Source organism: Mytilus californianus, unplaced genomic scaffold (assembly GCF_021869535.1).
Source record: "Mytilus californianus isolate M0D057914Y unplaced genomic scaffold, xbMytCali1.0.p SCAF_5, whole genome shotgun sequence".
Lineage (NCBI taxonomy): Eukaryota > Metazoa > Mollusca > Bivalvia > Mytilida > Mytilidae > Mytilus > Mytilus californianus.
In genome coordinates, this window is record NW_026262701.1 from 56,685,655 (window position 1) to 56,829,833 (window position 144,179).

At 32.1% G+C, this 144,179-nt stretch overlaps 3 protein-coding genes across 15 annotated transcripts; 2 read left to right on the forward strand and 1 right to left on the reverse strand.

Moving 5' to 3' along the window:
- Nucleotides 1–15,454: 15,454 nt before the first annotated feature.
- LOC127702928 (uncharacterized) lies at nucleotides 15,455–27,717 on the forward strand. 3 transcript variants are annotated; one of them, XM_052207236.1, is made up of 6 exons: nucleotides 15,455–15,594; nucleotides 23,416–23,665; nucleotides 24,348–24,428; nucleotides 25,046–25,168; nucleotides 25,564–25,685; nucleotides 26,455–27,717. In XM_052207236.1, the coding sequence occupies exons 2-6, from the start codon at nucleotides 23,429–23,431 to the stop codon at nucleotides 27,242–27,244; spliced, it is 1,353 nt and encodes a 450-aa protein (XP_052063196.1). In that variant the 5' UTR covers nucleotides 15,455–15,594; nucleotides 23,416–23,428; the 3' UTR covers nucleotides 27,245–27,717. The 3 variants fall into 3 exon arrangements, with proteins under 3 accessions (XP_052063196.1, XP_052063197.1, XP_052063195.1); XM_052207237.1 differs by having other exon boundaries at nucleotides 15,455–15,583; XM_052207235.1 differs by lacking the exon at nucleotides 15,455–15,594 and adding an exon at nucleotides 19,872–19,969.
- Nucleotides 27,718–35,980: 8,263 nt separating this feature from the next.
- LOC127702930 (uncharacterized) lies at nucleotides 35,981–87,171 on the reverse strand. Of its 9 annotated transcripts, none has more exons than XM_052207238.1 (24): nucleotides 86,705–87,139; nucleotides 81,728–81,780; nucleotides 76,712–76,756; nucleotides 75,218–75,268; nucleotides 74,148–74,198; nucleotides 73,166–73,204; nucleotides 72,360–72,392; nucleotides 70,862–70,903; nucleotides 68,655–68,693; nucleotides 68,315–68,344; nucleotides 67,741–67,770; nucleotides 67,349–67,393; nucleotides 66,456–66,482; nucleotides 64,383–64,460; nucleotides 61,695–61,733; nucleotides 60,118–60,147; nucleotides 59,766–59,798; nucleotides 59,245–59,265; nucleotides 45,992–46,048; nucleotides 43,616–43,648; nucleotides 41,986–42,120; nucleotides 40,777–41,008; nucleotides 38,952–39,188; nucleotides 35,981–38,027 (listed from the first exon to the last, which is right to left on the reverse strand). In XM_052207238.1, exons 2-24 carry the CDS (start codon nucleotides 81,737–81,739, stop codon nucleotides 37,936–37,938), a joined length of 1,431 nt encoding a protein of 476 aa, XP_052063198.1. In that variant the 5' UTR covers nucleotides 81,740–81,780; nucleotides 86,705–87,139; the 3' UTR covers nucleotides 35,981–37,935. The 9 variants fall into 9 exon arrangements, 8 of the variants coding, with proteins under 8 accessions (XP_052063198.1, XP_052063199.1, XP_052063200.1 ...); XM_052207239.1 differs by lacking the exon at nucleotides 76,712–76,756 and adding an exon at nucleotides 76,818–76,859; XM_052207240.1 differs by lacking the exon at nucleotides 67,349–67,393 and having other exon boundaries at nucleotides 86,705–87,138.
- Nucleotides 87,172–100,158: 12,987 nt separating this feature from the next.
- On the forward strand, nucleotides 100,159–117,633 carry LOC127702931 (L-gulono-1,4-lactone dehydrogenase-like). Of its 3 annotated transcripts, none has more exons than XM_052207247.1 (5): nucleotides 100,159–100,206; nucleotides 104,556–104,749; nucleotides 106,525–106,569; nucleotides 110,257–110,416; nucleotides 115,699–117,633. In XM_052207247.1, the coding sequence occupies exon 5, from the start codon at nucleotides 116,144–116,146 to the stop codon at nucleotides 117,116–117,118; it is 975 nt and encodes a 324-aa protein (XP_052063207.1). In that variant the 5' UTR covers nucleotides 100,159–100,206; nucleotides 104,556–104,749; nucleotides 106,525–106,569; nucleotides 110,257–110,416; nucleotides 115,699–116,143; the 3' UTR covers nucleotides 117,119–117,633. The 3 variants fall into 2 exon arrangements, with proteins under 3 accessions (XP_052063207.1, XP_052063209.1, XP_052063208.1); XM_052207248.1 differs by lacking the exons at nucleotides 100,159–100,206; nucleotides 104,556–104,749 and having other exon boundaries at nucleotides 104,764–106,569.
- The last annotated feature ends 26,546 nt before the right edge of the window (nucleotides 117,634–144,179 follow it).

Genomic DNA, 144,179 nt, shown 5'->3' on the forward strand with positions numbered 1-144,179 from the left:
ATGAAAAATTACTTGTTTTGAGAATAGAACATGTAGGAAGAAATCTAAAAGCTAGCATTTTAAGGTAAATTGTTGACAATAAAAAAAAGTACACTGGCATTTTAATCTTTGTCGCTAAAGGAAACCTACCAATGAGATATGTAGTCTCTATAAATTGACTATAAATCTCGCTCGTTCTTTTATAGTGTGATCGAGTGTATTCTTTATTTGGATAAAACAATCTTCGTTTAGAAATTTGAAATATTTCCCCTTTGCCTCTAAATATAACTGTATGTTTATTAAAATTTCATAAAGGGTTTGACCGGGATATTCTTCTCCGTTTTCTTTTTTGATCTTGATTTTGATTTTGAACCTAGAAAGAGCAAAACACAATTCATCCTTTGTCATCACTTGTAGATCTGGTTAAATAATACTTATATTAAGACTGAGATCAGCCACGGCTATGGCATTTCTTTGTGTTTTCCATGTGTTGAAAAGGTTATATGCCCACTGAATTTTCTTTATAGTATTTCAACATGTGATAGATCTTTTGATTTGTAAAAAAAAGTATTTAAGTATATTGAGCTAGATTACTTTATGATTTAACCATAAATATTATTACCAAAAATAAACACTAAATATTGATCGTGGAAATATGACTTGTTAAAAAATTAAAACAACACGTTATAAATTGTAATGTGTCTAAAGCATTTTTTCTGGATTAACCTTCATCAGGAAAGCTCAAAATCGAATATTTAAAAGCCAATGATGTATAAGAACCACAATAGTTGAAGAGCTATATGACCAAGTAAAAACATTTAAAAAAATAGCCAAATTCATCTAAGGTCAACTTTGCCTGAGGGAGTTGAAACCTTAGTTTCTTTATAATTTCAAAATTTATAAACGGACAATTTTAAAAAGGTTTGTTATAAATCATGTCAGTACCAAAGTACTGACTACTTAGCTGATGATACCCTTGGGGACTGATAGTCCACCAGCAAAGGTATCGACCCTGTGCTGTAAAAAATGAAAACAACACATTATACATGTTAATGCGTCCGAAGCGTTTTTCTGGATTTACCTGCATCATGAACGCTCACAGCCTAATAGTTAAAGCCAAGGATGTAAAAGAACCGAAACCGTTGAAGAGCTTGTCAACTCGTGTACACTAAAAATAAAAATAATGACGTATGAAAGTCTACATTTTTATCAAACAACCAGCCATCCCTTCTCAATTCGATGTCGTTGGACTCTGCTTTTTTCGTGAATATTTATTCAAAGTGTCCTTCATACCCGCACATGGGCAGGTAACTTTCTAGTGGTAATTAATTAACAATTCAATACGCGAGTTTACATGTAGGTGGGCGAATAGTCAATAACCTTCAATTATGTGTAGTTTATCAAAGCAATTTTCAAAATGTATATAAAATAGAAAAATTGAGGATAAAACAAAATCAGTATATGCACAGCAAAAAAAAAACTCACAAAAAGCAAAGGAACAGTATTACTGCAATAACTGTTGTTTTAAGTAGTGTTGATCTTCTTTTTTTTCGCCCTTAGAGATATCACAAAAATTTGTTTATGTTTCAATATATTATGTACTTTCAGAAAAACATGAGAATTCCTCTTGTAAATCACCACTTGAATGTAAATCAACACTTCAATGCAGAAATAATCGCTGTGTTTGTTATCAAGAGGACTTCTGGGATGGATAGTTCTGTGAGAGAAGTAAGTGTTTTAGTAGATGAGACAACTCAGATACATTAATCAAAACCAAATTTAGAATACAAATTTATGAATGACAGGATGGCCTTGTATCTCAAACAAAACAACTAATAAGAAATTAGTAAATTTATCACAACTAAATTAATTTTCTCTGCAAATATTTGTGACTAAGATTGCTTCCAATAAAGTTGAGCTTAGTTGGTTTTAACTATTCTGTTATGGTCTCTTTTTGGGTATACGGCTCTTCAGATGAAAATAATTTCCAATCCACTATCTAAGTTTCAGGAAGGAAAACTATGTCAATATAAATTACACAGAAATGAAAATTTATATGTGTCTGGAAAATATTGCTTGAGAAATAGATTGCCGTTATCTCTTTCTTTTTAAAAAAAAATAATAAACCTCGCTGCATATTTGAATTTAAAGTCAAATGTGTTACCATAAACACTTTCTGAATGTAAAAACTTATATTTGATTGTTTTATATTTGCCTCAAAAGAGAAACTAGCTTTGATTTTATCTGTAAATTACGAAAAAATTGACATCTTATGCATTATATGCACATCTTAACGTCGTTATTCTCTAAACAAGCTAAACGTATTGGCTTTGTAAACAAATGTTTATACTAGTCACAAAAACGTATCACATACACTAGACGTACATGTATATGTTGGATCGCCAGACACACGTGTGGTCTTCATTAACTCAATGACATATAAGTTGCTATATGTGCTTCTTCTTAAACAATGCAGTATATATTTCAGAAAAATCAAAGTAAAAAAGGAAAATCATTCAAATATTGGAGGACGCTCATCACTGAACTAAGCCATAAGTAAAACAAGCACAACAACGAAATGTATATAAAAATATTTAAAAATACAACAATGTAAACAGTATTCTTCATTCATTGTCCTAACAGAGATTTATATCACATGTGATAAAACATTTTCAGAAAGAAATATTACTTTCCAATGCCACGAATCTGTCCAATGTCAAGACACACTGCAATGTATATAAATGGATCTGCCAATGTGATGTCATTGAATATTGGACACAAACATCATGTGCAAAAAATATTGTACCTTTGTATTTTACAAACGCAAGTAATGGTATCAAAACAAACAAACTTTAAAAATCAATTGTTTCAAAATTATTTTTATTAATAAATGTCTTAACGTAAAACTTAAGCCAAATATATATATAATTCTAAGACTTCTACTTTTAGTTTAATGATCCGCCACTTTTTAAGGTTGTTAATAGTCTTAAGTGAATCTGGGTCATAACTGTATATCTCCTTTCACTATTTAATAGGTTCAAAAATATAACAGCATATATTATGTGTATTTTAACATTTGTCTAGCCGTTTCAGAATTATTCAAGCACATAAGAGCAACAATTGCTCATTTATAAAGCGCAAATTGTGTTGAAAATGTCGATATAAAAATAAGGATATGTGGTATAATAACCAATGAGACAACTATCCACCAAAGTTCAATAGTCAATATTATAAATACATTGTGTTATTAGAGTTACATTGATGGTAATACTATTATACTGCACCAGATTTCGACAACAATTGTCTATCTAGATATGATCGGGATCAAAATATTTTAAAATCCAAGACCATCTACTAACGTTGAAGAGCTAATAAAAAAGATCAAACAAGGACAAAGGAATTGGACATTGAGGTAGATACATTCCTTAGTTAAAAATGGTTTACAAAATTGTATAACAGCAAATTTAAACAAAATAATACCCATATTTGCTGATGATACCCTCGATGACTAACATTAAATCAGAAGAAACACCTTGGTTGTAAAAACATCAACGTTACCAAATACATTGCACAACATTAAACAATTTTCTACAAATAAACTCTGCGACAGCATATTACATGAATACAGAAAAAAAGTGCACATTATCAAGTGGAAATTATCAACTTCACAAAAAATACACGATGGTCTTGAAGTAAAGATTCTAGGTACAGACGTTGTTTATCATCTTAATTACGTGTTAAAGTGTTCTTTTATTGGTCTGTGTAAATTATTACTTTTACTGTTTAGTCTATTTCTAGTGATGTCCATTTGATGTGGCTCGGTAAATATACATCCCGTCATTATGTTATTGTGCTATGGTAAATTTTTGTGTTCTTGTCTTGTTTTTGCTGGTGCGCTGTGTTTAAATGCCTTTTTGTGTTTCTTTGTTTTTATAGTGATTAAGATTATAACACAATGTTGACTGCTGTATCCCTTATTTTGACATTTTTACCTTTTATATCTATTTGTTTTGTTCACACATTGTTGTCAATATAGTAGAATTGTATGCGACTGTCATGCAGGTGAGAGGTTTGGATAGCTATAAAACCAGGTTTAATCCACCATTTTCTACATTAGAAAATGCCAGTACCAAGTCAGGAATATGACAGTTGTTATCCATTTGTTTGGTGTGTTGAGCTTTTGATTTGCCATTTGACTATGGAATTTCCGTTTTGAATTTCCATCGGAGTACGGTATTTTTGTTATTTTAATTTTTACTATATTTAGAATGAACATCCATGATTTTGAGACATAAACCAACGACAATCACGGAATTTAGGCTCCTGACTTGGAAAAGACTGATAAAGAATGTGACGGGGTTAAACGCAGTTTTTGAGCGCTCTAACCTCCCCACACTTGGAACAGTGATACTGCAGCACAACAAATAAAAACATACTGCAATAATCAGTTGCAAATGATTTAAATCAATAGATCAGAACAAAGCACAAAAAAACAACAAACATAAAAACAATAGACATAAAGGACCGATATAAGAGTACTCGCAATGATGTATTAGGGTACTGCTGAATTGATTCATTAAAGCAATCACAATCCATCTTCCTTGATTAAGTTATTTTCTAAAATCATATGTTGTTTACTAGAATTTGAAAGTGATTTTGTTCTGTTTTTAATTGCAAAATAACTTACAATTGATACATATTGGATGTTATACCATCGACCATAACTTAATTTTCTGTAGATACTGTTTATTAGTTTGTGCAGTTGTAAACTATCACTTATTTTGAATTATTTTTTAATGTTTAATGTTTGTTTTTATGTTTTTATGTGTGTGTTCCCTCTTTTTTATATATATATATATATTGGCTTAATTGTGGGGACACTTTTTCCTGGTTTATTTCCTTTTATTACGGAAATATCTTAATATTCATACAGATTTTGTAAACTGAAAATATATATATATATATCGGGATACAGTGCAGGCGAATTGGTGTCACGATATCTCAGTAGCATGAGTTCGAATCCAGGCGAGGGAAGAACTACAAATTTGCGAAAGCACATTTACAGATCTAACATTGTTGGGCAGATGTTTAGACGAGTTATATATTTATATATATATATATATTCTGTACGATATAAACACAAAATGTATCACAGTATTTACTTTCCTTTAATACATTTGTTTTTTTATACTATTTTATTATCAAAGGTTAAAAGTAATTACATTTAAGGATTGCACATATTATTGTCATTTTTCAAATGTTTTACACTGTGTGAAATCTAAATCCCACACCGTTATTCTATAGAATATCGCAGCGTACGTTCACTAAGTCACTATATTCATGAACGTTGTGCAGAAACGTTAAATGTTCATTAAGTTAAAAGTTTATAAGCTAGTTTCCGAAACCTAGATTTGAAAGAGAATAAAGAATCGTCAAATGTTTTCTTATTGTAATTTCGCTTCTGAAAATTTGTTACATGTTTGAATATAAATTGAAACTTATATTTTTACCAAACAAAACCACATTATAATTGATATGAGTAAGTTTTTATATTTCAATGTACGTTATAACCAATTCATATACATGCAATATCGGGATATTTTAATAACTGTATTTGAATATTTTGAACACATTGAATAATAAATGGAACAGGTGTTTCTGGGTCATATTTAGTTGATCAATATAAACAACAAATGGTATTTGGTTTTAAGCTGTTAAGAATACCTCAATAAACAAAGCCTTTTCTTACTTCTTACTTTTCGACAATATTCGAGGTAAGACAGTAAAAATTGTATCAGTATCGGCAAAGTAGCTAAAAGAGGACGAAACATTTGCACATGTAGATTTGTTTACAGAAGGGACATTTAATTTGTCACTCCTAGTCCTGAATTAGATTAAACGATATACCAGAATGACAGATACGTCTGTGCTGTAGTATTTTGAGAAGTGTTGGAATCTGACATACTAACGAAATGGTTTTTGTAGCTGTTGCGGTTGACACTTTCCCTTCGAATCTATAGGAACTGCACCTATGCTAATCTATACCATTTCTTATAAAACATTAATTTAAATATGTTAACGTTGCATTTTTACTTTTTTTCAGCTTGTAGGTGTGTGGTTATTCAATCTCGAAATCAAACACATTTTTGTTATATTTCTATCATTTGATATATGAACATATACGTTTTTTCTAAATGTTTCCGAATAAGGCCAACTATACCATCAACAGCGCTTCCTTTAAGTTTCTTTTTTAAAGGATATTTACGGGTACGAAAACCAGACGGAGATTCACGTTTACAATCAATTGACATTTTCAACATAAAAATTGGTAGCATACGCTATAAATTTATTGATCATTTAAATGTTTTAAAGTTTACAATAAAAAACTTGTCAGTTTCAAAAAAACAGATTTCAAACATAGTAATAAAATTGTAAGCACTTAATTTTCACAAACAGTGAAACTTTAAGTAATGAAAATTCCACTGTTTTGGCCCCTTGAATTCGTTAATAAAAAAGTATTATCAATTTAGCAAATACTATAATTGGACATTTATAAGACATAAGTCTATCAGACATCAGTATTAAAATTGTTTATTTTGTCTGACATTTTTTTATTAGGGCTTCATATTAAATTTTCCTATATATAGTACCACAATGTAAAAAATGTCAAAATGGCCCAGTTTTTGAAATCTTGGCATTAATATTTAGATATGAGTATGGGTTTAACCTAAAAAGATTTTCTAAAAGATGTATTTAACACAGATGTAAATGTATGTAAAATATATTTTTGGGCATATCCTTGTTTTATAAATGTTTTGTGCAGTGAAATAGAAATGTGTATGTAAATTGCCAGTTTAGGTTAGATCTGTCAGTTTCACTATATGACAGCATAGTGACTAAAGTGTCCATATTATAATAACCTGTGCATTTATCAAATTGATTACAATTAGCATACTTTTAAAAGTGTTGAATGGTTTTACTAATGTTGCAATTTAAGGGGCCAAATCATTCCTTCTTATTTAACACGTTTAACATCTATGTATTTATTGCGATATTCGACCATTACAAAGAAAGGATGTTATTTGATCTTTGCCAGTTACATCCACCACCTGGAATAAGTTCTAGTAAGAGAAGGATCTGCTAACCCTTCCGGAACACCGGAGATCATCACGGTTTTTGGTGCGGTTCGTGTTGCTCAGTCTTTAGTTTTCTGTGTTTTGTGTACTGATGGTTGTGTTTTGGTCTTTTTTATAAGCCATGGCAATGTCAGTTTACTTGCGACTAATGAGTTTGAATGTCCCTTTGATATCTTTCGCTTATCTTATTCTATCTTTATGTTCCTTAAATCTCAATTTGAACTTTCTGTATGATAATTTTAAATCTTAAGCTGGTCAGCCGAGAATGGCTTTTCTCAATAGAGAAGAGTGAGATCCACAATGCCGTCAAGGACCAACGTCTAAGCTCTAACTTTGACTAAGAAATTAGCGATAAACCAGTTGTGAAAAAAAATGTCGGTTGAAATTCATTTCAAGACTATTGACCTTCAAAAAAAGTAAAAATAACAAACATACTCCGAGGAAAATTCTAAAAGGAATGTCCCTATGCAAATGGCAAAATAAAAAGCTCAACACATCAAACGAATGGATAACAACTGTCATATTCCTGACTTGGTACAGGCATTTTCTGTTAAAAATAGTGGATTAAACATGGTTTTATAGCTAGCTAAACCTCTCACTTGTATGACAGTCGCATAAAATTCCATTATATTGACAACGATGTGTGAACAAAAGAAACAGACATAATGTAAAAATTTCAAAAAAGGGATACAGCCGTCAACATTGTGTTATAATTCTAATCACTACAAAAACAAGCAAATATGTCAACAAAGACAAACAAAAAGGCATATAGACAAAGCATGTTAGCAAAAACGAAAGACAAGAATATCATAGCACAACAACACAATGACGGGATTTACAAGAACCGAGCCACGTCAAATGGATACTGCCAAAAATAAGCTAAACAGTAAAAGTAATAATTTACAAAGACAAATAAAAGAATACTATAACACGTTATTAAGATGATAAGCAACGTCAGTACCTAGAATCTATACTTCAAGAGCATCGTGTATTATCTGTGAAGTTGATACGGAATATTTATCAACAAGGTCTTGGTATCTTCCGATGAATTTGTTTAGAAAAAGGACGATACGTTCTTTGACATACTCCTGGTTCATCAACTTGCTGCTCAGACACTTGTGACGTTTTACAAAGTCTGAGTAGCAGCTGCAAGCTCTTGAATACCGAATTAGTTGGGAAATGTATCTCCCATATGCAGGTGAAGTTGGTATATTGCTACTAAGGTGGGGGAAATTGATAACTTCAAAATTAAATTCGTCTCGTTTGTCATAGATTCTGGTACTAAGATGACGGCTTATGTCAAATTCGAGGTATTAGTCTAAAATTGAGGCAGAGGAAGCTGTGTCCTTTGTTTCTTTGATTTCTAGTTCTGGAGGATATATTAATGGAACCCAATCAGAAAAGTTTGGATTGTTAATGGAAAGAACATCATCAATATATCTGAATTTGAAATTAAATGATCTGGCTTCTTTGATCTTCTTGATTTTGACAAGTGTCTGAAGGAACTCCGACTCATATAAAAATAAGAAGAGGTCGGCAAGTAGAGGCGCACAGTTCGTTCCCATAGGAATGCCGACAATTTGTTGAAAAAGTCTACCTCCAATTTCAACAAATATGTTGTCAATAAGAAACTCCAGCATAGTGATTACTTGCTCTTCTGTGTAATATGTTTTACCTTTTTGTTCACTATTTACAAAATATGCCGTTTGGTATTTCTGATAGGAAACATAACTTTAGTAGCTTCAGTATTTCAATATCCAGTGGACCACATCAAATCACTCACAGATAGAAGATACGTTTCGGATTGTGGATTTACGGCAGAGGCTATTCCGGTGACGCGTACGGCAATCCAGTCAGAATGGTTTTTAGAACATAAAATATAATGATAGATACTGCTATTTAGACAAAATACTCACTTTTTGTAACAATTTGATTTCAAGCTGTCACAGTATGGATTTTCTATAATCATTTTCAAATGATACCTGCAACTAATCAGTTATTATTGTTTTTTCACAGATCGTTAAAACAAATCCTTCTCATGGAAAACTTCTTTAATCACTTAACCACTCTCATAAAGTTGATCGAAAAAAATTGTTGAATCACCGAAAACAAACAGAAAGACAAGAAAAATCATTTAATTAGACAAAATGATTTAGTTTCATTCAATCGAAAACATTTTGTCGGAAATTAACATGATTAAGAAATTAAAGGTTTTGGAAAAGGTTTAGCAAATATTTATTGTGAAGATAAATTAAAAGTCTTTTTTTTTTATCGACAGAACGATGATACTAATACGTGTACCATGAATGTTCCATAGGTCTATTCGTGAAAAAGGCTACAAATTGTCAAGTATGACATTAAAGGGGCACTAGCTACGAGATATATAAAAAATCTAAAATAGGATTTTTTTTGTTTAATCATTAATGAAATGAAATAGTGAAATAATAATTCGCTTTTAGCAGCCAGTATGGTTCAAATTTGCCAAAATAAGCGAAGAAACATTGATAGTGTATTATTCACTTCCAAGTGAATAATTCGACCCATTAAATCTGTATTCATGTGAACTTCAATTAAACCCTTAGCTAGAGATGGATAACGCATGAATTGTGTGTGTATAGTTAGTTAAAGGAAAAGAATGTCAACATTGAAAGTGAAACATAGGTAAATCATTTGATTGACTACTTCGATCCACAGAAAATCATTCTTATACAAGCAAAAACGATGATTAACATATATTTTTAATCTATAATATGAAGTTAAACAGACCTAGAAAAATCCAATTGCACGAGTTTGCTTTATCTATTTATATCTTTATTTATGTTTATATCACTTAAAAGGTCATCGGAGGTATTCGGAGGTCAACTCGATAGTTAATTAGATGGAGTCTAGACTAAATTACACACAAAACGAAGCTACATATTCTCGAGCCCATGCCCTGTAAATTGTTTATTTTAGACTTTTAATAATTTGGATAAATGTTTTACATTGTTATAAATCAAATATTAGAATTTGAGTCAAATCGGTGAACATGAATTTGACAGCTAGTTCCCCTTTAAGCTAACATTTCATTACATGTTTCTTGAAAATCGATTGCAATCTAGATATTCAGAAAATACATGATGTTGGGTATATTTGATGAGCTGAAGATGTTTAATTTTGATTCCATATTATTTGATCATCAATACTATATTTCCCATTATATTGATTGCAATTACATATTTTTTAAAGTGTTTGAAATGGTTTACATACGCATATTAAAATCCAGGAAATAATTGTAAGTTTTAAACGGAAACTTTTAATGGAAGGACAAATCAATTTGTTTTGCAACCGACATAAACATATGGTTTTAAATCGACTTTTGAAAACTCGACATTACTTTTTCTGAAAGTTAAAATTTAAGCGTTTTAAAAAACATAGGTTATATATTATAGATAAAATGAATCAACCGTTATTCTTTGTATATATAACTTAGACTATTGTGTTGATGTCTTTTCAAAATTAAAGCCTTTTCGTAGTTAGAAGGTATTTTAAATGAGTAAAAATAACCCTGTTATCATGTTCAACGATGGATTAATAAATCAAAGCTCATAATTAATTGGTTAGATAAATACAAATATAACATAACACGTCTGTCTTTAAAATATTATGCATCTGAATATTATCCGTAATTTGCAAACTAAGACATATTCGAATTTATTTTTAAGGAAATATAATAAGTATGTTACCCAAATTTCTAGCAAGAATCCTTATTCTAGGCACATCACAATTTACTCGCATAGGTATCGCGAATATACATTTATAAAGATATGTAGTAAAACAGATGAAATCATACTATATTTATAAAACTAAAAAAATGGACAAATTGAATGTAAACATTTTTTTTTAATTACGTGAATTGGCCAATGATAATACAAAAACAAACGGGAAAACCCGCTATTATTTCAAAACTATCCACAATAGCATACAAACTAAGAAAAACGGAAAAACTAAAGAATAGGGAGAACAAAGAGAAAACAAGGATTCGAACGTAAACCGAGAAGTCTCTACTTCTAACTTGACTCTATTACTCATGGATCTTAACCTCACGGCTACCAACTTATACTATACGAATGTCTATCATGTATATATAAAGGTACACATCATGTGTGTCCGTTGTACCGATTCGTATTACATATTGTATATGTCCATTTATATCTGTAAAATAGACATCTAAATTGCAACCCATTGGTAGCCGAGAGGTTTCGTCGATGTGTTTATGTCAGTCACAGATAACAGATTTCAAAGAGGGGTTTGATTCCCAGTGAAGGCATATAAAATTTACAAAAGTTAAAGGTAAGTTTTTTAATTAATTCCATCAGTGAACAGAAATCGGTAAATAAACCAATTCAAACTTAATGAAATTAAGCACACAAAGGAAACAATTGAATATAATCGGGTGAGTCCATTTCAGCGACAGATTTAGGAAGCGTTGATTCTAGAAAAAGATTCCACGGTAATTGAATAGGCTGCCGTCACGGCAATGGTTTAAGTTATATAGATACAAGGTATAAGCGTTGATTCTTGAAAAAGAAACCATGAACCCGAAGGGCGAATGGTTTGCTTTTCATGAATCAACGCTTATCCATTGTATCTATAACTTAAACTATTGTGTTAATGTCTTTTTAAAAAAAAAGCCTTTTCTTAATTAGAAGGTATTGTAAGTGAGTTTAAATAACCATTTTATCATGTTCAACGATGCATTAATAAATCTTAGATCACAATTAATTGGTTAGAAAAATACAAATATAACACAACACGTCTGCTTTTGAATTATAAGTCATCTGATTATAATGTGTGTTTACAAAATAAGACATATTCGAACTTATTTCTAATTAAATTGAGAATTGAAATGGGAAATGTGTCAAAGAGACATCCACCCCACCTAAGAGCATATATTAAGTATATATGAAGTATGTTACGGAACTTTCTAGCAAGAAGCCTAATTCTAAACACATTACGATTTACTCGCATAGGAATTTGCGAATAAACATTTGCAAAATAATGTAGTAAAACAGATGAAATCATACTATATCTATAAAACAAAAATGAACAAATAGAATGTAATCATTTTCGTTTCAAAGATGTGAAATAGCCAATAATAATCCAAATATATACGGTAAAACTTGCTATTATTAAAAACATATCCACAATAACATACCAAATAAAATAAAAAACAGGAATACTAAAGAATAGGGACAGCAAAGAGAATACAGGGATTCGAACCTAAACCGACAACTCTGTATCTTTAACTCAGTGATCTTAACCATGCTAACCTCGCGGTTACCAATTGCCTATTATGTATATATAAAGGTGCAAGCCCTGTGTGTCCGTTGTACCGATGTATATCATATGTTCATTTATATATATAAGATAGACATCTAAATTGTAACCCATTGGTAGCCGAGAGGTTTTGTCGATATGTTGATGTCAGTCACACATAACAGATTTTAAGGACGTGTTCGAATCCCAGTGAAGGGTTATAAAAATTACAAAAATTAAAGGTAAGTTTATAAATTAATTTCATTGGTGAACAGAAATCAGTAAATTAGCCAATTCAAACTTTATGAAATTAGGCACACAAAGGAAACAATTGAACATAATTTGATGAGTCCATTTCAGCGACAGATTTAGGAAGCGTTGATTCTAGAAAAAGAATCTACGGTGAATGAATAGGCTGACGTCACGACAATGGTTTAATACGTGTTAGCCTATGATGCGCAACTCCATCATAACGTATGGTTTTCTTTGTCTCAGATACTTACCTGGATTCAAATATTAATGGATTGATTGTTGTTTGCTTAACGCCAGTGACAGATATATTTAAGCATATTTGGTACAAATACAAATAAACAATATAAATCTAATGGACAGATGATGTAAAGTCGGTCGCAAAGGATGAAGGGTCACAACTCGTCAAACACAGTCCTGTATTCATTAACTATTGGAGTGAACAACACGCCAACTTAATACGAAATAAATAAGGTGCTTGTAAACGGTAAACATCTCTAGATATGCTCGCATCACGAATCATACGATTCCAAAGTTTCATCCAGTAGTTCGTTTCAAATATTACAAATAAGACGTAACAGTAGTTACCGAAATTTTTACGGGCGTTATCACGAATTCGTTGACAGTTCAGGAATATTTGTGTCATAGATAACCACGGATATACTTGCACATGTGACAACACTATTTCGTCCTCCTTTTATCAATATGAAATTACAGAATAAGACTCATCACCGAGTTCTTAATAACAATGAGCAACATGACGGGTGGCACTAATGGAGCAGGATCTGCTTACACTTCCGTAACACATGAGATCCCTCCAGGTTTTGGTGAATTCGTGTTGCTAAGTCTTTAGTTTTCTATGAACTTTCTGTGAACTTGTATGTGTTTTGGGTGTTTAATGCCATGGCGTTGTCAGTTTGACTCGACTTAAGAATTTTTAAAAGACCCTTTGGTGATTTCTTTAAATCAATGTTCAAGTCGCACGAATTCATTTTTTGCATGCATATCACAATAAATTTTAAAAACAATCTGAAGGAATCGCATGACCTCCGAAAGGAGTGAAACCGGCTGAGTCGACCGGGTATGCATTTAGTTTTAAAGATGCATCATAAGCAATGTAAAATCTTAATCAGTCAAAATGTCGCAATCGTGGAGATGACAGATTCAGCAAATTAACAAAGCAGGCGACTATTCTGGTATCCAAATATCTAAGACCGCTTAAGCATGTCGCAAAGGAGTTGTGACACACATCCTCCACCAATTCATGATGGTGACCGTACAACTTACGCAGTTTCGATTTTAGTCGTTCTTCTGTACAACTCTTTACCAGCAATTGTTTTACCGGGAATTCAAGACATGACGCATAACTTCTCGTTTCGGTATATCCATAATACAATAACAATGTTACAAGTTTAATTGGATATGTTATATGCTAACACCAACTATAATGTTGGTTACAAGAACGTATTGAGTGACAGGATATCATCAATATATCTGAAAGTGAAAATAGCAAGATCCAAGTAAGATGGGTTTTTTTTCAGTTTGTCTAAGAAAATATTGTGTATAAATTCTGTTCAAATGAGTGATTATTTGTTGTTGGAATTAGTCATGTAAGTGTAGCACCTCAAACAGCAAGATACTTTATGACCTAAAACAAGGATCCTGTTTCAACGTGTCCCTTTATTGTACATGTACAAAAACACTGTCTTATTAGAAGATTCAGTTCATCTTTTAAACTGAACATGGTGAATAGTATTTACTTAGCGTAGAGCGTTGATATTGCTGCAATATTGTAATGATTGTGATTGTGATTTTATCTTAAAAGCATTTTTTTTTTGTAAATCCAAACCAATTTTACACCATCGATTGAATATACCTCATCACAATATTTTTGATGGACATTTTTATTGTAGAAAAATGGTAGTAAGAACTTTAGAAATGTAATGAGTTGACTATTTTGTGTTTTTTTAAAACATTGTTGAAAGGATTTTGTAAGTTAATGTATCGAGTAAAATGACGGGAGACTTTCAACGTACTTTTATATGTTACTACCAAAGAAGAGAAGGACGGAAATTTGATTTACCAAATTCCCATCATTCGTAAATCAAGTAGGGGTAAATGTGGGGAAAACGACGACACAAACACAAATTTACAAAATATTACTCAGAAAAATAACGTGAATTCAACCAAGTATCCCGGGTGAAGTCAAATGATCGGAAAGGGGAAGCTGATCGTGTTGCTGATGGCAAGCATACATTCCGTGATATCAAAATCGAATAAAGGAAGACGGGATCTTTGCTACGTCAATTGGATTATATGATGGCTTTCTTACATGTGTCTTCAAATTTACCATTAGGAACCTTTGTTGTTTGCTGTTAATATTATCAGCCTGTATGACATTAGTGAGAAACTCGCAAAATAATTAGTTCCTTTGGAATTTTTTAAAAAAACGACCTTTTATTTTTTTTATTCCAGTGTCACTGATGAGTATTCAGTAAATGAAACGCGCATCTGGTTTTTAAAAATGATAAGCCTGTTATCTTGATGACTTTTTAAAACATTTTTTGCACAGAAAATAACCAACATACATGAGTAGTTAACAAACTCGACAAATAATTATAATAATTATTTTTGTTTACTTCATTTGCGATAAACGATCCTTCCTTTTTAAATGAACATTTTTCTTCTAATATATTTCAATGAAAAATTAGAATAACAATGCACATTATTGCATGTATGTATATTTAACTACAATGAACAACATAAAGTATAAACTTCCTTGTATCGAATTACCCGTTTTCATTAAGACACGTGAAGAGGTATAATTTCTTACAAAAATTACATTATGGAATATTAAAACAAAATCATTTGAGGAATACGTCTGCGAATATTTAGTGCAGGAAATAGTTAGTACGCCAAAAGTGAGTCAAAAGTATGTATAATTTTAGTGTCAATTATGTTTAGTAATTTTCATTGAGATTAAAAATGAAATTTGCAATATTTCTTGAAATATCGTGTAAATGCTAAGTTGTCTCTTTCGAAATTGAAAAACAAAGTATTTCGTAACGTTTTATAAAGATTCTTACCAATTCGAAAATCCTTTAAAAAAATCATGCAGTTAAAATATAACGAAAACAACGAAATAAAAAACCAATAGAATATACCTGTATTAAATTACCAACTTTCTAAGTAATTATAATACATGAATTGCTGTTTATTGCATATCTTTGATGATATGTGTGCTGCGTCTTCATTGAGGTAGCACCTGAATTATTTTTATTTCTTTATAAATAAAGGGTACAAGTCAGGTCTTAGTTATTCAAAACATTTAATAATTTAAATATCTAGGTCAAACAAAAATTAAAATAAACAATACATTACTTCCTTTATGAAATTTTGGAAAATTGTGGTTAAAGTGGTCTTGTGACTGCATACGTAACGACATCTGATTAGATAATCTTCCGCATTAAAAACTGAGTTAAATGTTAAGTGTTAAGTAGATACCGTATAATACACAGTAGTTGATCACGTACTAGTATAAGAATGAGACATATAAACACTATTTGTATGTGTTGATTAAAATTCGAAATATTCGATAACGCTGCTCGTAGATTATCAGTCCCTACTCCGACAATCCACCAGTTCTTCGGAATAATTTATTTGCAGTCACAATTGCCAGCTCATAAAGTTATATCATTTTTATACAATTATGGTAATAGCTTAGACAGGCAATCCAATCCAAATATTATTCCGATCTAATCATTACTTTCGAATGCTTTTCTTAAACAGCATTGTATATTTCATATGTTTTGGCAACATTTTAACACAAAAGACATCGTTAAAAAGTTAAAAACAACACCTGTCTTTATTTAACGAAATTTCGTATAATTGCAGGTGTTGAGCATTTTACCGAATGTGTTCTATTCCCAATTGTGATTTTTTGCCTGAATGTGAATGCACAATGTAGGTGATGCATGTATAGTAGGAAAAACTTACCCTGTCGACGCATCATGTCTTGTTCTTTTTGTAGTTTTTTCGATTCCCTAATTTTTCGTTTGTTGCTTTGACTTGTCTCTTCCTAATCATTTTACTAGATTTGAACATTGGTAAACAAATGTCACCTTAAATTGGAGCGTTAAACGTGTGATTCAATGGTCACATATACGCCGTCATGATGTTAAAATTCAAACTACACACAATACGGAGCTGTAATACAGTGAATTTGGGGAAACAAAATTAAAAGAAATCTTAAAAAACAAGAAATAAAAAACATACAAATACGGCCGTGGTGTCCATTATTTCTAGGCCAAATTGTGACTACCTCTTTTTCAAAATTCTTTTTTTCGTACCATGGTAAAATGTATCGTCGATATGAAAATCGTTATGTTATCAATATCCATCAGTCACGACTGAAACTGCATATTATGTTCATAATAAATCACACAACTTATGTCATCAAGTGTAATGAAATCTTGATCAGTCATGGTTGAAAAACTGTGTCACATATGATAATATAAGCGATAAACAGTTGTGATTGGGTATCACATCCGAAGTAAATAACAAGACCTATTAAGTGATTTTACTAATTTTCATAACTTGTGACGATATTCATAGCAGTCACTGCTTAAACTTCGTATTACACCCATAGTAAATAACGTTATCTTTATCATCTAGTGGAAACATATCCATACCAGTCATATTGAAAACTCTCATACATCGAAATTCACATGCATTATATTATCAATAGTGAAGATATCAATATCAGTCATAGATTGATCGTATTGTCGGTAGTATCAAAACACGTAGCTTATACCATTAATGTAAAGATATCCATATAAGTCACGGTTTGATCTCCATGTTGTCCATTGTAGATGACATGACCGACATGAATATCATAATATGTGATAATATCCATTATATCAGACACGCTTTAAACTCCGTAGCACAGCGTAAGACATGTTGCAGACACCTTACCCCACTGCCTAAGACAAGCAGTAACATTTGAAAAAAGTTATCTCGTCATTTACAATGATCACAGGCAACCATGTTTATCTTATGTAGTGATGGATAAAAACATTTTATATCTTTATATGAACATTTATTCATTTCAGTGATTTGGTTCATCATTTACTGTGTATTCAGAAGAATATAATTGCTGGTCCTCATGGCGTACTTTGATAAAATATAGATAAAAAAGGGGGGCTAAAGAAAGAATTTTCCACAGAAATATGAATTTGATAAACATTTCTATAATATATATAGGTGTGATACTGTATTCAGGGGAACAGCTGATGACGACGTAAAACACAGACCTCACTCATTCGACGTTTCAGAGTCTAATGCATTCTTGGTAATATTTCCAAAAGTGTATACCAAAACGTCGTGATTTGTTAAAAAAAAGTCCTATACAATGGAAATTCATCCAATGACGTGACGTTATTTTCATTTTTGGGTACGATCAATTAAATCATCCAAATTGTCCTTTAAATTCTTGAACAACGAACAGTGTATAATTTATTTCATCAATTTACCAAGTTTAGGTAATATCGTAACACATTATTCCATTAGAAATTGCTATAATATCAAGTCTTCGTCAACCTATAGTGGTTGCCTGATTTGAGTTATTCGTTATTGCTTCGTGTATAGTCTTACAAATACGCCTTTATACCGACATTTTCATTGACGTGACCATGTGTCTAGCATAAAGATGGTCGCTACTCTTGTTTTTGACATTTTGTCAGATATTCAGAATCCTCTAGTTCTATCCATGTAGTGCCAATAAAACAAAATTGCCCGCTATCCCCTACTTTTCTTTTCATAATTTTATTACATATAGTTTAAAAATCTCATAAAATACTTGTTATTTTTTCATGGTTTTTGAAAGAAAAAAGGTGCCAACGTTAAATGTATGAAAAATCTAGATAGAATCATTTCCCGCCAAATTTCAATTGATTATATCTCAAAACCAAGGACACGGACCTACTATTATTTATCTGTGAAACAAATATTCCGTAACAGTCAACCAACTCGTGATTGCGACCGTAAAAATTTCGAAAGGCTGACTTCATATTCACCACTTGCATGTACCAAGTCAGGAATATGTCAGTTGTTTTCCATTCGTTTGATATATTGAGCTTTTGATTTTGCCAATTGTTAAGGGACTTTCCATTTTGAATTTTCCTTGAAATTCGGTATTTTTGTTGTTTTACTTTTTGGAACTCTTTGTTTAATTGCTTCCTTGTAAGCAGCAACCCTCTATCAAGGAAATCATTAAAGGAAATGCAAGCTCTGGAATATCGTATCACCTGAGAGATATATACTACATATGCAGGCGCTGTATCCGTTTTTTTACAGCTATCCCTGTCTTAGTGAAAATGGTCAACTACTAATATCGTCATGTATACTGCCAGTACAGTTCTGCTGTGCACTTATGGTCCATCATCATAGAAAGGTTTGCAATTTTAGAAAAAAACAACACCCCCCCCCCCCCCCTCAGAATAGTTTTTCCTTTTTAACTTATGTAAGCAATTTTTCTTATGTTGTGCATTTGCACCCACTTCCCGTATGGAGGGACAATTTTAACACCGTGCCTTTCACTAGTCAGGGGCAAGTTATCAAATGATTGCCGTCTGTCATAACTGTTTTTCGGTTACTATTATTAGCTTAAATCGGGTTGTAGACTTTTTCCGAAATAACCTCGTCCCGGGAAATGTCATAGCTTGTAATACGGTGACCTGTAATTGTCTATAATTGTCCTTTGGTTTTTGGTATAAGTGTCTTATTGGCAATCATATTACATCTCCTTATTTCTATATTAATTCTCATTTACTTTATATTTGATAATTCCATATCGACCCATACAGATCAATATTACTTCAAGCAAATCTAACTGCATTAGGGAACAGACCCTCTCGTTTCAAAATAGTACAAATGGAAGTGGCAGTTGATAAACCGATATTTGAAAGTTTTGAAGGTTATCTGCTGTCCGGTCTCAACATCAAATAAAAGCAACGTCATGATAGTGTTACCGTATAGAAAAAGCTTTAAAAATCCATAGACTAAATAATTCAAATTTAATTATCTGTGCCAGATCGATATAAGATTTTCCACCCTGGAATCAATGTAATTTTTGTTACAATATACTGAAAGTTTAATTTCAGGAAAGACTGTCATAAAAATAGAAAATATCATAATTTTCTAAAAATAGCACTCTGGAAATTTACATACGTATAGTATGATCCGTAATATAAAATGTATCATAGTACTTATGATTTCAAACAAAATCTGTCATCGTATAAAGATATCACGTAAGTAGTTACATAGAGAATTGTAATGGTCTGAAAAAATCATACATGTACTAGCAGTAATTTTTCATTCCTTTTTTTAAAATGCATGTTTTAATTATATTTGAGGTGCATGCCCTTTACGTGCTAAATAAAATTGTTATTTGAACTATCTATTCATATTTCCATACACGCATACCATATAGTTGTTGAAGGTTTTTAAATTTACTTAATTAAATTTCATTAAATCCTTCATTTTCAATTCCAATATATATGGAACTTATAAAAAATATATCATTATAACATGTATAAATGGAATCACGCGAAGGTTAATATCACTGTACTGACATCAGTGGCTAGTTTTGGCGATCTTGACTGTTTTATGACAAAGAAATCACTAATAAAAAAAGGAGAAAGAAGATGATATAGGCATTTTATATACCCGAGTATAACGCGTTTTTAAAGTAAAATTGTCTCTAAAATCTTACGAAGTTCAATATTTTAATTGACTGTAAACATACTGATCATCTATACCTTTAATATTTTGTAACTTGATCATACTGTATTACACATAACCACACTATATGTATTCAGGAGTAAACTTCCGGCTTCGTAATAAATGTGAAAAAAAATATAAACATTTTATTTTCTGAAAATTATAATTGGATACTTGACAGGTGTGTAAACAATTGTTGACAGTTGATAATAAACCACACAATGTTAACTGATACCCTTTATAAAACGTCATGATACTATTTATATATCGTGTTGCATATACAATATATAATCAATATTACAAAAGATACATCTCGATTTGTTTACCTATCCTAACTTACTTTTCAATCGAAGTCAACGTTGTAAAACAAAAATTATATTAATAAAAACAGTATCAAAGCTTAACCCTTTCATGCGTTTTATTTTCTAAAAATTGTCTTAAGTAATTGATATTTCTGTATAATGTCCTTTCTGAAATCACTCATATTTCTAGTATGTATCCAAAAAATTGCATTAAAAGACATTCAAAATCAAAACTATTTGTTAAATGAAGCTCTATATATTATCTTCAGTTATTTCTTTTAATCAATAAAATTGAGAATGGAAATGGGGAATGTGTCAAAGAGACAACAACCCGACCATAGAACAGCAAAGCTGTCTTTGGATGCAAAATATCAAAAAAACTTTTACAATTTGCAATATTAAATAATAATCTTCAACATCATTACATATAGCACTAATAAACGTTTTGATTTGATGGAAATGTGTTTATGTTTGAAATATAGACTCTTTAGTTTTCATAATTTGTTAACATTTTTCAAATGTTCATCCCGTACACATACAGGGAAACAGATACCGGGTAAAATATGAAACGAGTTTCTTATAACTATTAGGTTATCGAAATTATTGAACCAATGCGTGCATATAATTATACTAAACTAGCTAAGTGCTGTATGCATGTTTTTTACATTCATTACGAATCTAAAACGTATTATCGATAAATGATATTTCATTCAGCGATTGTTCATCGCAAGCTAATTAACTTTCGAGTTTGTTGTCGAAGTTTACTGGATCATGACATTGATAAAAAAGCAACACAGAGCACGTGAAGCACGTGAAAAATAAGTTAATTGATTGGGCCATGATGTTTTTTTATATTTTCCATGCGTTCCCATTTGTTTATCAAACTTTTCATTAACAGTTTTTAAATGATTTGGTGTATTTAGTTTGTTATTTAAGAATCAGTTATAACTATTTACCTTCCAGTGCACGTGTGTTTACATTCTTTCATCACGGGTTTTTCTGGCACTTGTGCTGTGCGGGGGCCTAATGTCTTACAAGAGGTCTCGTAGTTAAGGTCATTGCATACGGGAAAATATTGGCAAATTATATTACGGGAGGACAATAGTTCTAAAGCAGTACATTTATGAAGATTTTGATAATATGAAGGATTTTCTTTTACGAGTAGGTGTACGTACATATAGTACACTTGTATTATAGTAAAACTAAGCCATTCAAGTATTCAACATATTCAACTTTTGTATTTAAGTTTGAAGTTTTATATGACTTTAACACAATTTTCTATATGCAGAGAGATAGATAAACATTAATCAATTGCTGGCCAATTTCAATTGAATGACGTCTGTCGTCAATTCCCCGGTTGACGGTCGGAGTCATTCGCAATTAAGTTGCGCATGCGCGAAGAAGGAAGACGTTTCCAAAATATATCACATGTTTTATTTTGGATATTTTAAGAGCATTGCTTTAGAATAGGAATACAATCAATTTATTAAATGAGTTCAAGATGTCAATTTTGAATTTGGCGGTGGCAACGGTTCAAATAAACAACTGTTATTTCATATTGTTACTTGTAGCTGTTTTTGTGAGTTTAACAGTCACCACCACCAATTAGTCAAACTATACGATGTGCCTTTGGCTAAACTCACTAGTGACATGTTTTCGAGGTCTTAGATCTTTAGATTCATGAATAGTCGTGTAATCTTTATATCAACCTATTCCCGATAAGACAATTTGACTAAGTTTGGATTCGCATGGCGGTTGTTGTTGCATGCATGGGAGGAGACGTTAACACTACCAACGCGTCCGGTATCGATTTATTTTGGAGTTTCTGCAGTTTCCCCGGTTTTTGTTTTAACTTTGATTTGTATCATTTTAATACATTTTATGAGATTTGCATGATGTCCATCCGGAAAACTACTGTCACCTCTAATGTATGTCTTGATATGGTCATAATTACATATTATCTGTTTACAAAACTTTGATATTTTTCGAAATACTAAGGATGTTCTACCCCCAAGAATCGGTTACCTTAGCTTTATTTGGCGAAACCCTTCAGAATTTTGCTCTTTAACATTGTTTCTAATTTGGCCTTGTAAATTTTTGGTTCGAGCGTCACTGATGAGTCTTTTGTAGTCGAAACGTGAAAATTTTAATCCTGGTATTTATGATGTATTTTATTAGTAATATTGATAAGTTTTTGAATAATGCACGTTTCTAACCAGATTTTTATCTATCTCCTCTATGTACCTTCAATATCATTAAACGAAATAAAAATAAAATAAGGAATGTTGATTATTCAAAAAGGTTGTTCCAACCAATATGTTAATGTACCCACCAAATGCCAAGAAGACCCTGGCAGGTTGTCAATTTATCGTATTGCACTTTTCCTTGCATTAATTTTTGTGCTGATAAGAGATGATAGTTCCTGCTGAATAAATTCGTACAACATCTAAACTATTACGAACTTGGAACATACTGTAACATCTTAATTATTATTCACGAACGTATTTTGATCCTCTAAGTTTTTGTGTATTTCTAAATAGATTTATGAGATTTGAACATCGGTAAACTATTTCTACCTTTAATTTTTTACCTCTTGGTGTAGGTGATTTGCATGCTAGATTATTTATATTAAATAAATACATGATTTTAATACTTATGTTACTTGTTATTAGGTGATAATTAACCATGGTAGAAGTTGTTAGTGGAACAAGAAGATGCAGGGAAATTGTTGGTCAATTGGAACAATACAAAGTCATTTCTGTTGACGCTGAAGGTATTAATCTGGGAAAAGATGGACCGTTGACGTTACTACAGATTGGGACCATCGATGGACATGTGTTTTTGTTTGATGTTTGGATCAATAAAAATCTATTTCAAAAAGGCAAACTGAAAGATATTTTAGAGTCCGAGGCAGTTATAAAGGTGAATAGAGCATGAATTGAAATATTTGACAGTCTTTAGATATAAACAGAAGATAGCAATATTAGGGTACAATTAACAACAAGAACTATATTTTAATATCAAAAGACGTCAAAAGGTTGTACTATGTTTCGGCTATTTAAATATTACAGCCCCCTTCATCGCAGAAGAGACATGGTGTACAGGGAAAAAAAGTGATTTAAACGTCAATGAGACAAGCAATCCATCCATGACAATCACCAAAAGACATCAAAGGGCAACATACAACCTCCAACAATAGTCAAGGTCCATATCTTAAGCTCTTATTCGTCTCTAGTCTATAGACTGTTTAAATAAATGAAAGAGAACCAATCAAACATCTCCCACCACCAACACTAAAATATTCAAATAAGAAAGACATTAAGATATGATAAAAAGACAATCCTTACAGAGTTCCTTACTAGGGGCAGACCCATGAATATGCAAAGGGGTTTAACTTTTTTTACTTATTATAGGATTTTACATTATTTTATCTCAGACAATTAAAAAATCTACAAAAGATCGATTACAAAGCAAAGAAAAACACAGGTTTTGTCTTACGATATCATTCAAATGCTAAAGACCTTCATCTTCATTTATGGTTACTCATCGAACAATCGTGAGATTTATGCTACCCACCATAATTTTTGAATGCTCATAATTACAGGTTATGCACTCATGTCGAGGTGATAGTGCTGCCCTCTACTTCCAGTTTGGAGTTTTGCTTGAGAATGTTTTTGATACACAGGTAGGTAATGCTAATGTATATACTTTATTGCGAAATAAATTTCAGGTTATTCGTTAGATCTTAACTTTCTCAGAACAGTGTTGGACTTTTTTTATTATATATTAGTTAAACGTAATAATGTATTGCCTTTATCGAAGAATTAATTTTCGTTCTTCCAATATTTATAGAATAATTTTCTTGGGTAATTTGTCTACATGTGTGTGATGTAACAACACAATTTATTCTTGAAATATATCAGGCCTTTTATGGACTTGAGGTTAGCTACTTGAGTAAAATAGATTCATAAAAATTATAATATTTCAAATTTTAGAAACGTGTAATTTTATAGAATAGTCAATTATTGTATCGGTTGCATTGATAGTGACAGGGTATAATAATGTTTTTGAATTTAAAATGTATATTCCACTCCAGTTGGTCCATGTCAACTCGTACTTTTCAATGCCAATTCGTATCCGATTTTTATGAGGCCTCTCATTTCCGCAAATTTGTATATCTGATAATCAAAAAGTGTAATGGCATGAGTGGGGAGTTCGACCTCTTTTCCATGTCCCTTTTAAATGTCTGCCTCATACCATGGTAGTATTAGTTTGAATGAGTTGAAATTCTTTGTCATGCAGGTAGCTCATTTGGTGATAGAAGAACACAAAGGTCGACAGCTACCCAGGTGTATAAAGTTAGCCGATGCCTGCAAACAGTATTCGGAAAATGCCGAAGTCTCGGAGGATAAAGATGAAATAAAGGTAATTACTGTTTAAAGTATGAGTACCGTTTGAAAACAAATTGTTGCTATAAAGAAATGTGAAACATGTTCTACATATCTATTAAGCTTCTTTATATTTAAACAAATACTCATCATATGCCTGATTAAATTTTGTCGAAAAAACCAGAAGTTAATAGAAGTAATAAAACAGGTTTTAAATTTGTCTTTTCCACAAGATTAGGTGACCACGTGGTTACTTATTTTACATATACCAAAACAATATTTAGACATGGACATAAATATGTATTAAAGAATCAACATATCTGTATCATGATGGATTCTTTGTATTTCTAGTTTTCCTATTTCCTCATTATTGAATTTAAAAATATCTGAAGATAAAACAAAACATTTTACATTACTGTATACTTTATTTAGGAAGTTTTTGCAAAAGAAGACGGCTGCTTTTGGGCAAATAGGCCGTTGACGCAAGAAATGATAGATTATGCCTCTGGCGATGTCACTGCTTTGATTCCAGAAGTATACGAGACACAAAACAAGTAAGTGTTAGTATTATCTTTAAAGGTAAACGGACTCAGGGGATCGACCAATATTACCAAGCAGAATCTACAAAGCTTGAAGGCTAGAGATGACCTAATACGAAGTTGGGTGTTCTATTTATTCTATTCGATGTGTCAATTACCAAACGACTTGTATGTCTGTTTACTTCTAAACTTCTGGTAAAAAAAAACGTTCCTTATAAGAATTTTTCCAGAAACAATTGAAATCATGCCAATTTTGTATATTTTTCTGATATTTCAGAAATCATTTACTTTTATAACTGTCAAAACAAACTTAAAATAAAAAAATGTTAATAATAGTTAAATATGAAAAGGAAATCAACGGATTGTAACGTAAACATACATGTAACCCAAGACTCATGAGAGACATAAATGAGGGTGTGGATTGGAGTTTACAGAAGAGAGAATAAAGGGCAAAAAATATAAAGAATAGAGAAAAATAGACCAAAAAAAAATAAAGAATAAAGAATCATGAGGTGCTAAAATATAAAGAATAGAGAATAATGGGCAAAAAATATAAAGTGGCCTTAAAAATTAAAGAATACAGAAATGAAGGACTCCCCATCTAGATCCATATAAATGTCGGATGACCATTAACGAATACACATTTTTAAACAGCGTCAAACATGTCACCTGTAAATAAAGTATAGTGTAGTCATAAGAAGTTAACACAGTCTATTATACTTTTTGTACTGACACTATCATACAAGGTTCCAAATAATATCTCTTGTTTTTTTACATTCTCTAGGTATTTGAAAGAAAATGATCTACTGGATACATTTCAAGACAGAGTTTACGAAGAGATCACCTGTGCGCATGACAAGAAGCAATCGACGAAACGATACAGACGACAACACAAAGTTGTTAAAGGTATCATGAAAGAAATTCCAAATAAGTATCCATCGGATATAAAATTTGAAGACATAACTGACGAAGATGATATAACAGCAATCCGAAAAACAAAATTCAACACCAAGAATCTGCATCCTATGCTCAAAAGACTGAATACAGAGGCCATTAAAAGTCAGCTACAACACCTTGACCTACAGTTAGCAGACGATGAAAATCCATTTACGCCAAAATCCAGATCGTATGCCTTTTTACGTACTTACCAAAATCATTCCGATGAAGACATACAGACAGAAGCAAAGCGAATTTTAGATGAGATAAACGAAAACATTTTGGACATAATGCTTCAAAAATATGATCCTAAAACAAGTCCGGATATGCTTGCCTTGAACGAAAAGGAGGCTCTCAATACACTGAGACCAAGAGGGGTTCGGGACAAAAAAATACACCCCCTCTTGTTGAATTTTTATTGGCAAATGAAAGTAGAAAATCTAGATTCAACAATTCATGTTTTTCGCGAAAAGGGGTCGGATTACACTATTCCGGAAAATTTTTATAAATGGCTAAAGTTTTGCTGCTCTGGAAAAGTGCCAGAAGAAATGAAATCAAAAGCGAGACGACTTATGAGAAATTTGGACAGAACTTTCGGAAAAGGCGTTGTCCCCGGTCGCCAGTGCACTTCAGATTAAGTATTGTACATCGTTTATCTGAAATAATCTAATAGAACTGAACTGTCTTCGAACAATTATATGAAGCTTATAAGCGTACATATCAATATAGATCTTCTTTTTTTTTATTTTTATAGGAAGGACCAGTCAAGTACAAATTTTTTTGTATGAAATGAATATTTCAGTTTTATCTTAAAGATTTTTTCTATAACTGATTATTTAAATCATTAATTTTATTGTTATTATTATTATTATTACTATTATTATTATTATTATTTTAATTCATAATTATTATTATTATTATTATTATTATTATTATTATTATTATTATTATTATTTGTGCTGTATTATTATTATTATTATTATTATTAGTTTGGTTTTTTTTTTGTATTTTTTTGTACTGTATTATTATTCGTTCATTATTGCATATGTATGACATCAAACCCTCAGGTTACAAAATTAATGTGAATTTGAAATAAAGTTTTATAAAAATATGTTTTTTTTTTCATTATCATTTTAAATTATTATTATTATTATTATTATTATTATTATTATTGAACATGACATAACATTCCAGTTATACTTTACCATTTGTAGAGGGACTTTCCGTTTTGAATTTTCCTTGGAGTTCGGTATTTTCTCAACAATAAAATGCACAATAGCGTATTTATCATTTATAACAACAGAAATTGAGGGTCGACTATTTGTTCCGAATGTATAATCAGCCCAGTTGCCCAGTAATGTCATGAAAATAATGTTTGAGAGATATTTGCATCGATAAAACGAATTGTCAATTATGAAATGTATCTGAGCATAGCTGGTTGCTAATCCGGATTTCCGAAGAAAAAAAATTAAATAATGAATTACCTCACAGATTTACTAACCCGTGTATTTTCTTTTCGTGTGCATGTTGAAATTAGAACATAAAATGTTAACCTAGACTGGTTCCCTGTCCTCTGTCTGTTTGGCTCTGAGATACCCGTGTGTTGCAAGGGAGAGGACCAGCCTAATGTTAACCATACACGATATCTACTTAACTATTCGATAATAAAACTGATTTTATTGTACACTTTGAGTGACTATAGACAATTATAGGGTCTTTGCATCGGAATTAAACACATTTATTCTAAAACCAGTTGTTGGCATGACACGGGTTATGTTCTTCTCATATATTTTATGATGGTATAATACTAAACCCCTAACAGGAAGGATTGTGCCTGATATTCATATGATGAAGAGACATAATCTTTCAATCAGTTTAATTGAGGTCTGGAGCTGGCATCGTCAGTAACTGCTAATAGTCTGTTGTTATTTATGTATTATTGTCATTTTGTTTATTTTCTTTTGTTTCCTATTCTGACATCGGACTCGGACTTCTCTTAAACTGAGTTTTACTGTGCGTACTGTTGTGCGTTTGTTTTTTCTACATTGGCTAGAGGTATAGGGGGAGGGTTGAGATCTCAAAAAACATGTTTAACCCCGCCGCATTTTTGCGCCTGTCCCAAGTCAGGAGCCTCTGGCCTTTGTTAGTCTTGTATCATTTTAAATTTAGGTTTCCTGTTTATAATTTGGAGTTTAGTATGACGTCCATTATTACTGAACTAGTATACAATTTTGTTTAGGGGACGGCTGAAGGACGCCTCCGGGTGCGGGAGTTTCTCGCTGCATTGAAGACCTATTGGTGGCCTTCAGCTGTTGTCTGCTCTATGGTCGGGTTGTTGTCTCTTTGACACATTCCCCATTTCCATTCTTAATTCTAATATTTCTTTTTAAACAAAATTACTTGTCCAGGCGTATTTTAGTTATTATCAATCTAGCAAATCTTCAGTCTGAGAACAAAAAAATAATCACACTAGTTTTACGTTTTGTCTATTATTACTGTGTAATATATACATGAAAAGCCTCTAGCCTTTGTTAGTCTTGTATTATTTTTAATTTTAGTTTCTTGTGTACAATTTGGAGTTTAGTATGGCGTTCATTATCACTGAACTAGTATATATATTTGTTTAGGGGCCAGCTGAAGGACGCCTCCGGGTGCGGGAATTTCTCGCTGCATTGAAGACCTGTTGGTGGCCTTCTGCTGTTGTCTGTTCTGTGGTCGGGTTGTTGTCTCTTTGACACATTCCCCATTTCCATTCTCAATTTTATGATACAATTACTTTCTTCATCTGGAGATAGTTTCGATTTCGATTATTTGAAACCTACGAAACAAATCTGGGAATTTCCAACGTAATTTCATATATTATGTGTATCGGCATGTTTACTGAAAACGTGAACCCAAAGATTTAATGTTGATTGCATATACTAAAAATATTAAAACCCTATCGGAAATTTATAATCTATAAATAGCAATACATCAGCACTTATATGACTCATGATCACTCATGCACAGGTTGTAAAAAAATACTTTGTTTAAAGTATATGATTTATATTTGTGGCCATACGGGTTAGACATACTTCTTTTGCACTCATGTTTCTTCGTCTATTTCGTGACACTTTTAACATGTATAGTCTTCTTCTACCCAAACATTTTGGAAATAGGTCTATTCGAAAAAGAAATTATGAATTAACTGAAAATTATCATTATTATATATGCAACTTTTGCGTCGTTGTCTTAAGTGAACGTTTGAAGAAATAACAGACAGGGAAAATAGAGACGGACAAGATAGACTGGTTAATTTTTAGTTTGTTTATCGTCCAGTGGCAAATGTTTCATGCAGGTTCAAGACGATATCAAACCAACAATAAATCTTATATAATATATAATAAGAAGGTTCGTCAGAGTTCATAATAAATTGGCCGGTCTGTCGGCCGATCGGGACATTATTTTCATCGTTTCTTCATTGATTTTTCACCAGGCTCCCAATATTTTTTTTGTAGTCCGCTTTACTTTCTGTGTATTATCTATTTATATATAAAAAGGTCAAATTGTGAGCTATTAATTTTTCATTTTTAGTAGGAAATCGTTGGGCAATTTTGACGTCTATTTCAAAACTTTGTGTTGACATTCTAATTTATGCATTCATGTGATATTGACCTATGGTGTATTTGTCTAAATATATATATATATTATACTTGGTTCTCAATTACTCAAGTATTGACACATTCTTGGCTATCAATGTATTGGGTTTCAGCGATCCTGAAATTCAAGAAAATCGCTTAGGACCAACCAAATAATTTTATATGTAGTGCTATATTCAGTTTGCATCTTCTTGATGTTATTCCTCTTTGTAAACATCTTTATCGTACTTCTGATACATATAAATCAAATATAAGATGGAATATATGAACAATGATGAATAAAAAAATACTAAAATTTGAGAATGAAATTTGTTATTGGAAATGGTGTGCACCAGTTCATATCGAAGTCATCCGTAACTTTGATAATGTAAAGTTTGACGGTGTTCTACTTACTGATGACCTGTTTCTATTTTAAAGTGCAATGGTTAACTGTTTATGAGATTGATAAAACGTATATATTTTTTGAACGGTTTGCGTTTTTATGATATTTGAGTGCCTGAATCGATCGTATGTCTCATCTGTGTCAAATGTATGAGGGAGATGATCTATATCCAACTTATTAAGTGTTATGTACAGTGACAAATAAGGGCCAGCTATATTTTTATTATTATAACAATTCTTATGTATTCATCCTTCTGAAATTTCGATGTGTGTTTGACTCCCGACCTGAAATCTTAAATGTCATAAACATAAATATCGAAAACCAAATACGGTGAAAAGGGGAAAGGGGGGGGGGGGGGGGGGTGTGGTTATATTACAGTAAATGGTGTATATGTACAAGCAAACAATCACTCTAAATAGAAAAACGTATCTATGTTTTATATACAATACATAGCTTCACAAATATATCAATGCATTTGAGGTTGGAATTGATGCAGTTTGTATACGTTTTAGAGGTGTCGCCCTTATAAGCAACATGCAAACGTGTAAAATGAAAAATGAAAGCACTCGCAAGCTTCTGCAATGTTATAATTCGCCAAGAACAGTGTTCACCAATAGTTGGTGCAGTTACCCTATTATGTTACAAACGTTTGATCATAATAATACATTACAAAACGTAATTTTAAAATCGAGTTGTCTTCCTTTAATCAGAAAGATCATTTACAGAACCTATGTGTATGATATCAGCTACTAGTAATACATTTTTTGGGACAACTATCAAAAGAGGGGCGAATCAAAAGTTAGCTTAGTAATTAGCCTTGTATAGATCTTGACGAAGGGTCAGTCTATATAAATGTATTTTATTCATTGCACAAAATCTATTCTTTCGGTACTGTTTTGACGCTACGGTATTTAATTTATTCTGAAGTACAACCACAGATATTAGAGTGTACAAAAGCAGGATATCATTTCAAATCAGAGGATTAAGTACGTTTAGCTTGATTCAGTACCTGTGAGCATTTTGTATACGATATAATTGGGGCTATTTTGATTTTATTAGTACTTTTGGGGTTTTTTCTTTGTTATCGTGAATACCGTATTTTTTTTTCTTGAATTGAGTTTTTTGCATGTACATCTGCTGATCGAGTTTAAAAGACATATCGAGCTCTAAAACAGCTAGTTTAACCCCGCCATTTGTGGGTGTGCTTGGTCCAAGTAACGAACTAAGCCAGTGGCAGATGTCCTATAAGAATCTTTTTGTTATTTGGAGAAATGTTCATGTTGATGTCATATCTCTTCATTTAAAAGTGTTTATACTCAGGGCTACATATAGAGCTTGTTTTTTTTTTAAACAAATCAGGACCCTTTAGTGTTATCGTTTCAATTGTTTTACATTTGTCATTTCGGGGCCTTTTATGGCTTGCTGTGTGGTTTGGGTTTTGCTAATTGTTGAAGACAGTTCGGGTGACCTATAGTTGCTTACCTTCTTCTTTATTTGGTCCCTGGTGGAGAGTTGTCTCATTGGCAAACATACCACATTTTCTTATTTTTACATTGGCATATTATATAATTACCTGTCTATTGTTGAAGACTGTACGTTGTCCATTACATGTGTGTTATTGTATGCCGTCTATATATATATACCACATCTTCTTTTATACATATACATATCTAGTGTAAGATATACATTAACTTGTTTTAATCGGGACAGCTTACTATTGCCTGATATTCATTATAGTGGTTGGTTATAGTTAATAGAATGTGGAGCTTACATGTAACACAGTATTCAACATAGCTAACAGCTAATAGTCAATAGCATGTTTACGTCAGTAGGCGGACCTTAGAACAGTTTTTTTTTTTGCATTATCAAAGCGCTTTGAAGAAGGAATAATGCAATCAATCTGAAGTAGAAACAACATGAAGTTAAGATGCTACATAAAGCCTTTCAAGAATGTCGACATGTTTCTTCCGTTTCATACTTAAGTTCAAATGATGGATATATTGATATTATTTGTTTACTTGTTTGGTTAAAAAACGATGTAAAAATTGTAAGAATAAGAATAATGTTGTTTAAGGCACTGAACATGCAAAATAGTAAAATTAGTTTGTTTATTCCACATTGGCTATAGGTATAGGGGAGGGTTGATATCTCACAAAACATGTGTAAACCGGCCGTAAGTATGCGCCTGTCCCAAGTCAAGAACCTCTAGCCTTTGATAGTCTTGTGTGTGTGTGTTTTTGGGTTTTTTTTAATTTTGGTTCATTCATATGTTTCGGATTTAACAGTGGCGTTCATATCGCTGAACTAGTATACATTATTGTTTTGCTGCAACTGAAGCCGGCCTCCGGGTGTGGGATTTTCTCGCTGCGTTGAAGACCCATTGGCGGCCTTTAGCTTTTTCCTGCGCTTTGGTTGGGTTGTTGTCTCTTGGACACATTCCCCGTTTCCATTCTCAATTCTACTAATTATTCATTTATTGTTTTGTAAGTACTTTATTTTTCTTTTTGTAATTTTTTATACAGATAAGAACTTTGCTTGCTTTTGATTTTTTGCATACATTTTAAATACAATTTGTTAGACTAAGTGTATTGATTATCTAAACAAATTTTAGTCTTATGGTTTAGTATAACTTGATTTTTTGTAAAAAGAATGGCAACTCTTATATTTGTAGGTGTAAGTTGTACATTTGTACATGTTTAACTTATATTTTACATATATGTCAAATGATGTAATATATAATATTTATATACAAATATATATTAAGGTGTATATTTCCATATCTATATTGTTTACTTCCTTATTTATAGACTATTATGTTTAGATTATTTTATTGGATACAAAATGGATCGGAAACTTCTAATCTATTAAAAGCAATGAATCAACACAGATAAAACTAATGTGCATGTCGTAATTAAAGGCTATTTTCTATACCATAAAATTTACATTCGCGGCAATGAGGCCTTTTACTTTCGTTTTTTTCTGTTTACTTTAAGTATTAATATTACACTGTTAATATTGTTTATTAAGTCTTCATTCCGAACATTAAACATGTGTTTAAACCTTCTAGAAGAAAACTTGAATTAGCTAAAGATTATCACTAATTCTAAAGATGATCGTTTTCAGCAATGGCCGTTTAAAAAACAGTTCTACGAAATGTAGACGGATAGTTCATGTATATTCAGGACAAGATCAAATTTACCATAAATCTTAATTAATAGCTATAGGTAGTCGGTGACTTCGCCAACTGGGATGATGGGCGGATATTTAGAAGTTCTACTGTAAAATTAAACAAATTAAACCAATGCAACTATTTTACTTTGCAGCAGGCCACATACTGACCATTTGGAGAGTTGTGTAATGCAAAGAACGCGGTACTCTCATTACACGAGGAATCGGTTTAAATGTCCCAAATTCCCCCAGATGTGGCTGTCGGATATATTTACCTTTTTTTTCTATTTAATATGTTCATTATGAAAGTTTGGTCACTAATTATTTTTTGGGTTAAAATGACAATACAATATTCATTTGTTTACTATCCTTTTGGTGGCACTTATCAAGAGATCGCTGACCGAGTAGGCTAATGTAGATCTTGAAGAAAGGTGAGTAATACATTTAAGAATTCAATATTCTTGGAATACACACACTATTTTCTTTCTGCACTGATTATGACGTTTCGTTGTGGAAATTACTGTAAAGTACAAACACCGATATTAGAGAGTCGGACGGCATTATTTCAAATGGATACGTGTAAACTCGTACCTTCGCCAACTCGTACTCAACCAACTCGTACCCAATTTTTACTAACTCGTACGTCTACCAACTCGTACCCAATATTTCAAATTAAAAAAAGTCCAAATGTTTTACATATTATTACCATGCAAATTATATTTTACTTTATTTGTATGTTGCTATATTATCATGATATATGAAAGAAAATAAGAACTATAATGTATATATTAAAAATAATAAAAAAATTATTGGGTACGAGTTGGCAGAAGTACGAGTTTGTGGAAGTACGAGTTGGTGAAGGTACGAATTGTCGTGACCCTTTCAAATCAGCAGATTAAATCACCCCCGTTTTTAAGGGTTCGTGATGCTCCGTGGGTATTTCCATTTAGTTTTTTGTAGACTGATTTGTCTTTTCGTTGTTTTTCGTATTTCCTTTATATGATTTTTCATTGACTTCTTATATTTTAAATGTACATTTTGTATCTCCTGCCGTCTTTATTTATTAAACACGTTGAATGTAAAAATAAGAAGACGAGGAATGATTACTAATTAGACAACTATCCATCTGAGACCAGAGGACGAGGATATAACTGGAGGGCGCTGTACTGTCTCCAAAAATATACAAAACAAGCACCGAATAGTAAGCTATGAAAGACCCCGGTATGACAAATGAACAACAATTCTCATGAGAAAACCAACTTTCTGATTTACGATTGATTAATGATAGAATCTGCTGCCCGTTTTTCTTTCCACTGTAAAAGTTTTAAAGTTATTTTAAATTTATATAACTGTTATTTTTTTTTTCATGTTTTATATACTTCTATAATTATCTTCATGGTCAAGTGCTTTCCCTGTAGTGACCTTCTATTGTATATTCTTGTGTGCCCCTTTTGTTAGTCTACTGATCGAGATTGAAATTAGGATTGAAATTAGGAAAAGGTGGAGATGTGATAACACTAGTTTTACCAAGCCACATGCTTGTTTATATGTTTGTTCCAGGTCAAGAACCTCGCCAGTTGCTATATTTTAATGTGTTTGTTTTGTTTTTTTTTATTTTTTATGGTAGTGTTTGGAAAATGTGTTTATGGCAAGTCTTCAATAATCTGTCAAATATTCAATGCCCTGTTAGACTAAGGAGCTTGACTGTAAAGACATATTGTATTGACACATGCATATTGTTGAAAACTGAACGTTGACATTTAGCGTTGGGTTGTTGTCTCTTTGGCGTACAGATATCCCATGTCTCTTAAATCGATATTAGAAAAACCCTTTACTTTGTATTAAAATGCATTTTCCTTTGGTCGAAACGAGTGTGACCTTCTACTACACATGGCTCAGGGGGTAACATTTTTTTTAAACAATACCCTCTCATGCAAAGCTATCAATAATTTAAAATTTAGCAGATAATAATTAAATTTCAACTCTTTAATGTAAAAGAATTATCTAATTCAGGGTGAAGAGCTAACAGCCGTTAACCCCAAAAAAACATTGTCATCTCGTCTTCGCCTCTGTTGATAATGTTTTTTTATGTTAAAAAAAATTTAACGCACTTTTAAGTGTGTTTTATTTATATATTATTGTCTATATCTTTATGTTACTTCTATGGTTTCTCTATTCAAAGACTCTTTTTATTTAGATGATTTATTTATAAAACACAATTCCATACCTAAATACAAAGTTTTCTTTTGAATATAAATACATATAAAACAGTATACATAGATTTCTTGAAAAGCAGAGATCTCTTATATTATTATATTTTCAGGTAATTAAACAACATTCAAAATATTATATACAATATCACATAGTCAAACAAAAACCCCCATCCATAACACATATCTATCAAAACAATAATTGGAATAAAAGAATAAAAAATAGAACTATGAATATTGTTACATGAGGCACAAAACATGCACCACAAATATATATTATACTTTTTTTTATTTCTTGCACAGTACTCATTTAATGTCTAACAAGTATTGGATATCCATTGTATATTCGAATATTGAACTGTTTAATAAAGTTTTCAAACGTCTCCGTTCGTAGCGTAAACGAAGAGAAATTAGTCCCATAGAAGTATTATATTTCATTTTACTTCCATGGTTTTCCTTGCCACAGAAATTCGTAGTTCTGGGTATTAAAACTGACGTGGAGTAAATGCGCAAAAAGACTTTAATTTAGATTTCAAATTTGCTAATTAGAAGCATATATCATAAACTGTATAACATGTACATGTGCATGTAAAAATTAGAAAAAAAAGAAGATGTGATATAATTGCCAATGAGACAACTCTCCACCAGAGACCAAATGACATAGAAATTAACAACATAGAAGTAAAGCCTAGTTTTAACATGAACTTAAGCGTAAAGTAATCTTCATTTAACAATAATTTACTTTCAAACTTCTATGTTTTGAAACTAACAGTATATCAGATATAAATACATGAATTTCCTCTTCAAAGACTAAAATATGAAATCCATAGGAATTTTGAACAATAGTTGGTAAATAGCAATTTATGAGGGTCCCAAAGGGGGTTAAAAAAGATTCACAACAAAGAGAGAAAGCTTGCCAAAATAATAAAGAATAGATAAAAATTGGCAGCTTAAATAAAGAGAATAGAGCATAAATGGCAAAAAATAGAAACAAAATAGAAAAAATGACCTAAATATTAAAGAATACTGACATGAAGACCCCCCTTTTTTCAACCCAGTTCCTCGTGTACAAAACATACTGCTGAAAATATTTATTTTATTTTTTCTCAATGGCTTATGCTTAATTTCTCGTTAGTATTGACATGATTTAAGACTGACAAAATCAAATAATGCACATACAAATATTGCAATGAGTTACGAGACAAAATATATTCTCTCTCTGTTGGATTTAGAAACCATGCAGCGATATAACTAAACAATTAGGAACAACAATATATTAAAATCGAGGTATTGGAAATAATAAACTGGGAAATTGATTTAAACATAGTTTCCCGAAACAAAGTCTGTTAACAGTTTAGGCTGTTTATTATAAATGTGTAATACTATATAGTATCCTGTTTTTGATGAACAAAACAGTTAGGTTTTTTTTCTTTTAGTCAACCGTGAGTTATCTCCCATCTGTGTAAATGGTAGGATTAGAACTTTCTATGTGTATATGTGTAAATGGTTTCAAGAAAAATGCGTATTAGGGGCGAATCCAGTCATTTTTTAAAAGGGGTGTTCCAACCATATGTCCCCATTCAAAAGCATTGATCGTCGAAAAAGGGGTTTTCCAACCCCGGGAACGTACCCCCCCCCCCCCCCCACCTTGTATCCGCCACTGCGTATTTTACATTTAGGTCAATAACAGAAATTCACCTAAATGTATTCAAAGAAAATGTTAATTGTGAGTGTCTTGGCTATACAAACTATCTGGATGGGAAATATTGCTTAACTTAAACATGGGAGATGATTTTGCTTTCATACTGTTACAATTCCTCTGTGAATAAAAATACACGTATTGGTATTATACATACATAACGGTCAATGTATTACCTACATACATTGTATGGCAGCAATTGGAAGTGTTTATGATATTGACATTTGTATATTTATACCAAATCTGTTATTGTAAACTTGACAGTAGTATGTCGGCCTCCTTTTGTGACACCATTCAATTTTCCTCTTAAATTTCTTGCACGTGCTGCAATAGAATATAAATAAGATTAATCAATAAAAAAAAAAGGAATGAACATTAAAAACGCAATATTTACAAAATATGGTGAACCATTTATCAGCAAAAATATCAATGGATAAGAAATGATACTGAAATGCCGGATATTCAGAACAATTCATGTAGTATATCATATAGTTTTAATAATTATTGATGCATTGTGCCACATGTACAGCAGGATCTGTTTAACCTTCCGGAACACCTTAGATCACACCCGATTTTTGGTGGGATTCCGTGTTGCTCAGTCTTTAGTTTTCTATGTTGTGTTTTGTATACTGTTATGTCTTTTTAGGTCGTTTTTCATTTGTTGTCAAGGCATTGTCATTTTATTTTCGACTTATGCATGAGGGTAGGAATGGGGTACCCCACATGACGAATGACGGTAAAATATTTGTTAAAATAACTTAACGATAAACATTTTACTCCATTTGACGCTAACGGTAGCTGTAAAATGAGATTTGACGAATGACTATAAAATTTAAGGCTCATTTGACGCTAACGGCAGCGAAAAACGGACGTTTGATGGTTGACGATAAAGGACATTCCTACCCTCATGAATGCCCCTTGGATATCTTTCGTCTCTCTTTTTGTGAATATCTTATGTATCTTTTGCGTTTTCGAGTACTGATATGGAAAACAGTTATGTTGAGGTATGTATGTATGTCAATGCTAGCGATTTAATAAAAAAAAAATGAAATTTAAAAATTTTTTTTATAGAAAAAAATATATGCCACTAAGAAACACCATAACGATTCATCTTGTACATATACTACTGAAATTGATATATTGGTAAAACAAAATACAATAATTTAAGTAGTTTATAGTTCAATCCACAGACTTCTTTTTCTCGCATTTTAAGGTACCGAAAAAACACATAAACTTCATTTTACTTACGATCTGTAAGAAATCTTTGAGCCTCTGTGTCGTTAGGGAAACGATGTACAGCAAGGGTACTTCCGGTTCCAATCCAGCTGCTACGATCAACGCTAGCGTTGTTTGTACGTACAACAAAAGGTTCACAGTTATAGTCACGTAGAATGTCTCTCATTGGTTCAATTATTTCTGTTCGGAAGTAATCTGGATGTTTCACTGCTGGATATTCAGTAAGTAAGAATGTTCTACATGATCCGTCTACAATTATAAAGAGATAGATGGTTGTGCATTTTTATTTGATACAATTTATTTTGAAAAATAAGACGATGTGGTATGATTGCTAACTATCCACCACACACCAAATGACGTAGATGTAAGTAAGGCTGTTTTTTTTTTTTGGCTAATCTAAAGAATTTTTCATCAGCTTAAGAATATTTTCAAATTTTTCTTCAACTCTTATTGTATGTATCAAATTGGATTTAGAAAAAAATTAGAGATTAACCAAAAATTTTCTTGCGAAATTGTTAATTTCTAAAAAGATATCGCAAGATCTCCACAGAAGAAATCTGAGTGAAATAGATGATAAGGCTGTATTATCCTTTCGAGTCACATAGCTAAAACATCCGACAATACAGGTCACAGTTTCTCCAACTAATTAATTAGTACATCCAAATCGCAAATCTCTTCAGCCAGTGTGGGATGTATAAATACGCAGCCACGTCCAATCTAAATGACAATGTTATATCCGCTGCCTAGTGGAGGGAAGGTGCCACGCTCTCTGTGCGTTAGAAAAAGCCCTTGTTGGTACTTTTTGAGGGACCCGCAGGCAGCCTGTTGCAAGGCTTACTTCTGCCCTAAACAAACATACCCTTTACCAATGACAGTCCATATTTCCCAACCTTGTTGGCGCACTTTGCAGAACCTACTTAATCGATTTATTGTAAATTTGTTGTCGTCCAGAAATTTCATGAACTATTTGCCACTGCGCGCCAAGTAAACAAAAGAATCAATAAATTATTCGAATGAAAAGCTGTCCTCTTTTTTGGCGCATATTTGCCCGTAACAGTTAAGATGTTGACCAGAATCCAGTTATTAGTCCATTGAAATATAATTGAACTTCAGATTGATGGATTTTCTGTGAAATTCTTTGCGATTCCAAGTTCAGAATTCTTATCCCCTTCTTTTCTATTGAAAAATAATGATTGATTTTAATATCCTCTCAAGTTTTATTGTATCATTTTTTAAATGACTTACTTTATTGTTGAAATTGAAATAATCTACATTTTTATGAAACACATAACACGAAGTTGAAGAGCATTGAGAACCCAAAAACTATAATGCAGAAGATATCTTCACACTGTAGATATTTTATTATTGTTTTTTTTTCTGTAACTGACGATCCTTTTATACTCTTTACCCCTAGGGAACTAGTATTATTGATCTCTTCATATTGACGGGGTACATACATGTATGATTGCCAAATAGGCAACTATTTACTAAAGGACGAAAATATAAACAAGTATAGGGCACTGTACCGGCCCTCAACAATGAGAAAGACGCATATCGTATAGCTATAAAAAGATTCCTGCATTACAAACTGTGAATTCATTAAAAGAAGAACACCAACGGCCTGATTTATGCTAGAAACAATAAACAAAAAACAAAAATGACAGACAGCACTCAATGGCAACCACTGGATTACATGCTGCATAACTGGGATAGGCACATGAAAGAAAAATTTATTTAAACCGAGTTAAATAAAATATATGCAATTACTGTAACATATGCTGCAAACAAATGATTTATACTTTACATTTTCTCAAACTGATAGACATTTTAGACATACCTTCTGGTGGAATGTAATTGATTGGCACAATAACCATGTCACGCCCATATGGAGCTGGAAACGACGCCCCCTTAAAGTCTTTATCATAGTCAATCCAATATTTAGCCGCCTTTGCATTTGGGAACCACAGAACTATCACAATATAATCGGTGTCATACTCAGTAACTCCATGGTCTTCAAACGCCGGTCCTCGTTTCAGTTGCCAGTTGCTGTAGTCACCAGTAATTCTTACCTAGAAATATATATCATTAAAATGGAATTTTTAAATTTTCAGGTTTTAATAAATTGAAAACCCCAATCGAAATATACGACTCTTCGTTGTTATAAAATCTTCTTCAAATTTCTATTAAACGTTTACAAAGTATCCTGTATACCTTCGTATTATTTACTAGTGGACTAATTTCTTGTAAATTAGTTAATATCTTTTTTCACCTGATTATTGCCAAGGAGTTATATTTGAAAATAAACTAATTATAAGTTGTTTGCAGCAGCTTCGTAGATAGAACACTGATATTTTAACAGTTTGTCGCTAAAAATATATTCTATAATACTTTTTTTATTATAAAAATGTAATTAAGCTTCCTAATACGTCTCTTAATTCCAAATTGCCTTTTAAACAAAACGAAGGTTGTATAAAACTGACAAATCTCAGTAGTTAATGCATCATAATACCATTATATATTTCTACATCCGACAATGACTCGTGCATTCAACAGTTGTATAATAGATTATACGTTTACCAGACAATAAGAAATCTCAATTCCAAATGAATTTCGCACACATAATTCTTTAAAGCTGCCAACCAAAAAATGACAATCACAAATGAAACTCGCACATTATGCAGCCAACTTCATATTGTAAAGAGTTTTTTTTTTAAGTTGCCAACAATTAAATAGTTTGTCAAACTCATTAATTGAACACGCTTTTTTAGTTGAACTAAATGATAATCAAGCATGTAAGAGGGGTGAAAAAGGGGGTCCATGATTCCCACTTCCTTACCCCCAACTCCCACTTCCTCCCCCTACTTCCAATTCCCTCACTCCTACTCCCCACCACCCTTACTCCCAGACGAAAATCGATCAAACAAATTTTCCCAGAATATCCCTATTTTTAATTCTTTCTTCCCCCGGTTCCCGCCCCCCATTCCCATATTCCCTTACCCTATTCACCCCCTCATGTAAACTTGGTTCTAAAAAACATAGTAAGTACCCTTGTTGATATTCCAGTCAACATCCCACTCTGATTCAACATTGTTTTGTGTTTTTGAAAGCTTGTCTTAATATCTGACAGAGCATCTTTGTGAGTTCTGATGAAAAGGTAAACTCCACTCTCTGGTCTAGAAACCTAGATGTGTAGAAAAAAAGGTGATTAAATATCAAATTATATATACATTACTATAAAAAGTAAATGAAAAATAAAGGCAAGTATTTTCGACGAAATTTGTTACAGTTATGTAATAATTCATCATCGCCTTTAAGTTAATACTTTTGTATACTGTTTAAATGATATTATTATATTTATTTTTTTAAGTATTCTAAATTTTATTGTTGTTATTTTTTTTTTTTTTGGCTGTATTAGTATGAGTTCGCTAGAATAAAAAAAAAAGTTGCTAGATAATGCTATAAACAAGAATAAGTGTCCATTGGACACAATGCCCCAGTCACACTCCCATCTTCAGTGCACAGCTAAATCTTAATCAAACCCCTTTATTTAGCATATACTTTCATGTCGTCTGTACTAAGTTTCAATGTGATGTTTGATGTGACTATAACTTCAAGGTAAACAACCTCAGACCAAAACTTTGAACGGATACTCGACGGACGGACAGACAAAAAAGCGTAATTCCCTACATTCATATATAGACGGGGTATAAAATCTGATTATTTGATCAATACTAAATATGATATTTAAAAGTTTGTTGGCGTGAATAAGCATTGACCGAAGCTATTTTTGTATTAAGCACAAAAATAAGATAAAAAAAGGGCTCACGGACAACATGTTTATCATTGATAATGGTGTATTCTCTTGATACAAAATGATAAAAGGATGATGCTTAGAAACTGTAAAATTTAAGGTTTTGTCAAGTATTATCAGTGTGTGTCATTTTTTATGCAAATTCAATATCAAGGGCTTTCTTGGTGTCTTCAAACTGCAATCTTATATTTATTTTCATTCATTCTGTGTGTTTTATTTTCTTTTTATCTTTTCTTCTTAAAGCAATGTACAGAAAATGAAATCATGTAAACAAAATGAGTCATTTAGTAAGAACGCTTTTATACCGTCCTGTTTTTCCTTTGACAAATACAAGGGCAAAATCATATGGGTCGCCATTTTCTATCTTTTATTGTTTTGTTGTTTTTTTAAGAATATACTTAGGTCAGGTTTTGGAATTTTTTTTCAGATGTTCGAACTCCTTGGTTTTTTTCCTACGATATAGGGTAAAATATTTTGCCCCGTAACACCCATTTTTCTTTTCATATAAGACTTCAATAGCTCATAAAAGTTCATTTACCAAAATTAAAACAGATTCTAGATTTCTTTTCTTTCGATTTGAGACCCCAATAATACCAATGCAAAATATAAGGTAAAAGTCCTCGTCAGCCTTTTCCCGCCATTTTTTTAAAAATAGATATCTCGAAAAGGAGCTCCATAACCTTTCAATAGTTTTAACTTATTTTGTTCCTTAACATTAAACTAATGCTCTTCTGACTTATAGTATCAATTTCAAAATCAAGATTTTTTTAATTTCACCTAAGTACATCCTTAAGATAGATGATAGTTAATTATCTGCTGCTGTCTGCTTTATGTTCATGTAGATAATATTTCTCATTATACTTACAGGTTCAATGTTTCCTGTCGACTTGTAGTCAATCTGAAATAAAAACAGGTAAATATAGGAATAGATTTGAAGACAAAAGGGCCATTTAATTACATGTAAAATGAGAGAGAAAATACCAGGCACCAATAAAAAGTCCAATACAAAAATGAACACCATTATCGAAAAGATAAAATCAAAATGCGAAAAGACATACAACAATGATAACAAAACAGTACACAGAAAAACTAAAGATTGAACAACACAGACCTATCAAAAACTGGGGGTAAAATCTGGTGCTACAGGCAGCAGTTCCTTCTCCAACATACCACCCGTCGTACTATTATTTAAATAGACTGATATAGTAATATAAAGTGATGAGGAATCTTGTAATAGCGGATTTGCAAATTTGTCGTGATTGTCTAACCCTAAGACATCACCTAATATATGTAAAAAAAATACATAAAAGAATGTTTAAGTTTCAAATGAAACCAGGGCGAACTGGATAAACGAGCGTTTAGTGGAAGGGACAACACAAACATTGAAAACTATTATAGCAAACTTCACTCGAACCTCTTTTTTCGACATTTATAATTAAAAACAAAACTCGAATCCAGGGCGTAATCAGAGTCTTAGGATTCACTGCATCCAACAACATTGTCAGAAATCTTTCAATGATAAACGTCATTTCACCAAAATACAAAGCCATCCCACCTGCATTTAAACTTAGTAACAAGTTTGCATTTTGAGGGAAGATACATCAAACTGACAACTATTCTGAAACAATAAAAGTGACGTCAAAGCAAATGATCTCTCAGAAAATAAAAAGTTGACAAGTTTTCCAACAAAACATTCAGTTTTTAAATATTATGCCAGGTTATCACAAGTATTCTGTGATAAAGTCTTCACAACTACTTATAGAGCTTCTGATTGGATAAATTGCCTTTCTAGCATGATGTGGTTTGATTCACTAGCTACTATTGACAAATATAAGCACAATATTCTACTTAACAAACTATTAATCAGGGATGATTTACATAAAACTACTTAAGTTAAAATTTGTTCCGAACGGACGTTTTTTTCTACGTGTCCTGCGATTAGTTAGTACTTAGATTCGGATATTTTAACTAACTAGGCGGTGTTATGCAGACCAGCCCTGTAGTAGGCTATCTCTGAACAATTTTATTTTTTAAAAGTCGATCTGTTAAATACACTGTACATGTACCATACAAAGTTTCTTTTGATAGCGAAGTGGATCAAGCAAATGCTTAACAATATTATCATTATTGTTATTTTATCATTATTATAAATAAAGTAGAACGGTGGCAATTAAAATAGAAAATATCAATTAGTTCCATGTATTTGTACTCACCTTAACGTTTTGATGGAGTTGACGCTTTGTCATTTATAAAAAAAAAATGCTATTGTTGAGATTTGCAATATTGTTTTTTTTCAATCTTAATTTTTAATTTAATGAGAGAATGAACAAAGGCATGATTTCTACATCAGCTGGTTTACATATTTCGAGCTTGTTGTAAGAAAGAATGAACATTGAATTCTATCTTATAATATATAGTATTGAATATTGTTTGTTGGAACCCCCTTTTTTTACGATCAATGCTTTTGAATGGGGACATATGGTTGGAACCCTCCCCCCTGTTTCTTATAATAGCTGGATCCGCCCCTGCATTGACGTATTCCTTCTTTTCTATTTATTCAAGACAATTACCCATTTAACATTTCCAGCCTGTAGAAAAATGAGAAAGTTTTTTTACCTTCACGCTGTCTACAAAATATTGAAGATTAAAGAAAGTATCTGGTTTACTCTTAAAGCCTGAAGAAAAATCTGTCGATTTAGAACCAAATAAAAATCTATCGAAACACAAATGAAAAGAAGCTGTGTAATATTTCAAACATCTTCATTCAACTTTAGAGAGCGACCATTTGTATTCGGGGGATGGGGGAGCAGGGTTTTTTTTCGCGGACAGAATATTCATTTTTATCTGTTGCTACGCAGGCTTTTTTATAAGCGTGAATTTGCCGCACGAAAATTTATTTCCACTTTCGTACACATTTATTTTACTTATTTTGAAGGCAGAATATTCAGTTTGAGCAAGATTATTTGTTTTCAGTTCTTTCAGACCCAGTATATTTATTTACAAAATCCTCCTCGTCCCTCCCATACAATGAAATGGTCGCGCCTTACGGAAAAATAGTATATGCAAAAGTAGGGTTGGCTTCTGTCGACTTTGAGATTCGAGCAGAAAAACGGACATTGGGTGACCCAGACGACGGATGTTGACCCTTACTTCCATGTAAGAGTGATACACAGGCGACATGAACTGTTAATATAATATAGTTTACAAAATGAGGTACATTAGTCACGTGATAATGACTTACATGAGGAGGTGGTACTGCGTGAGTTGAGATCTCATGTGACAGATTTTGTTCTCTTACCTACAAAAATTGAGATGAACTTGTGAATTATCTCCCTTTCCTTAATTTTGTACAAAAAAATAACACTTATATAGTTTAACATTTTATTCAAACAGATTAAATTTACATTTAAAAAGCAAACTTTCTACGGCTTTCATTGTAATCTTAAAATATTATCTCAAATGAAAATAAATAATACCCCTTTTGAATAACTCGAAATAACTTGTCAAAAGAAACTATTTTACTGCCAAAAAGCATAAAATCTCACTTTTAAAACGTATTTGTATTCATATGGAAATTAAAGCCTATAAGAATTTAAAATATTTATATCACAAGTACAAAACCACCACCGATCTCAGTACACCTATATTTCCCCGTCACCATAATAAAATAATAATAAAAGAAATATTCCTTTTCCATATACCACTTGAACCTTTCAAGGATAATTTCTTTTTGGAATAAAAGTGATAAGTATGTACAAATAAATTTCAATTTCTTCCTATAGACACATCGTATAGAATAGACATACTTTGGTATTTCATTTAAGATTTGTCAACTATCGTTTATTTGTATTTGGTATATTTTATAGGTAATCTCAAAACATATTAGGTTTACATAGAAGCATTTTATTTGAATAGTATGACATTTGTACGACAAAAGCAAACATAATTTATTTTCTTAAGAATTTTAACATTTCAGTCACTTGAAAAGGGCACTCAGTATTTAATGTTATGATTTTTGGTTATATATTTGCACGTTAATTTCCATGGTCAATAAATATAAAGTTAAATATAAAAAATCATGTACTCGACAAGCGAATTTGAGATTCGAATGAAATATATCTTGTAGTTTAAATTTCAAGATAATTAGACCATATTAGATTCACATTAGAATTTAGCAGTTTTGTAAGCGTATGCTTGCACCCTTTCCACCATTTCCCTCAAAAAAGGAAAAAGAAATCTTCAAATAATTCATTTAGAAAACGATCATATACAATACAACTATTGTTAACAACTTTAGGTCTATGCATGGTCAATGAGTAAAACCCTTACCTAAAGTAAGCTGTAAAAGGCTCAAACGAGAAAACATACGGTCTGAATTTATGTAGAAAATAAATAAACAAAAACAAATGTGATACACAGATACTAACGACAACCACTGAATAATTCTGAAAAGAATATTTCTATAAAATTTATCAAAACACGTGTTTAGCTATTCATTATTGATTGATGGTTTTTTGCTTAATGTCCAGTGGCAAATATTTCAAATTTGTTAATTGAACTAATTAGCTAGAATTGCAGTTAGCTGACCGGAGTGTAGGTTGGAAAATTTAGACTTTATACTGCAAAATATGCATGTTCGGAAGGTAGGATGTTCATGCAAAGAGACGTGGCTACGTATTTACGCATCCATCACAGCTTGTCGGATTGGCTATATATATATATATATATATATCTGCTTAAAGTCCAGGTAAACCCAATATCCCTGATGTCTATATTATATTTCATACATGTTGGACACAATGGCAACACAAATTTGATAGTTCTTGTATAATACATCTTAAAGTTTGCTTTTATATATGAATTGATATTCTCACTAATAATTACCTATGATGATGATTAACTTGGGCGATGGAAACTATGGCTATGTTAAAAATAAATTCCAATTAAGTGTAATCTGCTAGATGACGTCTATGAAAATATTAAACATTGTCAAAGCTATTAAATACTTGTATATTAGAAATGTTTTGTTGATAAAATGTATAGAATGAAGTTAGGTTTCGTTATAGAAATAACTAATATCATGTTACTGGGTTTGATTTCTTCATAGTTAGTGATTATCAATTCACCGCCATCAACATTATCCTTTCAATAGTACAACATATAAAAAAATCTTATTTCATACAAGGTGAATTGATTTAAGATAGGTTTTTCCTTTTGATAGGATTTATATGTTTGAATGACATTTCTTTTACTTACAACAACGTTCTCGACCTTGATGTATGATTTCTTATAAGACGAAATTGAAAAAAGTGGTATGGCCAATTGTTCCTTAATTGCTTCACTCTGAGGGTCAAAATTAAAAAAACTTTCATGAAACTTAGTGGAAATAATCATATAAGAGTTTAAACGGTATACTTTACAGATCTTTTCATAAATTTTTGTTTTAATTTCGCATCGAAAGACAGCCATTATAACTTAATTCAATGACATGAGATTTGTATCTGAATCACTAAATATTTGCTATGATTTATTAGAAAAGCAGTTTTAACCATCTTTAGACATTTGCAGATTGGCTATATAATTGGTTAGAATAATTTCTATTGTATAATCATGTTTTCTACATATTGGTATTGATAATATCAGTTGAAAGTCACAATATGACTTTTTTTCGACTGAGTGCATTGAACGATTTACAACTTCATGGTGTGTCTAAGGCAATTTTAACCCTTGTAGGTATGTTGTTGCAAGATAAGTCTATGTCTGTTGAATCAAAAATCAATTGCCACTAGCAACTCTTAAGCCAACCACATCTAAATCATACGATGTCAATCGTTATCGAATACGTATGCTAAAATTTTATTCCATAGCAACAATTAAAATGGCTCATTCCATTATTTAAAGACATTTACAAGGAATATTATTTACTAAATGTACTGTAAGCAGGTAATTAAGTGAGCACTATTGTAATTTGTATATCAACATTGGATAATGCAGTAAGATACTGTATTTCAATGTCATAGCTATTCGCTTACAAAGTAATTCATGCCCTGTTAAAAATGCTAAATATTGTTAAAAGAAAAAGCTTTTTTCAACATTTTACATATGAAAACCTTTTTAAGTTAAGCTTATGATTAAAACAAACTATGGCTAGCCGCTACAAGAACATTTATACTTTAGCTCGTTTACCAAAAACCTGCTTACCGGATTTCTTTTTAGTTGGTCTTGATAGTAATTGGAAGCGTAAGGCTTAAAATTGCCTTCATGCATTTCAATGCGGTCTAAATCTTTCCTCCTTTGTGGTTCTCCTCGTCGGTCACGGTCGTCCTGTTGGTATTCAGGCCGACCCCTCTCATCAGGATATCTGTCCGTATGTTGCCCTGATCTGTATGAGTCGGGTGGTTGCTGATTCATCCTTTGGTCTACATTTTGCTGTCCGGGATGCTCATGTGAACGTAAGGAAACAACTTCATTAAAAAGTCTTGAATTATCCAATTTTAAACCCTCTAATTGTGTTTCTAGCGTTCTTAACTTAGCTGAATGAGTTTCATTTCGATGATCAAATTTATTAAATCGGGAATCATGGTCTGCTAAATTCCGTTCCAAATGCTGCATACGAGAATGATATGTTTTCCATTGTGGATCCATTTTGAAGTAATTTAGTCCAAAAGATTTAAAAATTGAGAGTCACAAATGCCACTAGGTGTAATTAATACCAACTTATATCCTTGTCGTCAAGGTAAACCGAAGACACTTTAACTTTTTCGTTATCACCAAAGGTGTTCCGCACACCAGATTTATTCGAGAGTAATAGATCAGTATTGTATACCTCGCTTTTCTTGTTTACCCTAATGGGGTTATTTGGAAAATATAATACAGGACATTTTTGCATTAGAGAAGTCTTTCATCAATATTGATTTAAGTATTTAATTGATATTAAAATAAAATCTTCCCGCTATGAAAGGTGAATAGAATATTTACATCTCGTAGATTGTAGACTGCACAAAGTACATTGAAATCGATTTTGTCGTTAATGAAACGACAAAAAAAGAATATCTACTATTGATCCTTTCTGCTTTATAATTACGTATGCATAACTTGGTATTTAGTCAGATTACACACTAAAAGATGTAATTCGAATTCGGTAGAATATTGGATTGGTTTACCATTTAAAAATATCTACATTCTGTAATTCGAGGTTTTATGAACTGTTTAAATATTGTAACAATACTTTAATATTTCTATCAGTGTCACTTAAAAGGTAATTGTATGTACCAATTTGTATATTACAAAGTATTTTTACAATGTATGCAAATTAAGATTTAATCAGATCTGTCTTATTGTAGGACTTTTTGTTTCTGTAACTTTACATAGTATCAGCTGGTACGTATGTAATTGCCACATTATTCCAATTATTTTCGAATCATTTCAAAAAGATACTATATCAACATATAAATTAGTACTAACTCGTGCTTTGTCACTATATATTTCAAGTTTAAAGAGATTAAACAACGTTCAAACAGGATGCAATCCTTGTAATATTACTTGACAAAAGTCAGTAAGTAGAAAAAAAATGAGATAAACACTTTATGGATATCGTGCGTTTGAACTTAATTTTTACTTGATTTACCATCAACAGGATTGCTAAAATCTAAACGCTTGATAATAGCGTTTCAAACTCTATTTTCATATATTGTCAATTTTTAACCATTATCATACAATACACTAGAGTAAACATGTTTGATATATAACTACTTATTTTTTTTTTCAAATGATTCTTTTAGAATATTTAACAAATAGTTATTTAGCAACGCATTTTTGAGATATTCATATCAAAGATATTTTGTACATTTTTCTTCTACAATATTCTTCATCATAAATTTATATTGTTCACTGGAAGTTGAAAGAATTAAAATGCCTACCAACAATATTTACAACCTAACATGCATAATATAATTTTGGAATAATACTTGTCTACGGTTTTATTTTATTTTTGAGAATCTTCGCTTGCTTACACTCGAAGTATCATACCATACATATAAGTATGTGTATAACCTTGGTTTTTACATTCCAAGGAAACCATTTAACTTGTGTCTTGTGTCCCTATTTTTTTCACCTCTTACATACATCACATGGGTATTTATAAATTACAGATGATTTATCCATAATTAGTACTTTAATATAGAAAACTGATGGGTTTTTCCTTTTTCTTTTAAAGCTGTTATACAAAAGGAAATAGTGGACAAAATAGAAAGAAAAGTTAAAACAGTAATGAATTTCCCGTGACATACATGGATATAACCAACATGCAGTAACAATATGATACGAGCCACATCAATTTGGAAAAACATACAGAACCAAAGAACAATCTATACTTAAAATTACCAAATTTGTCACTTCTATCCTTTTTGTATCATAGCTTTTATAACCTACGACTGAAATTCGAGCTATCAAGCACGAGTTTTTTATTTCAATACAACATGGTACCGTGTAGACAAATCTGTTAAGAGTAATTTTGTTAAGAATGCTTGAAAAAGTAATTTCTTTGACATGTGTATGACTTCCTTTCCAACACTAAAGATGATCACTAACTATATAGCAAGTATGGCTATCAATATAATATCAACCTAATAAATTTAAGAAAGTTGAGTGTTTACTTTAAATTTTAAACACAACATTGGGTTTTAGAAAAATAAGTATTAACAAAAATTAACTCCAAGGTAGATTCAAAAATGGGGAAGACCATTGAACCTGACAAAAATCAAATATCTATGACTATATCAACCAACAGAACGAATGGAACACAACTACCATATTCCTGATTTGGTACAGTTATTTTCTAGTGGATTAAACCGAAATGTACAAATTTAAATTACTAAATAATGCAAAAATTCTATTGTCTTTGATATTTTGCAGTACATATCTTTGTAAATTAATCTGTTAAAAACTGTTTTCCGATGAAGGGATTTTGGAAGTGAACTGTTAACTCCCTTCCTGTAGTTATTTGGTTATTAAAGTCATGCAATGCTAGATATTTAATAAGATTAGCTACATGTAATTGCATTTTGAAATCAATGCAGTTTCTTTTTTAAAAAGGTTGTTACAAATGAAAAAATGTATAGATTTTTCTCGGAAAAGATATGGTTTGTTTTTCCCTCAGACATAATATATCGCCCCATCATCTGGCCTTGGACACTATTTATTTTGTTTGTCAACTAAAGTATCCGTCTTCCGTAAATTGTTACAACGTACAATAGAGGATAGTTTCACTGTTTTAAAAATTATTTCTACATCTGATTTATGCAGAAGAGTGTTTTAGAAACGACTTGTTAGCGTTGTATAATTTTATTGACTGTCAACTTTATCCCAAGGGTCTGTTCACCAACTGCTTCCATGTGATTGGCTAACAAAGTCATGCCTACAAATGGTGTCTTAAGTTATAAAATAGTTATAGACTTTTTTATTTGGAAAACAACTGTTCATCCTTAGACTTCGCCCTACTGTTATTGTTCTTACAGACCTTCTAAAATTCAAACTGACCATTATTCCGTGCGTTCATCGTGTATCGTGCGTGTTGCGTGCGTGTATCGTGCGTGTATCGTGCGTGTACCAATCGTGCGCTCATCATTCATCGTTCCGTGTATTTTCCGTGTAACGTGCGTGCATCGTGTATTCTTAATCGTGTATGGTGCGTGTATCGTGCGTGTATCGTGCGTGTATCGTGCGTTCATCAATCATTCATTCTTAACCGTGTATCGTGCGTTCGTCAATCGTGTACAGTATAACTGTGTACATCAGATAACGTGTATTTGTCAAACGTTCATCTCTAATCGGGTAACGTTCATTCATTGCGGTTTTTATATGATAGTCGGTTATAGAGCTCACCAAAGCTGATATTTTATATCACGGTTAAAGTGTATATATATGTTCCGACTTTAAATAAAATTTACATTCATACTTACTTTCTTCTGAACACTTAATTAACTTCATCGTAAATAACGTTCATACAGATTCATGAATTTTTGTGTAAAATTTATTTATCATCTGTAAACATTTCGTGGTTATTCAGTGAATTTTGGCTAGGACTGACACATTTTAATAAACTGATACATGTTCTACGTACAAACAATAACATGGTGACATTTCTACGACAGAACAGTTAAAATTGGAATTTCTATTCAACTGAGCAAAATGGGCTTAAAAATATACTGTTGGCCAACTGTTATTTGTTAAAAAATATTCCGCCAATTAAAAGAAGAGAAAATACATATTCGTGTTAAATTCGCCTCAGTTTAATTTGTTAATTCAAGTTTGACATCTAAAATCTTAATCCGCAATCCACAGTCATTTCTTCAATGTTGAACAATGCAAGATTATAATTCTTCGCTTATTTGGCAAATTCATATTCTACTAAATATTCAAACATTTAAGTTTTGGTAAATACCATTACAAATATAATTTTTGTCTTCGTTTCTGATGGTCACGTGCACGTAAGGTTATTCCATTGAGAAAATACAATATACAAGATTGTCGGGTAAATGTGGATTGCGGATTAAGATTTTAGATGTCAAACTTGATTTAACAAATTAAACTGAGGCGAATTTAACACGAATATGTATTTTCTCTTCAACAGTGTTTTTATTCTCTGTTCTTTATTTTCATTTAAAATAAGCTTAATATGTTTTGTGGAAAATTGAATACAAATAAACATATGTATTTGAAGGCATTTTTTAAATTAAACAAGTATAAGATCACGCAAATATATCCCGTATTCCTTAAGAAGGATTTTAAATTGAGGAACTTTTTAAACTTGAAATTGTGTTTACGAGTTTAAGATATTCTTTTTTAATTAAATTTTTTGATGAAATAGTTAAATATATTGTATTATCATAACAAGTCTTTATTTAAATGGAATAAATATGGAACACTTTCTCAGATTCACTTTTCATTGTGTTCATGGTTGCATATCAAGGACACCGTTTTTAATGTATGTCTAAAAGATTAATATCCGAAAAAATAATTCACAATTATTATAGTACTTTGTATTAAAGAATGACGGATTATTTTACCATGGGGGTATTTTTTGTTCCGTTACTGAGGACATTTTTTGTTCTTTATGAATCCATATGACAAATTTGACTCCAATAAGGATAAATTTTATCTTATAGAAAAATCGGTAGTTTTTATCCGATAGATTTTGTGTTCATCTTTATCGGATATAAAATATTGAAAAATACAAACAATTAATTGAAGTTTCGTATGCATCTATCACGATCCAGCAACTTTTGACTAGTATAAAGGGTTGCCTTGGTTTTATAGCTCAAAACGGTATTATTTGTTTTGATTTACATTGGGTTAAATAATGAAATGTATGTTTCAGAAATTTACACAAGTTTGATTTCGGCTTTGACTCCCGGGGACACTATCGTTTACAGTAAAAGACGAAAATCTACACATGTACGTTCTTATAAAAAAGAAGTTGTGGTATGATTGCCAATGTTCATCATTATATCATAATTATTGTACTCCCCCTAATAATGAATCTATAATATATGCCACTGGACGTTAAACGATCAACTATTAATTCATCCATCTTATCCTTTTAGTTTTGTGATAATTTGCATATCAAATACATGAAACAACAGGGGCGGATCCAGCCATTTGAAAAAGGGGGTTCCCAACCCAGAGCAAAAAGGGGGGATTCCAACTATATGTCCCCATTCAAATGCATTGATCGTCCAAAAGAGGGGGTTCCAACCCCCTGAACCCTCTCCCTGGATCCGTCACTGAACAACTGCAGAATTTCACTAAAGTTAGAAGGCCGATATTATTGCATATATAAAACAGACATTAACATCGATCCCTACGTTTTGATCCCCTCACAAAACAACACTTTATAAATTTCATGCATCTATAACGATTTTCTGGATTTGCTTTCACTAGGAACGCTCAATGCTAAATATTTGAAAGCCAAAGAATGTATAAAATAGATAGGAGTGTAGAGCTATATGACCAATAAAGGGCCTATACACATTCACAACATTCTGTGTATTTATGTGTCCGTCCAAAGTCAAAAGCACGTAGTTCAGTGGTTTTCGTAACATCAATTATGTTATATACATGTATTTGGGCTTTTTTTTGTGGCAAGATACATGTAGCTTTGAAATAAAGAAGGCCGTTAGTTTGCTCAATTGAATTGTTTCATATTTTTTTCATGTCGGGGCGGGGCCTTTAATAAACGACTTTACAGTTCCCGTATTTTTTCATTATTGAAGGTCGTATAGATATAACTGCTAGCATTCCTCTTGATTTGAACTTTCTTGAATAGTTGACTCACTAGCAATTATACCACATGTTCTTATTTTTACATAAGCCTTCAATCCATCAAAAGCCAATTTAGTCTGCTGTAGCTAAAACCTACGTTTCTTAAAAAAAAATCTAAATTTATATACTGACAATTTAAGAAATGTTTGTCATAGATATCTGTTCGTGATATAAGTATCAAAATATTTTAGCTATGAAGATGTGTAAACCCTTAAATAAACCCTATTTCTGTGGGCAATACCTACAGGAATTAAATAATAAAAACCATTATTAGAAAATCGGAATATATATGTGTGTATGACTCGGAGGTGCAATGGAGATCATAAAGTTTGATGGCCACGCGTGAAGTGCGCTGGTCTGCGCCGAAGTGCGATGAGCTGTTCGATGGTTTGCGATGGTTTATATAACGCGGGATACCTAGATTAAAGTCTACAGATGTGCAATTATTATGAGCAGTATATTTGTTTCAATGTCAGTATATAAAGCATTTACTAGTGTTATTGTCTATGAATGTAATAGATAAAGTTGCCGCGTACTAATTTAGAGATATTCCTATTTGATGTTTTGCATGTGGAAATTATTCTTGCTTCAACATGTATCTTTACTTAATTTGTTCCTCTAATGAGATCATCATTTACCGTTATATAATCATAAGAAAAGTTTCACGGTGGACCCGTATGTATTGAGGGAATGACACTTCATCGTACGAAAAAACAAATCTTTCGTATATTTCCCGTTTCACAGTCCTACATGTATATTGAATTTTACCCACAATTCAGAAAGTTGACCAGCGCGGGGTATGCTTAAACCTCTTATTCTAGATGTCAGGTACTTACTCGTGTTTATGTTGGATTGCTGTCTGATTGACGAATATCCGTCATTCTAAATATATATATAACAAACAAATTTAAATATATATATATATACTTTTAAATTTGTTTTTTAGGGATGCATCCAGTTGCACCTTTTCATTTAAAATATATTTCCGTGAAGTAATCTCAAAAGATTACTCACTTCAATAAAAAATAAATAAGGGAAATGAAACCTCTTCTCTCATGTTGCACTTTGTGTAATTGTTCTCTTCGACAAAATACTGCCTTGAACTCAATTTTGGTATAAATATAAAGAAGCCACATTTGGTTCTTAAATGGATATTTTTTAAACACCTAAAGCTAGGTAAAGCCTATGTCTTGATATAGGCTCTTAAATTCGGCAACTTTTAGAGACCGACCGTGCTTGGGCTGTATAGCCAGTCAAGGTCGCTAAACTCTCATTATCCGTTTAGAGATTTTCTGAAAATACGATGGTTACTGTCTCATTAGAAACTAAAACCTTATCAAATATGGTGGCCTTCGGCTGTCATCTGTTCTTTTCGGGTTGTTGTCTCTTTGACATATTCATCATTTCCATTCTCAATTTTAAAATAACTAAAAATATGATAAACAGTTGTCAGATCAATATTCATTTAACAAGCCAGTGCGTTGATACAGGTTATATTCTACTGAATTTACTATATCCGTTATTATTACGTAATTATATAAGTCCCGTGTCCAGGTAAAAATAACAATTTGTGGTTTGTATGTCAGGTGAAAGTGACAACGGGTGTTATGTATACTAAAATGTTTATCGTCTTCCATTATACATGAGGGTGTGGATAGGGGTTTATAGAATAGAAAATTATTGACCGCATTGCACTGAATAATTTCAACTACCATTGAGATCGTTTTTTTTTCAAATCTCCTTATCAAATTAGAAATGCATTTTAAAAAACCTTGGGATATCTTTTACAGTTTGGAATTGGAATTGGAATTAAAAATTGCATTTCCCAAAGAGTTTCAGGTAAAACCCCGAGAATCTCACCTCCTAGAAATTTGAAGTGCCAGGACGTTTGAAAATATGTATGAATTTTATTACATACTTGAAATTGTATAAGGAATATAAAAAGATTCAGTATGTTTACTGTACAAACAAACAACGGACACCAAGTGATGGATACAATTGTGGCTTATATTGTTTAATTCATTTTTACTGAGAGCAAAATTTGATTGATTGATTATTCAGTGGTTGTTTAAACGTCCAGTGGCTAAAATTTCATGCATATTCAGGACGAAAAGTCGTTTCAGAAGTATATTATGAAGTATTTGGTATTACAAATGTTTAAATTTTCTCATTATTTGGTAAATTTCATTTTCTTAGCTATTTCTAATTAATTTGTACGAATCAGATTTTTCTGACAAATTATATATTTTGCTCTAAATTAACTCATACGATTCTGATAATATAAGGAACATTGTAACTTAAGTAAAAAAAAAAGAGATTATGATTGTTTAATCAGTTGTTATGTATGTTCGCTCGTGTCAGTCGGATCACTGATTTTCGGCAATATCAAGGAAAAACCGGCACGTTCCAAATATTGTTCAACTACTCATTTAATGGTGATTCTTTTTCTTTAAAAATTGGAATTTATGTAATAAAAATCTATCTATCTCTACCATAGTATGAAAACAGAGTACAAGTAACCCGTCCTTTCTAGTCCTTAGTGGCATATTATAAGTCCTTAACAGTGTTTAGACGTATAGGCAGAAAACAGTCGAAGGCCACCAATGGGTAGAAAAATCCCGCACCGAAGGCGTTTTTCAGCTGGTCCTTAAACAAAAATGAAATATTTCCTAAATTTCGGAACGTAAACATATGATAATTAATTAGTTAAGGTTACAAATTTAGGCAGTTGAAAGAAGGGTGGGGGGGGGGGGGGGGGGGGGTGTCAATGCATTTGAATGGGGACATATGGATAAAACCACCCCTTTTATCCTGGGTTGAGAACCCTCTTTTTAAAAATGGCTGGAATCGCCACTCTTTAAAACGTAGCAATTTATAAATTATTTATATTAAGTAGAATTATAAAATCGATGAGTTTTATAATTTGTCAACACTCATTGATATTGGAAATACTATACTACAATTAATTTATTTATACATGGAGTGTTTAGAAAAACTGTCGACCAATCAACACAGAAAGCGAGATATCTAAAATTTGTATACCCTTATAGATTTTCATTATCATACATCAATTTCAAATGCAATTCCAAATAAAATGGCTTTGAGAACCGTGTATTAAGCGCTTATCGTTCATTCGTCAATGAATCATTCACCGTGCGTGTATCGTGCGTGTATCGTGCGTGTATCGTGTGTTCATCATTCATCGTGCATCGTGCGTGTATCGTGCGTTTATCATTCATCATTCATTTTTCGTTAATCTTCCGTGTAACGCTCATCGCTCATCGTGCGTGTATCGTGTATCGTGCATTCACCGTGCGTGTATCGTGCATTCACCGTGCGTGTATCGTGCGTGCGTGTATCGTGCGTGTGGTCAGTTTGAATTTTAGAAGGTCTGTAACAGGTCAATTCAAAATATATGTTATCCAGTAACTGGTTTAGCAGGGATGTGCTCCTTACTCACAAACTACTCCAACAGAGTTATGAGCAAGAACGACTGAAATCGACACTTCATAAGTTAGACGGTCATAAATGGACCGTTCGTGAACCTACTCCTTTATATCATTTACTACGACTAACATGTTTTTCTGCATTTTTGTATAATATGTTAGCTCGTAAATTTCCAATTTAATTATCAACATCTCAAAACTTATCTGGGATTTGTCATTCAAATTTGTACTGATTGATACTAGCCAATCAGATTTACAATTTATATTTTTCTTTTGCTCAACACAGTTACAAGCATTAGAAACCTTACAAATTTACAACAATGCTGCATGAACTCTTGATATTTTCCATAGATAAAATGCAACTTTAATTTTGAAACACGTGTATATGTATGAACCCGTCTCCCTTCAAAGTGTTTGCACTCTTAATGACTGTAAACCAACTAATTTTCGCGAGGAATATATTTTCGCGACTTTATCGAGTAGAAAAATAACGCGATTATAAAAAGCGAAAATTTAAAACTTGGATCTTTCCCTATTTAACAAAATCAAGTACATGTAAATATGAAAATCGCGAAATTTAATCGCCGCGAATTGGGCTAGAAAGAGCTAAACGCGAAATAAAGTATACGCAAAAATTAGTTGGTTTACAGTACGTGACCGTCTCCTTTCAAAGTGGTTGCACCCTTGGTTATGTCTAGATAAATTAACCAAGAATATTGCAGTTTACCCTGTTTTGGAATGCGTCAACCTGTATTGAGGTTAAATAATACGAAATGAAAACATATTTGAAGTACTAAGTGATAACATCAATACAAGTAACAAATATTATTTCAATTCAATTATCAATAAATGTTAAATGTTCTATACGAGAAAATACACACGATGATGATTTAAACTATCACGCATGGTGGGTTACAGTTAATCTTACTAGCATTGGTATTTTGGTAGTTCCAGGGGGAATAAAATATAAAAATTAGTGACTACCTCCAAAATCAAGGGTTATAACAGAGAAACTTTACAGAATTCAATGTCCTCATTTCATTTTTTTTTAAACTATATTAATTCTTTTTGTATATGTGGAATTCGTATATATTTTTAAAATAAAATGTATGTACAATTTCCTGTAAATTTATCAAAATCCAATGGACTTCTTTAAAAAGAAATGAACGCCCTGACCGGAACAGGTCATGTCATTACGATTGCTTAAAATAAAGATGTTGATGATAGTTACATTGTAAACAAACTCACCTGTCGATCAAACTGTCCTCTGTAAGGTTTTGGCTAGAAAACAAACCAGTGGTTAATTGATTAATTTTTTTTTTTTAAATATTTGTTTAATGTTTTTCTTTTAAAATACTTCAATATTTATTAAACTGATGTGGTATGATTCTTCCCGTATAATAGAACGGTAAAGCTTTATCTTATATCGGTACATTTGGCACGAAAATTGTGTCTGTCTATATATTTAGTTATAGATTCAAATGGAACAGAATTGAATGACTTAAGCGATTAATCAAAAACTGATTTACACGCATTTTAGCATTTGAATATGTACAGTTAATGCAACGTATTATGATTTTTTTTAATAATATAAGCTCACCATATTATCTAGTTTAGGAGTAGTTTCAAACTGAAATGAGAAGAAAAAAAAAATATTATTCGATTGTTTCACTATCTGACCATGTCTCTTTAGAAATTCAAAGGAAACAAATGGATGGAGACAAAAACCGTCTATAAAATCAAAAACAGCTACCCAATATAGAAGCCTCCTGAGCTAAACAAGGTATTTCAATTGTTTGTAAAATATCAACCCCTGCATGCTGCTTATATAGAAATAAAGAGATTAACTGTATTTGCATTCAGGTGTCACAGGTCAAATTTATTCGTTCATTGTGTGTTAATTTACGTTTTTTGATTGAGTTAAGCCTTCCAATTGATATTTTATAGTGTGTTTTTCTATGTTGTGATGTTATACTATTGTTTCAGAAAAGGGAGAAGGTTTGGTACCGTTAAAACGTTTAATCCCGCTGCAAATGTTTGCGCCTGTCCTAAGTCAGGAATCTGATTACAGTAGTTGTCGTCTGTTTATGTAGTTCATACGTGTTTCTCGTTTCTCGTTTTTATATAGATTAGACCGTTGGTTTTTCCGTTTGAATGGTTTTACACTAGTAATTTTTTGGGGCCCTTTATAGCTTGCTGTTCGGTGTGAGCCAATGCTCCGTGTTGAATGCCGTACCTTGACCTATAATGGTTTACTTTTATAAATTGTAACTTGGATGGAGAGTTGTCTCATTGGCACTCATACCACATCTTCCTATATCTATATATGATATAAATGCCAATGAGGCAATTATCAACCAGTGCTCAAATGATGAGAATGTAAACAACTGTTGGGCACTGCACGTCCTACACCAATATTTCGTATGTTTTTGAAAAGAACCAAGGGGAACACAATCACTGTCATGAAAAACGACTAAAAAGATGTAGATATAAATAAGAAGATGTGGTATGAGTGCCAATGAGACAACTATCCATCCAAGTCACAATGTGTAAACAATTATAGGTCAAAGTATAGTCTTCAACACGGAGCCTTGGCTCACACCGAACAACAAGCTATAGAGGGCCCAAAACAGACTAGTGTAAAACAATTCAAACAGGAAAACCAACGGTCTAATCTATATAAAAAAGCGAGAAACGAGAAACACTTATGAACCACACCAACAAACGACAACCACTGAACAACAGGCACCTGACTTAGGACAGGTGCATAAAAATGCAGCGGGTTTAAAATACTATATATATCCGAATTTGTTTTGTTTTGTGAACAACATGCCGAACTGAACAATTCTCAAAATAAATCCAAAGACGCATCAAGATCATGAAAGGTTGTATCAACTGGGCACATTTGGCATCATTTTATAACAAATGTTTTAAAATAATTTAAATTTAATGGTCTTTTTTGTCATGACTATGGATATGCAGCCATTGGCGTAATTGTATTTCTATCTTTGGTAAACGAACAAGGTAACTACCCGTAGATTCAAAGATTGTGAATTTTATAAGAAATCTTAAAAAGGTATCCAATGAATTTTTAATGCTTACATTTGTACCTTTTAGATAACTTAACATATAAATAAAAACTACTCTTTACAATACATCATATATAATAAGACTTACATCTCCGTAATCTTTCTGCGTAGGTCTGTATCGGTCATACTATGTGAGAAAATGAAAAATATATTTATCAAATTTCTGTTTATTTAGGTAATACTGTAATTTAAACCATAAATTTCTCCTATGAACTTTATTTTTGAATTGCGCTATTTTTTCACTATAGTTTCATGGTATAAGAACATTCATTATATTGCACTACAGGTTGGTTCTGTGGTTTTTATCTAGTCTGATTATTTTTCATCCACATTTCTGCAAGTTCGATAAAAGTTGAAATTTAACAAAATATTACACTAGAGAACTATCATACGTATAAAGCTAAATTGGATAAACCAAAATATGTTTCGTCTGAAAGCAATTGAAACTAATCATGGCATAAAAACCTTAAAATTACTTTTAACTAACATATTTATTGCAGCAACTGGATCATATTGTGGATAGGCAATACATTCTTATCGATAAAGATTGTCTAATTGTCTATATTGTTTACATCAATTTCAGGTTCATCCTATGACTTTAAAAATATTGCTTGTATTGTTTATAGGCAATGAAAATTTCAAATTCTGCAATAATGAATTTTCTAATATTATTGTGATAATGAAACAAATTTCAACAATGAAATCGGTTTTACACTAACGTATTCCTCGAAACGAGTTAATTTCTATGTTCTATGATTCATCTGATTAGAATAGAAATCAGTTGCTGAAGAGTCATTTATTTATATTTGATACTGACAGCTACCAAAAATGTACTATCTATTAACATTTGTAAAGACTATTTTAAACATTTAAATTTCGCTGGACCATGTTGTCACATATACGCTTACTTAAGTGTTTCTTAAAACATTTCACAGGATCGTAACTCGAAAGCTTTTATGATATCAAATGGATTATAATCAGTTATGCGAGCATGCACTGACAATATGTTGAACGGTAGCTACCTACCATCGTGCAGTGGTGCTTTTGAATGTCATTAGGTATGATTGTATAAAGGGAAGTTAATCTGTCATTGATGTTAATGTCAAGATACATCGATTATATCAAGTTAAAAATACTAATAATCGTTAAATTATGCATTACAGGTAAGATAAACAGAATATTTCACACAGCACACGTTGTTTAAAGAACTAACTTTTCAAGGTTAAAACTGGAGAATCAACATAGTGTCAATAAATAGCATCATAAAATTTCAATTCATAAAATAATCAACCAATCAGAATGGCAGATTCATATGAAATGCAATTCATGAATATTCAAGATAAATTTCAGTTTAAATATAGAATTAAATGCTGTTTTTGAAAATTTAAAGCAAGTGACCATCACATTTTGCCCTTCCTCTGTTACTAAGCCTCACACAAAAAAGTTGATATTTTTATTACATTGACATTAAATAAAGCATATAATTTTTTGCAAGAAGTACACGAACAATGCTAAAATTTAGTTTTTGGTAGGCGGAGTTATTAATTCTAGGGTAGCTTTCATATCGCATGGGATGTATTCGTCCGAAATTAAACAATATAACGGAATCAAATTATTTGTCTTTTAGTCAACAAAAGAGAAGCATTTGTATAAATTGAATAACTATAGTATATATTAAAATGTTATTATTAACCAACTTACTACAATATGTTTAGAAATGCCCATGCTTTATAAAAGGAAAATTTCGACAACTGGTCATTATGAACGGAGAAATTGCTACAGCCATGCATTACGAAATCTCAGTCATGCATTACGAAATTACACCCGTGCATTACGAAATCACAGCCATGCATTATGAACAGATGAAACGGGACATGGATTAAATCAAAATGTCGTTTATTTCTTCAAATAAGTGACAACTTTTAAAAAAAAATTTTAACTTAATATCATAAAAAAAAGTTTAAATGATGTTCAGTGTTTTGTAACGACTTGAAACGGAAATATTACACAGCCTTTTTCGAGTACGACCTTCGATTATTATCAAAATTTCATTTCCGTTGATTAATTATCAGAACGCAGACTACTCAGAGTAAGAAAAGTTTAACTGTCTGATTTCTTCTTCCCAGCTACTTTATATTTGCTAGATGAAATGAATTGTAATAGCATAAAATAAAGTACTTGGATGAGAAATCAGAAATTACATCTGACAATGTTGACCAAAAATCCATCGTGAATGCGAAAAGACAAGTTCAGCTATGAATTCCTGTATCTTCTTCACGGTAAGATTCTTACTCTTTGTTTAATCGAAGAATTAAAACCATTTACGGTAATAAAAGTGTTCTGAACTGGCTTTTTTTGTATTGGTCCTGTTATAGATTCGTGGTTAGCTGTATTTGGATCCGAGACTCGAAGACTGTTCTTGAATAAAGTTGCCTTAGTTGGTTAATAAAAGTATCAATATATGGACTTTTTCATATTGGCCCTGTAACATGCCCTTGGTATTAATAATGGCCTCGGACAGTTGTAATGGCCCTCGGCGCTGCCTCGGGGCCATTACAACCATCCTTGGCCATTATTAATACCTCGGGCATGTTACAGGGCCAATATGAAAAAGTCCATACATTAATACTATAATATAAATACGGAGACGAATCACAATTAAATTTGTTAGTTGTTTTCGTGTGATGTTCACTCTTGCCCAATACAAGTTGAGTATAACATTAATGTGTTAATATATTATGTAGTAGAATAGAAATTTCAGAAAAAAAACGATAACCTCTTCATCAACTATCACTTGATCTGCCATGGCACGATTGTTGACATAATCTTTGGATTTATACATATCATTTCTTTTCTGTAATGCAAATAAATCATTTGGGTAATCGAACTTAACAATTTGTCGCATGTAATGATGTTGTTGGTTATACATCAAAATTGGTTTTAAATACGTTGCATAATTTTGGTGGGATCTTCAGTGTAATTGCGTGTTGCCTGTTTTATTTCAATGTCACAGATCTGGGGTTAAAGCAACAATCTATTATGTTTGGTCAAGGTGCGACTACGAATTCGAACACATACTAAAAAACTTCCAAATATTCTGTTGGTTTTGTTATTTTAACTGACATCGTGATAGTGGATATTAAATCGAGAACTATATTTTAAATTTGATTGATTTTAAACCAAATGGGTATTTCTAAAATTGAAAAAAAATATCGACCAATAAAATAAGTATCATTGAATTTTAGAAAAGATAAAAATAAATCAGGATGTGAACAATTTAATATATCAAAGAAAAATACATCGCCACCGAAAAATAATGATATTATCATAACATTTACAATCTATTTTGGCTGCTAATGGAGACCAACTATGTTCTGGCTATTAAAAAAACCCAAATTGATCAACTAAAAATACCATTTTTTTTCACTTTAAAAGGTAATAAAAATGATGTGAACAATAATAAATATTACCAGTGATACTAAACAATAGAACATGAGGCACCATGATGAAAGAGGAGAATATCGGACCGATGATTCACAAAACCATATTTTTGTAAATTTCAAGATATACGTCGGATAAAGGTAGATAAATGTGGTTACTAAACAACGAAGTTAAATCTACGAACATATGATATATAAAGCTATCTTACAATCTTCAGCTATACATAAGCTCATACATAAATTAGCAACAATAAGTCACCTAGTCAATAATGTATCAGTTCAAACGATAAAACCGTAGCTACTGAAGACCATAAAACTACATTTTCTGGCAACCAATACAAAATAATACATGCAGATATCAAGATAAACATCTTTTTCTGCTCTGTATTTGTCGCCCAGTTGTAACTATTGTTTGTGCCTTGATTCATACTAGCAATTGTTATTTACATTATGAGAAGTATATTAACTTAGCCATCTGCCTAGCGACAAATAAATGATACCCGACTTATGAAGGGTCCACCGATTAAGTTAAAGCCATATTGTCCATCCTGTATATGTGGTAATTTGAACACAATCTTCTTTTTTGTCTGGCAAATGATCAAATAAGATACTTTACTTGGTGTGTAAATTACGCATGAAAGTACTAATCATTGTATTACGCGAAACAAAATAAAATCCGGGAATCAAAAATTCTTTTTACAATACACTTGTGTATATGTGAATTTGACATACATTTGTTTCACATGGGTACAGTAACTGTTTGCTTGCTGCATATGAAAGTATTTATTATACTTGCATCCTTATGTTTTGGTGATATGAGTGTTAATTTTTTGAAAGAAATGGTTCAAATGCTAATATATTCATTTGTAAGCACATTGACTTGATTGAATACCGTTGGAAGTTTTTAACAATATCGAAATGAAAAATACCTTCAATTGATTAATTAATTGTTGGTTTTTCACACCACTTTCAGCACTTTTGGCTATATCATGGCGGCCAGGTCTAATAAGTAGAGGAAATAAGGTACCAAAAGAGTACCACATACCTTCGGTAAGAAAACTGGCAAACGTGGTCAACTAGGATCTGAGTCGAACTCACCTTGCCACGAGAGGGTTGAAACTCATAACCTCGGTGTTGACAAGCTAGTGAACGCCGTATGTGAACTACTGAGACCACCCGGTCACCGAGACCCAAAATAAATTTTTAAATATCATATTGATTGTATAAAACATATGACTATGTGCATTCTTCGAGGTAAAATATGTGCCACCTACTACAGTCCCATTTGTTGAGGAAAAAATTCAGCCGTGGTTGTTCAACCTACTATTATTTGTGACTTTGGTCCGTACAGCACGAAATATACATGTTTTTTTTAAATAAACTATTATCTAAAGATCTACTTTCCTTACCTTTGGTTCATCTCTTCTGTCGTGTCTCTGCAAGTTAAATAATGTTTTGTTATCAATTGTACACAAATTACCATGTACTGAAGAAATTTGATAAAGCTGAAAATTCCCTTCCTACTGTCTAGTATTAAAACAAACCAGTAAATTTTCTTCTAAATAAGAACATTTTGGGAGCTGTAGAGACATATGATATTAATGTTATATTCATACTGATAAAACATTTTTAAGTATTCTTAACTGAAGAAATTAAAAATAAACTACATATATTGAATCCTTACGAAAAAAAAACCCATCAAAGTTAAATAAACATTTTGGAGTATTTGCTTTCTATAATTAACTTTTGTCTCTAATATTTTATTATTGTATTTTAGCCGTGATAATAAGTTTTAATGATCGTGAAAAATGTCTGAGGTTTATGCTGTTTTTTAAAGCAAGAGTAGATGAAAGGAAGGTGAAGAATGAAGAATATTTTTTGATAAAATGCAGTAAAAAAGTTATTAAATATTATGAGACATTAACTATACTATATGTATTGCATCTACTAATAAATGTTACACATTTACAAATAAACGTTCGATTAAATTTTAATTGACTAATTCAAGTAATTATGTAGCATACATATATAAACGATATAACCTAAGAATATCAATTCACAAAGAAAATTGGCATTGGCCTATTTGTTTGATTAATATTGAGTTTGTTGTAATAATTAAAAATAACATTAACTGTCATTCTGTCCTATATAAGCATGACAACAGATTTGGGATGAAACAGAATGGTTTCTAATGAGTATACAAATAAGCAGAAGTGGTATGATTATCAATGACACAACTCTCCACCAGAGACCAAATGACGTAGGGGAGAGTCAGGATGATAATATACGTGTAGTATCATACCCGATATGTAAGGTTACCATGGTCTAAATAGCTGCGATTATAACCCTGTAATACACAAATATTGTTATTTTCATTTTTGAATTGTTTTTACTGCTCGTTTCATTTTAGTTTCGACTGTATGTTTACGAAACATTTCACTTGGTTTCATTTTCTATTTTTCTTTGCATGACATCAATTGCAATTATGACTTTTCGCATGTGTTTCAGTATTCTGATAAATATAACATTTCACCAAGACATTATTTATTCTGATATAAAATGCACAAAAGATGGTTTTATTTTTTCGCCAAATTTTTATCGCGAGAATAGCAACCAATAGCTCTTGATATTGTTCAAAGATTATTTTTTTTTTATGAAATTAATGTGTTTATAAATAACACAGAAACTACTTACTCTATCTGTTTGTGATCCATCCTCGTAACCCTAGAGATTAAGAACATAATTTTTATATTAATTGCAATAGAAGAATATCGTTATGACGGCTCCTATGTCTCAAAAATGGAAAAAAAGTAATCTTCATCTTTTAAAGGTGTCAATAAAGCCTATTCATTTTTTCTGAGAATATGTAAACGACCATAGGAAGAACTGTCTACTTTTTTCAAAATGTCAATTATGTTAAACAATAATGACCATACTGATACTTTAAACCGATTAATTAATGTTTGCAATCTATCGTTAAAATCTGCAAGCTCTAGCTTAAAAAATACGTTTATAGCAAAATATATATATATAATGATTATTTTTTAATTTGGACAAACTAATTTCCTTAAGAGATGATAATATGTAAATAAAGAGAACTTTGAGATGAAATCGATATATTGTTATCGCACTACTTTATCCACATTTGTTAACAATAATTAGTAATTATATTACGATGTGTTTTGATTTTAATCTGTTGGTTTTTTTTTATTTTGGGACTGATAAAAGAGAATGAATTAAGGTAGGTAAATACATGTGAAATACTCACCCTTCCTCTGTCCATATCACCATATCCTCTCTGAAATAAATTATGGTGAAAGTTAAACTTGTAGTTTATGTATACAAATATTCATAAGTACTAAACATACCATACACAAATATATAACAATATGATTATATAAACATTTCAATGAAATATAGCATTTTTCTGAGAGAATAATATTTTGAAACTTGCCTTTTATAGCTGGCTTTGTTCTCATTTACATTTTAAGACATTCTATTAAAGTACATTAGTTTTTGCCGATTGAAAAAAAAATCTTGTTTGAATCACAACCTGGACTGATTTTATATATCACAATCTTCACAATTTTAAGATATGTGTAACTCACCCTGTCTGTCATAGGTCCATCATGGTATGCGTCATGATGCTAAAACAGATACAGAATAGTACATTTTATGATACTTTCTAAAATACATTGTGTGTATGATTGTTAATTTGTTGTTGTTAACGCCATTTTAAGTGCCCTTGGTTATACAATGGTTCACAGTTTTTTATTAATGGCAAAAGCTGGGGTACCCGAGGAAGCCCAAGATGTTCGGCAGGAAAACTAACAATACTTGTCAATTAAAATTAGAGTCGAACACACATCGCTTCATGTATGAGGAGTGTTCCAATTTATATACTTGGATTTGACAGTCTAGGGATCACTGTAGAATAACAACTTGAACAACTGTCATATTGAAGGTGTAGCTAGCTTTAAAACCAGGTTTAACCCACCATTTATTCGGAAAATGCCTGTACCAAGTCAGGAATATGGCAGTTGTTTTTCACTTGTTACGTTGATTGAAAGCGTTTGATTTTGTCAGTTTTTATGGACTTCCCCTTTTTAAATTTGACTTGGAGGTTGGTATTTTTGCAATTCTTTTTTAGACCTCAAAAGTAAATATTGCACGAAAGTTTTCTGTTCGATGGGGAGTAATCTCGCGAATTTCGAATGTAATAAATATTTTTTTCTAATATTCAGATATCGTCAATGAAGCAGCATCAATTTAAATGTGTTATAGGCAATTGTGTTCCATTGTGAATACTGCTTCCATTCTAGACAAGAATATCATGCATCACAGTTTGTAGATATAGGCAGAACATAATTTAATTTTAAATGGTTTCAAAAACCAAAAACTTTATTGTATGATATATAGTACTTATTATTTTTTATCTTGCCGCTGTATTACCATTTGCGCTTAAGACGATCCCAATCAATCAATTAATCATCATTTGTCAGTAAGACAGAACTTATTAAAGGTTCTTAGTTTAGTATGTTTCCTATTATTTATTCTTTTATACTTTTGATGATACGAAGATATCAAAGTTATGAGTATCAATAAGATTATTTTACTAGATCAAAATGGTATGTTTGATGAGTTTTTTCAACCGCCGGGTCGATGACACTGATGGTGCATATTTCGTCCCAGAGTGTTTCTTTAGTCCAGTAGTCAGCACTTTGATTTGACATGAAATATTGTCAATATTGTCATTTTATGAAAATATTCTGTTCATAAAATTTTAAATTAATGCAAAACATTAATGCTGTTCTACCACAGAAATAGATGTACATTGCATTATTTGGCACAACCTTTAGGAATTTTTGGTTTGCAATGCTCTTCAACTTTGTGTTTGATTTGGTCATTCACCTTTTTTTTTTTCGAGCGCCACCCATGAATTTGATGTAGACACCAGGTTACGTTTTGTTTTACATACTAGAATTGCAAGTTTCGGTTTTACACTTCAAGTCAAAAGTAAAGTAAAGAGAGAATATTTCGTTGTCAAAATTGAAAAAAACGAGAAATTCGATTCTTATTACAAGTCTTTAACGTAAATTGCAATATGGAAATCAGGTATTGTTCTTTTTTAATCGTTTTTAATCTCTTCTTTGGAATGTATCCGCATTATGACTCCTTTTATATAGCACAGAGTTGCTGAACTACCTTGTTAATATAGTCATAAAAGCAGATTTTTAAAAGATCTTTCTGTGACAAACAAAACCCAAACATTCTCTATACATGAAAGCCAACAATCACTGTCGATCACCAATGTTAAAATCTCGTACAGCAATTGTGAGTATACGAAAAAATAGTTAAAAGTACCTACCTGAAATCGCATAAAATGGGTACGCTACTCCTGCTATGCATGCATTTTGACTTGGATGGAGAGTTGTCTCATTGGCACTCATTCCACATCTTCTTATATTCTATTATTATGCGAATCAACATTTATCAACAATTTCGCGATTTGAATTAGAACACAATCCATAAATTTACAAATTAGACGACTGATAAGTTGACTACGGACACATCGTTTCCGTCAAACATTCCATGGTGTTGAACGTTAAAAATGATAGGCGAAAGGTACCAAAGGGACATGCAAACTCATAAGTCAAAAATAAAACTGACAAAGCCATTGGAAAAAACCAAACACGACCCAAAGGATTAAAAACTATATACAAAACACAACATACAATGTAGAAAACTAAAAACTTTGATACACTTAAACTTTCGTAGTGAAGACATAAGTCACCCTACGACAGAGTAAACTTACTGGTTGCCTTTCTCTTCCGTACTCATGCATTTCATGCGCTTTCTACAATTAACCAATCAAGAAAAGGGTTAAATACAAGATTTAATTTTATAATATGTTTTTGTTTTAGTTAGCGTTACGTTTAATTGTATACAATTCCACATTGCGTCTATAAGAGGAGGATTTTATTTAAGTTTTAGAGTTACAGAAGAAAGTATTTGACGTTATTGATTAGTTATCGGATCCGTAGACGTAAGTTAATGAGAGCGATTTGGTAAGGTTTCGTTTTGTTAAATTGGTAGAATTTCAGTATGTGTGCATTGATCATCCTTTCAGCAACATTTCTTTCATTGAAAACCTACCGTCAACTATTGCAGTTACACGCCTATCTTCGTAAAGCATATACTACATGCCATTCGCATAATTAAAAGAGTAATAAACAAACACGAACCATATCAAAGACTTTAGATTGTGTGATAAGAAATGTAAGCACTTGTTTGAAACAAATGCAACATGCTTAAAAAGAAACTACAAGCAATAATATACCCTACACAATCAATATGAATATAATGTGATGATGTGCATCATAAATATTACTTGGCAATTTTCGTCAATGCTTTTCAACTTCGTACTTGTTTATGCCTTTCAACTTTGTTTATTAGAGCCTTCCTGATGAGTCTTAGTATGTAAACTTAACGTGCGTCTGGCGTAAAAAATCAAAAGCCCGGTATCTTTGATTAGTTGTTTTTTCTTTGTTAATAGTAAATAAGCAACTATTTTTGGCTTCGCAACATCTGTAAAAATGATTGTCAAAAATTTATTTCGATTTTTGTTTAAGTATATTCATTCCGCATGGAAGATATTCTATATGACTCGGGTACTTAATGAATGGCTATTATTTATTTTGAATTTATTGAACCATAAAATTAATTTTTGACTCTTCACATTGATTAATCCGCAAAGCGGATTATGTAAAATGTGAAGAGTCAAAAATTAATTTTATGGTTCAATAAATTCAAAATAAATAATAGCCATTCATTTTAAATAAATTTCTATCAAAAATAAGGCTCAAAGAGCTTTTTATATTATTTATATTAACAATAACAACGTACACACATGTTGGCGTATGAATACACAACGTCAGAATGGGCGTGTCGCCATAAAAATTGACAACATTGAAAATAAAGGTAATACTTTTAACCAATTAGAAGACAGTAAATACACCAAATTTATTTATTTCAAAATGAATATAAAAATAACTTGTTGGTTTCTCGCGATCGTCTGCGTTATCGAAATATGTAGAAAATATAAGATTATACATTTTTTGCATGTTTAACAAATTCAACGATGACATAAAAAGAGGATTGCTTATTTGTATTTTATAGTAAAATTCTAAACGACATATGTGTAACTAAAGATTGTACTGTGATGTTTACTGTTTTCAATTTTTCTTAATTTTCTCGTTTCTCTTTTTTATTTAAACTCTAAATATCTTGCAAAAAATATTCAGTACACTTACCCTTGCTTCGTATGTAGGATAGTAGTCGGGTGCCTTGAAAAATAGAAAAAAAGAGTAATGGTGCGAAATGTAGCCTTTCTCTTGAATTTTCTACATTAGCAAGCTTAAATGTTGGTCTTAATTTTGATATTTTCCGGTTAAATCAGCAAGATTTTGGATATCAAAATAGTCTAGCATAGAGCATCACTGATGTGTCAATATTTGTTGAAATGCGCACCTGACGCAGAACAAGGGGTATTTTTTTTTTTTTTTTTTAATTTAATGTAGAAAGGATTTTGTGTCTGTCAGGAATGCTGTCAGTAGATGTTGCTACAATAAGCAAATAAGCATATTATAATAAACGATTTTATATGGTAGCATTATAATTATATATACATGTATATATCCATATATTGGGTACTTAGATGCATGAACGTTGCTATGTCTGCAAAAACCCAAATTCGTTATATGTGAGGAATTATTGGTTTCACGGAAAATAAAACGTGTAATCGGTAGACTGAACACAACTAAAACACAACTGGATACAAAATAAGGCAAAAAAGTATATAAATGTAAGGGTTTTAATTTTAATGCGAGAACAAACTGCTCAATCAAAACTAATGTACTAATATAACATAATATTTCTGCGTTAGTAATGTCATTTGTAGTTGTTTTCATTTTGTTTTCATTTAATTTTGTTAGCATAATTAATATGTTCAAGCGTTACATTATTAATATCATTTCATATTGCTGCATTAATAATAATATTTCATAATGATTCATTATGTTTACAATTTAGTATTGTAACTAGAATTATCAATACACACCTGATGTTTTGACATTTCTCTCAGTCGATCTTCATATTGCTGAAAATTTTTTCAAAATTTAATATACAAAAGTGCTATATTTGTTAAAATAAACAATTAGCTTCGACTTTCTCTACAACGGAATGCTTAATTACCATTAAACTAAAACTTTCTCAAGCACTTTGGTCTTGCTGAAGCTTAAGTATTCTGTGTAGTGGTGTGTGGAGTGTTTTTAGATAACAGAAAAGTCATCTGATCTGTAAATTTCTGATTGTGTCCTATTCCCAATTGTCACAATTTGACTGCGTATGGATTAATTCTGTATGCGTATTTCTCTGTCCTGAGTGTTCTTGCGTTTAGTTGTAATGCATAGCTGATGTGTTTCCCTCGATTTTGGTTTGTGACCTGGATTTGTTTCAGTTGCATCGATTTGTGACTGTTGAACAGCGGTATACTGCTGTTGCCTTTGTTTAACATTGGGGAGTATGTATGTATATACGGAGACACTAACCATGTCGACGTTTCCGGTCTCTCTCCTTTTTGAGAACATGTAATTCCCTCCGTTTTTGTTTTTACCCTGATTTGTGTATTCTGACTGTATTTGTAATATTTGAACATTTGTAGACTACTGGTGCCACTAATTTGCACTTTTTCGGGGAAAAGGGCATTTATTGTCTGTCGTTCTTTTACTTATGATTTTTAATGCACCCTTTTTGCATTTGTTTACAAAGAGTTTTCAAATATGTGAACTGCATAAAATGTTTAATCAAAATATTTGTTGATAAACTTTTCCGTGCCCGTATATGAAATGGAATAACAAATATAAAATGTGTTCTTATATATAATATATAAACATGTTGTTGAGGGGTGTTTTTTTTTTTAATTTGTTTTGTTCTCTTTATTTTCTTTTTGTTTGTTTCTCTTTGTATTATTTTCCGTCTTCTACGAGAGTAAGGCTGGGGCTACAGTAGGTGTCTTAGTCAATCTCCAATTGTACGCATACCTCGGACGATTCATTTCTACCTCTCTGCCACATCGGATCATCAAATTTTGTCTGAAATAAAACGAAGTAAGTTTTATTAGTTCATACGAAATAAAAACTTCAATAATAAAGTCGTGTATTATCGCCTTGCGTGGAATCTTTTAATTTATTTTGCTTCATTTGCATTTCTTATTCAAAGTGTTCAAAATGTATATGATATTATATTTATGTAGACAAACATTCAATGGCACCGTTTTACTTATCTCTTTTATAGACATGTACGATTACTGTGTTTTTAAACGAAATGCAAATGCATATACCTTTATAATGCAATTGAGCTAAACAAAAAGCAAAAAATATTTTAAAATTTTCTAAGCATAAACAAAAGTAACCCGAATAATTCAGTCCCTCCCCGTGATCGACTCTCCCACTCGCGAGGTTAATGGTAGCAATCGTAGAGCAGCCGAATATAACGACTGACTTATTAGGGTTAAAACAAAAGCAACTCTGATTTCTAAAAGAGAGGCGGAAGATACCAGAGGGATATTTAAACTCATAAGTCGAAATTGAACTGACAATGCCATTGGGAAAAATACGAAAAACGACCAGACTGAGTATCACGAACCCCACAAAACAATTGGGGGGAGGGGGTCCAGATGCTCCGGGAGGGTAAGCAGATCCTGCTTCACATATTGCACCCGTCTTAAGTCTTATTCGATAGGTCAAATTCGAGGAAATGAGGACGGGATTGTGATTACGACAATTGGAATATATCCGTCGTCATCTGTGAAACAGATATTCCATAACGGGTAGCAAACTCATGATGGCATACGTAAAATTTTCAGTTTTGTTTGTGTAGTTCTCCGTTAACGATTTTTCCTATTTTCTTATAGTAATTTAGTTTTAAATGCTTCTTTGTATTTTGTGATCAAGTGAATACAACGAATATTATACATTCTTGGCATTCAAATATTTGACTTAGAGCGTTCCTGGTGAATGTACAACCAGATAAGCGCTTCAGACGCTTAAAATTTATGAAGTGTTATTTTCATGTTTTATTCTACAAACGTGTCTTGTTTCATATAGCTTACCTTGTTGTAGTCCATATTTCTTATCATACCATGTCGGTCATATTCTGGTGCCTATAAAGAATGAAATTCATATTTCTCAAACATAGAATCAACACAGAAATTAATTAAATGACACATTAATTAAGTTATTTATACAGGTTTGAAAAAGCCATGGAAGTACTGTACTGAAAATAGTACTTCCACGGATAAACCAAAAGCATAATTATTAATTGAAATGTATAATTGCTACTTTTTTTCCAACTACAACATGTCGGCGGTCTTATTTAATATTTATAGATATAATTCTAATTATAACTCTACAATTGCAAAACACCACGTGATAGAAACTTATTGTTTTACGTGTTATATAATGATTATGTTATGTATATGTTATTGGAAATATTTATATAAATATAGATATATAAAGAAATGTTTGTAGTATATATTAACCTGAGGCCCACTTGTTTCATTTAAGAGTCTACATTAATGCAGATTGTGCCATCTCATCTAAAATAAACTTGAAACCATAACTTACATTGAATATCAAACCTTTTCAATTAATTGTAAAAATATTAGAATGTTAACATAATGATATCGCCCGGAAAATAATAATATTAGTCTAAAACCATCAAAATGTTATTTTCCACAAAACCAGAAAGCAACACACAAGTGGTGAAAATACAAAAAGGTAAAACGTTTATATTTTATCCTGCAATAAGCCTACTATTACAAATAACAGCTATACAAATACAATTGTTTCAATTATGGTTTTAGTATACAAATAAAATCTCCTGAATCCTGCTTTGATTTTCACAAATAATTTATGGGTTCTTCGCACTCCACTTTTCGGTAATGTCGATTTCTACCAAGAACAACGATTGGAAAGTTGAAAAAAAATAAAGGTTAAGGGCCAAATTATGATAAATTGAAGCGAATCTCGGATTTCTTCCCAGTGTATAATGTACACATATTGCATATTACAGTCATACCATATAACATATAGGAGTATAAAATCTGAATGACGGATTCACTGAGTAGGCTATGTGTGTAGCGATATGGGTGTAGCGACGCGGTTACAAAGATTGAATCCAGATGAAAGACGTTAAAAATGAATGGCAATCAGTTAAAATCTGAATTTTAAAATAATTTTCTTGTTAAAACTCCTATGCACTACTCCATTGAATCGCCACTGAAACAAATACAGGAGGAAGGTACAGATTGAGGAAACGGATAGAAAGGTTAGTATAAACAGGTGACTCTACTTTCTAGAATGTTTAAACTTTGAAGTAAAATTCGCCGTTTCAGAATCTAATGCATTCTGGGTAATTTCATTGTTCGTACCCCAAAATGAAAACGACGTCACGTCGTTTGTTGAAATTCAATTGTTTGGGACGTTGTTAGCCAATCACATCGTTTTGTTGTACGATTTTGAAAATATTACCCAGAATGCATTATATTCTGAAATGATGAATTCCCGAAAGGTAGAAACACTCAAAGACACTGCACAGAACCTACCTTTCCTTTGTTGTAATCATGTCTATATGTTGATTCTTTCCTGTACTGTTAAAATAAAAGTATTTATTACTATTCGGAACCGACACCATATATATTCGGAACTTACCTTCTTGTTGAAATCTTTTTGGTATGTTGACTTTCTCATATACTGCGCAAAAACAAAAGGTATTTATTAAAGGATAACTATAAAAGACTTGTCAGAAATTCGAACTTTGTAAATATTTGTCAAATTACGTTAAACAGATTCAATATTAGAATACAAATTGTCAAAAAATGTCTGCTGATAAAATTCTGGACTCATTCATTATGAAAATAATGACAATGGTGAATTAGAAAATGTTTCTTCTGGTGAAATAGCTTTGTAATTAACCTTTGACTTCAAACTTTTAAACTATAAGACAAGTCTACGTAACTTCCTTGTTATTCTAACTAATACTAGCCAAATGAAAAGCAAATATATTTAAGATCTAGAACTATAAATTAATTCAGTGTGAGTTCGAACCATATCATTTTATAACAGTTAAATACAAAGCTTTTTTGAACATGTGAAATTAGACAGCAATGTCAATCAAAATGACATGGTATCTTGAATCTTATTCACTTGAATGTCTCCACAATCACTATTGGTAAAACTCCACAATGATCGCTAAATACATGTATGGGCAAAATTATAACTTCTCCAGTACATATATCCTACATTTCCTCATTTTTATTTAAATCTCGCCTAAATTTCTTATTGAACGATCTATTATAATCAGATCACCAATGCAAACACCAGTTTTTTGTCTTAGACCCAGAAAAATCCTTTTGATCAGAACCAATCCGATTTTAGCAACAATGCACTTAACGTAAGCATGATCGAATTTGTCTTACTAGTGAATTAAAGCATGCAACTGATAATGTTTGGTAACCAATTTTATATTACTTTTCTTATAGTGGTTACTTTTCCAATTGTTTATGTGACATTGAATTTCCATGCTTTTCTTTTATTAGTGTTCAGCAACTAAGCTGGATAATGACCCAACAGATACATGAAGGATGGAAAACAATATGAACCATGCGACTGAATTAATACACACAAGAAAGTGAAGTGGAGTAAATGCGTAACGAAATAGAAGATAATACTAGAAACTCATAGGTTATGCATAACACACATATAGGACACCTGAAAGTAAATGTTAATAGTCTAAGACCGCCATTATACTGAGTAAATTGGTAGCTATCTGCTTAAAAAAGTGAAATAACTTAATATGGTTTGAAATAGGACAATAATTTTTTTTTGTCATTACAGAACAACTATTTTTAGTATTTAATTTTTCCCCTGCTATATTTATTTTTTAAATTTCGTATAATTTTGTTCGTCTTATCTCAAGTAGAAATGATCATGGGAAAGCTAGAAGTTAATCTAGACTCTTTTGATTCTTTGTCTTTAAACAGCTCAAATTAGAAAACTTATATGCAAATTTAGAATAAGTGATCATTCCCTCACTATTGAAACTGGAAGATATAAAAATATTCCACGCCCTCAAAGACTGTGTAATAAGTGCAAAGTTCTGGATGATGAATCACATTTCTTTTTAATATGTAAAATAAATGATGATTTAAGACTTGTCTTTTTTAATGATTTAAAAACTCAATACAAAGATTTTTCTGATAATAAAATGAAATATATACTAAATCCAACCACTAGTCAGCAAGTGAAATCTTTAGGCTCCTTTATTAAACAGTCTATGGAACTGAAGACAGGGGGCACTTGAGGTCATTTGTTGTGTTTAATGTTTTGGTTTATTTTTATTTTTTATGTAAATTTTATGTCATCATTATATTGTTGTTATTACATGTAATTGTCATGCCTTTGGCCCTCTTGTGGGTATAATTAGTGCTTTAATAAATAAATATAATTACAAACCTTGGTCCCCGTAAGAAGGCATTAAATATTCTGTACAAACTGGAGTATCTTTGCTTATGACTTCAAAAAATATAGTCAGCCAAAAAAAGTCTTAGATAAATTAATTTTAGAACAAGAAGTTTTGACTAGACTAAACAATAGGTTTCGCTCAAAAAAAGTTTGATCGGCTAAAATTATCACGAATACCAGTGATATAGAATGTGCTTTCGAAGGCTAAATAAATGGAGAATGTGTCCATGGGACACAGATGATGACCCCGCTTGCATATAACGCTATAAAAGGGACATAACTCACGAACGGTAAAAGTGACGACACCTAAACTTGATCTAGAGTTTTGTGGTAATAAGCATTGTGTATAAGTTTCATAACATTTGGTTGAGGCAAACTAAAGTTAGAGAACGGGAACCAATTTCAGGACGTACGTATGGACGGACGGACGGACGGACGGAGGTACAGACGTACACACGGACAAGGGTAACACTTAATGCCTTCTCCGATGTGGCGGGGGCATAATAACATTGGCTTCTGGCTTTAAAATCAACGACTACCTTAGTTGCTTGAAACAACCTATACTATTATTTGCAATTGTTTGAAAATCAATTATTGTCTTGTGTTCAGGTTACCGTATATAAGATAAGTTTTTATTTTTAATTTTTTTTTTTCGCATGTTTGACAACCATAACCGTTATAACCGATAGTAATCCACCTATCAAATTTCCTATTTGTATTGTTAGAGGGGAATGTTATATACTAGTTTTTTAAACTAAAACTAAATATATAACAAAGGAAACAAAAGTAAGGTGTTGTTCAAAAGATTCGAACAAAAGACTTAATCAAGGGGAACAAAAAAAATCATATTCCGTTTTTTTTTGCTTTCTGCTATTATCTATCCGTAAACTTCCTTTTGTACTAAAGAAATGTCCTTTAATGAAGTGACATCTTTTAAACAGTAGTTGTTATAAGATTGACGTATGGTGTGTGTTTCTCCTTATAAAAAGTCTAAAACTGATTTGTTACACAATGTTGAAATTTCTGAAATACCGCCTAGAAACTAAACCATTTAAAAAAAATACATTCAACGTTTAGACTGCATGACGGATAAGAAATTGACTTTCAACCATCTATTTAAAAAGAAAAAAAAGTTCTCTTAAGAAGTAACAATAAGAAACCTCATTTTTATACTGGATGGTTCTCAATCTAAAATAAATCATGTCCAAGTATTTGAAATGGTAAGTGTATCCTTAAATCAAAGGCATTTCTTACTTTCAAAAGTTGCAAACGATATTTCATAAAATGATGTGTGAATTAAAGTTACTATACATTCATAATTAGCATATATACTGTTCTAACATGTAAGGTTCTAGCTTAAAGATACAAAAGATCTATGCAAAATATGACATCTAGCAGAGACCGTATGATATTGATAGAAGAGTATATAGTACATATATACCATTGTTTTCCATGACGGTTTAATTGGCCAATCATCTCCTAGTATCTGAAACATTATGATTGATGCTTCATTGTTTGTTGTGAGTTTATGTCCAGCAGAAAATATGTCATACATATTAAGACCCGTTTGAAAAAAATACAATGAGTAGGTTTAGTGATGTTGATCAACCGGAAAGAAGGACGGACAATTAAAACTGTATGTACTACGTACTAGATGAAAAGGGTCGGTTGGATAACCCGTGTCCGTGGGCCTCAATCCTTTTCTGGTCTGGGGGATTATAAGATTGAAATCACGCTTATGTATATATAAACTTTATTCTACTGCCATTGAACAACCACATGTATGGCAGACAACACTAACTGTTCGCCGCCGACAAACATAACAAAAGTATACAGTCCCGTAAAATAACATAAAACAACCTAAATTATCTTCTACATTTCCGGTAACCAGAAATACTAAATAGAGGTAGACAACACTTGAAACAGGCCACCTCAAAGTTTCTGCAAACGTACCACTCACCTAATTCAGATTGGGTGTCGCTACGTACTTATACATCCCTCACACTCAAATAGACGCCATTGTTAAGAAGGGGTCTTACTTTCGGATGGAAGAAGTTGAAGCATAAAGATAATCCGTTGGCCCACGTGTTTAATATAATTGGATTACATTCGTTTGTTATACAAACATATATTTTTGGAAGTTAAAGTGTATAAAATGGAAACATTACCGTTGTTTTTCTGCAATAATTTTTCAAAGACTATACGACCCAAGAAAGTAAACTGGGTTCGAGAAAACAAATAGTCAACAACTCAGAAAAAAATACAAAAGTATATATATTATATTATATTTAATATATATATCACACTGTTCAACACAATATCCAATCATAACGAAACTCAGGAGTACTAAGTGTCTTAGAAAATAAGCACTGGCAAGGGTCTGTTATAAATGAGAAACTATTTCTATACCACTTAAACTGCGTTCAGGTAAATTTCACTCCGAATGCTATGGCGTGGGAAGGCAACAGCAAAATGAAATCTACAATGGATAGTTTTCAACTCATTTTGACAGGTTTGAATCACTATTTACCATACTTTCATTGATTGATGAATGTTTTTAAACATGGGCACATTTAGATAAGTTCGGCAAAAACATTTTGGCCAGGTTTGAATCAGAGTAATCATACTTTTAAATGATGAATTTTTAAAACATGGGCACATTTAGATAAGTTCGGCAAAAACATGTTGGCCAGGTTTGAATCAGAGTAATCATACTTTTAAATGATGAATATATTTTTAAAACATGGGCACATTTAGAGATGTTCGCTAAAAACATTTTATTTGAAATAATTTACAAGACTAACCTAAGTTCGAATATTATCTATTGCCTCATGATATCAACTATTCGAACAACAAATAAGAGAATGTATCAACAAAAACCTGAGACACACAAAACACTAAAGATTGAAATCTACGGGTCCCGACCCCACACCCCCACCCCACCCCTCTTTTTAGTCTAAACTAAAGTGTTTTGGAAGAATAGAACAGTCCGTTCTCCACTAGTGTTGGTGTTCATTATAAACATAGGTAAAATATAAATCGAATCTTAATTTTGTATGAAATGAAAACTAGCCAAAGGTAAGTAAGTGTATACTTACGTAGGAAGACATGGTTCATAAACTGTTCCTCACTTTTTGAATCGCCAGTAAATCTGAAACATGAAATTTGTATTTTAAATGTGATAAAAGAAACTATCATCTTTTCAATTGCATTGAATTTTTGAAAATATTTAAGCATTGTATAAAAAATATTTCTAACCAATCTCAGCCCCCTTTTTTATATGAATATCTTGAAGATACCAAAGATTGAAAAAAGAAAACGTGTTCTTCTCAATTTTAGAATTCAAAACCTTAAACCTTGATTTTTATCTTGCATTCGGTTGATAAAAAGATAATACTTGCAATAATACTATGCAGACGGTGAAATTGGCTTACAATTAAGATCAAAATATTATTATTTGATGTATATATTCATCCGTCGAAGCTTTACTTTTCTCTAATTATGGAGACTTTCAAAACAAAAAGGGTGACTACGATTGGCTGATGTTTTTAAGGTAATTTCATTGATTTAATAGTATAAAAAATAAAAATACGAAGATCTTATATCATTGCCAATGAGACAACTATCCATCAGATACCAAATGACGTAGATCTAAGCAACTATAGGTCACCGTACGGACTTCAACAATGAGCAAAACCCATACCGTTAATTAAGCTATAAAAGTTATGAAATGACAAGTTGTAAAACATTCCAACTCCGTTACTCGTTAATTGTATGACAAATAAATTCAAGTTCAGGAATAAGAATAAAGATACAAGTAAACAGTAAACAGTACGTCTGATCTTTGATTCTTAAGTATGGGAGTATATATTTCAAATTGGTAGAAATGGTACCTGTTACGTTGACGTGATGTATATTTGATTTTATTATTTGGTTATTTGAGAGGCCTTTATAAGAAGGCCAACCCCTATTCAGGCACGTATACAAATCTGATACCAAATCTAGAGAGATATATTAATACAATACTTTGACATTGACACTGTAACTTTCACACTGCATGGGTCATGAATTATACATTTTGAACAAATTGATATACTTGTTAACAATCAGAGAGTGTCAGTCGTCAAGAACGTTTGACATAAAAGCGAATTATTACTTATTAACTTTAACAAAGTTTAAAATTTCAAATAAAATTAAATGTACGTACATATGAATTTAAAAAAATGGATTGTAATTTCATGATGATTTAAAAAGAGTTAATATAGATAAGTCAGACAAAAATTTAAAGTACACAAAAATTATTTCAAAATATCAAATAAAAGGTTAATACATAGACATTAATTGTCCTCGAGAGACAAGGTTGTAAGATATATAGATTGTGTCACCACAAGTTATGATATATTAACTATGTTTAAATTAATTATAATATTTTTTTTTACTCGAGGTAGTCAAATTTTTCAAGATTTAAAATGTGATGCTTACGAAGCTTGCCGGGAGTTTGAAAATTTTGAAATATAATTATCGATAGATCAAACCCGACACCTTATCTGATACTCCTTATTCCCATTGAACATCCATGTACATCTGTAAAATCATCGAATGATTTTGAAACTGCTACATGCAATCTTTTAGATAAATAGTTGTTGTCAGTACATGTATTGCAAAGGTATTCTAATTTGTTTTATTTTATTTTTTCATTTTAAGTTGTTCCTTAACCAATAAATTGATTTTGTCCATTCGTTTCAAGATTTATATTACTCTTGTGTACATGTAAATGCTTCTTTGGACAGTATGATATTGTAAAATGAAATATACTTTTCAAATTGAAATATTATCAACAAAGCTTTTAACTGAAATAATTACACTTGCAGACTAACAATATAGTGAATTAAAGTACAATACACGTAAATTATAGGATACGAGAACACAGGGGTATTTATCCGCATATTTCTTTGATTTAATCGTACATTTTTTCTTATAATTACACCTTATGTAAGAATCCTGGGTTTTGATTGGTTGATAGCCAGTGTATTTTTCACCAATTTACTTTTATCAAATGAATATCGTTCATTTTTAAACAGCGCCGGGGTATATGCAAAAAGGATATGCCTTTTTTACCCTCTCTGTCGTGGTATTTGCCAAAAAATACTCTATCCGACTGGACGCTTGTAATGTCACGATCATCAATGCGTTTTATGTCAAGATCATCAATGCGTTTTGTACGTTAACATTTGGTGTAATTAAACAGATATAGCATGTTCTTGAGGGGTATTTGCCAAAAATACCAGTCTTGAGAATGAATTTCCCTCGCCTTACGGCTCGCGAAATTTAACATTCTCTCGACTGGTATTTTTCGCAAATACCCCTCCTTAACATGATATATCAGTTCAAAATTTTGTTAATTATTAAAAATAAACAGTGTAGTCCTCAATTTCATTTCATTTTCTCACGGACGAGTCTGTTGTTTCTCAAGGCGTGAAGAATTATGTATCAAGACCTGACATGTGTACCTACATTTTTTTTGACGGTATCATGTTCAACTACGTGTAGTTGATAAAAATATTTCATATTGAGGATTAAAGCAGAGAAACTTTATTTTTGATTGAGAACATCTTAGATTTGGGTAGAGGTGGGTGCGGATTAGGCCAACGATTAAAACTTTGTGATGATTCTTCTTTTTTATCGTTTGGTTTGTGCCAGTAGTTATAATTTCGAATTTGTATCTATACAGTCAAATCTTATTTTTTTCTGTATCTCAATGAACTGATGATTTTTTTCATTAGTTGTTATTGGCTTTTAACTAGCTGTAAGTAACTGCGAGTACTCTCAGATCTGTACTTAGTGTCTTTTTGATTTTGGGATGTACAAGTACCCGTCCACGTCCACTTTGTGTTTTTGTTAGATTTACATCTATTTGTATCCATCTGATGAGTTAAGCCTTTTTCAACTGATTTTTATAGTTTGTTCTTATGTTGTACTGTTTCACCACTGTCCCAGGTTAGGGGGAGGGTTGAGCGCTCACAAACATGTTTAACCCCGCCACATTCTTTATGTGCCTGGCCCAAGTCAGTAGCCTGTAGTTCAGTGGTTTTCGATTGTTCATGTCTGTCATATTTGTTTTTCGTAAACTGTTTTGTTATAAATTAGGCCGTAAGTTTTCTCATTGTTGAAGGCCGTACGGTTGCCTATAATTGCTTACATCCACTTTGGTGGATAGTTGTCTCATTTTCAATCATACCACATCTCCTTATTTTTATTATGTTTTCAAATTGTTTATTTAGACACAATATGTAATATATAATATATACTTGTTCCTTGGTCATGCTGGTAGGTAGATAGATAAAATAATTTTATTCAAAAGAAAAAGTAATTGGACAAAAATGAGAAATGTTCAGGACAGTAAAGGTGCTTAACCAAAAATGTTTGCATTTTAATGGTGCTTAATAAATTAAGATGCCCATAAAATCTGTTGGGGTAGGCATGAACATTTACGGTAAGTAGGGTGGCACAAAGCAAATGATATTTGTTTCGCCTACTCTGGTGTGAAAATTTCTTTTAGAAAGTTTAAATTGTATATATTATATACGTCTCAAAAAATATTTATGTAAATTAAACTGAATTTCACCTGGATTATAGGTTAAGTATATATAGGCGTAATTAACCGCATATTTCTCGATTTAAATTATTGACTTTGAGCTCTAGTTAATCAGTAACTTTATACAGCACAGTACTCAATTTAATTTTAACACGGAGTCCCTATTTTGAAAAATCGAATTGCAAAATGCATGTTCTATTTTGAAAGATTTTGCACTAGAAAACACTGGCCATATGCATGGACAAACACATTTTTTTAGAGGATGCGTATTTCACCCATATACATCTTTTAAAAGCAAATTTATTTTGGTCGAAGAGTTTAGCAAATGTTTTTATCAGAAGGAAATTCTGCGCAAGGTTATGGTAAGGGTTAGGATTAGATTTTGAGGGTTAAGTATCAGTTAGGATCAGGGTTGGAGTTAGTGTAGTATATAGCTCTATATGAATAATGATGGTTTGTGTCCCCCAAAGGAAATTATTTCAACACAGTTTATAGATTTGAGCTTACCATTTTTTTTTCTAAAAATTTATTCCAGAAAGACATGTTTTGAGGTACATTTTGCACTACCATATATTTAGATAAATGAGAAGCGTATTATTCATTTTGGTTTTACGAGCCAGTCATTAAACCGAACAGTAAAATTAATTTTAGGGGTTCTTAAACTGTCCAACGTGTATCTGAAATCTTGTCATAAATACTGAAAATATGCCTGTACAAATTAATCAATGTTTCACGTGTATTTCCGTAAAAAAAAGACATTCAACAGAAAAAAGTGTGAACACATCTCAGACATACTGAAGCCCGCCTCCTGGTGTGGAATTTTCACGCTGCGCTGAAGACCCATTGGTGGTCTTGGGCTGTTTTCTGCTCTTTGGTCGAGTTGTTGTCTCTTTGACGCATTCCCCGTTTCCATTCTTAATTTTGTTCCATATTTATCTAATTGGACTGTCAGTTTGATAATTAAAGCATGCTTGTACCATGATATGGATACAATAGGTTATTAGAATTTTGATATTTGCAATTTATTTCTGTTTTGTTTCTTCGCCATAGACACAATCTGTCTTTTTGTTTACCTTAAAAATTAATTGTTCAAATCCATATAAGTCAAGAGAAAAGAAATCTAGGTAGCATTTAAAGATATAACATATTTCTTATTTTGAAATAAACGGCATATTTGTAAAAGAATTCCGAACCAGTCGACCTTACATTCAATTTGGAGTATTAAATGTTTTTCTTATTTATTTTCTATACCTTAAGATATGCGTTAAATATCTCAGTTGCTAACTACATGACACAGTTCTTTCAAATTCATTCGTGTATTCACTAACTTTCTTTTAACCCTATTGTTAAAACAATGAAACGTCTTATGGTTGCAATACACAAAAACAAACATTGTAAATAATAAAAATATATTTTTTAAATTTTTTATTTATTTTTTTTTTTATATATAAATAGGATATTGTCAAAATGTTAAGCTTACCTTTTTCTTATTTTATTTCAGATTACGATAGATAATATCTCTTTAATTAGAAAAATAATCCTATCCTGCAGTGGATGTGTAGACCAGTTATGCTCTCGTCACCAAATTTGGTATTTCTTTACTATTTTTGGCACAATGTCACATAAATATCATTATCACACTGGCTTCAGAATCAAATTGGATGTCTTCTAGTACCCCTTTCACTTGTTTCCAGTTAATCACTTATTGCCTAATGAAAACAAAAGTACCCCTTTACGCTATGCGCTTAGTGAACCGGAAAATGTCAACCCGAGACAGTTGTTTTGTTTTTAAAATGCAGGGGAATTAATGATAACAGGTGAAAGTCTTTATTTCAGTTGAAAAGAAAAATTATCGGTTTTAAGATAAACCTGTTATTTACTTATTTAAACACTCTACATAATCCCGATTTAATCAAACACAACCATTTCAATGCAACTAGCAGTTTATATGACATGGAACATTTAAAATGATATGCTTAAAAGTTTGTTAAATTTGAACACTTTAACAAACGAATCGAGCGTAGCGAGTGTTTGTTATTGATAAAAATCTACGGTCACCGTGGTAAGTATGCATATTAAAAAAAAGATAAAATTTATAGGCATATAAAGCTCATTTGACATAAAGTATTAACGATATGAGACTAGCCTAAATCCCCTACTTCATTCCCCCTTAAAAGGTACTCGATCAAGAAAAAAAAGAATCAAATAAATCCTTATGATTGATTTCCAAGCGGCATTTCTAAACCTTTTAACAAAAATGAATTGGTAGGTTTTAATTAAAAGAGGGTAATATCTTGATTTAAATTTACGAAAATAGGGGAGGATTACCACAAAAAAAACATATACAGTAGAAAGAGGTTTTGTCACATGAAATCATTTACAGTAGAAGCAGGTGGTCGAAGCCAATTCACCATTAAGATTTTGCCGATTCCTTGTCGGAAAATGGTCCTTTGATTTAAACGTATGGATTCGTTCGTATAGACAGATTTCCCTTTTTACTGGAAAAGCTACGACTGGTAGAATAACAAAATAACCCTTAGAAAATATGAAAACGTGTGACTTCAATAGGACAGTACAAAAAAAAATTATAAATCTCGCATCAATTATTTCATATTGCGACAGCCTAAGGTTATTAACAGCAACGAATTCACTTTGTGATAATTTGGTTTAAAATTAAGAACATTGACATAAACACTATAGAGTGAAAGATTTAATGAGTTTGCGCAACCGAGGCGAATTCTCTTCATACTTCAGTTAAAGTTTACATTTTATTTCATTTATTGGTATACATTTGCATCAAGTCCAGTGGAAAATAGTTCATGCATATTCAGGACAAAGACAGAGATAATACAATATGTTCATGTACGTTCTGTAAACAGGGTTGACCTGGTCTATACATTGTAAGTGGACAAATAAGACCCCACTCTAAAAAAAGTGGACATGATGGATATAGAAACAGAAATATTAATTTTGCTAAAGACCACATCCGGGCTTCTCAAAGAGATGTTACAAAATTTCTTTAACATGCAAAACGAGGCATCGGGTTAAACGTCTCCATTTCATTTGGATGTGACTGCATCTGTTTGCACCTGTCCTAAGTCAGGAATCTGATGTTCTGTAGTTGTCGTTTGTTGATGTGGTTCATAAGTGTTTCTCGTTTCTCGTTTTTTATATAGATTAGACCGTTGGTTTTCCCGTTTGGATGGTTTTACACTAGTAATGTTTGGGGCCCTTTATAGCTTGCTGTTCGATGTGAGCCAAGGCTCCGTGTTGAAGACCATACTTTGACCTATAATGGTTTACTTTTATAAATTTTGACTTGGATGGAGAGTTGTCTCATTGGCACTCATACCACATCTTCTTATATCTACCTCTCTATGATATGGATTTTACTACCCGATTTGAGAATTCCATGACTATATTTCTATTATCCACTCTACTCATGTGATTCGTCAATTCAAAATCAGATTTATAAGGTAAACCTATGTTAAGAATTCACTGTAACAGTTACATTTTACATCCCATAAATCTTTGGCAATGTTACCGTCTATTAGAGTGACATGATTTATTCTTAAGTTAATTTCTGACGTATCTCGCAAGCTATTTTGTAATTTTCAGTTTTTATTCTGGTTTGCGGAAGTGAATCTAATTTAAACCATGTTCTATCTATACGTCCGATACTTGGTCCAGGGACACAGTTTTCGCCCTTTTATTGTCGTTGTCAAAAATAGTTTGTACAAATATAGTCCCTAGTGTAGACAGTGAATTTCTTACAATTTTTTTTTCATACCCCTTCCAAATTTATTTCTTCATGTTTTATGCCTCAAAATGCAAGAAAGGGTAGAAATTACACCGTAAAAAAATTTGGGTCATAAATTTTAAGTAAAGGAGTGATTTGCATTGGTCCAGTTAGAAAAGGTTAATCATTAGTATGTCTGAAGCTGTTAAAAACAGAATTCAAGACCCCTTTAACATAATTTTGTCCATATTTGAGTAACAGCTGATGAAGTTTTCTAGAATCGTGATAATTTCGATATAATTTTTCCCAAAAGTATATCACCACACTGTTAAAATATTACTAAGAAAGCGCAGATGCGATTTTTTTTAAATTGCATTTATTGTCTAAAAGAAATGCACTACGAAATAACTGTGTTCTCGTGCCACTTGCGTTAAGTATACATTATGAGAAAAGTAAAGGCATTCCAATAGAAAATGTATATATTTTTTTAATGAATGATGTGCGTTTGCTTGGTTAACATTTAGAAAGTTTTCCTTTGCTGATCGCAAAGAGAAGCATCCTTCAGGAAAAAATTTTGTGTAGTGTCTCTAACAGTTCGTTTTTTTAAGTTTTATAAAGATATTTTGAGGCAGGTTAAGGCGACGAAAATTTAACAAAATGTATCATCGGTTTTAGCTGTTTAAAGTGATATTCGTCGAACAAAGCGGCATAACTCAGATCAGTATTGGTAGGTAAGCACTGTATGTTTTACTAGAGTTACTATGATTGATTTTCTCTTTGTTACAGGTACCTTATATGGATAAAATGAAACAAACATGAAAAAGTTTTTTTTTAAATGAATGCATTTTATGATATTCAAAATCTGTGTACAGAAACAGAATGATAAAGTTTAACTAGTCATTATGTATTTATGATGAAGAATAATCAGAATGCTTTTTATTAACACCATTTTGCTATTCCTCTTTTAATGTAGCTTGTGTTTTTTTTTTCGAATGATGGATAACTCATGTGTACCGAAGCCCTGTTCACTTAGTGAATGGTGAGACGGGAACAGACATCTCGGCTGAACAAGTAGAAATATAACATATGAAAATCACTTGCTTTCGGTTCGTATAAATTTTCAGAAGGCAGCATTTTAATCTATTATAATTAAATGTTGATAAAATTCTATGCAACACTCAATATGATATTTTGAAATATTTTGTTTATTTAAACACAGTCCCTGTACACAACTACTCCTCATTCTAAACAAGCAGAAATATTGTTATATGCTCCTTTTTTTCGTTCATTAATTTTTCCATTTTTTAATTTGGTATTTGGATAATTTGATTGGATAACTTTGTGTTGCTGGTAGATTTGATAACCTCTATGCAATTTATTCACGTTTTAGACCAAAGCTAAGGCGATTTACACTTGGCAAATTGTCTTTTGGCTATTTTAATCGTTGGGTTGCTCTCTCATTGAGGTTTACCCCATTATATCTCCCTGAAATCGTTTCAATTAAATATATTCTGTAATTGAGGAGTTTGGTTGTGTGTGGTTTTATTTTTTTTTTTTTTTTTGCATTTTGAGACGCATACATCAGTTCATGAACAATATGAATTATTATGTTGTAGAACGTTTGTTTTATTTTTCACGTTAAAGAGCATTCTACCATATATATTAAATTACCTAATTTAAGTCTATTTGTTTGTATACATGAATTGTTGACGTTTTAGAATTGTTTTATTTTAAGTGAATTTCTCTCTGAAATTATATAAGTGTTTTTATACTTAATTTCCCATAGTGCAACTTGGATGCAGATGAACATTCTTGCATATGTTTTAGCTCAGAAAATTGCTGTTTGCTATCTATTGAAGTTTTACTTAGATAAGTACAAAATACAGCTATGTATACGATCTAAAATATCAGGTGCATATTGCTGCGTATAAGGAAGCTATTTAACATTTACTGCTTAAGTTGAAGTCCTATATTCAAAAGTTTTAAGGGGCCTCGGTGGCCGTGTGGTCTAAGTAGTCGAACTACTGTATCACTAGCCTGTAAACACTACGTTTGTCTGGTCGAATACCGTACATTACAGGTGCGCTCTACTCAAATCTTAATTAGCTAGGATTGTTTCTTTTCCTACCGAAGGTCGGTGGTACTCGCCGGGCACTCTGGCTTCCTCCACCAATAAAAAGTGACTGCCACGAAATAGCACAACGGTGCTGAAAAAAGGCGCTATTTACCAACCAATCAATCAAATCAAAAGTTTTACAAACACTATCATTAATTTAATTAGTATCATTAATTTGAATATCTGTGACACAAACGACTACGACTAGGTTTCGACTAAAGTATCTTAAATTCCCCCTCCCCCATCATTTTTTTTTTATTTTCAATTTTAGTACGACCTGATTGCATACCAGCAAGTTACATTGTATGTATTTTAAACTTGCTTTTAGTTGCTACAGACATTCTATATAGCATGTCTTGATTTTTTTAGTATCTATTATTCCGGTTTTTTAGTTAAGTGCTTGTCCTGTACTGAGTTTGATATTATGTTCTTTTATGTACGTTGCGTTAGTCCACATAACGAGATTGAAAAAGGGAGGGTTGAAAAAATGAATAAAAATATGAGGTATCCTAATTAGAATTCGTCTATCTTCCACAGTTTCAGTGTTGGTCATGATGTTGGCAATTAAGATTGATAGATTGATGGTTGCTTAACGTCCAGTGGCAAATATTTCATGTCTGTTCAGGACGACCAAGAACCACCAGTCATTGATAATATCATCTTTGATTTTCATATTTACGACCTTTGAGGTGGCATTGATTTGTTATTCTAGAATGCCAATAAAATAAATTTCTGAGTCCTGGTTAAAAAAGGTTTTTAGAAAAATATTTGACACTGATAGATATATCAAAGTACACTCTTATTTGAAATGCATTTAATTTGTTGACAACAGTTACTGTAAACCTGACATTAATGATATACAAATACATTCCATTCTTATGTTAATAAACACTTTTGAATAACGTACATGTTTCTGAATTTTAATCGTGCTTGTAAGAAACTAAAAGTGGTAAATTCTTAGAAAAGCCATTCTTCTATACCTTTCAGATTTTTCTTGGAATTCACTCATCTGAAACATACTTCAATTTTAGATCTTATAATATTGTGTAAGTCATATAACGTTATTTAAACATTTAGGTCAAAATATGATTGAAGGAAAAATATGTGACAATATTGTTATAAAATCCTTTTCATTAAAAAAGCAAAGTTTACCACTAACATAGAAAAATCAACTACATAAACGTCGAAAACACTAATTTGAAAGTAGGTTTTATGTAAATCAGTTCAAGATTACCCGGAATAGATTGAGTGTTATTCGCTCAACATCCAGTGGCAAATATTACATGCATCTTTAGGACGAGAACAAATTTACAATATATTGAATCGGTAAATGTGTGTGAAAATGTCATTTAAGGTTCAATATGACAATTTCGACATCACAGTGATAGCCCAAATGGCATTCTGTACTAAAATGTAGTATTTCATGATCCTATCCATATATCAAGTATTTTCATTTTTTTTCAATTTCAGGAACCAGAGCCTTCTAAGTTGTAATTCAATCAAAAGGAGTCACGGTGTACAATTTCGCTATAAGGTTTTGTATAATATTTTGGAGGCTGAAAAAACGCAATCCCGAAGAATTTTCGAAAGCCATAAATACTTTAAAACCATACAAATTATGATCCTAGTTCAAATATAACTCATCAGGAATGGTTCGAATATTTCAAAAAAATTATGAATGTAAATCAGAAAGATAATTTTGCTGATGATAATCAGGTTATTGATCAATGAACTCTGATATTCTCAATTATGACATAACAAGTGAGGAGGTGATGCTTGCATTAAAATCATTAAAGCATAAGAAAGCTTGTGACCTGATGGTGTTACAACGGAGATTATAAATATACCATGTTCAGTAAATACTTATATATATGTGATAAAATTGAGAATGGAAATGGGGAATATGTCAAAGAGACAACAACCCGACCAAAGAGCAGACAACAGCCGAAGGCCACCAATGGGTCTTCAACGCAGCGAGAAAATCCCGCACCCGGAGGTGGTCCTCAGCTGGCCCCTAAATTAAATTGTGTACTAGTTCAGTGAAAATGGACGTCACACTAAACTCCAAAACATATAAATGAACTAAAATTTAAAAAAACATACAAGACTAACAAAGTCCAGAGGCTCCTGAATTTGGACAGGCGCAAAAAAGCGGCGGGGTTAAACATGTTTTGTGAAGTTATTCAATCTTATATTTAAATCTGAGATTTATCCCTTTGGTTGGAGAGAAAATTTTATCCAATTTTAAGAAGGGTGCTTCAATAATTCCTCAGTTTAAAGAGAGGTTGCCCTATCAAGATATTTAGGAATTTTTTTTAGCACAGTTTTATAGAATAGATTAGAATTTTATTTTGGAAAAGAATAATATGATTTGTAAAGTGCAAATTGGATTCAGAAGGGGTTGCAGAATAAGTAATCATATTTTAACACTCAAGACTATTATTGACAAAGCTTTTAAATCATCAAAGAAATTTTTTGTTTGTTTTTTAGACTTTAAAAAATCTTTTGACACAATTCATCGAAATGCATTTTTTTACAAACTGCGTTCTTATAAAATAAATAATTAATTTATTGATCATTTTATCCACCATTTTCTAATTAAGGAAATGCCTCTACCAAGTCAGGAATATGACAGTTGTTTTCTATTCGCTTGATGTGTTTGAGCTTTTGATTTTGCCATTTGATAAGAGACTTCCCGATCATCTGAATTTTCTTATATAGGACATTAGGGAAAAACATAGGAAAATAGGAGCTCGGTATATTTGTTATTTTACTTTTTATAACATTTTACATAACTTGTATAGAGGGGTTTTCTTTTCTATAAAGTTTAGTGAAGAGTTAACAGAATCCTTCAGCTCTAGTAAATCAAGGGTGCATTTTAAGACCTACATTGTTCTCATTTTTTATAAATGAATTAGGTTACCATATTTGATAGCTTCTGTGATCCTCCAATATTAGTTGATAAAAATGTATCGTGTTTGTTATATGCAGATGACATTGTGTTAATATCTGAATCAGAATCTGGTTTACAACGTTGTTTAGAAAACCTCAATACTTACTGTGATAAGTGGAATTTAACTGTAAATCTAAACAAAACTAATGTTAAGATTTTTAACAAGTCAGGTCGAGTTCTAAAAAGATACAACTTTAAATTTATTGAACAGACAGTTAGTTGATTTGACCAATGAATATAAATATTTGGGAGTTCTATTTAAGCCTTCATGAATTTTCTCTTATGCGGTTAATTATCTGTGTAAAAAAAAGCTTCAAAGGCAATGTATTGCATCAGAAAGCTTTTATTCTCTGATGACTTAATCTTTATCCACATTTAAAACTGTTTGAAAGTTGTTTGAAATTTATATTATTTGATTGCAGTGAAATATGGGCACTTAATATGATAGTTAAATACAATTCAAGTCTTGATCATTTTTGCCATCAAAATTTCAAATAAAATTTGCTAAATATCTAGCTGGTGTAAAGAAAGCTGCAGTTAACACAGCAGTTTTTCGCAGAAATAGGTATGTTACTAATTGCTATTGATCCTTTAATGCTTCTGTAGGGTTTTGGTGCCATTTGATGAATGCAAAAGAAGAAAATTATGCTTCAAATGCCTATAAATGTAGTTTTTTACATAATGGTTTTGCAGCCAAATTGAAAAAGGCTCTTTCAAAAATAGGGTTCAATCGTGTATGGGGAAAATCAAAATACTTTCTCAAAAACATGCCTGATAAATGTCCCCTCTGTAAAAAGGGGACAGTATCACCTCCTCCAGAATATCTAAATATATGATATACTTATAAAATATGAATTTTGGTTAATTTCAAATATTGTAAAAATTTTCATGATTGTCTTGGTAACAACCCAATATTTGGATTTTACACCAATGAAATGATTTGATTTATTTGGTTTATTTTATACGGATAAAGTGAAAACATGAAAACATGGGTGCCTGTATGATGTTCCCTATTTTGCCAATCCTCTTTAACCCTTTGAAAATTTAGTTTTTAGTTTAAAGGCCTGCTCTTTATTACAGGTATCCAACAGTAAAAATATTTTTTTAAATGAACGCATTTATAATATTCAAAATATGTGTACAGAAACAGAATGATAAAGTTTAATATAGTTGTTATGTATTTATTATACAAAATGCTATTTATTAACACCATTTTGCTATTTCTTTTTGAACGTCTTTTGTGTTTTCCCTTGAATGATGGATTATATAACTCATGTCCCTGATCACTACGTTGATGGTGAGTTGCCGACAGACATGAAGAAATGTGTTAATGAAGAACACGTGCTTTTATTTTGTATTAATTTTCAGCATTTAATTCTCTACTTAAGTGTTAATAAAAATCTATGCAACACTCAATACGATATTTTGAAACATTTTGTTCAATCAAACAGAGTCCCTGGTCACAACTACTCCTCATTCTAAACTAACAAAATATTGCTGTATATATAAAAATAAGAAGATGTGGTATGATTGCCAATGAGTCTACTCTTTAAGGAGACCAAATGACACGGAAATTAACAACTATAGGTCACGTTTCTTTTATCATTCTTTTATTCTTACATTTTTGGGGTATTTGGATAAGTTATTTGGATAACTTGGTGTTGATGGCAGATCTTAATTTAAAGCCTCTGTGTATTTTTTTCACTTTTTAGACCAAAGACGATTTACACTTGGCAAATTGGTTTTTTACTATTCCAATCGTTGGGTTGCTCTACCATTGAGGTATACAAAATATATCCCTTAACTCGTTTTAATTAAATATACTATGTTATTGAGGAGTTTGGTTGTGTATTTTTATTTTGCATTTGGGGACGCAAAAATCAGTTCATGATTTACCTAGTTTAAGTCTATTTGTTTATATGTATATGACATGAACTGTTGACGTTTAACAATTTCTTTATTTTAAATGAATTTATCTCTAAAATTATGCTAGCTCTTTGACTTGAGGATGTTCGCTCCTCTTGTTTTGAATTTCTGCCAGATTTTCGGAATCCTCTGGTTTTATCCATGTTTTGCCATTACTTTTCTTTTTATAATTTTATTACATATAGTTTTAAAAGCAATATTTGAAAATCTTATAAAATCCTTGTTATTTTTTCATAGTTTTTAAAAGAGAAAAGCGGACAATGTTAACAGTATGAAAAATCTGGAGAGAATTATTTCCCGCCACATTTTCAATGGCTTATATCTCGATAAACAAGCACACGGACCCTTCATTTTTTTCTGCTTTTTTAGTTCCTTTATTTAAATGCTATCTATTGATATCAGTCTTTTATAAAGCTTGTTATCTTAAAACAGAGTAGCGAACATCCTTAAATTCCAAATTGGCTTTACATGGGGTTCATGATGCTTAATGATAAGTGTTTGATGTAGTGTTTTCGTTACCTTAACTTTTCGTTGTTGTATTTATGTCAACCACCAAAAATCATTGAGTATAACATATCAACGAAAGACCGGGAGGGTCATTTTTTTTTAAATTTTCAATTTTAGTTTGACCTGATTGCATATCAGCAGGTTACATTGTAAGTACTTTAAACTTGCTTTTAGTTGCTACGAAAATTCTATATAGCATGTCTGGGACAATTTGTAGATTTTTTTTATTATCTATTATTCCGTTTGCTTGTGGCTGTCTTGTACTGATTTTTATATAGTGTTCATGTATGTACGTTTTTTCTTAGACCACATATCGAGATTGAAAAACGGAGGGTTGTTGAAAGGAATAAAATAAAATGTATCCTTATTCGTCTATCTTTCACAGTTTCAGTGTTGGTCATGATGTTTTCAATTAAGATTAATTGATTGTTGGTTGCTAAACTTCCAGTGGCAAATATTTCATGCCTATTCAGGACGACCAAGAGCTACCAGTTATAGATAATATCATCTTTCACTTTCTGAAATAGATACTTGTTGAATGCAAAATATATAGACGAGCCTTTTTCAAGTTCTCAACAAAGTAATTGGAGGAAGAAATATTTTTATATACATTTGTACTTACGACTTTGAGGTGTCATAGACTTGTAATTCTACAATGCCAACAAAAAAACGTATTCTTTGTCATGATTAAAATAATTTTTAGGAAGAAAAATCTAAATACTAGGAAAATATGCGACTCTTATACATATATGTTAAAGTACACAATTATTTAAAGGCATTTAATTTTCTGGCAAGTGTAAACCTGACACTAATCGACGATAAAAGAATTCATCCCATTATTAAGTTTTATATCACTTTTAAATAACATACATTATGCTGAATTTAAATCGTACTTGCAAGAAATTGAAAGTCATAAATTCTTGAAGACCCGTTGTTCTATTCTTTCCAATTTTTTCTTGGAATTCACTAACCTGAAACATATTTGAATTTTACATATGATAAGGTTATTTAAGTTATGTAAGGCAATTTTAAGTTTTTAGGTCGAAATATAATTGAAGGGGAAAATGTGACAATCGTAATCAAATCCTTTCCATTAAAAAGGGTGTGAATCAGATAAGCAAAGTTGGCCTGTAGTCTATATTTCAATCAAGAAACATACAAAAATTAACTACATACAGAACAGCACGACATAAACGGCGAAGAACACTATTTTGAAAATAGGTTATATTAAAATCAGTTCAGGGTTATCCGGTAAACATTGTTTTATTGTTAATCGCTCAACGTCCAGTGGCAAATATGTCATGTATATATAGGACGAGATCAACTTTTCAATACATTTAATCGGTAGATATGTGTAAAAGGGTCATTTAAGGTTCAATATGACCACTTCGACATCACAAATGTCATTTCTGTACTGAAATGTCCAATTATATGATTCTTTTCATATATCTATATATTACCATTATTTTAATTTGAGGAGCTAGAGCCTTTTTAAGTTGTAATTCCATCAAAAAGAGTCACGGTATATAAAAACTATATTTGTTAAAATTATAATCAAACAAAAGAATTTCGGCACGACAGGACCTAAAGATAAACATTTATAAAGATTGTATCCATATAATGGGATGGCGCATCAAGCATATATTTAAAACAATCCGATTCAAAATTCAAGACCACACACTTTAGTGGGGCAAATAGGAAATTTTGGGAATTACTAAATTGTATTTGATTTTGATCATGATTAATTTGGGTTTAAGCATGCTCACATCATAATAAATGTGGATAATTGTTGATAATTGAAATGAAGACTTTTTTCTTGTATTTTTGTATTTGAAATCAACGAAAATTGTCTATATGACATGATTTAATCATGTTTTTTTTTTTTTTTTAAATCGTGAACATTTATCAAAATATTTCAATCAAAAGAACATCTCAAAATATAATATTCTATTTTTTGGGCATTTGATATGTTGACATCATTGACAAATGAACGTTAAAATTCCGCATGCTTACATTCAATGACAACTTTAAAGGTTTTCCATGCAGTCACATTCTAAATTCTTTGAAAAACCATAGTTCTAAATTTAACTTTTTTCTTGGAATTCATTCACTCGAATAATAGTGAAATCAAAGTCAACTTTTTTTTAAATTGTCATACATGATTTAATCTGATATTTTGGTTCCAACGATAATAACCTATTGCTGATATTTGGCAAAACAATGTTTATCAAAAAAGTAATTGTATTTATATAATTTTATAATTGTAAATCAATTAGTTGTTCTTTAAATGTTGATTTGTTAAACAAAAGATATTAAACGGTTAAAAAGTGAACACCACTGACGGACTGTATGGTGAGTAACCATAAAAATAGCAGAGAAAATAATCTGAAAAAAAAATTGAAATAACAAAACAAAACAAATCGAGACTGCCAAAAATAAATGCTACGAATAACACTCTGTTAAAATATTAAGACTTGTAATAATATTTAAATGCTAATGCAGTTTTTCGCCCGGGTTTTCCGAAGAAAAAGCGGGCGGCGAGTGGTTGACAACAGTTTTAGTGCAATAGCCAATGATTTTCGAATTTTAATATTCTGTTACTGATGACAAAATGGAGGTCAAGTTTGATAATGACGATTTAATTTCACTTCTGCTATTCAGGAGTTATGATTCTTGATAGATTGCAAAAAAGCACTTTGTTTCATTTCGGTTATATAAAAAAAAACTTATGAAACGTTCAACTGACGCGCGCGTTTCAAATTTTAATATGGTTTTGTCTGATGATAACACCGAGTTTAATGTTTACCTTTCAGCACATATGATCATTAATAGTTTAGGAAATAGGTACAGATCACACCTGCAAACGCCAAATATAAGAATACATCCATTGCATTCCAACTAGCTGCCCTCCAAAGTTCAACAATAATAACCTTCAAAATACAGGAAACCTGGTGTGCTGTCAATATGGCAGCTGCTTTCTTGTATCTATTTTTTTATTTCACAGGGTAGTGTACTCCAAAATTGTGGACTGGTACTGAAACAAGCACAAGACGCTCTTACTACAAACGGAAAAGAAAATGACTCAGAGATTGAAAGCTTACTCAATAGAATTATCACGCATGGCCTAGCAATTAAAACAAAAGCCCAATCAATCACAACATATTACAGATTGAAAAAGCATAATTCAAATATTATCTTAGAGAGTCGAAGCTAACATATATCAATCGGTTCGTTATGAATCGATGACAACCCATTACTACATAATAACATCACATGTTCGTATATACACTGTTCTGTTGACCACTAGGAAAGGGAAATGATGGCTGATTAGTTGAAACTAAATCATTTATAAGTTAAACATAGGTAAATACATTAAGTGAAATCTATAAGTTTACTTCAGACACAGGCAAAGCGAATGGGTATAAATAAAAACCTAACAGAACAATTCTAATTTGATATATCTTAAAATGAACTAACTTTTGTCGAACTATAAGTCTAAATGGCTAACAGAGAAAAAATACGGAACCATCTCATGGTCGAAGCTAAACCTAAAATATATCGTACCATTGCAAGGTACTTTGTTCTTATTTCAAAAAAATGTTATTTGTGAATCATGTTCCGCAACGTTGCGTATGCATTCTAGAAATTAATATTTAAAGGTGACTGTGCAGTATATTTCCACATAACACTTTTGTTTTTGGATAAAGAACAGCGTATCCTTATTCCATAAAGATCATAAAGGTAAGATTTTGAAAATATTCCACGATTTTTTATTATGTTATGAATTTTAAGAATAATTGAAATCTATAATAAATAATAATATAATATTATGTATTAAATTGAATGTTTATTAGTTCCAAAAATATAAATAGAATAGAAAAAAGAAAGTTAAAACTTATTCTTTAGTTTAAATAACTTATTATTTTCAAACGTATAACACAGTGCTACGCAAATAGAAATACCAAACGTCCATCCGTCCGAACATGTGTTAGTCCGTCCGGTATTTCCCGATTTAAATAAAAAAAAATGTATCATAGGTTTAGATCAGAAATGATTAGTTCAAGTTCGAAAATCAATGCCAAACAAATATTGTAATAAGAGTTATGTTTCTTGGCAATACAAATTATTTGGAAAGTGCATTGTCATTTTCTATTACCTACAATTCTCGTAGCACTTTTATTAAAAGAGAGGCGAAAGATACCAAAAGGACATTCAAACTCATAAGTCGAAAATAAACTGACAACGCCATGACTCTAAAAGAAAGAGACAAACAGAATAACAACAGTACGCTAAACACAACATAGAAAAATACAGATTGACTAATACGAACCCTACCAAAAACGGGGGGGGATCTCACGTGCTCCGGAAGGGTAGGCAGATCCTGCTCCTTAAATGTATATCAAGGATTAAGATCAGCAATGTTTTGGACAATTTCGAAAATAAGCGCTGTTTAGTTATTTTTGCAGAAGCTACATGTATGTCCCTTTTGAATTATGATTGCTATAGCAAACTGAATTGTAAGAGCTTGCAAGTGTACGAATATTTATTTAAATGTATAACAAATGTTAATATCAGCAATGTCTCTGACGAGTTCATAAATCAGTGTCCATCAAGTTTTTTCTGAGTTGTTAGGCTCCTTGAAAAAAATGAATGACGTGGAAAATTGCATTGTGAACACTGTCAGACCTCAATTTTGGTAGGACGTGTCACCTGACTTAATTCATTCGGGTTAGGATGCTCAGAAAACTTAAACATAGAAATGCAATATGTCATCCGACATTCGTTCAGATAGCATAACACTAGTACGAACTGAATAAAAACAACAAGTCTCCAAACTATCGGCAGATTCAATATGGAGATGGGATGTGACTGTCAATGAAACAACCAAGGGTTGATTTTGTTAATCTCATTCACCTCCTTCTTATAATTTCGATTCAAATTAACTTGCTTCTTTACAGTACATTTTGTGGAGTCGTAAGACCTTCAGTTTTATTAAAATGTACGTTATGTCTATTCGCCCACCCATTCTAAGAATCAATTTTCACTTTTCACTGTTGAACTTCCTAGAATTTAAGTGTATTTGGTTTACAGTTAAATATGAAACCTATATACATGTACACACAAACAAAAATTGAATACGAAATTATCTTATGTCATTTCCACGAATGTAATATTTAATACGGTTTTCAAACATGTTTGCCTGAATCGGAAATTAAAGTTTGAATTACACATTATGAAATAACGAAATAAAGATAAATACTACATTGAGAATAACATACTCTTCTGATACGCAAAACTTTTTTTGTTGTTTTTAAATGATGAAAAGCAAAATGATTGTGTAACGGCTTAGTTATAAAGCTTCACAGAAAAGACAAAACCAACAATTAAACAACATTAATTTGATCTTTAATCTACAAGAGTTAACCGACATATAGATACGGTTTTTTTAACCCATAGTTTAGTATCCTATGATTCTCGTTGATGTCATTAACTTTAAAATGACAAATCATTAGTTAATAATTTAGGTGTGTCCGGACAAACATTGATAATTAAACAATTTTTGTTCACTCATCTACAATTGATAGGATTGTTGTTGCCATAAATACAGAATGCAAAATTTCTTTTATTCGGTAACCATATTCCAGTAACGTAAGTCAGTATATTTTTGCAGCACGGGTTAGACCGTTTTAAACAAAATGCGTCATCAATAATAAGGAGAAAACAAGATCTTATGAGTGTAAACAAAAGAGGCGTTTTGGAAATAATTTGTTTTTGGTACCTCAAAATGTTTTTATTTTAAATGTGGGCAATAAAAGTCTACAGCTGAAAAATAAAATCTTTAAACAATACAAGGCTTATAACTTGATACGCCAGACGCGCGTTTTCTTTAACAAAAAGCTCACCAGTGGCGCTAATAGAATGTTTATCTACAGAAATAAACAGTACAGTTTCTTTTTTCATTCAAAAATAATATGCCAGGATTGAAAATCAGTACTTTTAGTACCTCATGATAGAATAAGATCAATATAAGTCGACTGTTTCTAAAACCTATGTCGGCAGTAGTTTAGAGTGTCAAAACTTCTGGATTAGCGCAGAGGCAGTTTTTATTTTGGCTGAATTAAAAAGATCACAACCCTGTTTTGCAAATGAATCTTTTTGTATCGAAATTTATATGCTTGCAGAGAAAACCAATAATTGTAATAACTCCGGATTGATTGTTTTACATAATAATTGAGCAACAAAAGTCTACAGTCGCTAAATTTGATGTAAAAAAAAAGAGTGCAAATTCATTCTTTATTGAAACTGATATACGCATTTTGAAAATTAGTACTATTAGTACACTAGGTTGGATTATTTTATGTAAACTGCTAGCATAGGTCTAGAGTTGATATAATTTTGTCCTCATAAAAAGAGTGCGAATTTTGTATTCGTTTTATCGGAAATCATTACTGTTGATTCCTCGGGATTTATTTTGTATATAAAATGTGAGTTCAAGAAGTTACAGGTTACATATTGTTGTTAGTATTGATTTGAATTGTGAATATTTCTTCTTTCCAATGCAAGTATGGTATGCAAAGTTGCCAATACTTTTGATATCTCTGCATTATGTTAGACGTCAATAATATAAGTCCAGTTATATTCTAAACTTTAATCTTGCATTAATGAAGAATGAATAATCGTTATGGTTTGAATATTCAAATTGTTTTTATCTTTTAACTTTATCGAACCGCAACGAGACATAATGGAATAAATTACATCTGTAAGTGCGTCCTTCAATGATTTGCTATCAGATAGATAAAAATCATAACCAGGATTTACGGGGGATAGAAAAATGGTAATCTGTTTGGCTCTGCTACATGAAAAAACACGTAGCCACGTCCAGTCAGAATCTGAGTTCCATGCTGTCTTCATATTCAAGGATCATTTAAGCATTTTTCTTAGAGATCCGCAGGAGGCCTGTTCCACGGCAAACACTTTGCTTTTATTCGACATACCATAGTTATTTAAATAAAACAGTTTTTGAAGTTTTTTTAAAGATATAGATGTGACAAATACTTTAAAATTATCAATTTTTCGTAGATTTCAATTGTGAAAGTAATATTAGTGGGACAAAGCGCTATAACTCAGATTTAGTACCTCTTTGCACGGTCTTTAATTTATACGCCATTTTATATTATGACTTTCAATTTTAATCGCGTCAGTGCTATGAAAATTAATCAAATTTACTGAATTAAAACAGAGACTTGGAGTACATACCAGAATGTGGCGTTTAGATTGTTTTTTCCTTGGTCTTCATCCAATTGTTGCTTATTTATCCTCCTAACTTGCCAGAAAGGTGGCAAATGATTAAGAATGACCTTTAAATATACGCCACGTCCAGTCAGAATCTGAGTTCCATGCTGTCTTCATATTCAAGGATCATTTAAGCATTTTTCTTAGAGATCCGCAGGAGGCCTGTTCCACGGCAAACACTTTGCTTTTATTCGACATACCATAGTTATTTAAATAAAACAGTTTTTGAAGTTTTTTTAAAGATATAGATGTGACAAATACTTTAAAATTATCAATTTTTCGTAGATTTCAATTGTGAAAGTAATATTAGTGGGACAAAGCGCTATAACTCAGATTTAGTACCTCTTTGCACGGTCTTTAATTTATACGCCATTTTATATTATGACTTTCAATTTTAATCGCGTCAGTGCTATGAAAATTAATCAAATTTACTGAATTAAAACAGAGACTTGGAGTACATACCAGAATGTGGCGTTTAGATTGTTTTTTCCTTGGTCTTCATCCAATTGTTGCTTATTTATCCTCCTAACTTGCCAGAAAGGTGGCAAATGATTAAGAATGACCTTTAAATATACGCTTCTACAGTGCAGGTGTGAAAGATCGTATATATCTCTAAATGATTATAGGAGACAAAATGCAATCGTCCGTCTTGGTTGTATAATCTTATGCACCTTTATCAATTGTATTCAGCTAATTTCCTTTCCTGGAATATGTGTGGTAGGGCTGATTACAATTTAGTTTGACATTAATCTTGGTAGACCAAAATTTCAACGTAATTTATCTTGATACCTTAATAGGATGGACGTTAATCAGTTATTGCAGCGTTTAAGGAACGATCACGGAGATATAATAGACAATGTGGAAGAGTTAATTAAAGAACTACACGAGCATCACGTAGCCAATAACAATGATCTGTTCAGCGGCATGCTACAAGAAATTGGACAACTCGAAGCAGCAGTTGCATTAGATGCATTTGGCCATCTCCTTGGAGGTATGGGTACCTGGTAAATATATAATGTAAAGCATTTATGTTAGAACAAATTAGGTAACCGTTTAAAGGAGCAGGTAGTAAGGTAGCGTTGATATTTCGGATAACAATGGTTCTGTTTAATGAAAATTCTCAGTTCGGTCGTAAAAAAGTATCACTGACGAGTGTAGGTTAATTATCCTATTATGTTGATATCCAATATATGCATAATAACATAAACGGTACCAATTTTTCTGCACCAGATGCGCATTTCGACAATCAATGTCTCTTCAGTGATGCTCGAGGCCAAAATATTTGAAAATCCAAAGCTTATTAAAAGGATGAAGAGCTATAAACCAAAAAGGACAATAAAGTTGTTCAAAAGAGTCGTTAAATTTAAGAGGACTTCTACATTTGGTTTTAAAAAGTTCATTCTATATGATAACTGTATAAATATTATATGACTTAATATAAGGTCAAACATACTATATTTTTTAAAAAGAGATATGATGTAAAACAAAAAGATACAGTGACCCACTTAATAATCGAAACGCATTCATATGCATGGAATTAATCACATTAAAATGTGTTTAGGATATTAACTGTTAGTGCATTCAACCAATACGTTATATTACCTTATCCTGCTTCTTGTAGAGGGAGGTACATGTCGACCGTGCTTTCCAATAATATTCTGTCCCTTTATGTTAATGGTCATCCTGTTCGTAGCTTGGTTGTGGAAGGTTTCAACTGCATGCGTGTTTTACTTTTACGGCATGCTCTTAGGTAGACATATGTGCGCATGTAAAACTGGTTTAACTGCTGCTATACCAATGTGTTGTTTTTCTTGTTTGTACCTTTTCTTGGAGGAGTTAGGTGTTGGCGTTTGATGTGGTCTGTTTACGTTATACTGTCCATATTTTCGATCATTCTGTTATCCTTTTTATGTATTTCTTTTGATAAAACATTTTCCAAAATTAAAATTGTCTCCCCAAATAAGAAATTCGACCATGTCCAAAAAGCCAGGACAAAGAATGTTCCAGATAAAAAGATACTTTTTTACCATTTTGTGTCAAAACAGTTGTATTTTCTAATTCATTTGTGGTCTGCATATCTATTTAAAACAACAATGTAAGCGCAAATCGTTGATCAATTCACAAGCGACACAACTCTCCCCGTCTAAGATATTACTATTGGTGTAAACTTCTATTAACTCATCATAGACACCAGGATTAAAATTTTGCACGCCAGATGCGAGCGTCGTGTACAAATGACACATCAGTGACGCTAAAATAAAAAAAGATAAAAAGGACAGATAAAGTACAAAGTTGATGAGCATTGAGGATCGAAAATTCCGAAAGGTTTTGCCAAAAACAACTCAGGTAAATTATTTATTCTCGGGATAGAAAATCCTTCATATTTTGAAAAATTCTTAGTTTTTTGTAAACAGCTAATTTATCAATGATGATATTTTTGGAAACTAAATATGTTACAACTTCGTTGAAAGTTTCCAAATTTTTATTCAGTTTAAATAGCTGTTTTTCGTTTCAAATATTAAGATTGAAATCTTGAAAGCCATTAAATGTAAAAGAAGAACCGATAGCTGGAGATATATATTTTTAATAGATTAAGAATTCTTCATTTAAACTTTGGCAACCATTTAATTGTCTTATAGCTGAAATATGTGGTGTTCCTTTTACGTATTCATTTGATAGTCTTCATTTTTTATCTCGGAGTTTGTACCTTTGACAAATTGTTATTTATTGCATTTATTTATTACGTCAACATTTAATGTATTACAGGTGGTGGGGAAGCACCAGTCCAGCCAGAACCTCTACAAATACCCGGTAAGTTGGAAGTTATGATAACCATAATTAATAATTATGCATAAAACTATTTGGTGACTTTGGTACACAAATAATTCTTAATGATGGTTCAGGTAAGGGGGTGTAGAGTTGACTCAGGATTTAAATTATATTTTCGAACACATGTATTATTTACACTGAAGAAATGGTTTATAAATTGTTTATTCATACGTGTTAGATAAAAGACACCAACACTACATACACCACAGTGTCTGGGTAAAGTTCATCCGCTGATGTCTTTTCGTATTCTGACAGGAGTAAGAGAACGGATGTCTAATAAGAGTAGAAATTGTTTACCCCGTCAAAACACAAGTGTTAACCATTGGTAATTGATGGTAATGTGTGCCTCATTTGTTTAATTTGTTTTATCCGCACCGTTTATTGGTCCCCATTTGTTTATTACAACAGTAACGTTTTAAAGGTTAAAACCAAGATACAAAATGTGGCCGAATGAAAACAAGTATCATTTTGATAATCTTACATAAAAATTACATTGTGTCATAGATCAAATTTATTCGTTCAGTGTATGTTCACTTGTGTTAATATGATTTTTGATTGAGTTAAGCCATTTCAATTGATATTTTATAGTGTGTCTTTCTATGTTGTGATGTTACACTATTGTTTCAGGTAAGGGTGAAGGTTGGTACCTATTAAAACGTTTAACCCCGCTGCATTTGTTTGCACCTGTCCTAAGTCAGGAACCAGATGTTCAGTGGTTGTCATTTGTTGATGTGGTTCATAAGTGTTTCTCGTTTCTCGTTTTTTATATAGATTAGACCGTTGGTTTTCCCGTTTGAATTGTTTTACACTAGTCATTTTTGGGGCCCTTTATAGCTTGCTGTTCGGTGTGAGCCAAGGCTCCGTGTTGAAGACCGTACTTTCAACTATAATGGTTTACTTTGACAAATTGTGACTTGGATGGAGAGTTGTCTCATTGGCACTCATACCACATCTTCTTATATCTACATATAAATAAATTTGATTATAAACAGTTTCATAGGGCATCAATATTTTTTTCTTATTTTGTGACAGAAAGTAAGGACGTATATGTTTGTTTGATGTCCTTGGCGAAAGCAAAGAAAAAATACAAGTTTTATTATTTTTCGTCGCTTTTTATCGTTTACTATAGGTGTAATACCACCATTGATTTTCCCCTATTAGTCTTTGTTCAATTTGCAATTTCAAAAAAATGTGCAGAATTTATCTTTGTTTCAAATAAAGAAATACTTGACATGAGTAATATTTTATCATGTCCAGTATTATAGACAAAATTTCATATAATGTTTCATTGCATATAAGAAAATAACCATCACTGGAAGTTAACCAATCAAATGTTCACCTTTTTCTTCCTGTGTACAAGATTTAGTAACCATGTAACCTCAAGTTTCCAAAATATTCTATAGAAACACCAAATAAAAAAATAAATTGTGCTTTGAAACACCCAAGATATATGTCTATGACACAGAAATGTTTTACTGCAATGAAATGTAGGATTAATTTCCTACAACTGTCAAATGCAAGGGAATATTTTTTTCGATCCTTTTTTGTATGCAACCGGATGTGACGTACTATGATTTGGTGGTATTACAAGAAGACCTTTTTGTTGAATAAACTGAATGTGATTTTTTTCCTTTGTAATACTGGTTATTTTAAGCATTACTGTCAAGTTTTGTCATAATCAGTTCATTAGTTTGAGAAAAAGACGACAACTACAGCGATTCGAACAAAATGTCCTCGAAAAATCCAAATCAAGCCGCATCATGATAGAATATAGTTTGGACCAATAAATTATCAAATACTTATCTCATCTGCCTAAAACAGTTGAATATGATACAAAAGATGACTTTAGGATGATAAATACCACTATAGACCTATTTGTCTTCATTATAAGGTCCCTTTTGGTCTATTTATACCTCTCATTTCCTCAAAATTTCAACTTTTTAGGCCAATAAATAAAAATTTTGAGGTAACTTTTACTCATTTATGAAAGAAATGTGGTAATAAGTGAGAGATTGAAGTATTCAAGCTGAATGAACCATCCATATAAAAGTTTACTGACTCCATGGAGGTTTCAATAAGTCTTTACGTAAAACTTAAATTTACGCCGCGTTCCAGAGAGGGACATAAAAAGCTTCCCTTTTAGTGAATAATTTGTTGTAAATGCTTCAAAAATAATTTCATTTACTTATAACTGTATATTTATTAAATTATTACTTCGGAAAAAGTTTTCTATTATAGCAAAATATGAGAAATAAGGAGACAAAGTCAGAAAAAAGCTCCCAAAAACACTGAGTATGGCTTGATCTGTCTATAAATATTCATGGTAGAGCCTATTTCAAGGCAATTTTCTCATAAAATGTGTTTTTGAGGCTTCATCCATTCAGAATATTTCATTTTTTGTAATTTTTCACTTAAATAGCATGAAATTTTAACAAATGAGAGTACACACAGGGTCAAAGGTGAATGTGCAGCTTCCCATATTAGGTGTAATACCATCTTGGTTTCCCTTATTACATGTATCAGTCTTTGTTAAATTTGCACTTTTCAAAAAATTGTACAGAATTTATCTTTGTTTCAAATAAAGAAATACTTGACATGAGTAATGTTTTATCCTGTCCAGTACTTAAGACAAAATTTCACATAATGTTTCATTGCATATAAGAAAATAACCATCACTGGAAGTTAACCAATCAAATGTTCACCCTTTTTCTTCCTGTGTACAAGCTTTAAATTGTAACCATGTAACCCCAAGTTTCCAAAATATTCTATAGAAACACCAAATAAAAAATAATGGTGCTATGAAACACCCAAGATATATGTCTATGACACAGAAATGTTTTTACTGAAATGTAGGATTAATTTCCTACAACTGTCAAATTCAAGGGAATATTGTCTTTTAGCCTTTTTCGTATGCAACCGGATGTGACGTACTATGATTTGGTGGTATTACACCTAAACAAACAAATCTTGAGAGAAAGTGACTTTTTCAACTACATGTGTAGATGGCTTTTTGGTTTTGTCTTACGGTTATAATGTCATCAACGTATACCCAAATTATTTTGCATACTAAATCTGTATACCCATACATTTTTTTTTAATACTAAATATGTACCAATACATTTTTTTATACTAAATATGTATTTCCATAGCATTTTTCATACTGAATATATTTATACACTTACCATTTTTCATACTAAATATTCAAATAAAATATGTAGTTTTAGATAACAAGTTAACTAGGTTCTATCTTCATTCCTGTGCAGTGAAATACAAATTATGTTCCACTTGGTTTGATCAGAAATTAATCTCGAAGTTAGATAAAAATGGACAACAGCAACCATCAAAAATACCACACAGCACAAGACCACATTAACCACCAATACCCAACTCCTTCGACAAAAAATTAAACATTTCCAGACAATCTAAAAAAAAACACATGGTCTAGCCAGCCTGAATTGCTTCAGGCGAAACATGTAGTGGCGTTCTAACAGTTTAGTTTAATATTAAAGTATACAATTGAATGGATACATTATGTTTTTATTTGTTATTATTGGCGTGTAATGTTTCATTTATAAGGGTCTGATCGTTTTAGCTTTTAACATTTGTTTAACCTTTCTTTCTTTACTTTTTATTTGATTCATAAGAGAATCAACATTTATTTTGAAACAGAACCCCCGGCAGAACGTATGCGGCCAACTAGTTTGGTTGAACTGATACAAAATATTACAGATGCTGCACAACGGGGAAATACTATTAAAGCTGTTGGAACGAAACATTCTGTAGAATGGACAGACATCGGACATATAGATGGAACTCAAATAGACATGAGGTATTCATACATATGATTTTAAATTTAAAAAGGGAAACTATATACTGTGGATTCATAATTATTCGTTGGATACCAATTTTCGTGGGTTTCGTGGGTACAGATGAACCACGAATTTAAATGTTCAACGAATAACAAATTTTCTATAGGCTTTGCATGCAGTGATTGGCAAAACCACGAAATCAAATATCCACGAAAACGCAAGTTCTTCTCAATCAACGAAAATTGATACCCACGAAAATAAATGAATCCACAGTATGTCTTTTTTCAAAACTTTTATACGAAAACTGATTCAGCTCAGCGCCCAGTGTTCAACCCTTTGAGACTCATTTCTTTGGATGTGGTGGTACACATTGTTCGTCCATTCATCCCTCCGTCCATCCGGTTAACCCCCGGTTGTAAAATATCAGAAACCAATCTGTCTAGATCTTTTTAAGATGTTCAAAGGAGTAGGTTCGATAAGGCCCTAAAACGGACCCCTTTTCTAGGTACACTTCCAAATTAGAATTTATTGATCAATATCACAATGAGTCATACATAGTTAATACAATAACCTTAAGGTTTTTTTTAAACTTACGTACTTGCGTTATATTTATGACGTCACAAATAGCATTTTGATTTTCCACGAAAATTCAATGAAAATGGATACATTTCCATTGAATTTTAGACAGGAACCATAAGAGTGTATGAATCGACAAAAAAGATATTTTAAAGTAATGTTTGTCATAACATTTTACATTTCTGACTTGAATATTTAGTTTCTCGACGCCTGCGCTCTATGTTTTTTCTAAGGCATAAATTTGGTTGAAATCCTGACGATATTGTAAAATTTTGCAAAAATCTCTATATTTGGCGTAATTGGATGTAAAAATCAACGCTATAAAATAAAACTTTGACAATAATATTTCTATCTAACTTTTTTAAATGTTTTTTTATTAATTAAAACGTTTTTTAATCTTAAAACATTCAACTAAAATAATCGCGACCAAATATTGCCATTACCGAATTTACTCCCTTTGAGGGACGAATGCAATTCATTTGTACGACTTTTATTCAAATGAAGGCAACTTAGTTATTATATTTTTTTTTACGACTGTTTAGAGTTATTTTTCTTTTATGCAGATTTTTTTGTTTGATATACTTTTTCAACTTGCTATATAACGGGAGATAACTCATATAATATAGTTATATAGCGGAATGTGCAAGAAAACGAGTCCCGTGAAAATTTCGTTTTAAATTTGAAAACACATTACGAGAGCTATTTTTAATATCTTTCTTCCGTTATCTTAAAACTTTATCGTTAAGTTGCGCGGGGTATGATTAAATTACACATATCTGAGAGGGTGATACAGCAAATTGTTACCCTCAAAAACATTATCAACCGACGTCTCGGTTGACAATTTTTTTTTCTATGGGAAACAATCTGCTCGATCACCATCTTAGTTATGTGTTATTTATATAATGCATATAGACCTTGCTTTGTACTACACCGACCGAGCCGTCCAGTGTTTGCTCTTACTCCTAAATACATTGTGCTATTTATAAGTGGTGAAGCATCAAATTTGACCCGGCCGGGAATCGAACCCTCAACCTCCCGCACTCGATGCGCTCAGGCAATCACGAGACCACCGAGGCAGTTCTAAACTAAAATATGATAAAACTCCATATCTTGGTTTTCTACTTTTAAACTACCAGTATCTTTTATTTGTATGAACTCAAAATTTGAACCTTTGTCAAATATTTTTACATTTAAAGAATCTCATTCCTACATAATCATCGAATACAGAATAAGGGTGCATGATGGAATGAATAAGGAACTAGTTCAACATCAAATTGCAAGAATATCGTATGAGATCTATATGACAGCTTTTTGAGGCAAATAAAAGGGTTTGAAGAGTATAACTTTCCAAAATGTATCGTTCCCCTGTTACTAGTATGAATCAATAACGAATAACTTTATTCTGAAACCATTGCATACGATTTGAATTTGCTATGGTTGGCAATTCTTTGATATATTCTCTGGAGTATAGTCACAACAGATGTCGTTTTTATTATTTGTGTCGTTACCTTGGTTGCTATCGCATTTGGGTGTTTCCCTTCTCATTATTTACATGCATTGTCATTCAAATCTGTATTTGTTAGTTTTTATTTCCTGTGTTTTCCGCGAGGGTATAACCACGCTAGTTGTCAGCACTTCTGTGTTGACTTGAATTATCATTGATATGGCCATAATTATAAATCAACTGGTAACAAAATATTGATTTTTTTAAAGATTTTCTGCCTCGGGATTAGATTACCTTAGCTATATATATATATGGCAAAACCTTTCGGACTTTGGGGTTCTAAATGCTCTTCAACTTCGTACTTTATTTGGCCTTTTAACGTCTTTGATTCGAGCGTCACTGATGAGTCTTTTGTAGACGAAACGCGCGTCTGGCGTACAAAGTTTAATTAAGCCTGTTATCGATTTTTAAGTTTATTATCCCGTTGACACGAACTGCTTGTGGGATAACACGGGCTCTGGGTTCCGCGCTCCATCCTTTTTTCATTGTTTGGCTCCAGTCTCTAAAATATGGACCTTGGGCTCCTTTGAGTAATGTTTTCGGGCTCCGGGCTTCACACTTATTGGGTTCCAGGCTGCGATGATGGTGCTCCCAGCTCCGTAAGAAAGGATCCGGACACAAGATTCGCGGGCTCATAAGGATTTATAAAGTCAGTGTTATTACCCCATACTCGTGTTGTACAGATCGGGTGAAATATTGTTCACTAAGCTGTTGGGTATGGCCATCACATGTTTACATAGACCAACGTGATTAGTTGATAACTCTTACTTTAAATTTTAAATTCCTCAACATTTACTTCGAATATCTTCCTCTGTCAATACAAATGACATTTCTGCGCTACAGAAAGCAGACTGTATCATCCTATTTTGTCGTCAACGATCGATAATATTTAGAGTAATATCATTTTGAACTCATTGGAGAATTTAATTTAACAAAAGTGTAGCTATATTTGCGTAAAAAAATGCTTATGCACATAGTCAATCAATAATAAAAAAGCACCTCTTTCATGAATATAAAGTAAAAAAAACAAATAAATTATATCTTCGCTCGCTCTGAAGGAAGGGTATGCTGCGTTAACCCTGGTCTCTCCCCCCGTCAATTCGCCCGAATATCTGTCCAAATGTTCGTCTGTCTGTCCGTCTGTCAAATGAAATGTTTGTAGCATTTTCCTCAAGAACTCAAAATCAGAGCCTAATGAAATATGTTATATATATTCATGTTTACCGTGTGACGCGTTTTCATATCAATTGTTCATCAACTTCCTGTTTACCGAATACTTGTAAATCCCAAACACAACGGCCATGTATACAATTTTTGTCACATTTTTCTAGGGAACTACCAATAATATAGTCCTAAAATTTAATTTCATGCTATACCGTGTTTCAGATTCATTTGTTTATCGAGGTAATGAGCTTGATCCCCGACCGGTTCAATTCAAAGATTTGAAATGGTATTTGCTGCTATTTAACTCAGTATTTAGGAGCAAGAGCAAACACTGGCTGGCTCGAAAAACAATATTAATGTTTCTGAGTAAAGGGTGACCTTTGTTTCATCGGAAATGTTACCTTGCAAACTAGCACGTTAAAAGTCCGGTTCAGTGTAGCGGTATAGAAGACATTATGAATTGTATTCAAATCACATCATCATGTTTTAGTCCTGATAGGCATTTCATAATTGCTACTCCAATCCACCGTCATCATGTAAGGCGACGACCGTTTAATTACAAGAAACATGGGACGTTGGATATTTTAAACATACATGCTGGCCCAAAAAAACTGAAAGTAAAAAGTTTGACCCGTGTAGAAAATTTAAGAAAAAATAACTACACGAAATAGTTTGTATTCAAATAATTCAAATTTGCTCAAAAAGAAGCTTCTTTTTTAATTTCAACATGTAATGATACGGCTTAGCTTTTTGTTCAAGTTGAAACTTTTAAATCTGTCAAAATTGCAAGTTAAAAACAAAATTTCGTTATTCAAATAAATAGAATTCCAACATTTTTTTGACACCGGCAAATATATTTTGTGATTCATTTCCGATAATTGTTTGAATAATCACTTTGTCACTGTAAATTTGTACAAACACGAGGCAGTATGATGATTTATACATGTTCTTCCTGTGAATTTTTTGTTATTCACTCACGTTTATACAAAAAACATCTTATATATAAAAATGAGCAGATGCGGTATGATTGCCAGTGAGAAAACTATTTACCAGAGTTCAAATGAAGTGGATGTAAACATATGATCATATCTATATCTATTACATTTGGAGACCAAAATGTGTTAGCCGGTTTGTCTCCGAGCCGACGACCGTCTGAAGTATTATATAATAATAAATAGTTAGTGTATGTAATGTACTTTATAACTTCATATAGTAATTGCTTTAGTTAGTTAATTAAACCCCAAATAAAGTTCCGTAGCTGGTTCCTTACCGTCTACGTTTTGTAAGCAGGTGGAAATGGTTTTGTATTCAATTTGTCTAGAATTTATAACAACTCGGCCCTAGGTCAACCTGCATCATTCAAACACTCTCACTAATTATTACAACTTGCATCACTTTATCAAACTCGCACCACTCAAAAAAAAAGAAATATAACAAATTCGAAGAAATTTCTTTAAACATTAAATTGTTTTGTCCTTCCCTTAGTAAATTCCTCCTTTCTCGGTGCACCCGTGTCACACAGAGACAGAACTCGCACCACTCGGAAAAAAAATACTACAAACTCGCACCACTGAGAAATGTTTTAATCATCAGTGTTTTAGGTTGTCTTCTTCTTCTCTGAGTTATTTACTCCGTTCTAGGATCACCTGTGTAACACCGAGACAGAACCTACTAATTGGACATTCAAACTCCTATGGAAGAAGAACTGAAAAACTAATCAAAACTATCAACATACTGCATCAGTGTCTAAAACAGTTTGAGAAACACAAACCCAAGCTGTGTATCAGCATAAACATTTCAAGTAGTCTTCAAGCCGCACTCGCGCGGGTTTTTTCTAGTTATATGTATATGTACGATTGACACTTGATTTGCTATTAGACAATTGTCTAAATCCAAATATGTAAACTGAGGGAAAGGGTGCACAAGAAGTGAAACACGGGGAACTTGAAAAGGAATGTGGAAAATGAGAAGAAAGCAAAAAAATAAAGAATATTGAAAAATAATTCCCTGTTTCACATTTTAACGGTAGTAAATGATGATTGTCATTTTTCATTTCAGTGATTTGAATGATGTCATTCATATTAACAGAACCGTCCTGAATGCTGTCAATCAGGAAATGTTGGATAACAGGATGATCTGCTGTTTTGAAGCTGGAGCCACGATAGAACATGTTCAAGAATACCTCTGGCCTCTTGGGTTTAGAAAAACAAGGTTTCCAGACCGGTATAGAGTTTTGCCAAATCAAACTGGTTGTACCAATTTATCTTTGAGTGGCACCATTGCGACTGGAGCCCATGGAAATGGTTTAACAAAGCCTATAATAGCAGATATGGTCTTGTCGTTCCTTTTATTGACGGTGAACGAGAATGGTGAAGTTTGACAGAATCAAATAGAACCGGAAGATGGTATAACCGATCGACAGGCATTTGAAGCATTTTACCCAGAAAAAAATCTCATTCAGGATAATGATATTTTCCATGCAGCACTTGTTAATATTGGTGGTATGGGACTTGCTTATTCTTACATCCTGCGTACTGAACAAGCGTTTTATCTTACAGAAAACCGAAACTTTGTTTCATGGGAGATAGCACAAGAACAAATCCCGATACTTTATGATCGAAACTTAAATGAAGCCGATCCCTTGCACAGTTTCGAGATATTTGTAAATCCGTATCCTGTTGGGCCTGAAAATCAAAACGGTGTCGTTATATGTACCTTGGAATATACCAATGGCCAACCAGAAGGCAGGAGACCAGACTGGCATTTAATTCCACATGAATGGGTACGTGTAGGGTTTAATTGGGCTTGCAACAACTTTCCAATACTTGTTCCCATTCTTTTGAACATTCTTATGAGAGGTACAACAACTAACCAGCCTGTGACTATGAATGCTGTTGAAGCGTTGGATCCATTGTCTGGTTTAGCAGTTTCTGGTCAGGTTACCGTAAGCGAGTGTGCTATGCAAACACAAAATCCCGAGGATGTCATACAAAAGATACAAGCTTTAATAGATCGTTATCAAGAAGTACAAGATATAAACGTACATCAATTTGCAACTACTCCTTTTGCTGTGAGGTTCTCTAGACCGACGAATGCATATATGGCTATGCAGTACAATCGCCAGTCAATGATGATTATCAGCAATATATTGGTAGGAACACCAAATGCAGCTAATACTCTACAGCAGTTTAGAAATTTGATGCAAGATCAATTTAACGGTCGACCTCACTGGGGTATGGTTCAAGATGTAGATGCAAACAACGTGGTAAAGATGTATCCAGGCAATGGTGTTGTAGATCCTGTAGCTGTATTTACAAATGTAATGCAGGAACGTGATCCTAACGGGATTTTTAGGAATGAATTTATCAATAGAGTTTTTTCCCTGTGCAGAATCTATAAGATTCTGGTATTTAACAGAAATACAATTTACCCATGGACTTTCTTTACTACACATTGTACGTTGTATGCTGAACACTAACCCAATTCAATTCAAACATATTTATTACACCAAGCAATGCATTGAACTATTAATTAAGCTCTTTTGGAATTACTATTGACTAAATTACAAAGTATATGTAAACGATTTTTTATATTTCTTACAATAAATGCATTGCACTGATAGACCTTTTATATCCAACACTTAACTTCTATTAACGCTTGGACATATAAATTTAGATATTTTTGTACTTGCATTTCTTAACCTAAAATTATTTTGTAGTTTGGTGATTTTGTATTATTAAATATTTCTAGTTAAGTTACTTGATAAACTCGTTCCCGGATAATGTCCCTATCATAATAAAATGAAAAACAAAATTGTTTATAATATGAACAGAGTACAATGTATGTATAGGTCTTACCTTCTTCAGAATTTCTAGATATCTGACCTTACACAACCGGTGTTTAAAAAATAAATAAAAATAAGAAGATGTGGTCTGATTGCCAATGAGACAACTCTCCACAAGAGACCAAAGTACGTAGAACAGCTATAGGTCACCGTACTACGGCATTCAACAATGAGAAAACCCGATACTGCATAGTCAGCTATTAAAGACCCCGAAATGACAAATGTCAAACAATTGAAACCAGAACAATAACGGCCTGATTTATGTAAAAAAAAATGAACAAAAAAATCAAATATGATATTCAGCAACAAACGACAACCACTGAATTACAGGCTCCTGACTTGGGACAGGGACATTCAGAATGTAGCCGGGTTAAACATGTTTGTCGGCGCCAATCCCTCCCCCTAACCTGGGACATTGGTGTAACAGTACAACATATAAAAATCAGTTGAGAAGGGCTTACTCATCAGATCGATACAAAGCAGAAAAAAACATCTTGCTAAAACACAAACCGGGTATGGCAGGGTATTTATATATCCCCATAACGAAAAAGACACAAAGTACAGATCTGATAGCCTTCGCAGTTTCTGACAGCTACTTCAAATATAAAAAAGAAGATGTGGTATGATTGCCAATGAGACAAATCTTCACAAGAGACCAAATGGCACAGAAATTAATAATTATAGGCCACCGTACGGCATAGTCAGCTGTAAAAGGCCCCGAAATGACAAATGTAAAACAATCCAAACGACAAAACTAACTGCCTAATTTATGTACAAAATAATGAACGAAAAACAAATATGTAGCACAGCAACAGACGACAACCACTGAATTACAAGATCCTGACTTGGGACAAGCACATACAGAATGTGGCGGGGTTAAACATGTTAGGGGGCGCCCAACCCTTACCCCTAATCCTGAGACAGTGGTGCAACAGAACAATACAAGAGCTGATCAAAACAATAAACAAACAAAACATATGATCAACAGCAACAAACAACAACTACTCAATTACAGGATCCTGACTTGGGACAGACACATATAGAATGTAGCCGGGTTAAACATGTTAGCGGCCGCCCAACCCTCCTCCGAACTTGGGACAGTGGTGTAACAGTACAACATTAGAACAAACTATAAAAATCAGTTGAAAAAGACTGAACTCATCAGATGGATACAAATAGAAATACATCTAACAAAAACAGAGTGGACGTGGCCGGGTACTTGTAGATCCCAACAACAGAAAGACACTAAGTACAGATCTGAGAGTACTCGCAGTTACTGACAGCTAGTTCAAAGCCAATATCAACTAATAAAAAATCATGCATTTAAGACTAAAAGATTGTAAATGGTAGTTTTTGCTAAAACAAGTACTGTCTTTATACTAGAAATATATGCAAAATATCAACTTCAAAATATTTGTTTGTTCGATACTCACAGTAGCATATATAGCACCATACTGTAACTATTTCAGTTTTTTAATTGCTCTTCCTTGATCATAAAAAAAAAATCCGAAAAATATTGTTAGGTAGTTTAAATAAGAGAAAATAAGAATTTGTCGACATATCATCCAAATCAAACCTTTCCGTACATTTAGACTAAAATTAACAGAAGGCATTCACAATGTACATATATTTTAATTCATTAAACATTAGAGATTAATCATGATGTTTCAGGAACTACATTTTGCAAAATTTACTTTTTGAGAAATATGCAAAACGCCTATGTTACAAGTCAGGAATGTGGCAGTTGTTTTTCACTTGTTCAGTTGATTGATAGCGTTTGATTTTGTCAGTTTTTATGGACTTTCCCCTTTTTGAATTTGCCTTGGAATTCAGTATATTTGTTATACTTTTTACAAATAAAAAAAAACGTTTTGCATGTAATGAATTACAAATCACACATTTGTTGTAGAAATGCATAAATCGGGAATCTAATATTAACTATATATAGATGCCAAGAGATTAAACGTTACAATTACAAAGATATTTTTCATTGTCATTTTTCTACACTTATTTATCTTAGTTAGCTGTTCAATAAAAAGTAAAATAACAAAAATACCGAACACCAAGGGACTTGCAAAAATAAGATGTGGTATGATTGTGTATGAGACAACTATCCATCTTAGAACAAATGACGAAGCTAATAGCAAATTTAGGACTCCATATGGCATTCAACAATGAGCAAAACCCATACTATATTGTTAGCTATAATAAGACCTGGAATAACAAAATGCCATCGCCATGGCAAAACAAGAAGAAATAGACCAAAAGACCAAAAGACAACCAACAATATACAAAACACAACATAAAAAACGAAACACTGAGCAACACAAACCCCACCAAATTCCGGGTTGATCTCAGGTGCTCAGGACGGGTAAGCTGATTCTGATCTACATTTGGCACCTGTCGTGTTCCTCATGTAAAAACAAAAGTACAAACCCGATGATAAGTCTAATTCGGTAGGTCACATTCGGGGAAAAGAATGAAGGGATTGTGGTTACGACGATTGGTACATATAACAAACGACAACTACTGAATTACATGCTCCTAACTTGGGACATGCACATACAGAATGTATTGCCTGTATTTCTGCTGATGTATAAACCACGCTAAGAATACTTTAAAACAAAACTTTACTTTTTGGTTGATGTCTCTCCAATATGGCGAAGAAGTCTGTCGCGTTTTTTGGGGTTTTTTTTAGATCACCTGGAGAACAGTTGCATATGTTTATAAATATACTGACAAATGCCACCACTTGGTGGATGTTGTCGTCGTCCATAGTGACTGGCGTAAACCATTTTATGTTTTGTTTTTCTGAGAGAAAAAAAAACAATGTCAATTGAAACCTATCCTTACACTGTCTAGTTTGGAATGATATCGTTTATGGTCGAACCTAGACGAATACTGTTGCTGTTACTATAAATAATATAATGGGTAGAATGTCAATTTTACCTGCACTTCTGCTGCAATTGATCCTATGTCGATTAAGTTACCTTCAAGGAGTGCTCGTAGATGGCCGGTTTTTTTTTAAATAATAAAATTAAGAGATACAATCATTTCCAAATGTTATTTACTTGTTTAAGAAAAATGTTCTTCACATAGCTATCTTTAGGAAAATGGTTAATGACCCTATCATCATTACCCTATCATCGATGAAGCTCCTTTTAATCAGCTTTTGTGTTTATCTTACTAGATAAAGTAGACTGATAAAAAAGTGAGGTTAACGTTCTAAAAATAACTACCTATGGAATGCGTGCTCGGCGAAATATGACAACCACGCCGTTAAACATATGTACCAACTCTGTTTCTGTTGGAAAATCCTTTTCAAACATTTTGTCAGATGAAATGTGTTTCAAAATTTTCCTAATTTTGTGGGTGTATTGTGTAAAATGACATCGATTACGCCAACTGACAAATTTGACCACTATTAGATTTTATAGAAAATGGGATAAATTAGATGTTACTTTTTTTTTTATCTATCTATCTAAATTAATGAGTGATCTAAGTAGTCGTACTACTGTATCACTAGCCTGTCAACACTGAGATCGTGAGTTCAAATCTCGCACTTGGTGCGCTCGAGTCCAATCGTAATTGACAGGATTGTCAGTTTTCCTACCGAGGGTCTATGCAGCTCTCCAGCTTCCTTCCTCCACCAATAAAAACTGACCGTCAAGAAATAGCAAAATAGAGCTGAAAGTGGCGTTTAACACCAATCATTAAATCAATCAATAAATCATGATGTAATAGTTTTGTAGTAATGCTTTCTTAATAATATACCAATGTTAGCATGCAGATTGGCCAAGAAGGCTACCATGAATCAAACTAAAAGCTGACGCAATATGTAAGTTTTGGGAGACATGCTCCTCATACATTTCATATCGATATATTTAAAAAATATATATAATCGATGATTTTGTTCTTGATCTAATATGGTGCACAAAAATATGCATTATCGTATCAACATACGAGAAAAAACATGAGCATTGTAGCAAATATATTTCGATTTTTTAATTTAAACCCAATTTGAGATGACCATTCCTTGGTTGGGACTCAAACATAATCGTGTCATATAATTCCGACTGGTTTTGAAAATAACCACTACAACTGATTTGTAGGCATATCTTTTAACTTCTTATTAGAAATTGTTGCGGTATTCGAAGAAAACTTGTTATGAACATAATGAATGTTCTTTCAGCCACTATGATCAAAAATATAACTTTAAATCGAGCTTACCTGAATTAAAGATACATATGTTTTGCGCACATAAATCGGATTCATTTTTTTAATCTCTGATTTGCGATCAAATAGTTTACTGTACTGTTAAGCCTATGGATTCAATGACATTACAATTTGTTAGGCAAAATAAGTCTAGGTTAGCAATTTATGTTTCCCTTACCTGGGTCAGTGGTGTAACAGCACACTATAAGAAAAAAACGTAAAAATCAGTTGCAATTGGTTTAACTCAAAAGATCGGTACGAGGCACAAAAACAACTAAGCACCGAAATAAGTCAATTACGATTAACAAACAAAAAACCATGGTATCCCAGACTAAAGTATCAATCAGTACACATCCAACGCATTTAGTGTAAAGACGTCATAAACAGTATGAGAAACGCATGCCTTTGTGCAATACCAAAAAATAAGTAAACAGTATAGACAGGATGAAGGATCATAACAAGTTATCATAACTGTACATATTTAGTAATATATAATTAAACAACAACATTGAAAGATTTTACTACTGTGTTAATTAGATAACCTTTAAGAAGAAAAATTTTCAAAGGATAATTATAGATTATTACATGGCATTTTCCATATTTGCCCTAGTATCGGCCCTAGACTCCCATATCAAGCCAGAGGGCTTGATATAGGTCGAGGGCTGATACCAGGGCCAATATGGAAAATGCCATGCAATAATCTATTTATCACATATTTTCAAGCTGGAGAAAAATGAAAGCATATATCAAATTATGTTTAATATTTTCATCAAAAATTCGAAAAACATTTGAAGAAAAAAATTAAAAAAATGTATCACAGTGAGTTACTAAAATTCGTATCACAGCGAGTAAACAACGTTTTGTGGAAAGTTTAACAAATAATTTTTTAAAACAATAAACATTAATTCTCAGAGTTATTAATATTAATTGTTACATTTTTGTTGATGCGTGAGGAAGAATGGAAAACCTGGAACTATTTCCACTGTTGATTTTTGCATTTTTTTCTGCTACAGCAGATTCATAACTTTCTATTGTTTTACAGACTTCATTAACCCTCTTGCTGTCAGTAGTTTTTCAAGGTTGCATTTCGTAGGCTCCACGTCTGTGACTTCGCATGCCCAACAATAACGTCATCCGATATATGACGTCACGCCCTAATGACCGTCACATTTGGGAGCCATTGAAGAAAAAAATTACAGTTTAATCTTCGGCGTTTTACTTTAAAGAGATACAATACAGCAATGATGAGAAGTTTGTTTAAATTAAAACATGGACATATGATCGTCTGCTTCAAATGTCATCTTGCTTACAAATAGTTTTTGATTGACAGGTTACCGGAAGTCAAATTCGGGGGCACGATATGGATTTTCGAGGGCTGATATCGATATTGGCCCCGAGGGCAAATAACCAACCTTGACTTCCGGCTATTATTTGCCATGCAAAAACGTACATATTAGAACAAAATGTGTGATAAATTAGTTAACACGTATCGTATCTAAATTTACGGGTTATATAAAAAAACACCACCGTAAATATTAGGATGTGATATCCCGTTCAAAATAAGAAATCTACAGGTACAGCCAAACTTCCTAACAAAATCTTTGTAGATATAGCCGGGTAAAATGGCGTTCCGACTATATGGAATCAAGAAGGAATATTTCGCTCCTAAAAAATTTTATTTTAGCAGTCCGGCAAGACCGAACAACAAACTCCAAACTAAATGTAATGTAATAAAACATAACAACAATAACAATATATATAAGCACAAGCAAATGAAAGAACCTTAGTGAGCGCGCTCACATACCCCACGTCCCCACATTGTCATTGGAGAAATAAAATAAGTGTAAGAAAAAAAAATTGTATCAGAAAAAAAAATTGAATCATAATTTCCTGTCAATATGCACATCTACATAGTATGTCCTTATTATCTACACAGTTTCATGAAATTCTGTTGTGTGGTTTGAGAGGAGTTGCGATGACAAAAGGTTGCAGTAGTATATTGGGCAAATAAGTTCAAAGGGGCGTAACTCCTGGAAAAAAAATTGAATCGTAATTTCCTGTCGATATGCACATCTACGTAGTATGTCCTTATTATCTGAAAAGGTTTCATGAAATTCTGTTGTGTGGTTTGAGAGGAGTTGCGATGACAAACTGTTGCAGTAGTACATTAAAGTAAATAAGTTCAAAGGGGCGTAACTCCTGGAAAAAAATTGTATCGTAATTTCCTGTCGATATGCACATCTACGTAGTATGTCCTTATTATCTGAAAAGGTTTCATGAAATTCTGTTGTGTGGTTTGAGAGGAGTTGCGATGACAAACTGTTGCAGTAGTACATTAAAGTAAATAAGTTCAAAGGAGCGTAACTCCTAGAAAAAGAATTGAATCGTAATTTCCTGTCGATATGCACAACTACATAGTATGTCCTTATTATCTGAAAAGGTTTCATGAAATTCTGTTGTGTGGTTTGAGAGGAGTTGCGATGACAAACTGTTGCAGTAGTACATTAAAGTAAATAAGTTCAAAGGGGCGTAACTCCTGGAAAAAAGTTGAATTGAGGAGTTGCGATGACAAGAAACAGGACTGACGGACTGACGGACTGACGGACGGACGGACAGACGGACGGACAGACGGACGGGTCAAAAACATTATACCCTCCGCAACTCGTTGTGTGGGGTATAATAAAGGATTAGGCAGATTAACAGATGCCAAATAGAAATAACAATAGATTAAAAGAGTAATTAGTGTCCGACACGTTTCTGTAAATTATTGTCCAAACTGTCACAGAGAATAAATAATTAAATGAATAGACTAAATTAGATTCAGTCCTTTGTCCAAGATTATGACACTTAATCTGTGTAAAACACTTATGTCTTAAGTAACGACAAAGTCCAGAATAATATATGCAAAATATGAAAATAGAGTAAAACACTTGAAATAATAAAATGTTGTATAAAAACTTATTTCGCACTTCACAGTTCAAATAGTCCGGTCATATATTCCCGCGGCTCCTGAAGACCCGTCCCGGGTCTTACTGTTCATCTGAAATTGTTCCGAAAGTTTCTGCGGTGATTGTGGCGTCCTCTGTAACGATAGTTTTGGTTTGAATAATTATCTTCTCTTGTATTTTTCCGAATATTGTCCAATTCGTCTTCTAGCTTATTGATTTGATCCTGCATATGTTCTTTTTCGCGTTGTAATTTGTAATGCTCATCGATAGCTTCACATCTTTGACTGTACATTCTAGACCTAGATTCTTCGAGATTAGTTAACCGTTCCCGTTATTTTTCCATTTCCTTTTGAACATCTGAACCTTGTTTTTTGTAATTTGTCTAACTTGCTTACAACACTGGTATGTTTTTGATTCAACTCTTCAAAGGAGTAGGTCCGGTAAGGGCCCATTTTGGCCTCGAATTTCAGGTTCATCTGATGAAAGATTTTGTACACTTTTTAAACACCTAAGTGGCTACTTCAGTCGATTTAATTGGTTTGTGTGAAAGAATTAAACTGATTTAGTCATTTCAGACGCTCATATTCAAGCATAAGTATGAAAAAATCTATCAAATATGCCATAATATGTCACTTTTCAGATAGTTTTTGTCAAAAATGAAAGTGGCCGCATCCGTGTTCACCCTCAACCTTTATATATGTTATGTATTATCATCAAATACAACTTACATTTAAATATTAAGAATGAACACGAATGCGACCACTTCCATTTAAGACGAAAACCGTCTAGAATTTAACTCAAATGCTAAAATTGTGAAGATTTCAGTAATTTAGCATGACTTAATAATGCTAGTACCCGATATATGTGCATTTTATTGTAAAAAAACAGCCCACATTTATGTAGCAGAAGTATTATACTTTCCATTAAATAGCTTAAAGTTTACATTATATCAATTTTGAAAAACTGATTTATTTTGGGGCCAAAAAGGGGTCTTACTGAACCTACTCCTTTCTTTTTATAGTGTAAACTTCTGATTTTGAATTTCACTCTTTCTGAATTCACTCGGTCTTGCCTGAGTCTAACGTTATCTATGAATTCTTTATTATAGTCTAAGCTCGGAAAGAAGTCCATGAGCTCAATAGTATTAAGTTCCGCGCAAGGAAAAATTGACATAGCTTTCTGTTCTTTGAATTTTCTCATCCTTTCTGCGTCGCGACGTAATTTCGATTTCGATTTAACTTTAACAGTTTCACATCCGGTTGTCTGTGAAAATTACACATTCTGGCGAAATGTCCAAAACTTCTGCACTTATAGCAGAATGACGTTTTTGCTATACATTGTTTAAAATGAAAATGATTGTTAACAGTTTTTCCACAAAACTTACACAGACAGTTGTCCATATGTTGTGAATTTCTGTTATCAACTACATGTAATTTAGACGGATTAAATATTTCATATTATTTATCTTGGAATTGGAGCAAGACGCACCTCTCTTATAGGGCCAGTTTTGTTGGTGTCCAATGATTGTTTATTATTACAATTTCTATTAAACAACAAGTGGACACAACAACAATTTTACAAAAAATGCATTCTGAATGCCTGCAGTTGTTCATTTTTTACGAAGGCTGTTTATAAATAACGTTATGTTACATTAAATTGCAGATGTATTCATATAGCATATCAACATGCAAATATAAATGTACTTATAAAAAAAAGCAGTAATAGTTATGTCAATGCATGTCACATCTGATTTTTTGTAAAGGTTTATAATTTCCCTTGACAAAACATGCCTTTTGTGTACTATCATAAAACGCTATGAATTCCTCATTTGTCGAATTGCTTAAACACCCAACAAAAACAAAAATATTTCTAGGCCAACAAGCCTTTGAATCAAAACCATATTAAGCATATTGGATAGGTAGGTATTGGATGAATTGTGCACAAACTTATCAAAAACCCAACGTTGAATTTCATTGTTACGGATTGCGATCGCACTGATTGTTTAAGGACAACCAATTTAAAAAAGATAAAAACAAACAGTTAATTTAAGCATGAAATAGGAATGTGGTAAACGGGTCTACCTTGAACTTTCTGATTACCAAAACTTTTAATAATAACGTTATCTAACTGACATAGTTTTTTTCATTCTATCAAACTTGACGCATAAGGTATGCATGGTCGTCGTTCAGTTTATCGAGAGAATTAGTCGTTTGAACCAAAAAGTGTTCAGATTTGTTCATGCTTCGCCCAAAAAAGCTCGGGAGCGCTTGAAATAATAATTTGAACAATATGTTATTTCTAAAAGAAAGTGTAAATTTATGAATACAGATAAAATGCTAATACGATTAACACAGAAAGTAAATTGACTTTTTGATTTCACAAATGGCTTACTATTTCTTTGAACCTTAAATTAAAATTTTAATTAAATGACAAAATACTTAACAAGAGTCATTCCCAGCAGTCAAGATTACCAAATTATGCGGAGTTGCGCCTGCAATGACAAAACAGCTCGATTAATAGAAGTGCATGTCAAACTCAACAATCCGGGGTAATTGTAGTAAAGACGTTTATTGATCTGCACACAACTTCAATCATATGTACACTATATAAGAAAAAGACAAACAAGGGTTGTTGAGCTGTTTTGTCTTCTAACTCAGGCTCATATTCAGAATGCCATTTGGGTGATTACGAAAAAAAGACTCATACGGGGTTTAGTCGTTCTCGTGCATGACTTGCAAACAGATATTGCATCCTAACTGCTTCGTCGCTTTTGCAGCATACACCATATTCTGATCTATCACTTTCAAATCACAACCACTGTGAAACCTCTGTGCGTTCGAGTAAAATCAACAATTTCGCAAACATATGAACGGCCATCGTAGTTCTAATAAAACCAAAGATAGTAGACACAAAAGAACACCTAATCGCACTAAGTAAGATCGCAACTTACTTACTATGACCATTATTATTTACTACAAAATAGATTTGTCTAGGGAATAGAGTTTCTCTCTTGGGAGTGATTTTGGGCTATACGTCATTAGATTGGATGAAGGATAAAAGGTAATTCTCATTTCGTAGACCTAGTACAATTTACTACCTTTGTTTTTGGTATAAAATTGAGAATGGAAATGGGGAATGTGTCAAAGAGACAACAACCCGACCGAAGAGCAGAAAACAGCCCAAGGCCACCAATGGGTTTACATTGAAAGTACCATTTGCTGGATACTATTAAAACACAGCGAAGTCTGCTCGCCCTTTTTAACTGAAATTTCAGTTCGAAATAAGAAAGTTTAACACATAGGCATCTGATTGGGACAATGATCAATCTGTACATGTATATATATATTTATACCACATTTCAATTAGTAAATGTCTGTAACTTACAGTGTTCGATGTTTTCATGCTTTTTACTATATGTTGCTATGACTAATGCTAGCTGTAATCATGTGGACTATAGAATGTACTCATGGATACATGAACCAAATTATAAATAACTGTATAATTATTAACAAGATCAACTTACTTATATACTCTTATCGTCTAACGGCTAATAGTTCATGCATATTCAAGACAAGAACAAATCAACTATAATCAAATTAATAGGTTCTGCAAAATATATCTACCTGGATAAACTGCGAGAAATTTAAAGTGCCAATCGAAAGAGATTATTTTACCAAATTTACTGTTTGTAATTATAGATAAAACAAATATGTGTTGTGGGGTGGGGGGGGTTTGTGGGGGGTGGGGGGTGGATGGGGGGGGGGGGGGGGGGGTTGCACGCCATATGTTTCTGGGAAATGAATTGATGATAATCTCAAAATCTGTAATTGGAACCATTGAAATATTTGATGAAGGGTACCAGTGTCTGCCGATGTTAGCCGAAAAATACTTTTAATGAATCGTTTCTTGGTCCAATCACTATAGTTACGTAGCATAATAAAAACTCGCTCATTTTTGAATGGTGTATGCGGTAACGTTGGTAAGAGTTCTGTGTTTATTGCAGCCATTTTTTTATATTGATGCTTCATTCGAATAACTTTGTGTTCCGATGAAGGCTGTTATATACATACTGTTTTTGGTAATTACTTAGTACTTAAGCATATATAGGTTAAATTTTAATGCTGGACCCTGCAGGCAGATCGCTTAAAAAGGATTTCGTTAACTGTCTTTGAAGTAAAATCAAACGAAATGCCATTAGTTTTACTAAACGTTTTTTATTGGATTTAAGCCGATTTGTATCCTTATCGAAAGTTTCAAGAACATAACTGTCTTTATTCGGCTATAAACGAGCAAATATCTCGATTAACCACACGCCAGTAGTGATATAACGAGACAGTTGAATGAATAATATTGTACAAGTAGTACTTAACCGATCACATAAATAAAAATTGTTCTGGTTTTATTAGGTGGTCGAAATGAGTTTGCATACTTGTTTACTGGTATTTGTTTTTTCTGTCCATTGTAACGGATTCCTACTGGATGACAGGACAAATCCTACAACAAAGGGTGTTTCAACAATGTCAGAAGGCCATTTTGCCGTGTTGCTTGGTTTATTAGCTGAAGAAAAACAATCGCGACTTAAACTAGAACGGCAGGTTGAACAAATGCAAAGGGAGCTTTTGAGCACGCAACGAGGAGTGACTGAAATTTTCCATACAGCAAAAAGCAATAAGGAGACATTAACACTTCAAAATGGTACACTGGAAAATACAGATTCAAATTATATTGATTTGAAAATTAAGTATGGTTTACTTCAGAATGCGTTTAATGAGCTCAAAGGGAATTATTCAATTCTAGAAATATATTACCATCAAATGGAAAATAAGTTAACGAGGATTCAATCAATACAAGGTGTGTCTGATTAAAAAAAGTATTGACAAACTGAGTAATGATACGAACCATTTACAACAAGATTTACAAGCAACCAATTACAAATTAAGCTCTGTTGTAAATGACGTAAATGCAAGAAAACAAGATTTTCTTGCCCTTTATAATAAGGCTGACAAAACCGAAAAAGAACTGACAAATGCAACTGCAAACTTTCAACACCAGTTGGGTTTACTTACTTCTAACTATAATGTGACAATCACGCAGCTAGAGTCTTCTGTGCGGATGCAAATGGATTTGTTACAACATACACAGAACGTTACAGCAAAACAAGTGCAAAGTTTACTGAGTAAACTTGAGAATCGAGGTAGGTATTTAATCACAGAAAGTACATGTAGTATTTTGCATACTTAAGAATCGATGTATGTGTTTTGTCCTTTAAAGATGGAGACGGCAGATCTTTGGTAGTCTAAAAAAAAACCGCGACTTTTCTCGTCTTTGGCCGTTTAATCACTTGACATATAATATAGAGAAGTCACGGTTAACTTAAGGGGTCTATGGGCTTTTATTGTTCACTTGCCGATACATTGATGCATTGACAGAAAAGAGAGAGAAGAAAATACCAAAGGTCTTGTTTTATATTTGTTGATTCATTGCATCTTGTGTTATGGCATATTCATGATTCTATTAAAAGGAATAACAGAAGAACACAATCGAAACGATGTATACAAGAATTGTTTTATTAATAAAATTGAATAAAAAGTTTATTCATATTCTCTCATGTTATCGAAACACATATGCATTTGACGATCCCATGTCAGGAATTTCTTGATTGTCTTTAGTCATGTTCGTTTTGATTGTTGTCATATTGTCATATACCCCACATCTCCTTTCGTGTGCCTACGGCACTTCCTTCAGCAACGCTTTAGGTGGGATAAATTTGTAAGTCTACGTAGATATTTAAGTAAACAAATTGCACAACTTCTTATCAGTAACCTTGTGAATCGGGTTATGTCTTTTACGACTTCACTGCTTAGTAAAGTTGCAAATCGGGGTGTTTTTTTTTTTTAAAGAAACAGTTAAACTGATGGTAAGTTAACCAGAGAATCAGCGTGGATAGTCTATGACACATTTTGCATTTATATTTGTTTAATTTGTTCTGTCCCTAATTATAATGAACAATGTAGCATTATATGTATATCAATGAGCAATCAATCATAAATAAATAACATCAACATGTGGCATATACGTTAATGAGATTCAAAACACAATGAGGACAACTTAGTATTATGGTCTTCAGCAATACGCTGTCTGTAGAATGCGTTAAGCTACCAAGACTAAAAGAGTTGTGAATGAATTTAACAGATAATATACAAAACAACTGCCATCAACACCAAGTTATCCTAACGCCAAAAAACGTAAACATATAACAGAAGACAAAATTTGACTAGTCTTAGACTGTAACGCTCATTTAACTGTATGAAAAACAACTCTGCCAATATTTTTTAACCGACGCGTTATGAACGAATTCAACAGAAAACTTAGTTTTTCGATTCAACCAAATAATATAACATAAACTGCACAATTCATCAATTTGCAGATTGTATTTAGCATGTTCTTTTTTGTATTTTTCACAGTATTTTCATTTAAATGATTAGTGCATATGTTAGGTTTGATACTAGCTTTTCTTGTTTCAGTTGCTATGACGACTTGCTACGACACTTATCACCAACTTTCCTCTGGGTCAGTGATTATCTTTAAAGATTTCTACACCTTGAAAGGCATTAATAGCACTTCAAAGGAAAAAATGGCAAAATCTGGAAAATTCACATGTGACAAACTCTGTCTTTACCTCATAGCTACTTTTATCATGACTGAAACAGATCAGGCTTATTTGTCAGGTTACAAAAATAATAATGCAATGAGACATATTCATTTATATTACGCAACAAATGGAAATGATCAAACTGGCACTTTAGTATTTCTTGAAAATTTAAAACAAGATGACACCATTTCTGTAAGACCTTACGTACAAATGGACATGCGGTATGAATCTTGTTTTTCTGTATTGCAAATTGTGTAAGTTTGTGTAATCTTTTTTTCAGATTGCTTTTGATCTAGTTTCCCGATTTCCATAAGCGCAATGAATAAGGATTGCAATTTTCAAAACAAGGTGATGCGTGACTGTAGATCGTTCTTGTAAATTATAGGGGAAGGAACTTTGGTCGTTTCCTTCGATTAAGTGCGAACAATAACGCCAAACTTAATGTTCAAATCAAAACTTGTATTAATTGAGAGAGACTAAAAATATACAACTATGCAGTCAAACAAATAATTTTATTTAATCTATATTTCCTGCATTTACAACCTCTTTTGGAAGTAGTGTTTAATAGGGAGGTTGCTTCACTTTTTATTTTAAAATAAATTCACATCCTTCAAAACTCATCATTTGATTTTTAGGGCCGTATCATCTATTACTAATACGGATGTCGTCTTTTTGTGTCGATTGCTATTTTCACGATTATCAATTGCGCCAAATTTTATTTTTCCAATATTTTCAATTGCACCACAATAAGGAAAAACAATCGTCCAATTACCTTGCAGGCGTATTCATCAAATTATATATATGTATAAAATGTTAAAAAGGCAACAAAATCATATCAAAGAGACCAACACTTGTTTGCAGTATTTCAATATTTATGACAGGCATCTTACAGGGAATGCTTATGATTGGAAATGTGTCCGACAATCAATGTGCAATGAAAGAAAAAAATGAAACAAATTTATTTGTAATGTCAACAAAAGTTCAAGAAATGTTTCAAGAAGTGGGAGTCATGACTAATTACGATGATAACGTCTTCGTTTTGTTTTAATGATAGATATGATTTTTCTGATTTGATGCCGAATATGTAATTGATGACGGTTAACTGGTAACAGTAATATATTTTAAATATCAAAAAATGTAAATTTTATACACTACCTACTGATTAGACTAAATCGGACTTGTTTGCACCGAATGTAAAGGAGAAACTTAGCATATGTACGCATTGAGTTATAGTTTATCTAGAAAGTTATATGCTGATTAAATTTATAAAAAGATGAGCAAACTTTGATAAAGTTTGTCAGTAATTTTGAGATCCGTTTTATGGTTCAGATAATGCAGCTCATTAATGTATTGAATAGTTGCGTCATTTATACACTTAGATTACCAGGTAAAAAGAATACATGTACGTAAAAACATTGTGAAATAAGCGAATAGTCTAAACTGCTGCTCGAATATTGAAGAAGTTGTTAGATGTCTTATATATATATTGTGTCTTTTAATAAAGTTACTTAGTAGTTTAAATTGAATAATATAATCACAGCTAATGCCCAAGCCTTGGCCCGTGTTGATTTTCAATATATAAAGCTAACCCAGAAAGAATACCCCTGCTTTCTGTCCGTTCTTTCGTTCGTACGTTCGTCCTTCTTTTTTGTGAAACTTACACAGATTCTTACTTAGAGTACTTTTAGATTCTTACTTACTTTCAGCTCTGTCAGTATAGTTAGTGTTTTGTACATTGAAAAATTTAGAAATGATTAAGAAACCAAGTTTCCAACACCCGCAGGCAAAGTTGACCTGAAATGGAATTTGTTATTCTTAGGTCACTTTTGGTCTAACAGCTCTTCACGTATATCCAAGGTTATCAAGTGTTTGGGTTTGAGCGTCCCTGATGAAGGTAAATCCAGAAAAGCGTTTCAGACGCTTCACATTTTTAAGGTTTTTTTTTTATTGGTCCCAATATGTACTGTGTTATTTTCATTTTTTTTTCTATCCCAATGATGTTTAGGGTTTGCTCTAAAATGACGTAGACTTTGTCATATCTGCATTAAAATGCAACAATTTTCTTTTTATCGCTAAAATGTTGAAACAAGCGAGACACAAATTATGAAGCATAATTATTATATAGGATACAAAATTTCGTATATTTTCAAGATATCAATGGACCACTAGCTTTTTTAATTTTACAATTTGGTATTTTCCTTTATATCATTTGTTGCTGTCATGTGACATTCTTGTTCTATTTATATAGTTGTTTTTATTTTTACCTGACCTGGTACAGTGGACCAGTGCGAGCAATTGCTTATACTTTGCATCCGTCGTATGCGTCTGTTGTTCGTTAATTTTCTAAACCATCTTATTTTTTTTAATCTGTCAGGCAATTTGAAATCAAACTTGACTACAATCCTCTTTATAGTATTTAGTTTAATTTTGTGTTCGATGATAAACACACATGGACGCTATGGCTATAAAAATAGAACATACATTGTAGTAGTAAAATGAATTTATGAAATCTGTTATAGAAAAAATCTGACGAGGCGAAAATTGTTCAAAATGTCAAAACTGTCTATGTTGACCAAAGTTGTAAGACAACACCATGAACACCTTAAAGGAGTTATTGCCCTTGAATTACAATTGTTACATTTTGTTGCTTGTTTTTGGTGTGTGGCTCTTATTTTGAAAATTATTATAGATAAAGTGACACTTTAAACAGCAAAATTATCAACAAGGCGATTTTCAAATAAGCAAATTGCCGAGATGGTAAGTCGATCCTTTAAGTAGTATTTGTTCTTTAAGGATATTTTTACACATTTTTCCGTTTTTTTGCTATTATTCTTTTAAATTATAGTAGATAGAGAGAAACTGTTAACTGCAACAGTGATCAATAAGATAAGATCTCCAAATAAATCTACAGGATCGAAATCATCAATTCATTCCTTATATGTTCTTAAATGACGGATTGTACTCATATTTTGCATTTGTTTTTTTTTAATGAAAACTGTATGTAAAGGACATAGCAAGAAACCGTATAATTCATAAATGATCATCAAAATGAAATCAACAAATAAGTCAAAATTAGGCATTTTCTAATTAACTCCTTACAATTGTTCATAAATATTTTTTGTTGAATGGTTTAAGGGTAGTTGTTTGTTTTACCAGATACATTAAAGTGTCAAATGCTCCCGGCGAATGTTGCATTGATTTTCCTTCTCTGCATTAGTGTACAGTAACATACGGCTCTGGGCTGAATGGCAGTCAGGAAGATACTATACTAGACCGTGACATTGCAAAACGATATATTCTAGTACAAACATTATCATAATGTTAGTGTCGGTAGGTACAATGGAAGGAATAGCAGTACCTAGGAAGTACATTGGGATGTACGGTCTTACCACTTTGGGGTTAAATATTATGCAAAGAATAGGAAAAAGAACAGCAACTGAACATTGTATTCAAGGCTATGAATACAATTCTTCAACTTGCAAATAAACTCATTATAGATACAAGGATTAAAATTGTGTACGCCAGACGCGCGTTTCGTCTACAAAAGCTTCATCAGTGACGCTCGAATCAAACAAGTTAAAATGGCCAAATAAAATACGAAGTTGAACAGCATTGAGGACCCAAAATTCCGAAAGGTTTTGCCAAATACAGCTACGGTAATCTATATCTGGGATTGAAAATCCTTAGTATTTCGAAAAATTCAAAACTTTGAATTGGCACAAAATGTTCGGATTGCACATTTATGCAATGGTTGATATGATATTTGATATAGTAATCATAATTAAATAAACACGAAAATAAACATTGGCTCATCATAATATTCATCATAAAAGAGGGACGACAGATACCAGAGGGACAGTCAAACTCATAGATCGAAAACAAACTGACAACGTCATGGCCAAAAATAAAAAGACAATCAGACAAATAATAGTACAGATGACACAACATAGAAAACTAAAGCCTAAGCAACACGAACCCCACCAAAAACTGGGGGTGATCTCAGGTGCTCCGGAAGGGTAAGCAGATCCTGCTCCACATGTGGCACCCGTCGAGTTGCTTATGTTATTACAAATCCGGTAAATAGTCTAATTCGGTAAGTCACATTCGTGAAAAGGGAAGGGTATTGTAGTTACGACATAAGGAACATATCCGATATCATCTGTGAAACGGTTATTCCATAACGGTCAACCAACTCGTGATGGCGTCCGTAAAATTTACGAAGGGATGACTTCAACTTCACCATTTGGAACTCTTGGTTTAATAGCTTCCTTGTGAGCAGCAATCCTCTATCAAGGAAATCATGATAGGAAACACAAGCCCGGGAATATCGTATCAACTGGGAGATCTATACTCCGTATGCAGGCGCTGCTGGAATGTTGCTACATAGAAATGGAAAGTTCACAATTGGGAAGCTGAAATCATCTCATAAATTACGTCGACAGTAGTTTTCCGATGTTCAAATCTGGGAAATCGAGTAGAAGAGCAAATAAAGGTAACAAACAAAAACAAAGATAATCGCAAGAACTAAAAAAAGAGCGAGGCCGTGTGCTCCTTCTAAAATTGGATTATTATAAAGATTTTAAACAGACCAATTAGACAGCCATGAAATTTTACTAGGAAGGATTGTATGTAATCTGGGATACTTACTTTAAGACTATCAATTATCTGCCACCAACCCTCGCCTTTTCCGATAATTCCATGGAGTAATATATGTGTTTACTTGTGGCATTTACCGTGTATGTCGAAACTGACCTATTGAACCTATACCAACTGTTCTCGAGTTATCCCACATAATCGGCATAAAGCGCCTTTTTCCAATCAATTAAGGAATATGAACGACAAAAAAGGGAAAATCGTCAATTTCAAACATGACCTCTATTTTGTAATCAGTAACAAAACTCGAGTGTGGAAAGTCTTGGTTGCGATCCTCAAACCAAAGACTCGAAAACTGATTTTCCGCTCAGCACGCTGCATTTAGGTATAAGAGCATAGACCGGTTAGCTTGGAATCAAAATACCGTGTACAAGTAGGGTAACATGTCATCTTGCACACTGTTACCTTGTAAACTAGCGCTAAAAATCCGGCTCAGCATGTCAGTCTAGTTCAAAGCAGGGTTTATATTCCTTTCACAGTAACCTATTATCGTCGTGAATATCATTTAATTTGTCACTAGACGTTAAACAGCCATCCGTCATCATCAGTAACAACACGGAAAAATTTGGAAACCATTGTTTGAATGCTTCTCAAGTTATTGCACGGAAACGACATAAAATGCAATTTATCAATTAATCAATGACCATAACTCCAGAACGGCAAAAGGAAAAATCGTCAAGATTGAAATTGACTTCCATTTGTATCATAGGTAACACCATATTTCAACCAAAAGCCAGTGTTACATGATAATCTTTGTTGTAGATTTCAAATATGGAAACGTTATTGAACTATAAATCAACATATACTCGGGGACATTATGTTATGTTTAAATAAAGGACGTCCTTAGAAAAGATAAAACAAATTAAAATTAATAAAGAATAGTATTCTATGTTGTCTATTTTACTTTCGTTACTAAAAGCAATGAGATTAAACCATTCTGTTAATCAATTCAATTATCAATCAAATTGAGAATTTATATCATTATAGTTGATAAATAATAAATTTAAACGCTTGTCCTTGTTACAAAATAACACGATTGACCGAGTTCATCATAGAAATCTGTTTGTGTTCTTCTAATCATTTAATCCCACTGGATATATTTAAATGACCCCGCCCTGACGTGTTAAAGTGAAGTCATACGTGCATTTTATTATATATATATCATAATTGGTTTATGTTCATGATTCTTGGAATCAGCCCCTTTTATTTCCACGAATTTATTTGGGATTGATAGTCAAACTTATAACATATACTGTGGATTCATTTATTTTCTTGGGTTTTTATTTTCGTGGATTAAGAAAAAAAAATCATTTTCGTGGATATTTATTTTCGTGTTTTACAAGCATGTAGAAATTCAATACGTCATTGAACATTCAACTTCACAGTTTACCTTTACCTACAAAATCCATTAATACTACAGGAGAATTAAATAGATATAAGAAGAAGTGGTATGAGTGCCAAAGAGACAACTCTCCATCCAAGTCAAAATTTATAAAAGTAAACCATTATAGGTCAAAGCACGGTCTTCAACACGTAGCCTTGGCTCACACCCTTTTTAATAGAATTATGGAGAAAAAAAATTATAAATGTTCATTTTTTATACACACGTGTTGATGCTGTCAAAGGATAATATTTAAAGGATGTATTGGTTAATGGGTTTCCTTTTTGTTTTAATTTACCTTGTGCCTCGGTAATTGTATTAAAACATTTTTGTGTACAAGAAAGTTTTTGATTGATTTAGAATTAATACATGAACTATCAAATGTCGAATAGTATATTTTTAAAGAATTTGAGAAGCATTGAATAAACACTTAAGGAAGCGCTATTTAAATTAAGCAAAATGAGCCCAGGTCTGGCATTAAACACGATAATCATTGATCTTCATGGTGGGAGCAGCTCTATTGGAACTTGTAATATGTTTCTACGGCAAGTGGGAAATATCAGTTGTTATATGTTTCACGGATACATATATTCTATAATAGTCAACTAAATCAATATCGCCTGTTTATTAGAGGTCATAGAAGTTAAGCGATGTTCAAATCATGAATGTCCAATAAGAGTATATCAATCAAGGTAAAAACGAAAGCTGAGTGGGTGTGTCAACAGAGTAAACGTTTCCATCTATACATGCATTACATGTACCCCCAATGCGAATTTTCTTTACGCAACAACCCTCTGCATTTCCGTTTAGTGATTAAGATTATAACACAATATTGACTGCTGTACCTCTATTTTTGACATGTTTACCTATTATTTCTGTTTGTTTTGTTCACACATTGTTGTCAATATAATGGAATTTTATGTGACTGTCATAAACGTGAGAGGTTTAGCTAGCTATAAAACCTGGTTTAATCCACCATTTTCTACATAAGGAAATGCCTGCACCAAGTCAGGAATATGACAGTTGTTTTCCATTCGTTTGATGTGTTTGAGCTTTTTTTTGCCATTAGATAAGGGACTTTCCGTTTTGAATTTTCCTAGGAGTTCAGTATTTTTTTTATTTTACTTTTTTCATAACATCTATTATACTAGTAATTAAATCTAGGCTTCATGGCTACTGTTTATCTACCTATCCAAGGAGCGTTGTGAATCAGATATACATTTAGTTGCTATAACATTCCAATAATCTTTTGGAGAACATGTAATCTACGCCCCTCTCCTCGTGCAGGGGTATTTGCTTTCGCTACTCTATAAACATGAAAACTTCATTTTATCTTGAAGATAGATTGAGGGAATGAGTCAATATTTATTTAAAAAACAAAAATGACGAACTCAGACACAAAACATTCTGATTAACATAAAACGTGTTTTAAAACTGACAAAATAGGATGCTTGTTTTTTTATTGACAAAATATTTGTAGTATATGAAGGACGTGTTGTACAACAAACAATTGGCATTTTTGGGGAACCAGAAGCTTAGTTCTTCTTACCGACTTGTTTTGTTTTGTTTTTTCGTACGATACTACATCGTACAGGAAGGAAAAGTTTCTGGTTCTTACCTTCACGTGCCGCTATATAAATGATTTTCTCTTACTGAAAAATAAAAAAAATTGTGAATGTATTGATTGTTTCCTTTTAGTTGAACCAGAAATAACTAATGCCAGTTACAGTAACATTTGCTTCTTCTCTTGACTTATACCTAGAAATTGACCATGCAATGTGGTTGAGATTAAATAGAATATAGATATTTTCAATTTTCTATTGTGAACTTAAAATTATCAGTCGCATCGTTACAAAAGCGCTTGCATATGGAAGGCAATACGTTATGTAAAGGCTTGCGTTTAAAACGTTGGATATTGAGAATATTCCCCTATGTCAAATAATTTTAACTATGGAAACTGTGGCATATCATTTATAAATATCATATATAATTTCAGGCAATTGAATGATGTCATCCATTTCAAAAGAGAAAGAAGAATTCAAGGGTCAGTTTGATGAACAAATGAACAACAGTTATATACTCCAACAGTATAAAATTTAATGCAAAACAAATTTAAAGGCCGGCTTTACTGGGGTATGGTACACGATGTAGACATGCAGACCTTGATACAGATGTATTCTGATAATGGCATTGATGATGAAGATCTTAATAAAGATCCAGTTACTACATTCAAACGTGTAATGCAACAACAGAATTCAGATGTTTCATTGACTGCCTTTTGACATGGCTCACTGTATTTCAAAAAATGGATGTTAAATGTATCTTTCTTTTTTAATTAAGTGACAAATAGGAGTGGACTTTGAAATTTTGTCGTGACTTGGCGTCCGTCGTCTTCTGTCATCTGTCGTAAACTTTTTGAAAGATCATCTCCTCTGAAAGTAGTGAACCAATTTCAACCAATCTTAGGGTGGATGATCCTTGCGGTATCTAGCTATAGTACAAAGTTGTTTTTGTTAGTCAACAAACATGGCTGCAATGGATAAAATAGAAAATAAAGGTAAAATGCAGTGATTGTCTTATAACTTGAAAACCAGATTGGATAAAGAAAATGTGGGCAAAAATGCTCAGAATGTCAAGATCTACATACGTTCTTTGTTCACCAAAATCTTTAGACTCTCCTTAAGGAATTATTGCCCTCAAATGACGATATTTGACTAATTTTCAAGTTTTTCCAATTATCTCAAAAACTGTATTAGGTAGGCAGAAACTGTCTAGGAGAAAATTATCAGAAACTACAAACAGAATCTACAAAATGCCAAATAACAAAATCCATTGAATGACTCCTTAAGGTGTTATTGCCTGTAGATGACAATCGTTGACTAATTTTAGTGTGTTCGCGTATTATCTCGAAAATTATCATATCAATACAAGACCTTTAACAATGCCAAATGACTGAAACTATTGGATGACTCCTTAAGGAGTAATTGCCCGTCACCGATGGTTTTAATCTAATTTTGATCATTTTCCTATTATCCCAACAACTGTTGTAGAAACTGTAAGGAGCAAACATAATTAGAAATACAACATCTACAACATCGCCTAATAAAAACAAATCCCTTTGATAACTTCTGATAGGAGTTTTTCCCGTAAATGATAATTATTGACTAATTTTTCGAGTTTCTCACCTTATCTCCTAAACTGAAACAGATAGTTAGAAACTTTAAACAGTAAAAGTGTTAGCAATACAAGATCCTCAAATCAGTAAGTTTGACAGAAATAGTCTACTGATCTCGTATAGAAGTTATTGCCCTTTAAAGACGGTTTTTAACCATTTTATTTATTTTTTTGATAAAAAGAGAGAAACTGTAAACATCACAATAAGATCTACACATATAGTAGGATGCTCAATGTCCAAAAAGTTCTCTTACTAGTTAACGAGTTTAAGTTAACGGAATAACACACGGCTAATATTTTGGCAATTTATATGAAAATCATTATATTTTACAATCATGATTGTCGTCGTAAGTTTCTGTGGTCACGATTTTCTAAATTTCGTGTTTTTACAAGGTAACCCCAGATACCGTATTGTACGGGGAATCTTTAACATGAAAAAAAAATTATTGCGCTCTTTGTTGGTGTTTAAAATAGTACTTATAATATAGATTATATATTAAATATATCATATAACGAAAGCGGAAAGTATTTAAGTGATTTAGTATAAGAATTTCAGCATTTTAGTTAAGACTAAAATTTTACCCGAAATTTACCACATTTTCATCGAATGCAAAATTATTACGTGTATCATCACGATATTGTTTACTCGGATTAAAACAATAAGACACAGTGAATGTGTGTGCCAAATTTCATGTGTGAAATAAAAGTCCTTTTGAAGATATTAACAGTTAAAATCAGAAATTAAGTCAACATTTTGGCATTGATTAAACACAAATTGTCTAGTGCCATTAATCATTTTGTTGCTGACACTATTAGGTCATTAACAAGGACAGTGGTCAATCAATACATTTCTCATTTTTGCTTGTTGTGTTGTTGATTTATTTGTTTTGAATAGCCAGCTAACTTTGTAGATTATTTTCTTCGGAGGAATATGTTTTGTGTCTGTTTTTCAAAACTTTAAACTTTTTATTGAATAGATATATCTGTTATAATTGTAGTATAAGAATCAAATCGGTCGGTTTAGTTTCACACCCGGAATATGGCACATCAAGTCTATGTTATGGTCTTGCAAGATGTTTTCGACCTAAATCCCCCTCAGTGTGAACGACAACAAAAATGTATCACCGTTCGTGCTATAAATTATACACCAGCTGACACAACTGCAGTAATTTCAAAGCTGAATTGGCAATAGTGTGTGCCAAGCATGCATGTTCAATCTATCTACCATGTTTCAAATTGGAATGTTTGTATTTTTCTGTGAAATAGATACAATTAAAAAAAGATCGGTAGTTAAAAATTATATGATCAGCTTTAAAAAGCCCCGACAAGACAAATTGTGAAACAATCCAAATGAAAACAACTCACGGTGGCAGGAAAATGTTTTCCGGATTGATCATTTTTTTTTTCATCTGTTGCTAAGCATGCTTATTTTTTTTCTGCGGCTTTGCTGCGCGAAAATTTATTTTTACTTTTGTACACATTTATACCCTCAACTATCCTGCATTTCATGTTGCAGAGTATTCATTTTCATCCTGTCTTGTGCAAAGTCATTTATATTCAGTTCATACCAGGCCACGTTATTCATTTTCAAAATCCTCCTCCCCTCTCCCCTTTTGAAACCAAATGGTCGTCCCCTTACTGAAAGCTAACGAAAGGACGTCATCAATAGTCTGAGAAAAGTATGATCATAAACATCATTACCGTAAATACTAGGATTCTACTGGTACAGCATGTTTTACTAACTGACTGAATTTTGTCGAAAGTCTGAGAGAAAAGGATCATACATTCTTTATATGCCTGTCCCAAGTCAGGATAGAACCGGTATTTGAGTGGTTGTCGTTGTTTCTTGTCTGTCCTATTTTATTTTTGTAAATTGTTTTGTAATAAATTAGGCCGTTAGTTTTTTCAAATGAATTGTTTCAATTTTTCATATCGGGGCCTTTTATAGCCGACCATACGGTATGGGTTTTTCTCATTATTGAAGGTCGTATGGTTGCCTATAATTGCTTACTTCTACATCTCCTTATTTTTATATTATACAACAAGTATTACATAAAATTAACATCATCATATTCCATGTAAATTAGGTAAGGTCAGATGAACTCTGCCACAAAGACATTTACACCTTGTTACCATTCCATATACCAAATATATTTGACCCACTACTTATAGTATCTGAGATAGGGACTGGACATAACCCTCCTTTTGTAGATAATCTTTAACTTTATGTCAATTGTAGACCAATTTATGCTCAATAAGTCATATACAGTACACTTGATGTAAGTGTGTAAGATGGAGTGATTAACCTGTTTCTAATTGTCATTTTGTTTTCATAACTTTAAAAGAAACCCTCCCCCTTTTCACCGTTTGCAGTTTTTCTTATTTCTATCAAGCAAAGATTTACTCAAACCTGCTAATTCAATCCATTCTGCGTTAATATTACACAAGTTTTGGAACGAAGTACAATTTGATGTGCTTCCACACTCATCAAAAGAAAACTGGATATTTACCCAGAAAATCATTGCGAACACCTTCTACCAAAAGACGGAAAATAGCATTTTGGGAGGACAACTTATAAATGTTGATATCTAAAAAACATCTTTAGTGATCACTTGTATCGAATCTTATGTAAAAATTCCAAATTTGGAAATTTTAATAGGTCAAGGTCACTGTTATTTAACAGCTGAATGAAAATTGTAAATGTGCACCCTATTAATCATTTGAATTATTCGAATATTTTGTTACAGGCGGGCGAGTAGGGGTCGTGTGTACTTTTAATTCAGTATAGATTATCGATAGTGTTCCTCTAGATAGTCTTGTTTTAAGTGTAGTTGGTTGACTCCAGCATGATCATATATAAATGAATCCAGCGTAAAAGAATGACTTTTATTCTTGTCCAGTATGTATTTATCTCAATAAATAAATCATATAACAGCAATAACATAGTTAGTATCAATTAGAATAGTAAGATGCTGGCCTTCCGAACCCCAAATGTAACTTAATATATATATCTGCAAGACTTTATCCTATCAATCATACTAGTTCAATAATGAGAAAATGAAATAAACTTATTTCATTAAATTACGGAATTATAGAAAGTTGTCAACGTGGTTGGATATCGTATCTATACATCTTTAATAATTGTTATAATTTGCCAAAAACTACTATTAGAATTTGTAAACATTGAACTGGCTCCGAATCTTGTCTAAATATGAAGCCACTTCCTGTTGAAGACCTGCGTAAGCGGAAATATTTGTAAAACGGTATTTGGTTCCTGGAAGTCTTTGAATAAGATTTTGGTTCAATATTCCGAAAGATGTAAAAAGATTAATAATAGCTTAATATAGAACTTGAAATGCTATCGCATAGCGTAAGGTAAAATAGCTTTATATCGAAATGCATCCTGTACCTAGATAGCTTTGTTAACTGGAAGGTTTGTTTGGTTTAACGTTCTGCTCAACTTGACAGCCAGATACGATATGCCGAAGAGCTAGTGCGACGCTGTATTTATACTTGACGGTGAAATACATGCGCGACTCACAGAACTGAAAATCTACTATAACTTCGAAATGCTAACGAAAACTCTGGCTCATGTCACGAAATGGCGTTATAAATCCATAAAATCGCGAAAGTTTGCCTTTATTTCCAAAAGATAAGTGACATATTAAATAT

Coding starts and splice junctions, on each gene's coding strand:
- LOC127702928 (XM_052207236.1), top strand. CDS start 23,429: ATGGTAGAAGTTGTTAGTGGAACAAGAAGATGCAGGGAAATTGTTGGT. Junction 25,169..25,563: donor AGGATAAAGATGAAATAAAG/GTAATTACTGTT, acceptor TACTTTATTTAG/GAAGTTTTTGCAAAAGAAGA. Junction 25,686..26,454: donor GTATACGAGACACAAAACAA/GTAAGTGTTAGT, acceptor TACATTCTCTAG/GTATTTGAAAGAAAATGATC.
- LOC127702930 (XM_052207238.1), bottom strand. Junction 74,199..75,217: donor GAAATATGGACTACAACAAG/GTAAGCTATATG, acceptor GTTTTATTTCAG/ACAAAATTTGATGATCCGAT. Junction 59,799..60,117: donor CTCCTAAACTAGATAATATG/GTGAGCTTATAT, acceptor TTTGTTTTCTAG/CCAAAACCTTACAGAGGACA.
- LOC127702931 (XM_052207247.1), top strand. CDS start 116,144: ATGGGACTTGCTTATTCTTACATCCTGCGTACTGAACAAGCGTTTTAT.